This window comes from Leiobunum rupestre, chromosome 5 (assembly GCF_980474605.1).
Source record: "Leiobunum rupestre chromosome 5, qqLeiRupe1.1.hap1, whole genome shotgun sequence".
NCBI classification, from domain to species: domain Eukaryota; kingdom Metazoa; phylum Arthropoda; class Arachnida; order Opiliones; family Sclerosomatidae; genus Leiobunum; species Leiobunum rupestre.
The window spans coordinates 65480977-65604654 of NC_143388.1; the positions used below are offsets into that span (position 1 = coordinate 65480977).

The 123678-nt window shown below is 35.7% G+C and overlaps 4 protein-coding genes across 9 annotated transcripts; 3 read left to right on the forward strand and 1 right to left on the reverse strand.

The window, feature by feature from the left end:
• Positions 1-5829: 5829 nt before the first annotated feature.
• On the forward strand, positions 5830-24230 carry LOC149945620 (centrosomal protein of 41 kDa B-like). 3 transcript variants are annotated; one of them, XM_090174928.1, is made up of 11 exons: positions 5830-5917; positions 8866-8928; positions 10904-10967; positions 11112-11218; positions 15776-15879; positions 16226-16386; positions 16444-16511; positions 16774-16888; positions 16947-17066; positions 19039-19098; positions 23386-24230. In XM_090174928.1, exons 2-11 carry the CDS (start codon positions 8878-8880, stop codon positions 23502-23504), a joined length of 969 nt encoding a protein of 322 aa, XP_090031054.1. In that variant the 5' UTR covers positions 5830-5917; positions 8866-8877; the 3' UTR covers positions 23505-24230. The 3 variants fall into 3 exon arrangements, with proteins under 3 accessions (XP_090031054.1, XP_090031056.1, XP_090031055.1); XM_090174930.1 differs by lacking the exon at positions 23386-24230 and adding an exon at positions 19184-19796; XM_090174929.1 differs by lacking the exon at positions 5830-5917 and adding an exon at positions 6001-6091.
• A 5130-nt stretch (positions 24231-29360) lies between these two features.
• On the reverse strand, positions 29361-42055 carry dbo (Kelch-like protein diablo). 2 transcript variants are annotated; one of them, XM_090174790.1, is made up of 8 exons: positions 41917-42055; positions 40774-41069; positions 34898-35170; positions 34125-34494; positions 32938-33265; positions 31423-31556; positions 30655-30863; positions 29361-29898 (listed from the first exon to the last, which is right to left on the reverse strand). In XM_090174790.1, the coding sequence occupies exons 2-8, from the start codon at positions 41020-41022 to the stop codon at positions 29707-29709; spliced, it is 1755 nt and encodes a 584-aa protein (XP_090030916.1). In that variant the 5' UTR covers positions 41023-41069; positions 41917-42055; the 3' UTR covers positions 29361-29706. The 2 variants fall into 2 exon arrangements, with proteins under 2 accessions (XP_090030916.1, XP_090030917.1); XM_090174791.1 differs by having other exon boundaries at positions 40774-41066; positions 41917-42015.
• A 2274-nt stretch (positions 42056-44329) lies between these two features.
• LOC149945622 (kinetochore protein NDC80 homolog) lies at positions 44330-76606 on the forward strand. Of its 3 annotated transcripts, XM_090174618.1 has the most exons (17): positions 44330-44549; positions 44645-44776; positions 48615-48750; positions 56667-56750; positions 58661-58846; positions 58931-59053; positions 67623-67719; positions 67998-68095; positions 68325-68469; positions 69207-69412; positions 70580-70799; positions 71940-71992; positions 72060-72152; positions 73426-73553; positions 75079-75181; positions 75782-75851; positions 76514-76606. In XM_090174618.1, exons 2-17 carry the CDS (start codon positions 44649-44651, stop codon positions 76516-76518), a joined length of 1875 nt encoding a protein of 624 aa, XP_090030744.1. In that variant the 5' UTR covers positions 44330-44549; positions 44645-44648; the 3' UTR covers positions 76519-76606. The 3 variants fall into 3 exon arrangements, with proteins under 3 accessions (XP_090030744.1, XP_090030741.1, XP_090030743.1); XM_090174615.1 differs by lacking the exon at positions 76514-76606 and having other exon boundaries at positions 75782-76239; XM_090174617.1 differs by lacking the exons at positions 44330-44549; positions 76514-76606 and having other exon boundaries at positions 44556-44776; positions 75782-76239.
• Positions 76607-113235: 36629 nt separating this feature from the next.
• Positions 113236-115615, forward strand: LOC149945623 (uncharacterized). The gene has a single exon (XM_090176636.1). The coding sequence runs from the start codon at positions 113236-113238 to the stop codon at positions 115591-115593; it is 2358 nt and encodes a 785-aa protein (XP_090032762.1). The 3' UTR covers positions 115594-115615.
• Positions 115616-123678: the final 8063 nt, after the last annotated feature.

A 123678-nucleotide genomic window follows, 5' to 3' on the forward strand; every position in this document is an offset into this window, starting at 1 on the left:
CCTGTTGGCAGGTGGGATTCCTTTACAATGGTGCTCTTGATACTTCTAGCACTGGTCACTTGACAGCGGAATTTAAGAAATGTAAAAGTTCTTTCTCACCAATTTCAATAGATATACATCTGCCTCTATTGTTAGCCCCAAGAAAGTTTTTCGAAAAAGGAGCTGTTTCAGTCTTCGTTTCTTCTTCCTTCATATATTTAATAATTAATAGTGTTTTTTTTTTATAAATTTCATAATTATTAGTGTTTTATTTATATATTTAATTATTAATAGTGTTTTATTTTTATATTTAATAATTATTAGGGTTTTAAATATAATGAAACCTTGTACACGGGATATGACGTAAATTACGTCACTTACAAATCGTGACGAAATACGCGACATCAACTTTACTGATGGGAAACGGAAGTTAGTGAGAATTCCTCGCGCGTTTCTGGCTTTGCCTATGTCAAGTTTAGTTCGTGACATCACTCGCGTCTGCGCAAGAGAAGGAAGGAAAGAACGAGAGTTTTCACCAGAGGATCAACTTTTTTTTTCGAATGCGCCCCCGTTGAAAAAAATCGGCGCACGCCGTTCGCGCCGCCGCCGCTGACTAAAATTGACCGGCTCGCCGCCGGCGATCAAAATTTCGCGGCGTCGGGGTCTATCCTAAAGTTGCGTTGGGTAAAGCACGGCCAACTTTGATCACGCGCTGTTCGAGAGATGCGCGTGACATCAAAGTTGGCCGTGGGTAAAGATAAGGTGTGATACAGTGTCGGTTGTTCTTACGTTAATATTTCAGTAATAAGTGTTTGAATTGTTTATGTTATAGTTGGGTATTAATAATTCCAGTTATTCAAAGCAGTTCAGTTAAACAACAACTAGTATTCGTCAGGATGAAATGTATCAATTTTTTACTACAGCGGGATACACGACGAGAAAATAGTAAGCGGGTTTGATGGGATTTTTAAATTGCTGTAGCATCGTTCAATCTCTTTTTTCTTTTTCGTGTATCTCGTTTTATATATTAAGAGAGTACGCAAACGCTTCACTCACTATAACTAGACGCCGAACCGTTTTCGCCATTGAATTGGGAATAGTACCGCTAGAATGACATAGGCGCGTTCGGTAGTCGTGGTTTCCCGAAATATAATATATAATAATTTTAATAAAACATTTAAATTGAAATCTACCATAACAATCCAAACTTAGACGACTTGACAAACTTTGTTTTTTACTTGCCAAATTTCACTTACCTCCACCCCCCCCCCCCCCCCCAACGTACTCTCTTCGGTACGCCTCTGGGGGGGTAAAGAGTCCACGGGACTCCCTGAAATTATATCGTTAGCTGTGTAATAAGAGGGAAAATTTTGAGAATTAAATAAAAAGTAGAATTCTTTTTCTCTTTGAGACATCTGTATAGTGTATACTGATCGCCACTATTTCAGCTCTCCGAATATTAGTCGGACTCCCCACGGAGCTAGAGCTCCCCTATCTACTTATATGTGAGGCCTAAAGAAATTGACAATGACCAATTAAAAATTTGGAAAACTTGGGCCTACCAGGGGAAAACCTCTTTTAACTTAAACAGGTGTGGCCCGTGTGGAGAATAATTTTCATACATCGTTAGTCTTGCTCTGTATTCCATTAGGCGCAGTGCCATTGAAGACCAAAATTTAGTTTGATTAAAATTAATAAAGGTAGAAAAAATTTAAGTCCGATGGGTTTGAAATGAAGACTTTAATAGTTAAATTAATTGTGAAAATATTTACGTGCATTTTAATTTACCCGATCACGAATATATATATGAAAATATGTAAACTTTGATGTTGAGAATATAAAATGAAATAATGCTGCCGTTCGATTTATGTCTGTCTCGTTTATAATTACAATAAAAAATTTATAGGCTTAGCCTGGTTAGGTGACATATATTTTCGAATATAAAATGGAGAAATAAAGAGAGATTAAAGAACATATAAATTTAAACGAGGGGGGCGAAAAAAGGGGAAAGAGTCCTGGACTCGTCGAAAAAATGGATCAGCGGAGGGGTCCGGGTCCAGTGGACTCTCTTAAAAATATACACTATTTACAAGAAGCAGCGTTCGCCTTTTGGAAATCTTTTTGATAAGTAATGGATAGGCCTACTGCATCTTTGCCGAACTCTAATGATTCGGTTACATTACAGTGTGGCCAAGTATAAAATAAAAAAACTCCATATTTGAGAAAAAATCTTCCTATTTCCTCCTAAACTGATAGAGAAATCCTCCTACGCTATTCTTATCGAAAAACTGGACACTAGCTAGAGAGGGAACACCGGATTGGTGGGTATTTGAGTATGCACAGAAACTGATTTTTGCCTATCACTGAGAAACGTACAACTAAATTATGATTCCTCATGTAGCACGTGGTGCTAACCGTGCTATCTAAGTAAACGGACCGTTATATTTCAGGATTTGTACGGTGGTCAAAGCGTCTGACGCCCGGACTGGCCACAGGGCAGATCGGGCAAATGCCCGATGGGCCGGTCTGGTCAAAGGACCGTGCTTTGACTCATGTAGTGTTTTTGTGGAAAGTAGGGGCTGATGTCTCTAAAATGCCCGGGCCGGTTTTAGGTTCCAGTCCGGGCCTATCTGACGTAAAAATTTTGCGACCTCCTATTTATTTTTTACTTCCAGCAATCGAAACCTCCTATGAGAGTCTACCTCCTGTTTTTCCTCTAACGTTCCTAACTTCCTCTTAGAAATAGGAAGAATTTCGAGGAAACATCCTAACTTGGCCACACTGTTACATTATCGGATGATGATTTAAGTAACTTGAGTGGAAATAGTCAACATGTTAACAAAAAGAGGAAACAAAAAATCTTAGCCACTTTACACTAGATTCAAAGGTAATCTATATAAAACTTCCGGTTCACTTTACCCCGTACACCTAATTTTTTTATTTTATTTTGTTATTTACTTGTGATATTATATTCCCCCCCCCCCCAGCACTCTTGACCAATATTTAATAAGCACTCGAGAAGTAGAAACGAATTAACTAGTCAATACCATTTGGTTTTGTGTATATAATATACTAGTTTAGTTATTCATTGATAGTTTTTCTTGAGTATTCCTAAAATACAATATACCAAATGTCTTAGAATTCAAATATCTAGTAAATAAACATAATATCAGTTGTTAAATAATAATTAAAATTAACATTTACTAAAAATGTAAATAACTTTTGAATGGTACATACGATTTAAATATAGTTTATACAGATAATAGAATTCGATCTACCATCGCTATAAAATACAAAATTAAGTTAATTAATTAAACAGGTTTCTTAAAATAAATTAAAAACTAAATACTAACTAAAAGATTAAAATTAAATCGCTCGCATTGTAGTAATAATTAAAGTGTTTTCTCTCTGTCACAAGACCATGGTGCAATACATTCCTCTCCCTTCCCAAGCCCATGGTGCAATACATTCCTCTCCCTTCCCAAGCCCATGGTGCAATACATTCCTCTCCCTGCCCAAGCCCATGGTGCAATATATTCCTCTCCCTTCCCAAGCCCATGGTGCAAAACATTCCTCACCCTGCCCAAGCCCATGGTGCAATACATTCCTCTCCCTTCGCAAGCCCATAGTGCAATACATTCCTCTCCCTTCCCAAGCCCATGGTGCAAAACATTCCTCTCCCTGCCCAAGCCCCTGGTGCAATACATTCATCTCCCTTCGCAAGCCCATAGTGCAATACATTCCTCTCCCTTCCCAAGCCCATGGTGCAATGGGCTAAGACCTTTGGTATATTGGATTTTAGGAATACTAAACTAGTATATTATATACACAAAACGAAATGGTCTTGACTAGTTAATTCGATTCTACTTCTCGAGGGCTTATTAAATATTGGTCAAGAGTGCGGGGGGGGGGGTGAATATAATATCACATGGCTTCTCTCGCACTCCAAGAATCAAAAATCTTGAAAAATTGAGCTATCTACTTGGCTTGTCACCGCAGTCGGAGAATCAGAATTATCCTTCTTTACGTGGCTAGCAAATCAGACTTTTGACGTTTTGGGGCTCTGTCGTCGGGTTTTGTTCCGGGGGATTGTTGGGTGGAGTTGAAGCAAAAACAAATGGTGACCTCATGGTTTCTGGGGGTCATTAGTGAACTTAAGACTCGTGTCTTGGAAAAATAGCTCGAGGTTGCGGGGGGGGGGGGATGCCAGAGGGTCTCGGGGCGCAACCTTGTCTCTGTGGCTGCAGCATTGGAAAATCGCACTTTTATTGGAGTCTGGTTACCTGGGTACGTACGAATATTTTTATTTTTTTACTTTTTTTTCAATGGCGTGCCCCCCCCCCCCCCCGAAACAAAATCGTGGCTATGCCACTGCTGTAAACAGAACGCCGTGTTTTTTGTCAAACCTTAATACGTCAAAAAAGCTACCTGGTTAAAAGGGAACGGTTGTTGATGCCGTCTAGGAGCAACAAACACATCACCCCACACAAGGAGATCGCAATCCGTCAAAAGTCGTGGATTTTCTTGTGTACAGTTTTCATTGGTTAGACGCTTTAGCGCCTGCTGCCGTCGGAAGGGGAAAATTCGGAAATTGTCTCCCCCCTCCCCCCCGCCCGTAAAACGTTCAGCGAAAAGACTCGTTTAATGAAATTTGTACACAACTCTGCATTAGCATGTTTAAAGGCTAGCTGCTTTCTCCTTGTTTTTCTTACTCCTATACCGTAAAGGTAAACAAGTTGGCAAGCCAAAATATACCTCTCCTCGGAAGAGTTTTTAATTTTCAGTCACGCGTAAATGGGTGTATCCGTGGTTCTGCGGTAGAAGGCTCACCTGTCGTTCAAGAGAGCTCGGGTTCGAATCCCGGCCGATTAATAAATTATACTTCACCCAATGACAAAAAGAGGGCGCTTTTGGAAAAACCTTTTCCCTGATTCTAAGAAACTGCGTACGCAGTGATTACCCTTTGCCCCGAAAATGCGTTCGCAGGCCTGACAGACAGACCCACAGACAGACAGACAGACTCGGTGGTTGTATAACCCCTTCTAGGGTACAAAGTCCCCTCGGAGAGGTAAAAATTTCTATTATATTATATAAACAGTGACTTGTAGGTTCTGGCTCTCGGAAATATTAATTCTTGCCGATTTCCTTGGAGGATGATTTTTTTGACGCGTCTGTTAAAAATATTATCGTATGCGTTATTATAAACGTATGCGTTTATTCTGTTTAAATAACCCGCCGTTTTGATGAAACTCACAAGTCATAAACAAACATTTAAATTAAATTGCCCGCCGTTTAAAATTCAAGGCTTAATGTTTATTACCTGAAAAATGACACATTTTAGCGCCCGGAATACGTCACTTTTTACACGACGGAATAAAACATTGTGACGGCAATATTGCAAATTAAAAAATAAATACCAAAAAATTAATAAAAATAATTAAATAATTACGAACCTTGATTGTAGGTGACCTACAATAGCCACTGATTAACAAGTATCGTTTTAAGGTGATGACCGAGAATAACATATGACGAATAATATAGTAGCGACATCTATAGTTCGTATTTGGTAATTGTCTATACAACAACTATTATTGTATTATTAATTTACATTATTAGGAACATATTAAATCACTTAATATCACACTGGCTCTTGGATGATTACATAACTTCTTGGCGATTTCTTTGAAGATGTTTTATTCAAGCGCCAAGAAACTCAGAAACTCTCATCCTCCTCGGCTAAACGATTTCGCTCCGAGAACATTCAAATTTCGCAAACTTTTATATTTACGTTGTGAACCACTAGATGGGGCGGCTTCCGCTCTCAGGGCGTCTGCTTTCACATAAGGTTTCGGAAATTCTGATCCTGGGAACTTGGGAAGGTTGACCAGTGTTTTAATCCATGGGTTGACAGAGTTCTTTGAAAATTATATTAAACGAGGTAAGTTTAGTATTTAATGTATTTTATGGTTACTTTTATATAATTATTTTATGGCAGAAGGAAAAAAAGTATTAGTAACAAAGAAGTCAAATCAATATCAGGCAGTCTTTAAACTAAAGCTAATTTTTTGTTAACTTATATCATTAACTTTGTGAAGGCAACTTGATTTGAACCGTAAGATTACTTACCACCAAACTATTGATAAAATTAAATGATACATAATATTTTATTAAAAGGGTGAATGCCATTTTGCATGTAATTCAAAAATTTGTTTATACAGAAGTCTTACTTAAGCTCTTGCCTTGGAAATGTCATAAAATACCTTTCAAATCAAGTTACTTAGGTTTCAGAGAATTAAAAACCATTCCTTGAATCCACAAAATCATGCATCTTTTCAAAATTAATTTGAATAGTTGTCTTTCGTATAAAAATAAATAACTTGGTGATTGTCAGAGAATATATCACTCAAAGCATTATTCCTGACAGGAGAATCTGACCCCCAAACCCAAAAATGGTGCTACCTGATAAATGTTGACATTAGGGTCATTCCATGTGAAATCGTCAAGCGTTGCTGCTCGATAGTGATGGATTTCACCCAAAACTTTTTCCCTGGTTTATTTACCCTATATATGAAGCCTCCTGGAGTTTAGCGGGCTAATTTAAAAAATTTGAAAAGTTATGGTTTTTTGAAATTTCATGCATTTTGGCTAGAGTTTCATTACTTAATAAACATTTTATTCAGTAACATGATTCGTAAAGCTCCTCAAAATATAGAAATTGGTACTCTTAGGTAAAAAGACCTACAGATTCCGAATGTGGCTTCCAATTTACTCTATGGGCTCTAGTTTTTGATATAAGAGCTGTTTGGGGGGGTAGCGTGAAACATTGTTTTTACTAAGGGGTCCATCTCAGAATTATATAAAATTTCAAATAAGCACCTCCTTGCACATATAAAGGTTTCTCTTAAATTTGGTGTTGGCGACCAAATTATTTTCATCAAAACAAATTTTTTGAAATTGGCTATTTTTTGCGTTTTTCGCAAAACTGCGGTGTACGAGCTGGATAGAGGGGTGGCACTTATCATTTATTTAACGAAATATGCCACATCCAAATTCAACGAAATTTTCAACTAAGCACCTTCTTACGTAGTGAAAGGCCTCTGTCAAATTTGGTGTTGGCGATGAAACTATTTCTACCAAAACGAATTTTTTTTTAAATTGGCCATTTTTAGCATCTTTCGCAAAACTTCAGTGCGTGGGCTTAGGCGGGGTGGCACTTAATATTTAAAGATCCCCTCCAAAATTACCTGACATTTCAGCAACTTTTTATTTTTAGGTTTCAAAGAATTTAATTTTTAATTTTCTATTCTTATTTTTTATGAAAAATTTTTTAGATTAAATATTTAAAATATTAAATAAAAATTAACAGATAGTTTTAAATTGAAATAATAAATTTATTTTTAAATAGTGTCTTGGCCTTTAATAAACACTCAATTAAAAAGTAGTAATGCCTTCCCCTTGGCGATTTTAGTTTATCTTAATCATTTTACTGAAAAAAATGTTTATTAAGTTACGAAACTCTAGCCAAATTGCATGAAATTTCAAAAAATCATAACTTTTAAAATTTTTGAAATTAGCCCGCTAAACTCCAGGAAGCTTCATATTTAGGGTAAATAAATTAGGGAAAAAATTTTGGGCGAAATCCATCACTATCGAGCAACAACGCTTGACGATTTCACGTGGAATGACCCATTAGTCAAATTACTGCTAGTGTTAGCTCTGGCAAAATTAGTTCAAATAAAGATCCTTTCTCGTTTTATTCTAAATACATGAATTATCATAACTAGAAGAAAATCGCATTGTAACTCGGCCACCTGAATTAATAGGTGGGTTTTTTTCGCTTGTCCGGGGACAAAAAGTGTAAACTTTTTACCCTAAGACGTTTTATTTGCCTGTTCTCGGGGTAAGATTTACCTGTCCCGAATTTTGTTTGCTTGTTCCAGAGCTCTAAGGTTACACTTTTTACTCCTCCTCGAGAGGAGCTGGGTTCGATCCCAACTTGTGGCACTGGGTGAAAACTCGGAACTACTCCTTCTGCGTTGAGTTTGCAAGTTCTCTCCCCACTGGTTTAAGGGGTTTTCACCCGAGTTCTTCGGTTTCCCCTTCCATAAAACTTGTAGAGGTTAAGGTTAATAGTTAGTGTAGGGAGCTGTTGGCTCGCGTGGCATGTAGGGCTTGCTACCACCCTCCTACGCATTGTAACCCGGCCACCTGTTTAAAGGCATAATAATTCGCTAGATGACTTGGGCCCAAGGTGGTGCCTTGGGTATTAGCCTAGCTGATTATTTTTATTATTTTATAGTTATTAATCTAGCTTTGTCGTCTGCTTAAATTTCGTTTCACGAAAACGTGATGGGCAAGCTTTTTATAAATAACCTTATACCTTTAACTACTACCTTCTTACTCCAAATCGTTTTTTTGTCAAGACAGAATTGAAGTAAAATGACGTCATAAGGCTACACTTTTTAACCTGCTCAAAAAACCAAGAACAGGCGAAAAAAAAAACTACCTATTGGCTATAAAAGTCACTTGATGACTTAGGCCTAAGGTGGTGCCTTGGGTATTAGCATCAGGGAAATCGTGTTGCCATTAGTTGTATGAACCCTGGCTTGTGATGGTGCCAAGTTGATTAAAATTATTATTATCATCATCATCATCAAATGTGAAAGTAGCAATGCCTCGCTATATTATGCAGTTGGAAGTTTTTATGCACCCTGTTGTTTCGTGAAAATATTGTGATCACTATTTTAAAGTAAACTGTCTGTTTTGTATGAAGCTCAACTCGTATATAACAGATATTTGCATGAATACCCATTGGCATTGGAACATAAATAGATGGACCGCTTTAGATCGCAATAAAGCATTTATGCAACCATTTTTGTTTTTAAGGCTTGAATCAGGATGTCTTATGCTTATGCAAAAAGTAATACAAGAAAGAAGCTTCTTGATGATGTAAGTTAAATAAGTGTAAAAAATGCAAATGCAATATCTTTAGGCTACTTTTTATTTAATGAGAATGAGTGAGCAATGTATGGGTTTTTTATTCAATTGTTAATCATCCCCTTGCCCAAAAATCCTGCCTATGCCTCTGCAACAAAATTGGACCATGACTTTTGGAACATAAATAATTCATCTCCAATATTATAATGATTTAATTTCAAGTATTTTTTCCTACAGTAGGAAATGTTAAGCCCGTTTCACATGCTACAATTTTTGACATTCAATTTATTCCCAACAAAATTGACTCAACTAGCATAGCCGCCTAGATTTAACAAAGCCTGTGCATGGTACCGAGAGAGGGGGTGATATTTTACTTACTCCTAGCCGAGCTTTAGTTCTTGCGTACGCCGTTGGGTGGCGTCTTATGGACTACGAACTCGGGGGACGTTAATAAAGGTTCAAGGATAATAAATTGTATTATTTATTAATTACTTTATCATAATCTGTTAAATGAAAATAAATTGGAGGCACTAATGAACGTCTTTAAATCAAACCTTTATTATAAAATACAGAGTAATTTAAATGTTTACCCAAACTTTTACGTAAATTATTAAAAATACTTGACCTATCAAGGCACTTTAATATAGGAACAAGACGCGAATCATATTGTGTTGAAAATCACAACATTTTTGGAACTAAACCTTTAAAATTATCCTTGACAATGGCTTGGCCTTATATTTTCTAACTTTCTCCTTCTGGTCCGAAACATCTTTAGCGTAATTATTGAGCAATGGTCTTAAATATTTCTCTAAGGGTATTTTAGGAAGATCTAAATTCCCGTAGTCCATATCACATTTTAGCGGCTTTTGGAAATGGGGCAATGTCATTTCAACGTATTTAGCTAAAACATTTTTTCGAGGGAAAAGTGTGATTGACGATTGAACGAAATCTAACACAATTACAAGTAATCGTATTAGTAGCTAGCCGACTTGGTATTTAAGACCGCCATTATCATTTGCTTTAATTAAATTAAGTAGTGGAACTCCGGACTGTGGCTGGATCAGTTTTTCTAAGCAACATATTCGCTTTGAACCTCATACTTCTCGCCAAATTTCTATTTTCTTCTTTCTTGGGAATCCTATGAAAACTTCGGGTATCAATAGCTTTCTTGTGCCAATCGTTATTCTTACATCTTGGAAAGAAACAGTAGACCATTTTTTAATTTTAATAGTTTTGCGTAGAAACAAATTTAACTGAAAAATAATAATAGTTTTAGGAAAACACCTAACAAAAAGCCTAAGCTAAGGCCTATGTATATAACATTAAGTTCAAAATAGAACACCCTAAATAAAGTACACTGCACAGTGTGCACTTTAAACTACTGTAGTTATTTAATGAACGAGACGCTATTCTAAAAAGTATTTTTCATTTAAAATCATCTTCTTACCTGTTAAATAATAATGAAATACTCATTACAACTTTACGAGGCACACAGCCTCAGAGCCTCATAGCAGACGCCTTGTAGCAGATGCCTCTTCCGTACCATAAGAAAATTATTGCATCATCACCCCTAGTCCATAACAGACACCAAGCGGTCAACCCTAGCGTCCTGAAAATGCCAGTTTTAAAAATGATTTTCCGACCATGCATGGGCATTGTTAAATCTAGGCGGCTATTCAACTAGTCCCCCAAAAAGGCACTGAGACTTGTAGCGAAATTGGTCAATCGTGATGTTAGACTATGTAAAAGTTAAGAATGGAGGAAAATTTAGTACAGTCAAAGCTACGCTCAACAGTGTGCCTTGTATGACTCCTTAGCCTGGTTCCCAGCACCATTCCCTGTTAGTGGGAATTATCAAAAGTAAAGTCCAAATTGACTGATGATTGAGATGTAAGCTCCACTGTACATGGCTTGTTGAACCCTTTAAGCTATTATACCAGTGAATTTGTGTGATTTTTAATATTAACATTTGGGTGTTATCATTTAGACCTTAAGAAAAAGAATTCCAGAAAATCCAAAGTTCAGAAACATTAAGCCTGTCGTTAACACAGGTGTGTAGACCTTCAATTTATGTTTTTGTGCATTAGCAATGCAATCCTTAACAATAATTTGATAAAATGTTCATTTCAACAATCCATATTTTTAACTGTTAATTCTGCATTCATATGTGATTAAAAATGTATAAATTCGTTTAGGTGCCACTGCTAAGATGCAAATACCTCAGCGTATTAAAGATGCCCACAAAACACAAAGACACGATGAAATATTTAAAAGGATAAGGCTTTCAACTTTTGTTGCACTGGTATGTACAACTTAACAATTTGGACATTTTAAAGCCACAATATTTACAGTGCACAGTATATGTTGAACACATTAAGTAAACGCCGTTTTTAATTTCAATTATTTATCAGTCTTCATTAAAGGGCAACGCAAGTGGCCATGCAGGGGGTAAATTATCTTATAGATAAAAAGAACGACAGCACTCTCTTTTTAAAAAAGGTGAACCATATTTGCCGAATTTATTTTGTATAAATGCGCCTCTCACTTATGTGATAGCAAAATCCATGCATTCCGAGGAAAGTGAAGTTTTCAAGGTTACCAATAAATCGGATCCTTTATACAAATGTTATAAAACAAAGATAAATATTCTGTCGGGGTATAATGATTGGAAATTGTTAAGGCAGTTTGGATGTAGGGCCAAGTGTGTGAGGCTAGCGGCAGAGATATAAAGCATCCAAGGCCTAATGTTTGATTATTTTATTGGAAACTGCTCCGCTACTTCCAATGAGGATTCTATGGCAGAGTATATTCTAGCCAATGAAATAGATGTAAATGCAATCAGACTTACAAAAAAATCACATGATCTAGCAGCTAGTAAAAGATCCTATATGCTAAACACTTCAACAGATCCCGATATGGGAATATCATGCCATAGGCTTGGTTCTGGTCAAAAGGAAAACAAAACGTCTTGGGGTTCTAATCATGTGGAAGATGGACTAAAGCTATCTTCCTCCCCAACATTCAAGTATCATCTTTTAAATTGACCAAAAACCTAAACTTCCACAGAGGTTATCAATCATTTGATAGATATCAGAGCTGAGAAAGATTTTATAACTATCTAAACAAGAAAAAAATAACAACTGGAAAAAGTCCTTTCTCATCGATTCTGTAATAAATCAAGACTATGAAATATTGGATCATGAAAACTGGCCTCACCCTTATAAAATACGTTGTTATCGGGAACTCAAGAAGCCACAATTAAAAATGGATGAAGTCTGACTAAATAGCCAGATACAACATTCTCATGCCCAATCTCTTTTTAAGAAAACCTATCCGTCCAAAGTAATTGTTCCAGCTAATAATTTATCATCTTGTAACCTAGTTAAAGGCCCTCGTATTGGGCATCTGAATGTTTGCTCTCTTGTTCCCTATCTCACTGAAGTTGAGTTACTGCTGAATAAATATAAACTTGATATTCTATGTATCTCCGAAACTCGCTTCTGTAAATTTGATCCAGACTCCCTCTTCAGTATTCCAGGATTCAGCTCCTTCCGAAAGAATAGACTCTGTTCATAGATGTGGGGGAATCCTTATTTACTATAATCTATCTGCCTATATCAGTATATGAACAGAATGTTGATGAAGACTCTATCTGGGCAGTGATAACATTAAAAGGCACTGAGAAATTCTATATTGGTTGCTTTTCCTGGAGCCCGGACAGTGATTATAAAAAAATGGCTAACATAAAAACAATAATTGATCTAATACTTGAAACACGCTCTGAACTGATTCTTCTGGGAGATTTTAATTGTAATCTCTTAGCTAAAAACATCTCTACAGCTACAAATGTTTTGAAAGATATTACCATTGATTTGAATCAGCTGATTTCAAATGTCACTATCTAGACCTAAATCTGGAACACTTCTTGATCATATTTATACATCCCACCCCATGTATATTTTGCTCACAGAAAATATTAATATTGGCTTTTCTGATCATAATTTGCAGGGTTGGCTGATTTAAATCAACTTGATTTTAATCACGATTTAAATCGCGATTTAAATCAATGATTTTTAAAAAAAATTATTTTAATCAATTTTTATAAAGAATTTATGAAAAAAAAAAACCTCGCCAATTGCTATAATTTATGTTTAAATATAATCTTTCTTGTACTTTCCCCCTAATGTTACCTTGGATTCTACCTGTGGGTGGAGATTCCGCCGAATTTGTTTTGTAAAAGTACCAAAATAGGTTTTAAAAAATAAAAACTTCTATATGATTATTAGCTTAAATTTAATAAATTCATTATACATATTAGTCTTTAAAAATTAAAACATAATTGTTTTAGGTAAAATTATGATACTAAATTATATAAAACTTTGAAATTTTAATTAAAATCAAATAAATCAAAAAATCAATAAAAATCCGATTTAAATAAAAAAAATCGATTTATTTGATTTTTTTAAAAAAACCAAAAAAATGCCAACCCTGATAATTTGTTCTCTGTGTGAAAAAACTCAAGTGCTCTAAACCAAAAACTCACTTTGTAACCACAAGAAATTACCATAATTTGTAGTTACCGGTATTTAAGTTAAATATCTCAGAATATCTCTCAAAGTAATCTTCTGGCCTATAAAGCTATGCCTGATCATTTTAAAAACCCTTGATACTATATGGCTCCTTCCGTTAGAAGGCGGGTACATATGAATACCCCCTCTTGGCTTAAATTGGATATTTTAAATTTAATATTATTCGTAACCTTCATGCAAGAAGGATCTCGAGTCCAAATAGGCATTATCACGAAGAAAATTTAAAGATTTACAGAAATTTGTAGTTGAACAGATCAGGAAAGCCAAAGCTAACTATTTTGCAAATAAATTTGCATCAGCCAAAAATTCCTCCAATACTTGGAAACTGATAAATGAAAATATCAAGGGTAAAACAAATAAACCAAAAACTGTTATACTTTAATCCGAAGGGCAGTTATACGATGAGCCAGATGTTGTTACGAATTTATTCAATGATCACTTTACCAAATCTAGTGAAAATATCAATTAAATGTCTTTAAATGATTTTGAGACCAAATACAAAGATACTGACTGTCGTATAAAAACAAAATTGAATCTTTCCTGCGTGAATGTTGAAATAGTCAAAAAATACATGGATAAAGTTCATCTTACTAAAGCCACTGGAATCGATGGGATCCCTCCCTTTATTTTTAAATTATTAAAAAATGATATTGTGCAACCATTATGTAATGTTATCAACCATTATGTAATGTTATCAACCATTCTTTCAATATGTAAACTTTCCCAGAGTCCCTTAAAGTTGCGAAAGTGGTTCCCCTCTACAAAAAGGGGGATGAAAAAAATCCCAACAACTACCATCAAATATCAGCTCTATCTGTTAATCTCAAAACCACTTGAGCTTTCTGCTTATGATCAACTATTCGAACATTTATAAAGCAATTTCATTATTACCTTATTTCAAGCTGGCATCGGAAAACTCTACTAATTGAATTATATCAATATAATGAATACTGTAACCGAATCTGTTACCTGTATGCTCCTATGCTTAGCACACCGACCTTGAGATACCAGTTACTAAGTTAATTTAATAAAGAAGCCCAAAGAGGATTGCTTTTAACAGTTGTTTAATAAAATTATTAAACATTTCTTTAATTAAATACAAAAAATAACATGTTCAATTTGAAAGAATATCAATAATTTACATTACCAATATAGAAAGAGCCATTGTCTTTGCAGCATTAATGACGGCCTTAATTAGGTTGCCTCGAGATCTAGCCAGTAACTTCTGCTGGGAGACTTCGACAAGGAAGATTCTAGAAAATAATGCTCCCTGGATATCGGGGAAGCCATTTTGATTTAAGGAAGCCTAACTCCGGACTTCTATTCCTTCTCTTCTGTCCCCCGTCTACCCACTAGTAAAAGCATATATTGAAACCTCAGAACTACCAAGGACTAATAAAACAAAATAAAAAAGGACTAGTTTTTACTTAAATGTCTGGCAACCTTCCACAATATTCAACAGGCAACCATGCAGGCGTCTGCTTCAACTATAGTCTCTCTACATTCGTTTACAAGTATTACAAGTCGGTAGATAGAAATGTACCTGGCTCAAGGCGAATCACCTCTACCAGTGGTTTGTAGGCTGTACAATACTGTACAGTTACAAAACCATAATTATTAGTACCAATCACATATTGTAGAAGTCTGTACAGCATCCCAATGCTTCTTCGTGGGACTTGATGAAAACCATGCCAAATACGATACAGAAAATGTTATATCTGGCCTTGTCCGTTGGGATAAATATAACAGTATTCCTTTAAGTTTTCGATGTAGAAATAAATAAATAAATTACCATTATCGTAATGGTACCATGAGAGTTACCGAAACCTGGGTCGAGTTTACTATTAAATTTTTTTTAAATGCTTGTACACAAGACCAATTTGTTGTCTTTAATTTTTATTATACTAAGCAGAATAGTTATTGCATCTTTGAAATTTTTTCTATTTCAAACTTCAATTTCCACAACCTCGTATAAAAGTCTTTGGCATAAGGCTTCGATCATGCCTATAGAATATGTTAATAATTTAAAAGCAAATGAAAATTCCTGTTGAAATATTTTGTTTAAAGCCACTGTTAAAATTCTTTAAATATATTTAACGCTTCTTATAAATATGTTATATAAACTAAATAAATATTTTATTTAAACTAAATAATGTTATCAGAAAACATTCATAGCCGAGTGAGTTTGCTATTCCATTGTTTCTGAAAACCTTGTGTTAGAGACTTAATATCAGTTAGATAACTCGTATATATTAACTTTATTGTTTTAGATGATAGAAGTGTCTAAGGAACAAAATGATAAACCAAATATCACTGAAACATCGGTGTCTAAAACAAAGACTAAAGAAGTCCTAGAGAGCCAGAATTTTAACAGGTAAAATTAAGAAAGTTTGCCATTTAATTGTGCCACTGTTAAACGTCACATAGGTTGAGAGTATGCACGATGTTTACAGAGAAAGTCTTAACAGTGCATGGGGCCTTTGACTCAACCCAATGGGGATAGCCATTTCAAAAGCTTTTTTGTTGTTACAATTAATTCTCATCCAATTTTAACCCGAATGGCGTGATATGAAATTGAATATTTTCTTTACATATTTGAAATATATACTCTTAGAGGTAGCACTTTTTTGTCTTGAAAATTTATCAAAAGTGACATCCCATTTCAGAAAATTTTTGAACTTTTATATTTAATCTTATAGTTTAATTTGGTTTTAATTTAGTGTCTTAAATGGAGTAGGAGAACTTGATTTGAAACAAAAAGTGTGTGATAAGGAAAGGACAGTACCTGTAAGTTATATTAATTCTGGCACGTATATACCACCCTATCTTTTATTAGATGTCAGAGAAAATGATGAATACAATATTTCTCACATTGTCACAGGTTAGTTTTCATTTAGACATTTTTGGTTTTGTATATAAATTTTAATTTTCTCTTTAGCTAAGAACTATCCATCATCTATGCTTTGTAGAACTAGCAATTATGAAAGTAAAGAACTGCTGTTATATGTATCCTTTGACTAATGCTGAGCATAAACTGTTCCTTAAAAATAAAAATGAATTTATATTAATTGAGAATGTGCAGGCTCAACTATAGCCTCTGATTTAGCGATTTACAGATGATATTATCTGCAGACCGGGAGATTAGCCTGTTATTCGAGATTTAACTTGGAAACCCACGAGTTGTGGTTTCTCTTTAGTTATACACAAGCTATTGTCTTGCTAAAAATTAATGACTAAAAATTTTGCTTAACCTAATTAATTCGTGAAGAAAAATGTATCCCTTTCTATTATTGTACTGTATGATATTGATGAGAGTACAGCTATCAGAGTTGCCACAACCCTAACACAACGGGGCTATGACAATATTTTCATTTTAACAGGAGGTTAGTTATTGGATCAATTTTATAAATTCCCATTGTTATAAAATATTTTTCATTTTAGGCTTGAAACTCGCTCTCTCAAAGTTTAAAGACAACCTTGTGAGAAAGTTGAAGAATGATGAAAATGCCAATTTGAACCAAGCTAGGAATGATAGTCAAAATGAAAGGCTGACGGAAGATGATATCCTTTTTTTTGTTTTGCATTTTCATATAGCACAAAAATCAAGTGGACAGATGCAGTTAATGAGCTTTTTTATGTATTTAGAAAAAAATTAATCAATAAGTGAGTTTCAATAACCATGCCACCCTGTATTGCCTTTAAAATGAACTATTAGGATGGTACTTACCACAACAAAGGGAAGCCTGAGCTGACCCCTTACCAAAAAATAAGTGGTCTAAGAACTATTTAAGTTGGTTTTAAGTTTGTATTTGAGACAAATTCCAACTAAAAACCTACTTAAAAACCTACTTAAAAACAACTTAACACCAACTTAAACCAACTAAAAACTTACTTAAAATGTTACTTAATAAAGACCACTTAAAGCCAACTTAAAACTTACTTAAAATTTTACTTAATAAAGACCACTTAAAGCCAACTTAAAACTTACTTAAAACTTACTTAAAACTTACTTAAAACTTACTTAAAACTTACTTAAAACTTACTTAAAACTTACTTAAAACTTACTTAAAACTTACTTAAAACTTACTTAAAACTTACTTAAAACTTACTTAAAACTTACTTAAAATGTTACTTAATAAAGACCACTTAAAGCCAACTTAAAACTTACTTAAAATGTTACTTAATAAAGACCACTTAAAACCAACTTAAAAAATAATATGTCATTTTCTGACCACTAAAAACCAACTAAATACCAACTAAATACCAACTTAACTAGTTTACTGAAATATGCTGACCACTGTCTTAAAACCAACTTCAATGTGAATACCAACTAAAAACCAACTTATTTTTTGGTAAGGGGTTTTATAGCTGAAACTGAACGCGTTAGTTCAAATATACTCCTAAAAATAAGTTTTAAGATGAAACACTGCAAAAATGTTTTTATTTTGCAAGTACTTAAGAAACATTTGCTTTTTTGTTTATTTGGAATGTGAACTAATATATGCACACTCTATTTTGGAGGGAGCCCAAATTATTGATAATTCTTTAATTATAATGTGTTCAAAAATTCCAAATGTGAGTGAAATATACTAAAATTAAATTTTATTGTGAGGGACTGGTGAAAAATAGAAGGTTGGGATTTTCTTTATTTTGATAAATAGATATTAGACTACGATCAAGAGCAATTAGATTTCGTTTTTAGGGTCTGAATAATTATTTATAAAATATTTTATCTAAGCTTGTAAATGGTACAATAGCTAATGCTTTAGACATTACTAAACATGTTCCGTTCATTTCCTTTAAATTTATTTTATTTGGGATAGAGATAAAAGCTGAGGTGTTATAGACATGTGCAAGTTCTTATTCACCTCTGGTCAAACAATTTAATTCATCCTAACACAGTTCAAAGCTCGGGAGCTCTTACCCTATCTAGTGTCAGACATAATTTCTATAACATTCGCAGCGTTTCACCTTAAGCAATATCATGGAGTAAGACAACTGCTGTAATATATTTTAGGAAGTTATTGTCAGAGTAATATAGTATTAGCATATTATCATAAGTAACAAAAACCATAAGTACAACAATTAGATAAAATTGTCACAAAACTGATTTTCAGATCAGGTTTAATTCTCTAGCCCTCTAGAGTCGAAATGTACAACTATCAAGGGCTAAAATATACTAATCAGTTTGGTTGAAAGTCCAATTCCGAGTTGGACGATAGTCGAAAAAGGTGAAATATAGCATAAAAACTATAAGAAGTGTCATATTTATGATAGTATCTTATGTGACAAAATAGGTGTGATACATGTAGCTTTCTACATTTCTGACTACCACTTTTTTTTCAAAAACTACAATTTAATAGAAGGATAATAAGTTAATAGATTTTGGTCAGTATTGAAAATTTGGGTGAAGTTTGGAAGTTTTTAGCAATTTCCTAATGCTTAATTTTATAGAATCTGTATACCAGAAGCTATTTAAAGGAAGTTTTTCAATTGCGCTGAATTTTATTTATCCTTAATGATTGTATTTTAAATGTTTTTATACTTCAGTCACAGCTAGACAGAATTGTTCAAAGTTACAACTCTTCTTGTGGTAAGTAGCAGCAGACACATTTAAAACCAAACATGAATTCATATAGTTAAACAATAAGCTCCAATAAATATTTTACTGACACTAGGGATGCACCAATATGGGTACAGCCGATATATTGGCTATTCATGAACAATAATATTGGCCAATATTAACAAAGTTATAATAAATATTAAACAGCTAGGCTAATACCCTAGGCACCACCTAAGTCATCAAGTGACTTTTTAAGCCATAAATTCAGGTGGCCGGGTTACAATGCGTAGGAGGGTGGTGACAAAGCCTACATACCACGAGAGCCAACAGCTCCCTGCGTTTACCGTTAACCTCAACAAATTTTTATGGAATGAGAAACCGAAAAGCTCGGGGGGAAAACCCCTTAAACCAGTTGGTAGAGAACTTGCAAACTCAACACAGAAGGAGTTGTTCAGTTTTCACCCAGTGACACAAGATGGGATCAAACCCAGCTCCTCTTGCTGCGAGGCGATCAGCTAACTACTCTGCCACATAACAGTGGTGTATATGATAAAATCATTGTAAAAGACGGTTCAGTGCACTGTCATACCATTTTACTAAAATTTTTCATTAAAATAAGTTGGTAAGAGCTTATCCGTGTGTTTCTTTTCATTTTACTTGATACTTATTTTCTATCACAAATAGCACAGTCAAGTTGTATTGGAACCCGGAAAAATATGGGTACAAGCAACTCTCAACGGTTTTGGGTTCTAAATGGTCTCCTTATCATTTCAAAACAATTATACCACTTTAGGCCAAGGGGAACATGTCTAAAAATGGCCGCCATTTTGTCTATTTTTAGTGTTTTGACGTTCTTGCGTGAACGATACTACATAGGCCTATAGTTCCTTTGGCAAAGTTGTTCAGACCATAATAGTCTATCGTGTCATATCTCATTTGTTAACATAGCATGAGCGTCACCTGGTGGGCATAGATTGAACATGTGTAACCACCGAAATCTACCCTTTAGTTTTTTTTTTATATCCTTGCGTGAAAGATACTATATTGGCCAATACCTCCTATAGCAAAGTTGTTCAGAAACACATTTGCTATCATTTGATATATCATTTGTTAAAATAGCGTAAGCGCCTCCTGGTGGGAAAAGATTGAAGCAAGGTCCCTATCAACCCTTCACAGCTTTTCAACCATATTATTTGTACTAACACAACTACAGAAGATTTAATGGAAAGTTTCAAATACGAACTGGCTTCATTCCCTCCCTCAATTTTTGTTGATGGGTTCTTGAGAAAAACGACGAAGTCTAATCTTTTGAAGGAACTAGATAAACTTGAAACTCCAACTAATTCGGTCATACAGAATGTTAATTACATCTTTGTGATTGATGGTGGGCATTTACTATACAAAGTTATTGGCACCGACCTTCAACTTACTCCAGTATTGTAGAACAGTACATTCACTATTTAAAATATCACCACGGATCAAATAATTCGAATATTACAGTAGTATTTGACGGCTATGAGTTATTACACAGAAGTACCAAGTCGAAAAAACACCTTAAGAGAGCAAAAAATATTCCAGATAGTTATTAAACCAGAACTGTTTTGCTCAGTACCTCAAAGTGATTTTCTCTCAAATTTGAACACCAAAAAGGCACTCGTAAAAGAACTCACTACGGAATTGGTAAAGGCTAAAATTAATGTCACTCACGCTCCCTCTGACGCAGATACTGTAGTAATAACAACTTCGTTGGGACTGAAACGAAGAAATAACCACGTATTTATTGTTGCTGACAACACGGACATAATGGTTTTGCTAATATATCATTGTAAAAAAAAATAACTTTTTATGATAGGACCTGGAAAAAATTCCAAACCTGACAAAACTACAAATATCCACAGTTTGAAGACTAAACTAAAAGATAGAGCTGAAATTTTGCCTTTTATCCATGCCTTTTCGGGTTGCGATACGACGTCTTCTTTTTATAAGAAAGGAAAGAATAAAGTCCTTAAACCTTTCGTGGATAATCCAAGTGTAATTCAAAATGGTAAATTCTTCAACATAAGAAACTCAGATCGTCAAGAGCTTATGAAAGCTGGAGAGGAAATTATTTTAAAACTTTACGGCGCAAATGCAAGAACCAATTAAAACTCATCACGAACATAGATTTCTTATGTACAACAACTTCGCTTCGAAGCAACTTTTGAAAAGTTCTTTTGAATGAATTAGCCTCACTTCCTCCCACTTCGCAAGCTGCAAAAAAACATATTGAAAGGGAATACTACCAAACCCAAGAATGGCTAGGGGAAAGTTTGGAACCCGAACTATGGGGTTGGAAAATAAATAATAACATTTTGGAACCTATTCATTCCGAAGTAGCTCCAGTTCCGTAAAGGATTTGACATCTTATATTTTGTGGATGTAAAGTTAGTAACTGCGATAAAGCTTGTTCTTGTCGAAAATATGGCATAAACTGTTCGGCCATGTGCGGTGAATGCAATGGAATCGGCTGTCTCAACTCTTATAAAAAAAATGAGGAACAGAAAAGACGTGTCCGATTGTGAAGAAAATATATTTAATATTTATGTTTTATCTTAAAATAGTTAATAAAAACTTTTACAAAATTTTACAAGTGCGCATATAATAATACTAAAATCCATAAACAATCAGAGTGCCCTATAAATAAACAATCAGAGTGCCCTATATGTGAGCAGTCCAGTGCAATTTATAGTGAAATTCTTCACCAATTATTGCATGGCGGTCGCTATTCGGCAGACGTCTTTTATGCTCGGGCTTCCCTATCCATAAATAAAATGTTATTATGAATAAAAAATAATTATTTCTACTATTAAATCCCAGACGAAAATGGACCTTGCCTCCGTCTTTGCAGGCACTTATGCTATTTTAACAAATGTGTTTCTGGACAACTTTGCTATAGGAGGTATTATATATAGTATCGTTCACGCAAGGATATAAAAAAAACTAAAAAAAGGGTAGATTTCAGTTGTTACACATGTTCAGTCTATGCCCACCAGGTGGCGCTCATGCTATGGTATCAAATGAGATATGACACGATAGACAATTATGGTCTGCACAACTTTGCCAAAGGAACTATAGGCCTATGTACTATCGTTCACGCAAGAACGTCAAAAAACTAAAAATAGACAAAATGGCAGCCATTTTTAGACATGTTCCCCTTTGCCTAAAGTGGTATATATTTTTTTAAATGATAAGGAGACCATTTAGAACCCAAAACCGTTAAGAGATGCTTGTACCCATTTTTTTCCGGGTTCACTGAAAATTTATTTTTGACTGTGCTAAAAACCAAATATCGTTTTTTATTTTACACTCATAATCCCATCCAAAAAAGGTATGATCTAGCTTCTGAAGTCTGGCGTACGTGGCGCAGCCAATCAAATAAAATATCATTAGTTAGTTTATAGAGAAATTAAAATTATTTCCTTAATTTTTTTATTTTATTGACTCAAATGAAGCCGATATTAGAAAAATAGGCCGATATATCGGTGCATTCCTAATTAACACAATAGCTAGCATGCTAAAAATTAAACCTACAATTATAGTGTCACAAAATATAAAAAATTGCATACTTATTCCATCATTTAGTATGACTGTACTGATTACAAATTTAGCATTGCCAAAGGTACTCAGTTTCATATACCTGTGCAGGATTTTAGGGAATGATTAGCCCCTCAATATTTTACAAATTAAGCTTTATATTATTATTAAGAACTTTCCAAGGTTGATTTAACAAGATTAATTCATTTTGATTAAACTAAAACTGAGCAAGTACTAAAGGGAAAAAATTATTAAGTTAGCTTGTTAATACACAGGTGTTTCATCCTTCTCAAGAGACATTGGGATGTTTGAGAGATTGCAGAAAACCTCATTAATGTGGTCAATCATTTACAACCTGACCAAAGTTTATTTCCATGAGTTACTACTTTTGGAATCACATTTATCTTCGCTTAGAAAAAAAAAGCATTCATTGTGTAAGAGAATGCACCAACCAAAGTCAAAAAGCTAATTATGGCAGAGTTAAATGAGTGTGCTTAGATAAATCCATGTTTCTTTGCTCTTTGGGTGAATTAAAGTCTTCAATAAATAAAGCAACATCTTGTAATAAACAATTTACAAGTTACAATATCAAAAGCAAAGCAGTTTTGACATATTTCACTAATATTAAAGACTGCCGGACCCTGATTTTTTTCTGTGGTAGCTCTTCCCCAACCCCTTGTTCATTTTGCTCCTGTACAAACCCTAGTTGCTGAGTTAATTTTGAAGTTGAATGTATGTTTCCAGGAGATCAGTCTGTGGCTTGTCAAAGCAGAGCATCAACTGCTATCACAAAACAAAGCATTAGAAGTAATAGTAGTACAAGACCTATGCCAACTTTGGGAAAACCCAAACCATGGAAATGATACTGCAATTGATTCTGATTATTTTATGCACTAGTTCACTACAACCAATACCTGCTCACTTATACTCCATAATTTTACATTGTTAAAAATGAAAGTTTATAAATGACTAAAATTTAACTTTAATTTATTTCAGACCTATTTTACTCTTTCATTCTTAATACATAACCTTTTGGGGTAATGAAAGGGAAATAGCCCTAAGATTAAACCTTTTCCAGTCCTTGTCATAAAAAGGTAACAAAAAACGTGATAATGCCCAAAAATTTGCAATTTTTTATTTAAATTAAAAAATTAATCATTTGCGGCCAAAATAAAAAATACCCTCGCTATCTACGTGACAAGGTCTATCAGGCGCAAGCAAAATAAAAATATAAATTAATGAGGCCGCTGTAGTGAACTTCACCACGCATTTTTATTGCCCCCAAGCAAAAACCAACTTAATCTGGCCATGTTAATAGTTCATATATTAAGTCAAATTGAATAATTAAAAAAATGAAGTAAATAAGGGCCTATAAAGAACCGAAAAGGTCTAACTTGTTACTGTATATGAAGTACAATGGATAACAGTGTAAAATAAAAACTCCACAAAAGTACTGAATTTGGAAAGTAGAAGGTTCTATGATGGTCTTAAATATTGGAGAAAGTTTGAACCACATTAGAGGTCTAAACTAAAACCTTTATTGTTAACAGGAATAAGACAATGCCATATTTCCCCCCAAAAAATGTGAATATTGTAATAATGGCAAGTTTTACAAAAAGGAAAATAAAATATTGAAGTCAAATACTTTTGTATTAGTTTGTTTATCAACTTAAGTTTCATATAACACTGGCTGTTCAAAGACAAAAACCTATTAAACACCAATTTTGACTTGAAAGTAAACTCAAGTACGTATATGCTAATTTTACACCTACTCGAAAAATTCCAAATATACCAGTAAGTACTATATCACAGGAAATAATTTAGCATCAATCAAAATAGAGAAACTATCTTAAATTATAGAAATGGTGTTTACTGGTTTTGCCATGAAACAGCCATCCCGTAAAAGCTCAACTTTTCCTACCTATAATTGTGTAAAAAATTGTTTTAAATAGATTTCTATAAAAGGAATTAAATTGCACTGTGGGGTTTTTGATAAATTGGGTGGACTGCAATAGGAGATTCTATAAAATACGTTACGTGTTAATGTTTGTTTAATTGTGCTGTTTAAGATAAGTGTGTGCATTTTTTTTCATTTTAGAGACCGCGTGCAAAATGGCACAAGTCATTTTATATGAAAGAATTGACCAGCGTGTGCTAACAAAAATACTGCTTTTATACATGTTTTGACTGTATTATATTATAGAAAGAGCTATTGTTGAAGTGTTAAAAAAAATTTTGTACAAAATAACTAGATTAGACCTCATTTACGTAGTACATTGGTAGACATGTAATGGTCAGAAATAAGTATCCCACTGTATGGTGTTGGGTATTTTAAATAATACATGTAAATAGACCCAGATAAGGGATAGTGTATGAAATATTCTAGATCTTTAGAATAATAATAATAATAGATTTATTCATTGGATCATCATATAAGTTTACAACTTCTTTACATAAGAGTCCAGTTACACATTAATTAAATTAAAATTAAGGAGAAATTTCCAACAAGCGTCACTAAAATCACCATAATGACGAATTAATATAAGTCAACCCTTACCAAAAAATAAGTTGGTTTTTAGTTGGTATTTAGTAGGTTTTCACATTTAAGTTGGTTTTAAGTAGGTTCAAGTTGCCAGCATATTTTAATAAACTATTTAAAGAGGTAATAAGTTGTTTTTAAGTTGGCTGGAAAATACTCATTTTTTGAAGTTGGTTTTAAGTTGGTTTTTAGTGGTCAGATAATTACTTATAATTTTTAAGTTGGTTTTAAGTTGGCTATAAGTGGTCTTTATTAAGAGGTCTTTTTAAGTAAGTTTTAAGTTGTTTTTAAGTGGTCTTTATTAAGAAAGCTTTTAGTTGGTTTTAAGTTGGTGTAAAGTGGTTTTTAAGTAGGTTTTTAGTTGGTATTTAGTTGGCATTTGTTCCAAATACCAACTTAAAACCAACTTAAAAAGTTACAAGACCACTTATTTTTTGGTAAGGGAAATAATGGGTGGTGATTAGGTTTTTGAAGAGATTAATGATCTCAACGTTTTTTAAGAGATTTGGAAGTTTGTTCCAATTTTGGGAGCCTACTATTTTAACACTTTTAGAAGTTTTTGTCCGAAATGTTTTGAGAATTTTTTCTATGTAGAAGTTATCATTAGCTCCTCTCGTATTAATATTATGGTGAGGGGGGAGGAATCTATCTAAGATATAACGTGGGACTTGATTCTTTTTAATTTTATACATAAAAATTAAGAGATTATGCCAATAGGATAAATCAATAGAATTAATACGAGCAATATGTTTAGCTTCAGTTAATGACGAAAATTTTGGGAATCCGGCAATTAATTTCGTAGCGCTGTTTAGGACTTTCTGAAGATTAGCGAGATCAGATTTAGTCGCCGACGCATAGAAAATTATGCCATAGTCGATGATTGGTTTAATAAAAGCATTAAAAATTAGTCTAAGAGAGTCGATCGAGATATGGCTTTGGAGCGGTTTCATAAGCCAAAGTCTACTCTTGACTTTGCTGATGATATACTGTATATGTGGGTGCCAATCTAAAGATTCTTCAAAGTGTAGTCCAAGGTATTTAAAGGTTTTAGTCCTGGCGATGGCACCATTACAGATGGAGGTTATAGCACTAGCAGCAGCAGCCTTTTCTCGATAAGGGGAGAAGAGCATCATTTCTGTTTTTTCTTTGTTAAGGCATAAGCCTTTATTAGTCAAGGCTTGTTCAAGTGCGTATAGATCTCTTTCAGCATTAGAAATCAATGTAGTTAAGTCTGTACTGGCCGATGAGATGGCATTGTCATCTGCGTATTCATTAGCTACAGAGAACATGAGGCTCTTATGTAAATCCATAGAGTATACATTAAACAAGAGCGGACCCAGGACACTGCCCTGGGGCACCCCATGTTTAACTTGACGCATTGTTGGAATATGATTATTGCGGGAGACGACCTGATGACGATCCGTAAGATATGACTGGAGCCATTTATGGGCAGTGCCATCAACTCCAACCATCCTAAGGGATTGTAATAATGGTTCGTGCTATACGGTATCGAACGCTTTTGAGAGGTCGATGAAGATAACTAGTACATATAGTCCGTTTTCTAGCTGCTGAATGATAGTTTCAAGTAAATTAAATATTGAGGTCTGAGTCGAGTGACCAGGTCGAAAGCCAGACTGATTCCAATATAAGGCCCTATTATCTTCAAGGTATGAGCTTATATTTTTACTGGCCAGTTTTTCACAGCATATGGAGGCAGCGTCCAAGACTGAGAGAGGACGATAGCTAGCCGGGTCAGCTTTGTCTCCTTTTTTAAAAGCCGGGATAACCTTTGAGAATGACATATTGATGAGGTTTGCAATAAATTTGGAAATAATAGCAGCGAGGTTTCTTAGGATGACTGGGTGAATGTTGTCTAGGCCAATGGCCTTATTGTGTTTTATGGACTTCAGGACTCTCCTCCGTCACGATGTCAAAGTTAGTTAACTTCTTAGTTATAGTATAAGGTGGTAGATTATTGCTTGCATGCGAGGTTGATATCTGGGTTTTATCGATCAATTTTTCAGCGACATCTACAAAATATGCATTAAGGTAGTCCACTACGCCCTGAGGATCCTCAATAGAATCATCATTTTGTTTAATCTTGGCAATCACTTGTTTTTTATGACTACCTTTAAGAAAGGGAGTTATCGTCTTCCAAAAATGGCATGGTTTTTGATCTTTAGAGAGATTTTCTTTGAAGTAATTAGATTTAGTATTCCGTATTAAGGTGACAACTTTATTCCTTTGCTTCTTATAGGCCTCAGAAAATATTTCACATAGCTTTGGGTTTCTGATTTTTGTCTTCAATTTGTCTCTCAAATGCATCTTATATTTAACTGCCGGTGTCAACCAGGGAGTAAGTTGTGTTGATATATGTTTATATTTATATGGGGCTTGAGAGTTAAGTTCCTTTATTATGATATTTTGAAGTATTAAGGCGCCATCATTAGGGGTATTAAACCTTGCAGCTGCTAAGGCCTCTTGGATGTTGTTAACAAAGAGGACAGGATTTAGGTTTCTATAATTTCGTACCATTTTAGTTTCTTTTATATTTTTAGGGCAGAGTTTTTTCCTTCCTTACGACACTTATGAGTTCGTGATCCGTGAAGCTAACAGGAACAACTGTAGTCAGATGTAATCTGTCCGGAAAATTAGAGTAGATATGGTCTAAAATAGTTTGTCCCACTGGTAATTCTGGTTGGGGTAGTGACCATTTGTTTAAAATCCGTTAGGGCGTCTAGTAAGATTCTTGTTTTGGTAGATTTTGGTTTAGCTGCGATATCACAATTTGTATCGCCCAGAAGGATAAGTTCGGTCTTGTGGTCAGTCAGAAGAAGGTCCATCTGTCTACGTAACTTGTCAGTCAGTAAGTTATTGAAATGACGGGGTGGTATATAAATTATACCAATAACAAGGTCACTTGAGTTTGGATAGGAAATGAGAGTCCAAATGACTTCAATTATTGTTGGGAGCTTGTCAGTTTGATCAAGGGTTTTCTTGACAATTTGAATGCCATTTTTATAGTATAGACATATCCCACCGCCTCCAGTTTCCATTCTATCTTCCCTTATCATAGAGTATCCAGGAATCGCAACAAGAGTATCTGGTATTTCTGGATATAAGAAGGTCTCAGTTATGCCAAGGATGTCGATCTGGTAAAATTGAAGTAAATACTCAATCCCTAAAATTTTATTTTTCAATCTATTCACATTCAAATGTGCAATCTTCAGGCCCTTAGGGCCATTCTTAAGTTTATGTGGTCATACTTCATCCGTTCTCATGTTTGGTTTCCTTAATTCCCGATAGCGTTGGATCCTATACAGGTAGGGCCAGTTTGTGCGATTTAATATTTCCTCATCTTGTTTTATCATTGAATCGATGATATAAGACCGTTTCCAATTGGTAATCTGCTTTGGTTCGGTAAGCGTTACAAAGAATGGTGCTAGAAAGCTATTGTAAATAACTATTGGTGGTTTCAATTTAACTTAATGTAGCTCGTTAAATAAACATAAAACTAGAAATTTTTAGTAATGAATTGGACATATAGCAGTGATATCGCTTGATCTTCTTTTGGGAGTTAAAATAAATACTTAGAAAATAAGAATAGTTTACTTTTTGAGGGTTCAATAAAAACATTAAGCCAAAGCTAGAACGAGTTTTGGAGGGGACATGGCTTCTCTAATAAATCTCAGGAATATGGGGGTGGTCATATTTTTGGTTCCCCCCCCCCTCTCGTTCTGGGAAATATTTCTATTCCCATACTCATGCAGGTGGAAAATTCAACCATGATATCTGCGGATTATCTGAACATTTCAATCCCGCAGAGTATTAATAAATTCTTGTAAACGTTTTTTACTTAACCAGCTCTTGACATTACCAGCAACCACACACAATCAAGTTGTGGATATGTAGGGATAAACACAACCTTACTATGTTTAAAAATTCTGTTGTATGTAATTTTTTAACCACAAAGAATCACCATTCAAGAATTTCTGTCTAGCACAAGCCGTTTGTACTGGGTTTGCATGTCAGTTTAAGTTCTAATGGAACCTTGTATTTTAGGTCCCATACTATGGTCTGAATAGCTTCAGCCTAAAAGTTGTAGAAGTATGCCTTATGTTTGTAACATGTAAAATAAAAGTAGAGATGTTTTTTAATAAAGTTTAATTTAAAACTATAATATAAATAAATCGGTAATAATGCACATTCTTCCCAAGAAAAATATTTCTCTTTAGATTACACAGTAGCACTTTCAGTCATTTAACACAAATGAGTATCATTCAGGGCTGGATTAATATATGGTGGATGTGCAGAGCTTTTCTAATGGCTAATTTTTCATAAAACCTAGTTATAAAAATCGAACGCTCGCCTTACAGTAACAGAAGATCACTTTCTGAATGGAATGGGCCATAGAAGGAATAGTAATTATTGTTCCACTCTATATTGAGCATCCCTCAGATTCCAAAACCACCTGCGAGTTAATCTGGCCCTGATTACAATTCCATACGTGACGATTAGGCTCAATGTCACCAATAATGAGTTTCGTGTTGCGGTAGCCTAACAACACCCACACCGCCGCCTAATCGTCTATAGTTCATACTACCGCAGAGACGCCACTGATTTTGCTCTGGATCAAACACTTCAATTGTCTTTAAATATGTTGTGCCATCAAAGCCTCCAACAGCATACAGCAGTCCATTCACAACTGCTAATCCAACCTAAAAGACAAGTAAAATTCCTAGATTATGTATTTGTATAAACTTTTTCCTAACATGAACCCTTTACCACCAACACACGTCTAAGTGTATATATTATAACTTATTAGGTTTTTTTTAAAAAGAATAATTGAATGTTAAAAACTGAACACCCATCTATCAGCTTTATTAATGTCTATTATGATAGTATTTTTTTAAAATGGACATGAGTACCAATAATACCATCCTTGTTTTTTTTGCCTAACTGTGAATGCTACAGAAACTCTCGTATTATAATAAATGAGCTTTCTCAAGTAATAATGTGCACTTTCGGAGGATTATCTACCAAGCAACATAACTCAGAGAAGCTACAGTATAACAATAACCATTTCCACAATGGCAAGATAAGGTAGTTTCACCATCCACTGCTCTACACTAACGGCTATGCCCTAAATATAATATAGGCAAGTGAGGGGTTAACTATTATAACTGATTTGACTATTAGTTGATTATACCACTAACTAAATAGTGAATCTACTGTAGAACATGGTACAGTGAATTAATTAAAGGTTGAACAAATTCCAAATATTGGAATAGGTTTTGCTTGAAATATCCATTTCCACTAGGTCCAGCATAGCCACGGTGATGAAAAGAAAAAAGTAAAACAAACTCTAACTCAGTGTATAGGTATATGGTTTAAGGTACATCCTTTAGCAACCTTTGTTAATCCATGATTTTACATATTGATATGGATTATACAAATTAGTTAATTACACTTACCCCAGATCTTCTGGATGTCATCGCAACAATTGGTTGCCATTGATTTGTTTGTGGATTATATCTTTCTGCACTGCTTAATTCTGTTGTATCATCCCTTCCACCAACAGCATATATCATATTGTTGTATACAGCACATCCTAGATGTTTTCGTCTTGTTCCCATTGATGCAACTGTAGCCCAGCGGTTGTTTCTAGGGTCAAATCTTTCAACTACAATAGGATTAATAATACAATTATTTCCAAATTTATCAAGTTGGCCTTACTTTAGCTTTTCTACACAGGTTAAAGATAAAATTTATTCAGGCTGTAAAACACTGAAATATGTTTTTTCACTTGTGAAGGAAAACTATAGACGAAAGAACCTTTTTGTAGACAAACAATTCACTGTACAAACGTTTATAGAAAATAACTATCATACCATACCGGTTTGCAAATAAACCATTAAATTACACCCACAAATTTTTTAAACTTTTTTAAAATAAAATGCTCCTAATCGGTGTTAATTGATGAAAAATTAAAAACAAATATATTCTACACTTCATACTAAATGATACTAATTAGTCTTGTTCACTTTTTAAATGCAAATTTTGAAGATATTAAAGTTTCCCTTTAAAACTGTCAAAAATTAGAATGTTGTTTGGCTCTGGAAGATTTAGCCAAATTTTTTAGGAAAGAGAAGAGTTGAGCAAAAAATCTTTGAATCCATTTTTAGTAAAACAAATAATTTCAGACTCCTTGTACGAGGTATAATACATAATATTTTACTAACCAGAATTGAGGGGTGATGTTCCATCAGATCCACCTACAGCATATAAATAGCCACCTAAAACTGCCACTGCAACTCCAAGCCTTTTTGTACTCATAGGAGCGACTTTACTCCAACGATTTGATTGAGGGTCATATCTAACAATATATGTATACAGTTATTTTTCTTGAATATTTTTAAATTAAAGTTACAAACCTAACTTAAACCAAATGGTTTCTTGCTGCTACCATTTAAAATGATGACACCACATAACATTAGTGAGAAATAATGAACTATTAATGTTTAGCACATTTCAGTCTTATGTTATTGAGGTGCCATTTTGTTTGTGGAGATAATAGCAAGAATCCATAGCTCTGCTTGGAATGCTTACCCTTACCAAAAAATAAGTTGGATTTAAATTTGTATTTAGTTGGTATACACATTTTACTTGGTATTAAGTTGATTTTAAGTTGTCAGCATTTTTCAATAAACAAGTTAAAGGGGTAATAAGTTGTTATTAAGTTGGTGGGAAAACACTTTTTTCTTTAAGTTTGTAATTAGTTGGTTTTTAGTAGTCAGAAAATAAAATTTTTTTTAAGTTGGTTTTGTTAAGTAAGTTTGAAGTCTAGTTGGTGTAAAGTTGTTTTTAAGTAGGTTTTTAGTTAATATTTAGTTGGTATTTGTCTCAAAAGTAGTAAGGGATAGCCTACCGTATCGCGTAGGGTAAGATCACTCTGACGGCTATGGCCCAGCCTCTGAGATAAAAAAATCCCCTCTGTGCATGCCCTTACCAAAAAATAAGTTGGATTTCAGTATGTATTTAGTTTGTATACACATTATTAGTTGATATTGAGTTGGTATTAAGTAGGCTCAAGTTGTCAGCATATATCAAGTTACTATTAAAGGGGTAATTGTTATTCAGTTGGTAGGAAAATACTGCTTTTGCTAAGTTTATAATTAGTTGGTTTTTAGCAGTCAGGAAATTACATAATATTTTGAAGTTGCTTTTAAGTAGTTAAATGTAAATGTTGATTCTGGTTTAGTTGGAAATAAGTTGATTAATAAAGAGGATTTAAGTTATTTTTAAGTAGGCATTTGTCCCAAATACAAACTGAAAACCAAGTTGAAAAACAAGTTGTCCTAAGTGGTTTTTAGCCAACTTATTTTTTTGGTAAGGGTCAAGACTAAAATCTGCTGCGATAAGCATTCAAAGTAAAGGTATGGATTCCTGATAATAGTAACAAGAATTGCTTTAATTTTATCTGATAGGTAGATAGAACTAATATTTTATTTTTTTGTCATGAATGCTTTAATTGTTACGTGATTATGAATATTGATATATAATGACTGATTTGTTAATTTAATATTTACAATATAGCTATGGATAATTTGAATTTAAAGTTCAAACAGCTATGATTGTGAAAGCCTCTTGAAATATGTTCAGAAGCATCTTAATTAACTATTACTACTGGATTTTGTGTAGTAAATACGTTACCACAGTCAGTAAAATATCATATACATACATATTTCATACGATACCTTTCAACAAAATTGAGACAGGAAACTCCATCTTGTCCACCAACAGCATAAAGGTAGTTTTCTAGGACTGCAACACCCACACTTGTTCTACATGAACTAGTTGGAGCTATATCACTACTCCACTGATTAGTTTGTGGGTCATATCGTTCAATGCTATTTAAATAAGATTGTCCATCATGACCTCCAACTGCATACATCAGATCATTAAGAACAGCCACCCCGACACCACACCTCCTCTTCGTCATGGGAGCAACCATCCTCCACTCATTAGTTTGAGGATCATATCTTTCCACACTTGCGATGGCATCTCCACTACACCATCCACCAACTGCAAAATAAGTATATTAGTCATGTATATGGTTCTAAAAGTCAATTTTGCTTTAAGGGGATCAAATTAAAAGATAGTTTTTAGATGTGTCAAACACAAAATCAAATATTTAAAACCCTGAATAACTAGTAAACAAATTTAAAAATAAACATTACACTAGCAAAAGTAGTAAAACTAGACCTGTGCCTAACATATCGGTGCTGCTCCAAGGTTTTTTGACTTAAGGTCTGTTTGCCCTGTAGGCATTGGCTCTTTGGAGATTCAACTTTCACTATACCAATCATCAGTCTTAACTACCCTTACCATAAAATAAGTTGGATTTTAGTTGGTATTTAGTTGGTATACACATTTTAGTTGACGTTAAGTGGGTTTTAAGTAGGCTCAAGTGGTCAGAATATTTCAATAAACTAGTTAAAGGGGTAATAAGTTGTTATTAAGTTGATGGGAAAATACTTTTTTCTTTAAGTTGGTAATTAGTTGGTTTCTAGTGGTCAGAAAATTACATATTATTTGTAATTTGGTTTTAAGTACGTATTTAGTTGGTTTTTGGAACAAATACCAACTTAGTATTTCCTAGACCACTTATTTTTTGGTAAGGGTACCATTACTAAAAAACTTTGAACCTTATGTTTCTTTTACTCAATAAATAGCATGTACACAATATACATCAACCTTAAATTTAGTGAGCTAGTTTTCATTAATTGGCTCTTAAGAAGGAAATTCAGGCAGTTATTTGATATTTTGAATACCAAAAAATTCTTTATACACTTATTAAATTTGTCAATTTTGCAAGTAAAAACCAAATACTTGCAAGCTCTATTCAATTTGTTATTTGGTCTAGAATTAAAAATAAACTCACCAGCAAAGAGAACTTCTCCTCTTCTGACAGGTTTTCGAGGACGGGTTCTAGGTCCTTGCATTAAAGGCCTTTCTTGAGGAAGTAGTAAATAGTTTTTGGCTTCATCCACAAGGTCTCTGCAAGCTTCATCACTCTTAATTAGGAGATCCGAGCCAACAGTTCCCACGAGGAATTTTGGTGACAGAAGGGGAAGTCTCACATGCTGCAAAACTTGAGCCAAATGTTGCCTTCTTTCTGAAACATTGTATTTCACCCAAGCCATTACAGCATTGAAGACTTGCTCTTCACTGCGCACGTTAAGTTCGTCACTTGATATTATATCTATTAGTTGATTAACTGGTAATAATAAAAATTCTTCACTTTCCATAACCTGTGATAGAAAAGAAAACCAGACTCTTACAAAAGGTATTTCTACAAATAGGAAAATCGTATTTGAGTGCAGACTATACTAGAAAATGCTTGAAAAATAAGTTCTCAAAATTTATCTATTTAAAAAAGCATGTCTAGCATATAGCTTTCTGATAACTTTGATTTATTTACTTATTGCACAAGTAATTTTTATTTTAGAGGTAGCAATTACATCTAGACAAAAAAAAAAGCAGCAAAAACTCTGCATTATCATAAAAAAAAGCCTTCACCATGAAGACATGCATACATGCTGAAGTACCATGACACTTTCAATAACATATTGTCTTGTTTCACTCTTTCATTGTTTTTTGCCATAAAGTCCTGCTTGGTTCAATAATTATATAATTGAGAAATTTAAACAGTACCTCTTGGAAATTATGCTGAGTGAATTTATCCGCTATCCTCAATAATTCACGACAAGAATGGGTATCCGCAAAGGCCCTAATACCAAGACAATTGGATGGATCTAGTTGACGTTTTAGGAAGTCACAGCAAACTTCTTGAATTTCTGTCATTTGTAACAAACAAGCTGCAGGAAGCAGAACTTGAACATTTGACTCCTCAACAACAATGTGCGAAGTGTAAGCAAACTCAATTAACATATCCATTGCATGCTCATCTATATCTCTAATAGTGACCTGCAAAAAATTATGATGAAATAAGAGTAAGCTTATAGACAAAAGTATAAATTGCAACAGATTCCTAGCCTCAATAGATTTTGCAATGGGGAAGGAAAAAAGGGGAACATTTCGTGACAGCATGGCTGCCAGCCTCAGAGCTTCAAGACTTCACTAGTCACTGAGGTTGTTTCTGCCATTTTTCACGTCTTATGATTAATTCAATTAATAATTTATATTTTAATTTAACAAGTTTGAAGTATGAGATAAATGTATAGTTTATAGTTAAACTGACATTTTTTTAAGCCTTTTGTTTTAAATATAACTGTCAGCGAACTTAGATGGCGCCACATGCTCCATTAGGTATCATGATTTAAGTCTACCACCGTTATTTCTCAGCAAGTCAATAAAAGCTAGCTGAAATATCAACCAATCCAGTGATCCCTTCTTAGCTAGCTAGCTAGCATCCAGTTTTGAAGTAGCAGCAACGGTTAACTATTCCACCCCTATTTATTTTAGTCTATTAAAGAGGGTTAAGATTTGGACATACAAAGATTTTTCAGATGCCGTAACAGGTAAAAAGCACTTTATAGAATCCCTCTATTGGCAAGAAAATGTTAAACTAGTCTGTGAAAATGTTGCAGAGAGTTATCTTAAACCAACACTCCTTGTTCTTATGTTTATTTTTCCCAAAACAGGGATGGCTGCTAAAAATTCAATGGCACTGTGGTATTAAAAAGTGAAATAGCATAGTTCTCCGTTACAAAACATTTGGTTTATCCTTATAATAAGCAAGTCTCTTCAATGGTTTATAGAAGCTTGGGATTTTATAATTTTAAGAGGTGGTGCTTGCTTTGATTTTAAAAACTATATACAGCTTGTAAAAACTGCCTATTTCAAGAAGAAACTTCCGCACCTTTGAGTGTTCAACTTTCTCTTAAAGGAAAAGTCCAGGTTGGGTAAAACTTGGGTCTATTTGAAAGATCATGTTTAAATATACTCAAAAATATCAGTCGTAAAATTTTATCTTTTTTAATGATGAGAAATTAATTTTTAAACGAGCGAAATTTACCTGCCAAGTAAGCTGCCTTGACCCCCGTATAATATTAGCGCGACCTCTAGTGATAAATTATGTCTAAAATATTCCTTCAGCATGTTGGCAGCCTTGTTGTTCCTCCTTAGTATGTTGAGATGATAGGTTAGGCTAGAGGACGTTATGCCGAATTCTAAATGTTGGATGTGTAAATATATTGTTTATACTACTAATTAAATTAACCAGCAAAGGAAGTCTATTGGTAATCGTTTACTTTCTACCATGGTAGCAGAGGATAATTTGGGAAGTAACGTTTTTTCCCCGCTGGTCGGCAAGGCTTCGCAGCCGACGTCCACATTGTCAGAGAAAATTCAAAATGGCGGATGGCCGGCATACTGATTCTTCCGCAAGTACCTTTACGTTTTTGAAATTAAATGATGGGAATTACGGTCAATGGAAGGCGGACATGCGGATGGTCTTATGTGACTTCAGTCTTTGGGGAATTATTGATGGCACTGATCCAGCACCCACAGGTGAAGGGGTTACGCCAGCCCAGACCAAGGCTTATTCCGACTGTAATCAGAGGGCGTTGTCTAAAATTTATCTTGCGGTGGATAATCCTCATAAGGGGATAATTGGTTCTTGTAAGACTGCTAAGGAGGCTTGGGATTTACTGTCTGATACTCATGAAATGAAGTCGAGGGCCCGTATAGTGGCGTTAAGATCGGAATTTCTTAGCCTGCGTTATACCCCACCAGAGTCTATGTCTGCTTACATTGCCAGGGTGCTTCAAGTGGCTGACCAGTTGAATGAAAACATTGGGTGATGATGAGATAGCTTACCAACTAATTCATCGATTGCCACCCCAATATGAGAACACCGTAGTCCGGGCCTACGCATTAGAAAATAGCGAATTTTTACCAAAGAATGTTAAAGCATTATTGCTGTCAGAATATGAGCGGCAAAGGCAGATCGCATTGGAAGACACGCTGGAGCCAGCGGTACAGTCAAGTTTTTCTTCTCACCTACGTTCTAGTCGACGGTATTCTAGACGGGGTGCTTCACAGCAGCGGGGACCCGAGTGCTATAATTGTCATTAAGTGGGGCACATTGCACGAAATTGTTATGCTAATAATGAGGGACCTCTATGTACTATATGCAATAAAAAGGGCCATACTTCGCGAGATTGTCGCATGGACCAATGATATCAAGCTAACAGATTTCATTCCCAACAGAGCCATCGAGGTCAAACTTATAGGAATAGAGGCAGAGTCGCACAGTCATTTTTTGCGTCCGCAACATGTGTGGTGGCGACGACCGACAAGGACGGTTTTGCATATGATTCAGCGGCGACACATCATTTTTGCAACAGAAAAGAATGGTTTTATAATTACAGGGATATGGAGGCCCCGATAGACATTGCACAGGGGAGTGCCAAGGCGATGGGTACAGGTGACATTGCCTTGATGGTACGATGCAATGGGACTAGTAACCTAGTTTATTTGCGAGATGTGATATACGTCCCAAAGTATTCCAGAAATTTACTCTCTGCAAGAAGGGTTGATCAATCTGGTTTTTCAGCCGTAATTGGGTCCCGCTGTATCAAGGTTTACGATAAAACAAAAATTATATATGACGGCATCTTTACAGGCGAACAACCTCTACATTCTAGATGCGGTAACCGATTTGGATGATATCCCACCACTTCAAGAAACACGGATAGACAAGACCAGCCTTATTAGCATTACGGAGGCCACAGAGCTTTGGCATCGTCGGCTTGGTCATCAGAGTATACAGAGATTGCAGGATTTAGAACGAAATCATATGGTTGAAGGTATCCCGAAGATCAGTCAGACCATGCAAATATGTCATCCTTGCATATTCTCAAAAGCGACACGATCTCATCAAATCCAATTCCAGCGATCACAACTACTCTACAATTGGAGCTTGTACATAGCGATGTTTGGGGGCCAGCACCCGTTGATTCCCAAGGGGGAGCAAGATATTTCATAAGCTTCATGGACGACTATTCCCGGAAGGTTACAGTATATATGATGTGCAGAAAGAACGAAGCATTTGATAAATTCAAGATTTATCGGGCATGGGCTGAAAAACAAACCGGACAGGCACTGAAACGGCTTAGAACCGATAACGGGTTGGAGTATTGCGCACATATCTTTGAACGTTACTGTGAGGAAGAAGGAATCTAAGTCGAGAGGACAAATGTATATTCACCGGAGATGAACGGCATTGCCGAACGCCTAAACCGAACTTTAATCGAAGGAGTGCGAACCCTATTAGAAGATGCTCAACTCCCACAACCCTTGTGGGGTGAGGCATTATATTGTCAAGCTTATTTAGTCAATAGACTGCCACATTCAAAGCTCAAAGGCATTGTCCCAGAAGAACGATGGTCGAATAGGAAACCCTCGATTAGTCACTTGAAGTGTTATGGATGTCTAGCATTCACGTTTGTTCCGAAACCATACAGAAATAAATTTGCCAGGAGGGCCAAGCTAGGGATTATGGTTGGTTACGCGATTAAGACCAAGGGCTACCGTATTTGGTATACGAGCGAGAGGCATGCCATTGAGACCAAACATGTAAGGTTTGAAGAAACAAAGCTTGGGATAAAGTCACTAAATGAAACTAAGGATGTGAATTACCAAAATCATTTCAACGGTTTATGGGAAGCTGCTCCGGTAGAGGAAAGCATCCAGGAACAACCGCATGCAGAAGCCATTAAAAGCAAACCCAAGGATGAGGTCCAGGGACACCCTGGGGAAACGAAAAACCCAAATCAGGGACGGCAGATAGCGACCGATGAATCTGAGGAGGATGATGATGATGAACATGCGAGTTATGAGGATGAGGGGGATGAAGAAGTTACGTTTCAAATACCAAGAACACCACACACAGTTGATATGGCAGCCTGGATACGGATGGAGAAGAAACAAAAGACTGGGAACAGAATTGATGTATACTATAAGAAGGATAAAGTGACATTACGTTCTCCCAATGATGTTGTCCGGTATTATGAAGGTAGTAATGAGATCTATGATCCGCAGCTATTCGATTTTAAGGGCAGGACGGGAGTAACATAGAGGCTCATTGTTTGGAAATACCACTGTCATACGATGAAGCGGTACAGAGCAAGGAAGTTGATCAATGGAAGCATGTCATGCAGGTTGAATACGATACGATAAAAGAACGTGAAATTAAGTTAGTACCAAAACCTCAAGATAGAAAAATTGTGGGCAGTAAATGGGTGTACGATATAAAGCGTACAGCTGATGGAGCGGTGGCCAGGTTTAAAGCTCGATTAGTGGCTCAAGGCTTCACCCAGAAATTTGGACTTGATTTTTATCACACCTACGCACCGGTGGTCAACTTCACTTTGGTCAGATTGCCTTCCCTCCGCAGACCGCACGCGGAGCAAACTCGCGCAGGGAACAGAGCGCTGTTATAGAGCGTGATTAAAGTCCTAAAATGTCATCGCGAAACAAAATGGCAGATCGCTTGGCGGGTAAATTTGGCTCGCTTAAAAATTAATTTCTTGTTATTAAAAAAGATACAATTTTACGACTGATATTTTTGAGTTTATTTAAACATGATCTTTCAAATAGACCCAAGTTTTACCCAACCTGGACTTTTCCTTTAAATATTTACAAAATAATAAAAATATACAAATAATCATCTAGCAAAGCCACCAGAGGGAAAGTGTGCAATATTGAGGCTGTATAGCCACGCTGATCTTTGAGGTAAAAATTCTACCAAATGCGTCTCCCCAGTAGCTTCATGGAGCACGGTTGGAAAAAAGCCGGATATTTTTGAAAAAAGCCAAACCTGTTGTTTTTAATTTAGATATAACCATTTTTTTTTGGTTAAAGCTAGCTTAAGTGTAAACATCCTCTTTTACTTTCTAAGTAGGAAATTGTCTGCTGTTATTGTTGTAAATTAGAAACTAAACAAAGTAAGAAAAATAACTACATTAAATAATTAAATTATTTTGATTTCCCCCTAGTTTTTGTTAAGGACGCGCCGACCGAGTCACCGAAGCGAGGCAGCGAACTTTTGAACTTTAAAACTACCCCCTGTCAATTAGGAGAATTTGAACTCACCCCAATTTGTTTAAATATGAAACAACGGCTAAACTAAATAAAATATGGGAATTTTTTTATTTAAAAAAAAATAGAGGCTATAACCAGTTATGACCAGGTGGTTAAAACGGTATGGCTGGTTCCATGCTAACCCTGTCATGGAGTGCATGACCAATCACGTGAGCAACAGCCAAGCCATTATGACCAAGAATCAATCGTTTAATTGGGACATTTAGGGGTCAAAGGTTTTGTTGTGATTGTGGATACACAAAACCAGAATTGTAATGAACTCCCTTTGGAGAGGGTGAGTATGAAAGTTATATAACTGTGGTGGTCACATTTAGATTTTTTGACACATTGTAATATTGCACAATGGTAAATGTGAAGCTTGTATAGGAACTTTCATACATCCCCCATTACATCATTTTCTTAAATACTTCAATTAATTAGATAAGAATATTGCTGAATATTTAATGTTAAGATAATTTTACCTCAGTTTGCCTGCTTTCTACTAATTCTCCAGTGAACATGGCTTGAAAATATGGTGAACATGCAGACAAGATCACTCTATGCGCAAATATTTTTCTAGTTCCAACCAACAGCACAACGTCACAGAGCTCCCTGTGCTTTCTTAGTAAATTAATAGCTTCCAAAGTATGTCTTGGATGCTTTTCTGATGTATATTCAAGACGAGCAGGGGAGGCTGGACGATCAAGGTCCGGATGTAAGATCTCCCCCATCGTGTGGCGAAACGTGGAAATGGTGAATTGAAAATATTAAGAACCTTCTGAAAAAGAAATGCTTGATGAAACTATTATTGGGTAGACTAACTTCTTTTAGCAAAAGTCAGATAACCCAGAGACCCAAATGCAGTTTAAAGCAAGAAGCATTACTCTATTTACAAACTTCAGAAATTGAATATGCTAAAAAACAACAAGTACGTAGAATGCATAGCACATGTGAAAAAAAAATTGTGTCTTAGAACTGCTACGATGGTGTCTAACATTATTTAAAGCTAAGAATTTGTCCAACTTGAGCTTCATATTACAGAATGTAATGCACAATACAAAATTACATGTATTGGGCATTGTTTGTTAAAGGGATCCATCACTCACAACAGGGGGAGGCATAGGGGTAACATAAAATCCAGACTTGCAGTGTGCTTCAAAACCAGTTTTTTGGTGACCCCTATGCCTTCCCCTGTTGCGAGTGAGGGATCCCTTTAAGATAACCGTCTTCACTGACCAAAGAACCAAATTCAAGAGGAGACTCTAACACTTTAGTCCCTCTCTTACAGCCACTGTAATTACAGCAGAAGTAGTTTCTAGATATATTACTGCCATCCCTTGTACTACTGCTCAAACGTTTTGATTGGATGGGCTTGTCAATAGCATTCTGGATAGTGTAATAATGTCTAATAATTACTTGGGGACCTATGCTTTAATATTATTACATTTTCGGAAATTAACACCCTGGATTTGTCGTTTCATTTTTGATCATTTTGTTGAAATGAATTAAAAACTTTGCTCGATCAAGCAGCTCGGATCATTGCGAATGGTATTAGGTATAGGCTAAGGCTTATTTGAAAAACACACTCAATATATAAATAACCTTAAAAATTATAATTAACTCACCCATTAAACAAATCTAAACTTGAAAATAATAAATATAACGATACGCTTAAAATTAACTCATTTGCAAATTGCAGGTGCAAACTAAGAAATCTTTAGAGGGACTCACACGAATATATTGAAAAAAAAAAACATAGTAATTTTTTGAATTAACTTAATTTATGGTGTCAGCCAATGGCCTTAGCCACCAAAGAAACCCAGCAGATGCTTGAGTCAGTACAATTGTCTAATTTTTAGTAAAGTTACTCTAAAATTTACAGTCCGTGAGCTACTGCTGTTGCTCGAATGGTTCAGATCAGGCTTGAAAATAAGGTTTTTTTTAATCTGTTTTATTTGGTGAGTGACTCCCAACTCTTGAATTATTTAGATGGTCACGTAGACCAGTTGGTTAATAAAACGGTAAATTATTATGAATTAATAAACTGGACACTGTACCAGTGAACCCCTAGCTTTTGAATAAAAAAACTGGTCCGAGCAATTAATAAACTGGTCTTTGACCCAAAGACCACCACTTATTTCCAATCCTGGTTCAGATCATTGAGTTGGGAATATTAATCTAGAGATCCAATCAAATCTGCCCCTTCCGAAACAAGTTTTTGAAAATTACGAATGTGTTGTCCCCTCTAAAATGAAGAGAAAACGTTATCATTTGACCCGTGGCGCCATCCATTATTTTGGGAAAAAAAATATTTTTGCCGGAAAACGCGTCTTATATGAACGAACTATTGAGAGATAGACGCGCCACGGGTAGAATGATAAAGTTTTTACTTCATTTGGGAGCAGGCGGCAGTATTCTTATTTTTTTAAATTTGTTTCGCGAAATACTGAAATCCGACGTTTTGATTGGACCTCTAGATTAATATTCCCAACTCAATGGTTCAGATATCCAAAGTTTATTTAAGAAAGAACGTTATGACTTTTTAGTTTGTTTGTAGCAGACACTAGATCGTAGGCGCGACTTTGGAGAAGCTAGGGGTCTAGGGCCATTACGCCACTAGGCGCTTAAATAAATCATTCTCGAAAGGAAATCTCCAAGAAGTAGGTTTTCCAAAATCCAGGACCCGCAAGGCTATTGTTTATTTAGTGCTTGTTGAAATAATGGAAACTTTTCACCTGTAAACTGAACTTCGAGTTTTTGCCAAGCCTTAATATGTCAAAAAAGCTACCCGATTAAAAGGGAAAGCTTGTTGCTGCCGTAAAGGTGAAAAATTTCCATTATTTTAACGAGGAATACATAAACAGTGACTTTCAGGTTCTGGCTCTCGGAAATAATACTTCTTGGTGATCTCTTTGGAAGAAGATTTATTGAAGCGTCTACAGCTTCTTAAAGGGCCCCACCGGTGATTGAAAAATTCACCCAGAAAACCAGGTAGCAGACAACGTGTCGTAGGTTCCCCTATGTCCACGATTTGCGCGGGAAACTGATGAATTTCAAACGCCGGTGGGGCCCTTTAAATAATAATAATCAGCTAGGCTAATACCCAAGGCACCACCTTAGGCCTAAGTCATCAAGCGACTTTTGAAGCCTTTTAATTCAGGTGGCCGGGTTACACTGCGTAGGAGGGTGGTAGCAAGCCCTGCATGCCACGCGATCGAGCCAACAGCTCCCTTCACTAACTATTACCGTTAACCTCAACAAAGTTTTTATGGAAGGGGAAACCGAAGAGCTCGATTGAAACCCCTTAATAATGCAACCTCTTAAAAGTTGAATAACCGTGCTTTTACTATTAAATTTTGCTTGGGTGCGTGCCTCACTAGGCAAGGCACAGGACTTCCCTCAAGCTAAGGCGTTCGAGCTGTTTTCGATTTATTTTGTCTTTACAGTTTTGTCGTTAGACGCTAGCATAATTTAATTGTCTTGTTCAACTGTCGTGCTTGAGCCCATTTACGCTAAAATATGAAGTTGTGTGTGGAACCTATTAACAAGATGAACAAGACATAAATAGGGTTTATGCTAGTGTCTAATAACGGTTTCAGTAATAGACGATTTCAGTTAAATTCGAAATTTTCGAATGTGTACAAACTACAAAGTCAGGGAGATACGTAGACGCTCGGACTTACGAAGTTTTTTTTGTGTAGCTGAAACATTGAGTTGGGAATATTAATCTAGAGGTCCAATCGAAACGTCGGATTTCAGTATTTCGCGAAACAAGTTTTTAAAAATAAGAATACTGTCGTCTGCTCCCATCGGCGTCCCAAATGACGAGAAAACGTTATCATTCTACCCGTGGCGCCGTCTATCTCTCAATGATTCGTGCAAATAAGACGCGTTTTCAAGCAAAAATATTTTTTTTCTTCACGGGTCATATGATAACGTTTGCTCGTCATTTTAGAGCAGAAGGCACATTCGTATTTTTCAAAGACTTGTTTCGCGGGGAGCAGATTTGATTGGATCTCTAGATTAATATTCCCAACTCTATGAGCTGAAATTGTCTATTATCCCGTCTCGAATTTTACTTTTCATTCTAATGTGGTGTCTCAGGTGACTGTTCTGACACCAATTCCATTTTTATTTACTGGTAGTAGTATGTTTGTCACCTTTTGAAGAGTCTGACGTCATTTTCTCAAAATTTCCCGCGGTTTCAAAGTATAATAATCGGTGTTGTAGTCTAGTAGATTTCTGGGAACAGTTGATTGTAGGTTTTTCTGTTTTAAATAGTAACTGTAGTTAAGGAATTAAGATCATCAAATTCATTATTGGTTATTTATTGTGTATTAATTCAATATTCAGTGTGATGGCGTCAAATATACCGAGATTATCAGGTATAAGACCTCCAAGTATTGCTAGCAGTATCCAAAGAAGCAGAAGCAGAAGTAAGGGTAGATCATTAAATCCTCCCAACTCTGCTGGCTCAAGAGCAAGGTAAGTTAAAGCTATCCAATTACTGTATAAAATTTTATAAAGAACTCTTTTCTGTAGTATAGCGACTTTTTTCTTCATGGGAATGTTAGAGGTGGTGACATATCACAGGAATTTTGTTTTGCCAGGAACATGGGCAAAAGCTTTATAATCTAGCTAACTAAAATATAACGTTTTAAAGTTAATGTTTCAGAAGAACTTAATCATTCAGGGATAAATCTGTGGTTTGGTGATAAAGACTATTCAATGACGATTTTAAAAGTGTATATTTCAAATAATTAGTACCATTGGCTTTATAGAGTAATGGCAGTGTGACGTCACGTCACGACACCCATGCTTTTTCCTATAGTTAAAAAATTGCGACCAAAATGTCGACCATGGTCAAAGCTACGGTGATTTTTCTGTCGAAGTTAAATTGACTGTCATATAACCTCTTGGCCAAAAAGACTAAGGCATTTACTAAATTAAAAATTATTATATGAGTTGCGTACATTTGTCTAAGTCCAAAGTCTGTACGTTAAAATGGCAAGAACTATACTTAAAACAGACCACTTATTGCTTTGAGATATAGAACTGAACCCCTTACCACAATTCAACAATTTTTCAATAGGCCCACCACCTCATTAAGTTCTTTGATATGCTAATTGATGCCCAAATTATTTGCCTTAAATTGTTAGGTAAAAAGTTATGGTAAATTTAATATTAACAGAATTATGGTTAATGTTACCTGATAGTAAAAGCTACAGAGTAAAAGTGGTTGCTAATGATGTGGTCAATGAAACTATCCCCTGGAATTTTTAAACTGTATTAACAACTTGACCCTCTCATATGTTAGTGAAAGTTAATGTATGCTGCCCCACAGCCTGTTTCCAGGGAATCTGGGGCTTCGCCACCTAAGATAATGTAATATTGTACAAGTTATACCTAGTATATCATTCTTTAAGGATAAAGGAAAAAATATTTGAGGATTCAATATTGGATCATTCCATGTCAAATTGGCAACTATGGGTTATCTGATTTTAGTGAAATTTTCTCCATGCAAATTATGAACAGATGTATGGTAAAATCCAAAATTTTATTGAAAATGGTTAAGACTTTATCAACAGCCCCATCTCCCCCTCGTTAGGAAGTCAACTGTTGAGGGGTAAGAAAATATACTATTTGCCCCATTAAAAAATAACCTATGACGGAAAGATTTAGCTTCACACCCACTTTGGGACTATTTAAAAGTTACAGGGAGGGGGGAGGGGGGGGTATTTTAATGTTATGCTGGAACTGAAATTATAAGTCAAGGCACGCTAGCAAATTTGATACCTGTTAGAGGTAAAACAATAAATAAGTTCGCGTAATTTTGAAAGAAGTTTAATCATTATAATTTCCATGGTGCTGTGTATTTCTGTGGTAAGTGTTCGTATGGGACCCTGACTTTTGTCCCCAACCCCAACAATAAAAAATTAGTCTGGGTTGGCCCTTTTTTGAGGTTAAGGTTTTGTTAATTTAAAACTGTTGTACCCCACTAAATATAAAAGATAGGTTGCTTAATTCCCTCCCTCTTTTTTTCGTGGGGTGATAATAGAATGAGTCGAATGACCTTTGAAATGCTTTGGTCCCTTTTTTAGTTTTAGAATGGTTGTCTCGGCTGTCGACTGCAACATTTTGAGCAACCTATACAAGGAAAGTCCTTGTTTATGCACTGCAAAAACCTATAGCCATCATTTTAAATTCATAGTTATCTAAAACTGAGGCATTTTTATAGTTTCCCATCCCCAACCTGGACCCTGACTTTATTTTGACCCTGTAGGAACCCAACAGTGAGGTTGAGTATTTATTACGTAATTTGTGGGGTGAGTTTTTTATGGCACTTGGTCCTCAATATTGGTGAAAATCTGTGGACCATGCAAATATCACCTAGAATCACTCATTTGCAATTTGGTTAAAAATGAACCCCATGTGTTCCTCCAAATGGGAACAACATCAAACCTCGTTGCAATATAGTTGCTGATCGTTTCTGGGAACAATTATTTGATATTAGAAGAAAGCGCGAACAAAATCAAGTAAGCAAACACTTAAACAACGTCCACACCATCGCTGGCATTTTTATCCGCATGCTCAAGGTTCTTAATGGTGACTGTCCTTATTGAGTACTCGACTGTAGAAAATACTGATTTTTAAATTCGTAACGGAATTTCCAGCTGGACTAACTATAGGGTTTATTATTTATTTTTATTTTTGTATTTCCCTTTTAGCTTCTGTTTTATTTCTAGCTCTCTTTTTTTTTGGCTCTCGTTCAATGCGCTGTCCGCCGCGCATACTTTGATTTTTAAATTGAAAATGTTATTTTTCATTCAAATCTTGTACCTCCTTGCTGAAGTCAGGGGGTTGAAACGTACGCGAAATGTGTTGTCTCGTGCGATTCCCTAGTGGGAGAGTTGGGGGTGGAAGTTTAGTCTGAAAAATTTCAGCGGGTTCGTCTGCTTCGGTATCTGGACCTTGTTCGAGCCTCGGGCTAAAAAGAGATCACGCTTATTGTCAAAAGAAACAACCCTAATCTAGAAAGCCGAATGGTTAGTATTACAATTTTAATTATCATCGATGTAGTCATAAATTGTATGTTTGAAATATAATTTCAGGCCGGGTAAACTTTAAAAAACGCTTAAAAATTAATATTTTTGCCCAATGAAGAGATTGAATCTTCTGATTTACCTTTTGTAACAATTAGTTTTAAATGCTTAATTTCAAATGTTTTTCTACATTTTTATTCTTTTTAAACAGCTTTGCTTGGAAAAAATTAGGGTGAATCCAATAAAAATGATGACAAATGAAGCATTCCATTACTTGTCCATATTTACAATTGAAGGCGCCAACGTTTTAATAAACTTCGCTACAATTTCAATTTAACCCAACTTATGATTAAAGACTTTTGATAGTTCTTACAACTCTTGAATTGGCAAGATTTTCCCATATTTAGTTTACACCTTGGTAAAATAAAATAAACCTTAGTTTAATATTATATCTGGTTAATGTAACTTAAAACAAATACCTTTGAAATTCAATCAGTAAAATATAGAAAATTTACGAACTTGGTCGAACCCTCGGGGCTCGGGCCTCGTCCTCCAGTCCCGATTTTTTTTTGTTAAGACCACCAGCAGCCAGCACCGACCGCGGATACGAGATTTAAAACTGAACCAAACTGAATTTTTCAGAATTTTTACTCCCACGGTATTACATTGCCCCCCACAACTAGGGAATCTCGTGGTTAGACGGCAGCCCGTAGGAATCTCGCCGCATTTCCAATCTAGGGTACGTAGTCTAGATTATCTTTGCTGAAGTACTGCGATTTATGTTTTATTAAATTTATGGTTAATTCTACCAATTTGTTTTTGAATTCTTATATTTTGACTATACCTTAGAACTAAAGAAAATCGACTTAATATATTTTATTCAATAAAATATTTGGGGGTATGAAAATTTACTTTTGGCCCTTATAAAAAAAAGTTACATAAGGTTGAAAAGGCTTTAGTTTCATAATCGCATAATAATTTTTGCTATAAATACAGATTTAACCATAGTTCATGACCCTATTACCACCAAGGCATAACCATAATAACATAATTACGGAAATTGTTAAAAAGTTTGGAGGAGGGGAGGAGTGAGTATTCATTGGGTAGGGAAAGTTTAAGAGAAGAAATTGATAAACTATTTACTTTTACGAGTGTTAGTAAAAAGCAGCATGTGAGTGAAAAGGTGTCTAATTGAATATTAAATTTAATTTTAAACATAACTGATTCCTGTGTGTAGATATAACTCAATTATCAAATATTTATGTGGTTCATTATAACAGGAGCTCTAGTATTGGCAAGATTTCAGGCCGTGCGAGCCTTGCAAGTCGTTTCAGTGATGGAGGTAGACCGAAGAAAGACACAAGACCTTTGTCCAGCAAAGAGTTTCAACACGAGTGTATGCAGAAATTATCTATGGTAAATAAATTCAAGATCTTATTTTGTATGCTCAGAATACAAGAGTTGACCCTTTATAGATGCCATAGCATACTGAAAATCTTAAGTCTATCTGCGTTGTCTCTTATTTCTCGGTTAGCTTCCTCACATAGCCTTCGCTTAGAGTGTCTCTCTCTAATTTGTATGCGCGCGCTTAGGATGTATTGTGACGTCAACGTTGATAAACAAAGATTCACGAGCGCTGGATTCCGTCTTGGTTTTAGGCGAGTTTGCTCAGTGTGTATCATAGCGATCATTATTGTATTACTATTATTTTAAATTTTAATATGGTTTATTGTTGTTCAGTTTCCTGCATGTCTTCTAGTGCTTCACCCAGTTTTAATTTCTTTAGATTTCCCTAGTAAAACCATAATCTTTTGAGACAATGGTTAGCCAAGATCAAACTTTGAAATTTCACACTGGGAATACATTCGCGCATTTGTAATTTGCTTTTTGAATCTGATAGTCTTAAACTGAGTGTAAATAATTAATTTAATTGTAATCCAAAACCAAACGTGGTTCCAACAACTTTTAATTTTAATTTTGCTGAATCGGAAGATCCAAAACAAGGAGGTGCTGATAAATGGCAAAGATAACAGGTAGATTCTTTGTTTACTAATAATATTAGGAGATAAATCAGGTGCTTTTGATTTGTAATTAATTTTTTTCACAGATTGTAAACGGTCTGATTAATTAGTCCAAATCTTGGGAAGAAGCTAGGGCTGTAGAAGGAATGTTGTCTAGGTACTTTAAAAGCTTCAGAATGGTTTTTTTCCTCAAATTATATATGTATATATTTTTTAAGATTGGCATTATTGGCATTGGCTGACTTGCATAATAATGAGAACTGTAATAGGCCACCAAACTAACTACTGAAGGAATCCCATAATTAGGAACACTCTTTCCTTTATTGAAAAAAGGTGTATATTATTTTCATATAAATTATAGATATAAAATTAATAATTATTTTATTTCATTCAAATTAGAGAATGTTCATGAATGAAATGACATGGTTATTGAGAGAAGAAAGTTGGCACCCACGTATGAAGAAGCTGAATGATTATGAGAAAATGAACTACCGTTCCACATACCGAAATCAAATTTCATTAAAAAAAACATGTTTCGTGATTTCAAGAGTTAATAATTTATTTAGAATGAAAATTTCACAAAAATAAATGTTGATAATTACAATTTTTAATAGGGTTGGCCGATATCGTAATTTAACCGATTCCGATACCGATACCGATTTCATATCGGTTTGGGCCCAACACTAATTTTTAATGATGATATTGCTAAACAAAATACCATTTGTCTTAGGTATACATAAATCGGCAAAATTGCACTACAGCGGCCTCATGTAATTTCGTGTTTTTTTTTGGTGGAGAATGTAGCACTTGACGCGTAGATTACGAAACTAATTTTTTTTGGGGCCGCAAATGATAATTAAATTAATTAACTTAATGTTAAAAATGTACTAATTTTAGGGAATTACCGTGTTTTTGTATTTTTGGGTGGCGGAGAATGTAGCACTTGACGCGTAGATTACGAAACTAATTTTTTTGGGGCCGCAAATGATAATTAAATTAATTAACTTAATGTTAAAAATGTACTAATGTTAGGGAATTACCGTGTTTTTGTATTTTTGGGTGGCGGAGAATGTAGCACTTGACACGTAGATTACGAAACTAATTTTTTTTGGGCCGCAAATGATAATTAAATTAATTAACTTAATGTTAAAAATGTACTAATGTTAGGGAATTACCGTGTTTTTGTATTTTTGGGTGGCGGAGAATGTAGCACTTGACGCGTAGATTACGAAACTAATTTTTTTTGGGCTGCAAATGATAATTAAGTTAATTAACTTTATGTTAAAAATGAACTAATTTAGGGAATTACCGTGGTTTTGTATTTTTGGGTGGCGGAGAATGTAGCACTTGACGCGTTACTAAACTCCCCGTATTGGCGCCTGACGGCGCCGCGCACTCGCTTCGCTCAAGCGCTGGGGGCGCGCAGCGCCTCCCCAACCCCATACTAAAAAAAGCGATGGGCCATCTATAACGCGACCTAGAGGACAGTACCAAGCCTTACGCATCAAGTATGTACTTTTAATCTCAACCATTAACAAAGTGGCCCAATAATAGAAAACACCGAGAAAATTAACAAAAACTGTAAAAGATTTGATAAAGTACGGGAATATCACTTTGTGGCCCAAAAATACTAAACACCGAGAAAATGAACAAAAACTGTAACTGATTTTATACAAAAAGGGAATATCACGTGGAATTCATTAGGACACTGAAACTGTGTTGCCGGCGAACACACGACGGAAATAAGTACAACAAAACACGTGCAAATGCCCAAAAATTAGAAATTTAAAATTACATTAAAAAATTAAATAATCATTTGCGGCCAAAATCTACGTGACAAGGTCTATCAGGCGCAACCAAAATTAATATAAAATTCTATGAAAATGAGAAATTTTTAAAATTAAAAAAATTAAGTTAAACAATTAAATAATCATTTGCGGCCAAAATAAAAAATACCCTCGACATCTACGTGACAAGGTCTATCAGGCGCAACCAAAATTAATATCAAATTCAATGAGGCCGCTGTACTACACTTCACCCCATAAATCCTGTTTGAAGCACAGGGTTGGCAAAAAACCGGCTTTTTAAAAAATTGAAAAATCCAGTATGATTAAACCGGCTGTAACCGGTGGTTTAAACCAGCTAAAACTATTAATAAAAAATTATCAAATTGCTTATATCAAGCCCTCATTGCTCAAATTTCCCGATTTAAAAATTACGTTTTTGCGCGTGACAGTACCTTTACATTGTGAGGTATAGCAGACTTATTTACCCGCTTTTATGCCCTAACATGGCAGCGTATTTTCACGCGCAAAATTAATTTTAAGATACCCTAATTGCTTGTATGTTAGCTCTCATTACTTGCGACAAAAAGTGAAGGTTAAGTTTTGTCAATGTTTCTAATTAATTTCTCAATTTTTTTTATAAAAAAAAAGTGGTGTTAACCATGGATTTTATTTGGTGGTTTAATCAAGTCTGGCTGGCTCTTGCCAACCCTAATGAAGCAGGATATTGCCTTATTTTCATAACCGCACATGATGGGACAACGAAGCGTACTCTCCGTCCAGGCTAATAAATTGTTGGTATGCTGTATACCTGTATCGCCTAATTAATAAGCAAATGTTGAACAAAACTTGAGAAATGGTATGAAATTTTACAATACCTCACTTACTCTGCAATTGGGTGGTTTTTCAAATTGTTACCTAACATTAGCATCTCCCCACTAACATAGGCTGCATATACAGTATTAAGAACTTCTTCCTCTAAACAATTAATTATCAATCCCCATTGTTCAGTGAATTACAGTGATGCAGTTAAAACCCCTTCCATGGCTATAGATTTCACAGACTCCGCATCATGGCAACTATGGCATTCTTACACACAATTTTGGTAATGGCACATTTATAAATAAAATTAAGATTTCTTGTGTCAAAAACCCTAAAACTGAAATACATAACAATTCTAGTAAGTAACCGGTCTTTAATTCCTTCCATACTATCATCAAAATCAGTTTGATTATCATTTCCCCTATTTTCTTCTTCATCTGAAGAGCTTTCTCTGGGTTAAAATTAGTTAGGTAATACCGCATTATTTGCCATAATTTTATCGCTATTAATTTTCCATTCATTTAAAAAAAACGCAGAATTTAAGCTAATAATTATCACGTAAACACTCAGCTATAACTACTGCAGGTGCAATGTTTATCTTTGATGACGTCACACCGCGCATGTGCCTTCCCCATCAATTTTCGCGCGCTTTCTGGCCCTTTACGTCAGCTGCTTGAAAACTCATTTAATTTCTTATAGTCATTACACGTCAAATCAAACAGGTCCATACCACTCAAGTCACCGAATTTGATGAAATTTTCGGAGCAGGTGTACTTATCTGTAAAACTAACTTCTGTGAAGAAGTGCTGAAAAAAGTTTTTTATGGAAGTTATAGGGTAAAATAGTTTTTTGCGCTTTTCCGAAAATTCGTTGCACCCAAACAATAAAATAGCTATAACTTCGGCTCTAAAAGAGATAAAAACGTGAGCAATGACTTATTTTTTTTTAATCCCTGAACACACCATATTATTATTTTTAAATTCAGTCTTTCCACTGGGTGTCAGATCAAGCAACTATCTATCCATTTGTTTGCTATTACAGAGAATACCCTGAAGGACCATTGGCTCATGTGAATTATGTGGTTATCCCTGACAGCATGAAACACGGTTCTACATCTGTCCACTTATTTTAATTGAAACTTATTGAGTTTTTGAAGAAAGTCTTATCAGATTTGGGTAGCGTTGTTTACTTCTCAGATGGTGCTCCTTCCCAATACAAAAATTTCAAAAACATTACAAATTTATACTACCATGACGAGGACACAAATGGAGTACATGCTGAATGGCATTTTTTTGCCATGTCCCACAGCAAAGGACCGTGCGATGGTCTTGGAGGGTGTGTGAAAAGACGCAGGGATGGCAAGTCTAAACAACACCATAATTTTGAATCCGGAGCAACTTTTCATGTGGGCTAAAGCAAAGTGGGAATCAGTTGAAGGTCTTCCAAATCAATTTTGAATTTGTAAGCCAAAAGTAAATAGACGAAATGGAAAGTAGTTTAAAGCTCACTTAGAAAATGCTATACGGGTTAAAGGAATTCGATCTATTCATTCAATTGTGCCTATGATGAAAACTGAAGTGCAAACCAAAGTACTTTCATCCTCAACTAAATGTGTCACAGTCAAAGTTGGGAAAGTATCTGAGGATCAGACGCTACCTTGGTCAGACATTTGTGGTTTCATTATCGTTAAACGAGACGGTAAATGGTGGTTGGCATGTGTACTGACGAAAATCGATGTTCATCAAGAGGTAGAATTATGTTTTCTTCATCCACACGGGCCAGCTGCGTCTTACCGTTACCCGAACAAAGAAGGCACAGGATGGATTTCCCGTAGAGATGTACTCTTAATTGCTAACCCTACTACAACAAAAGGCAGATTATGGAAGCTACCAACTGAAGAAACAGAAAATGCTGAAAAAGCACTCTTAAAATAATTTTTTTTTACCTAAATTGCTGTGGGGTACAGTAACCCTTACCAAAAAATAAGTTGGCTAAAAACCACTTAGGACAACTTGTATTTTAACTTGGTTTTCAGTTTGTATTTGGGACAAATGCCTACTTAAAAATAACTTAAATCCTCTTTATTAATCAACTTATTTCCAACTAAACCAGAATCAACATTTACATTTAACTACTTAAAAGAAACTTAAATCCTACTAGGGAAACATATAAAAACCAACTTAAAAATATGTAATTTCCTGACTACTAAAAACCAACTAATTATAAACTTAGCAAAAGCAGTATTTTCCTACCAACTGAATAACAACTTATTACCCCTTTAATAGTAACTTGAGCCTACTTAATACCAACTCAATATCAACTAATAATGTGTATACAAACTAAATACAACTTATTTTTTGGTAAGGGAACACTTTGCTAGAAATTCCAAATAAAATAAATGCACCTCTGGGGAGTTAATAAAAGTAAAACAATAACCTAGATCATTCGGTTGTCCCGAGGGGCTAACCACTCTTAGAAAGTCTGTACACCGGATTACGCTTAGATTAGCACTGCCAAAGGCAGGGACTTCAAAGATTACGCGTAATCTCATTAGTACAGTCAAAGGTACGGCTCTGTACACCGATTACGCGGAGTGATCAGCCCCTCGGGTTGTCCACAAGGAAAAAGGAATTAAATTACGAAAAATTTTAAAACCAAATATTGTTTGAAGTGGGGGTGCGGTATTTTGGTTGTAACTTCGTTGAAAGTAAATCCCCCAAGAAAATATTTTAACAGAAACAAATACGTCGATCGAGTTTAAAAAATAATTTTTCTAAATATAGCTATTTTGGGGATCCGCGAATAAGTGAATTCCAAGTTTGAATTTTTTTTTAAAGTAATAATATGGTGTGTTCAGGGATTCAAAAAAAATAAAAATAAGTCATTGGTCACGTTTTTATCTCTTTTAGAGCCGAAGTTATAGTTATTTTATTGTTTGGGTGGAACAAATTTTCGGAAAATCGCAAAAAACCATTTTACCCTATAACTTCCTAAAAAAACTTTTTTCAGCACTTTTTCTTTACAGGGGTTAGTTTTACCCATAAGTACACCTGTTCAGAAAATTTCATCAAATTCGGTGACTTGAGTGGTACGGACCCGGTTGATTTGACTCTATATCTATATAGGAGATAATAATTTTTGGGTGCAGATAGACTTCATATATTTTGGTTTCTTTTTTTTAGTCATTCATTCGCTGATGTAATCGTAATTTTACTTTTGTATGTGTATAAATTAGCTGCTGATAGTGATTCCTCACTGTCATATTAACTGTAGTTAACTATATACATGCTATACAATCAGGAAAATTAAAGAATTTCCAATTGAGAGAGGACCTTGGGTAGAAAGGCATGCTAACGAGCCTAAAAGGTACATTCTCAGAAAACCATTTAATTTAAATTTTACAGTTTCCTATCAATTGGTGCTGTTCAAAAAGACAATGAAAAGGGAATTTTGGTTTTCAGCTATTTTTTTAATTCTTTGAATTCAGCTTCTACTTTTTTAGCAAAAGATATTTTTCTAGTGCAGTTTGTAACTGTTTCTGATAATTACACGGAAGTATAAAACTCTCAAAATTATGCTACATTGGTATTTCTATTTAGGCTTCAAGCCCAAAATTTATCAGTTGAACATTGTAGTTTGTTTTAAATATAAGAAATGAACCAAAAAATAAAGAACAATTATTTTAAAAAAAAAATATTTTACAACACACTAGTATACAGGGTGTCTACTAAAATATGGACTAGGGCGAATATCTCCAAAACAGTTTAAGGTATGATTTTGAAATTTTTAGTCCGCATAGAGTGTGTAGGGGGAAACCTACTTTGCAAATTTTGATGACCCTGAAAAAGTCTTCAAGGTCATGCAAAAACTATCTCGAGAACCGTAAGTGTTAGAAAGCTGTTTCCAATTAGAAAAGTGTTCCCCGTCACGTTTTATTCCTTAATAGCATGGACCCGATCGGATTTGACCAATAGGAAGGCGAGAAAAATTTTACCAAAACACAAAGTTCGTAACAGGGAAAATTGCAAGAAAGCGCTAATAACTCCAAAACAAGTTGTGCTACATTATCGAAATTTGCTAGACAAGCTCATCATGGTGAGGGATTTTAATATTTGGAAAATTGTATGACCTTGAACCATCGCTTCAAGGTCATACTAAAATTATATCGTGAACCATTAGGTTTAGAAAAAAAATCCAACTAGAAAGTTGTTCTTCGTCACATTAACATTAACTTTCAAATTGGAAGGGTAAAAAGTTAAATGGAGATAAACTGAGGTGGTGTGGTTCTTCTGGTAATGTTTGAACCGGCCATTTAGAAGACCCTGGGCCTTGACCCAGGGTAGATTTTTGACCCTGGTTTGATCCTTGCTAGTGGTAGCACTAATTTATAAATATTTAAAGGACCCTGTTAAGGGTCGGAGGGAGGTTAGAGTGCGTGTAGTTAAAATCACATTGAAAAGATCTGTTTTAGGCTTAATTGCAGATTTCATAGTATTGTTGGTGAAGACACATTCTCTCTTATGGTAATTCTTTTAAAATTCTGAATAAAATATTGTGCAGTTCCTCCAATGAATGTCCAAATTTGCCTTTATTTGCTTCATTACTTCATTTATTCTCTTGAAATTCTGATGAGTGAAATGTTTCATTTAATTTTATTGTTGAGAAGAAAATAATTTTAATATTTATATTTATTTATTTATTTTAGTTCCTTCAGGATTATAAGTTTGACAGATATTCAACCAGGTTGCTAACATCTCCATCTACACAGGAATTTTTCATGATGTTTGAGGTAATTTTATACTCATCTAGCTGTATAAGTGTAATTCATAACTTTCTTTCAATTTTAAGTGCATTAATCCTAAATTTACCATGGATTTCTAAATATCAAACTTACCTTAAACTGGTCAACAATAAGCAAATAACCTAATAATTAAAAGAAATATTAAAACAACCATAAAAATTCAAAATCTGTGAAACTCATAAATTTGCAAAATTTACTACAAACAAACCAAATAGTTGCTTCAAAAACCATTTTAGTTTGTGCTCTCTCATCTGGGCAGGAATGGTTACTTTTCATGTACCAAAACAGTTGTCATAGTGCGCCACAGGGTTGCCACGGTACCTGGAATTCCTGGAAAAGTCAGGGAATTTTAATATGGGTATAAAAATCAGGGAATTTTAAAAAAGTAATCTAAAAATCAGGGAAATGTTAGGGAATTTCATTTCAGTTGCAAATAGGAAACTTTTACTAAAATGTAGGTTAAATATTACAAAATCTTGCCACATAATAAGTCAGTTAAAATCTCCGGAGATGGAAAAGTCAAGGAATTTGATTGTGAAGAAACTGTGGCAACCCTGTGCCAGTCTGTGGGACCAGACATTTGTGCTGCACACTTGGGAAAATAATATTAATATTCTATAACTGATCCAAAATCTGTTTATCTGGCCTATAAAGCTGCAGTCTGCAAGGTCAGATACAGTTGCGTTATTCTTAGCGATGCGCCTGTGAGCTGGGTGCTTTTTATAGGTTTTCAATTATGAACTGGTTTTGCAAAATTTTATCTTACGGTTGTTTTTCCATTTTTTTTTAAGTTTTTAACTTTTGTTATAGCTTAAATACAGACCTTTCAAAAGATACTGTTTGTTGAGTGAAAAAATCATCCGTTTTTCATCAGAAACAATTCCTTTGAAAATTATAATGTAAATTTTAAGCAAAAATATTACTTTTTTGGTTAAAATATCTATGTTAATTTTAAATATAATATATCTTTTAATTCAAGTTCTGTCCATAAGCTATCATGAAACGCCCCGTATATATTTCTAATTGGTAAACAGCTAGAGCGATATAGGCCACCACCAAAAATTTACTTTTCATTTTAAAAATATATTAACAGAACGTAGAAGATAAATTATTTCAACAATTCCATTAGTGTTCGTATGGGGACCCCGACCCCGATCCCAGCCCCAAAAGCCCCCAACATTTTTTCCCGACCCCGGTACCGAAGATAAAAATAAAATCTGGGATGTTTCGGGGTTAATTTTCGGGAATGTATGTTTGAAGATTGAACTTTGGAATTAATTCTGTAACTTGTAAGTCTGTAATAAATACTATAAATTTTTTTTTGTAATTTTTTATTACTATAAACCATCTTCCACGAAATTATTTGGTTCTTTTAGTTATAAATAAGCCAGTATTATTTTTTTCGACGGTGGCCTTACCTGATCCAAACCTATTTTTTTTCGGGGAAGCTTAACCCCGACCCCGATTTAATTTTAACCCCGTACAAACGGTAAATTCCATCAGTTTAAGCAACCTCTTGTTATTACATTAAATGTGATAAAATCATTTAACAGATAAATTCAGTCATGAAAATTAGTTTTGTTCATTTGTATGAAATTTTAAAGACACATGTCTAAAAGTGTGCTTAAAACCTTCAATTGCTGTTTATCGTATGATGTTAAAATTATTTAAGTCTTAAAAATTAACCTGAAATGGCAACACTGATTGTGACCCTTTTGGGAAACTTTCCCCACTCCCTACTATTACCCAAGTTTATTGCTGCCTGAAAAAGTCACGTTCAGGGTTTTCGTTTCTCCATTGTCTTTGCTTTCTGATATTGAATAGGCAGAGTTTATCTCAGTTTGCACTCATAATTGTGAATTTTTACTCTTTTAAAAACTTTTCTATTCTTTACACAGTTCATGTACACTTTCCTTGCCAGAAATTACAAACCCAAACCTAATAAAATTGATGAGGTTTTAGCCATCATGAAATATTTAAGGTATCCCTATAACATCAGTCGATCACATTTATTAAACCCAGGAAGTCGCCAGTCATGGGCTCACCTTTTACCTTTTCTCTCATGGATTGTTGACCTTATTAAAGTAAGTAAATTTGAAGTCATCATTTTCGCTCAACTTCAATTTCCAGTTGACCTTCACCAATAATTTCCCCTCTTTTTTTTTAAGTATTGTCGTCATTACCAAGTTCCCATCAGGAAAGACAATTTTGAAGAGTATCGTTGCTTATCAGATGAAAGTGACAGAGAAATAGATTCTGGAAAAGGATTTTTGAAAGATTCATTGTTGGAGGTGAGAACCAATTTCACAAACTTGCGAAACTCTGTAATTAACTTTTTCCTCAGGCTGAAAGGTAGGCTCAAAATAGGTTAAAGAGCAAGTTGCAAATAGATGTTCAGAATAGAAACTTAACTATATTTTTCTCGTTCATTTGATGAGTTACCATGCGCTCTAAAGAATAAGCTTGAGCGCGTGTTTTTAAAACCATGTAAGCACCCGCGTACAAAATTCAGTAGTAGAATCCCATAATTCTGTATGAGATTTTTCGGATTTGACCACGGAATCAGTAGCATCTACATTTTGTATCAAAGCCCAAACTCTTATGTTGGGGATATTGGCTAATGAGAATTAACGTGTAGTCAATCACCACGCTTAAATTCAGTAGCGCCGCTAGCGGTAGGCACAAGTAGGCACATACCCCTTACCAAAAAATAAGTCTAAGAACTATTTAAGTTGGTTTTAAGTTTGTATTTGAGACAAATACTAACTAAATACCAACTAAAAACCTACTTAAAAACAACTTAACACCAACTTAAAACCAACTAAAAACTTACTTAAAATGTTACTTAATAAAGACCACTTACAGCCAACTTAAAACTTACTTAAAATGTTACTTAATAAAGACCACTTAAAGCCAACTTAAAAAATAATATGCAATTTTCTGACCACTAAAAACCAACTAAATACCAACTTAAAGAAAAAGGCATTTTCCCACCAACTTAAAACCAACTTATTACCAACTTAACTAGTTTACTGAAATATGCTGACCACTTAAAACCAACTTAATATCAACTTAAATGTGAATACCAACTAAATACCAACTAAAAACCATCTTATTTTTTGGTAAGGGGTGCCTACGTTGTAAAATTTTGGGCCTACTTAAGGGGCCTCCATTTTAAGAACTATAGGCCTACTTGGGGCCTCCAATTTAAGAAAAGGTTCCTTCTTTAGGCCTCCAATTCATTGCAAAGATGACTAGTTGACTACCAGTTTTCTTATTCCTCCACCATGGGGGTAAAACTGGAAAGCTCCAGCTGATTTGCGGGTTTGTGATTTGCTCACTGGGTCACGTGTTCCAAAGGCCGGTGGTGCACTCTTATCTTAACGAAGTTAAGACATTATTTTTACCAGAATTTCATTTCATTTTGTGCGCTTCTTCAAAGCAGTTCTCTACATTTCGAGTCTTTTTCAGTCAGTTAATTTAGTGTCCTTTTTGTTTAAAAATTTTTGGCAAGTGCCGACTTCTACCTCCTAGAGGTTTAAAGAAGCGGTACTGCGCTTGTTTTAAATAAAAACATTTCGGGGCTAGTTTATATAGTTAGTGGGCTTCTTTCAAGCTTTTTATTTAGTAGCTAGTTATTTTTTAACAAAACTATATTAGTGGTGTCTGTTTTGTTTTAATATTTTTGGCAAAAGCCGACATCTACCTCCGACATCTACCTCCTAGAGGTTTAAAGAAGCCGTACTGCGCTTTTTTAAATAAAAACATTTCGGGCTAGTTTATATAGTTAGTTGGCTTTTTTCAAGCTTTTAGTAGCTAGATATTTTGAACCAAACTATTGGTGGTGCCGAGGGTGGTACCATTCTTAAAACTAGTTTTTTTTAAGACTATAAGCGTAGTATCTGGAGTTTTTACTTTAAAAACTAAAACCAGAATGAGTTCCCAAAAGTATGTCAGGGGCCCAAAAACGCCCAAAATGTAAGAGAGAAGCGAGCATAGTTAGCAGTCGGAAAGACTCAATGGAACGATTTCTTCAACCGTCAGCTAAAATAAATAAACTGAATTCAGGGGAGACTAGGTTTTATAGAGACTGAAAACAGTAAAAAACATGTTATGATGTATTGTACTATAATAATTAGTCTTTGGCATAAACCGAGTGTGTTATACCTCATTGTATAAAATGGGAACTGACTGGCAACATTGAACTGAACTAAGATCGGCGGCTGTAACGCGAGTGGCGGGCCACTTCCCTAATTGCACCAGTGATGATAACTTGTAAATAGATAACTCTTAATAAATTAACTTAGTTTAATATCAGTTTAGTAGTTGTTCTTCAATAAACCCTAACATGATTTTTTACCCAATGTCGATGTCAGTCCGGCTAAGGAGGTAGTACTAAATTCGGAGTTATTGGAAATTTTGGTTGAATCCTCTAATAGACCCTCGAGTGCAAAGATAGACAATTCAAACGTAAGATGATTAATTGCTTTAGATATTAGTTTAGATAAGGATTGTCTGCCCGTTCAACCTAACCTCGCGTCTTTTCTCAAAACCCTAATGGGTGGTAAAAACCGAGGCTTCAATTCTTCTTGGTATACCAAATGCTCGAATATTCTTTAGCAAACGATAAAGTTTATTGTTTTTGTTGTCGGCATTTTTTAGGTGGCAGAAATGCGGGATTTATTGAGGGGTTTTCAGACTAGAAAAATATAATAATAATAATAAAAGCTTTATTTCAGGATATTCCTATCAGTTATTATTATTATTATTATTATTATTATTATTAATGAAGGGGTGAAGGGCTAAGGACTTAAAAAGCCCAATATCCGACACAAAACGGAGAATCATTTTGTCCGGCATATTATAGAATCTTTGGGCCGCGTAGTAATCGCACCTACAAAGTACATGAGAGGCGGTTTCCTCCTCAGCCTGACACGCCCTACAGATTGGATCATCACTGATTCCAATCAGGTAAAGATGTCTGTTAAGGAGACAATGACCTGTTAGTAGGCCAACGGCCAACCTGATATAAGTTTTGGAAAGCGAGAGCAGCTCCTTAGCTCTCTGCCTAGAGGGGCCCGAGATAAACTCTTTAGCCTGCCTTTCAGGGTTGGCATAGAACCAGCCATACTGGTTATAGCCACCTGGTTAAATCCGGTTATAGCCACTTGAAAAAAATCAAGATTTTTTTGCCTTTTTAAAAAAAATTACAATATGAATATTTTAGTAAATTAATAGTTTATATTTAGAAATTTATTTTATCTTTTGATTCGAATTTGAAACCGGTTTACTTTTACCAGTTTTTCGGTAGGTTTAAAGTTCCAAAGTTCGCTGCCTCGCTTCTGTCGGTGCGTCATACACAAAAACTAGGGGGAATTTCCCGAGTAAATCAAAAGAATTCAGTTATTTTATATAGTTATTTCGCTTTATTTGGTTAGTTTCTTATTTACGACAATAACTGCAGACAATTTCTACTTACATAAGTAAAAGGTACTGTTTATATTTTAGCCGGATATAACTAAAAAAAACCCAGATATAGCCAATTAAAACCACTCGTCTGGATTTTTTAAAATAAAGCCGGCTTTTTTCCAACCCTGCTGCCTTTGGCTATCCATCTCAAGCCAGTCATGGAGTTAGAGATAAGGCCGCGAACTATGCTAGAGGGGATAGGAACCCAGCCTCTGCCCCCTTCTTGGCTAAGACATCGGCCCTCTCATTACTATAGTACCTCCGATGGCCAGGATCCCAATAGAGCTGAACTTTATTGTTGGTGCCTAGCTCCGAGAGGAGGTTCAAACAGCTGTAAACCAGTTTAGAAGAGACCTGAAACTGGTTGAGAGCCTTTAGGGCTGCTTGATTATCCGAATAAATTTGGATAACCTTGCCATGAAGCTTCTTTTTAAGACAAAAGTCAACACAGAAGCAGAAAGCGGCAATTTCGGCCTGAAAAACACTAGCATAGACACCAAGGCTTTCAGAGAAGCCGAGATTGCTAGTAAGACAATACAACCCCGAACCAGAGCCAGAGCGGGTCTTAGACCGATCGGTAAACCAGACGATTTCTCCTCTGGCCCCGATGGTACTATGATTGGCCCACTCTGTATGGCTTGGAAAATAAGTATTGAAAGACTTACTAAAATGTAGCTTCGTAGTCATCATATCAGAACCCATTAGGTAGACAGGTAACTGACTTGAAATTTCCCGAAAGATCTTGGTGTGGCTATTATCCCAAGTATTCGCCTTCCACCAACCATTCTGGTTGAACCTATAGGCTCTCATAGCAGCAGCTTCCTCTATGAAAAGATGAAGAGGAAGAATGTTCAGGATAATTTCTAGAGAAGCACTTGGGGCTGTTCTCATAGCTCCTGTGATGCTGACATAAGCCAGCCTTTGTAGGGTGCGCAGATCGCTCGGCACAGTCTTAATTCGGACTCTTGGCCACCAGACCACTGCAGCATAAGAGATAATGGTGTACAGCCTGAAGACCACTTTAGGGCTAAGCCTCCATGACCTGCTAACTGCACTTCTGGTCCTCCAAAGTAACATCTTAGGCTTCCACGTTAGTTTGTTGTCAAGAGTAACACCAATTTACTTTCGCTCAAAATAGTCCCAAATAATGAGATATCATTAAAAGAGTATTGCAACCTTTTACGAGTAAAAGGAACAAGTACCGTTTTATTAGGATTAACCGTAAGACCAACTTCCCTGCACCAGTTTTCCACTGATGCAAGAGCCCTTCTCACTAAAACGCTTAGTGTTGGGGAACTTTCCCGTAAAGATGATGGCGATATCGTCGGCGTAGCCGAAGCAGCGGCACCCATCCCGGTCTAGCCTCACCAAAAGCTCATCTATAACCAGCCACCACAGCAGAGGTGATAAAACTCAACCTTGCGGGCAACCACGGCTTGTGGTGACCATAAGGGATTCACCGAGCAGGGAGGATACCACCACACGATTCGTCAGCATAGCTTTGATCCAGAGACACAGAGTGTCATTAATGCCAAAGCGCTTTGCAGCCTTCATGTTGACTGTGCTGGACACCTTATCAAAAGCGCCCTCAATATCGAGGAACACTGCTAACGCTATTTCCTTAAAGTTAATAGCCCTTTCAATGCAATTAGTTATGCCATGAAGGGCAGTCTCAGTAGATTTGCCTTTCTCCAAAATCTTTAGAAAAAATGAAGTCAAACTGATTGGCCAAAAGGCCTTAGCCTCGAGATAGTTATATTTCCCTGGCTTCGGAATAAAGATCACCCTAGAAAGTTTCCAGGTGCTAGGAATATATCCAAGGGCAATACAAGCCCTATAGATTCTACTTAACATTGGGCAGATAATATCAATGCCCTCCTGCAACAGAGTGGGAATTATCCCATCCGGCCCTGGAGACTTATAGGGCTTAAAAGACTTTAGTGCCCAAATAAGCCTGGAGTGCGTGACAATTTTATTCGCCACCACCCAATCCTACCTTTTGGTACGTGCAATCCTAATAGGAAAGGGGTCAGAATCAGTACTGTTCGTAATTCTGGAGTCAGGAAAGTGTACATCTAACGTATGAGTTAGTCTCCTTACCCGACGAAGAATGACTGCCATCTTCCAACTTAGTGTCAAGATGTTTAGTCTTATCGTTGGCCATAATTTTCATTAGCTTTGCCGTACTTGGAATATCAGAGATATTCTCACAGAAATTCCTCGACAAGTCCCTCTTGGCCTCGCGGAACTAGCCTTGGCGGGTTAGTAGACTTCACCGGACAGTTACGGTGGTAGGAGTCGATAATGGCATGTTTCATGCGATCAACAGCCAAATCAAAATCCAGCACCGATGACAGCCTAGGCTTATCATCCTTCAGATGAAAATTTAAATCATCCCTAAAACCAGGCCAATTAGTTCGCCTGGGATTACAAAGTACGGTATAAACCTGAACCAGTTTCATCCTGACCTTATAGCAAATGTGTCTGTGATCCGACAGTGATTGTTCACTGGACACATGCCAGTCATTAATTAGAGCTGCGACATTTTCTTCTGTCACGAGGGGTGAAGTGCACTACAGCGGCCTCATCGAATTTAATATTAATTTTGGTTGCGCCTGATAGACCTTGTCACGTAGATGACGAATGTATTTTTTATTTTGGCCGCAAATGATTATTTATTGTTTAACTTAATTTTTTTAATTTTAAAAATTTTTCATTTTCATTGAATTTTATATTAATTTTGGTTGCGCCTGATAGACCTTGTCACGTAGATGCCGAGTGTATTTTTTATGTTGGCCGCAAATGAGTATATAATTGTTTAATTTAATTTTTTTAATTTTAATTTTTTTTCATTTTCATTGAATTTTATATTAATTTTGGTTGCGCCTGATAGACCTTGTCACGTAGATGCCGAGGATAGTTTTTATTTTGGCCGCAAATGATAATTTAATTTTCTTATGTAATTTTAAATTTCTAATTTTTGGGTATTTTCACGTGTTTCGTTGTACTTATTTCCGTCGTGTGTTCGCCGACACCACAGTTTCGGTGTCCTAATGAATTCCTCGTGATATTCCCTTTTTTTATAAAATCAATTACAGTTTTTGTTCATTTTCTCGGTGTTTTGTATTTTTGGGCCACAAAGTGATATTCCCGTACTTTATCAAATCTATTATAGTTTTTGTTCATTTTCTAGGTGTTTTCTATTTTTGGGCCACTTTTTTTCTGGTTGAGATTAAAAGTATATACTTGATGCGTAAGGCTTGGTACTGTCCTCTAGGTCGCGCTATAGATGGCCCATCGCTTTTTTTAGTATGGGGTTGGGGAGGCGCCAATACGGGTAGTTTAGTATTAGAAAAACGTTACTAAACTCCTAAAATGACGCCTCTTTTAAAAGTTAAATTGATTAAAAAATTCTCATTTGCAGCCCCAAAAAAATTGGTTTAGTGTAATCTAAGCGTCAAGTGCTACATTCTCGGCCACAAAAAAATTAAAAAAACCAGTAATTCCCTAAAATTACAATTTTTAAAATTAAGTTAATTAATTTAATTATCACTTGCGGCCCAAAAAAAATAGTTTCGTAATCTACGCGTCAAGTGCTACACCAAAAAAAACGAAATTACATGAGGCCGCTGTAGTGCAATTTGGCCGTTACGAGTAACAAAAGTTGGTTCATTGTTCTTATTAAGAATATGAAGTTTCGTACTGACCACGTATTCCATTAGCTTATTACCACAATCGTTGCAGTTGCTGATGCCCCAGATAACATGGTGAGCGTTCGCATCACAACCTATAATGAGCTTCTTTCCCGACCGCTCACAGTGGTTGACCAAATTGGTCACCTCCTGTGATGGTGGGGGCAGAGCATCATCGTAAGGAAAGTAAGCAGATGCCAGCGTGAGTTCATCGTTCCCATCAGTGGTAGGGGAAATGATTTTAACCACGGCAGTATCCCTAGATTGATAGATTGAGAGCGGAAGGGCATGAATTTCGACGTTAGTGACATCATGGACGGCATGTTTTGAGTCGGAGGGAAACAAAAGAGTGCTCCGAAAACGTTTCTTATTTCATTGGGAGCTACCAGGGCGAATCCTCCGATCGCCTCCTACAGAGAGCAGTGACGTCATTCAACAAATCCGGATCACACTCGGAGGTTCCCAACGGAAAACGCTATAAGAACACGACTCTCATGACGTCGTTAAATTATCTTTTTTACTCCTTTTGGCTGTATGCCCATAGTGGCTGTATTTAAAGGAAGGTTAGCTAAGATTGAGGGAGATTGATAGTGATGATGCTGTTGGAGTAGGTTGATTAGGTAGTTCTTAAAGTATATTATTATTTAGTTGTAAATATAAGTGTATTTTGTTAAATTATTATATGTTAGAAAGAGTTGTGTTTTTTTACCTTGTCATAACCTTGCCATTTTTCACTCTTACGGAGGAAGTTAGTAATTATTACTTTATATTAGTGCTTTGCTATGTCTGCTGCACAATGGTAACTACGGGTATGATGTTTTGTGTTTTTTTACTCTTTCATCTTAAATTATTATTGTACTTAATTGAAGAACTGTTACTTTCTAATGTTTTGATTATTGATATTGCTACAATTACCTAAATCGCCTCAAATAAATAATGATTGGAACTTCATTGGTGCTTTTTTAAATTGTAATGCTCTCTCACTCTAACGCTCTAACGTGGCTAGGGAACAATCAAACTAGGTTGTAACTGGGGAAGATACATCGGTTACAAGACTTTCCAACCTGGCCACATTATCCATTAATCGAGATTTATCGAATCATTTATAAGAAATCCGATGTTAGTGGTTGATGAATTTGGGAAGAGCTCTAATCGCAGACTGTCATTCATTGAGTAAAACGAATTTAACATTTAAAATAAGGGATTATTGGAATTGGGGATATTGGATATCTAAATGTTGGTTAAACTGGGGGACAAGGGAAAAAATTAATTTAATTTTAGCTTCACATAATTTTGCAATAAAAAAACGGTGAACTCTTTCAAAACGGAGAGTTTAGTTAAAAGAAAAAACCTGAATTTATCGATTGAAATTATTGCGTAGAGGGGGGCCTCTAAATTCATCGGTGCCTACTTGGGAAAAAATCCTGCTTAAATTCAAATGGTTTGAATTTCATAGTATATTGCAAAAATCCCCACCCGCCTTCATCTTTTAGAAACAACTACTCTAAATGTTATGATCAATTTAATGGCAAAAGTTGATCGGTCTATTACCAAAAATAAATTTGGTGAACTTTTCACACATTTAAGTTATGTTTGTGACCTGGTTGAAGCAATATTTGATTAACCATTTAATAACCTTTTTTTACGATAATGAATCTATTAACTTTATTATTCATTATTGGTGTTTACTTTTTTGTAGATCTTTCATCAGCAAACTTCTGAACAATTCATGAGCTATGTACAGTCTGCAGTGGATTTAACTGAAGATGATAAAGTTAAAGAAATTAAATTTTTGGGTATAATTTATTCATTTTTGTTATTAACTTTCTAACTGGCCAGTTTAAAAAAAAATAACTAACATGGAGTGTAGAGCTCAAGTTGTCAACCACTTTTAGTACTGCAAAATTGGTATTACATATTTAAAAGATTGAATTAGAAATTTCAACTATAACATAATATCATGATAAATTATATGTTTTATGGTTAAAAATGTTCATTTGTAAATTTTAGGGATAGAATATTTGATTTTACTATTTTAATGTATTAACTGCAATTTATTTCTTAAACATTTTAGTTCAAGAGTACATGGGCATTTCTGGAGAAGAATTAGAAGATTTAAAAGCTACTCGTTCCAAATTGGATGCCGATTATAAGAGAACGGAAGAAGAGCTTGTAAGTTCTTAAAAAATTTGGCTGAGTGAATAAAAATAACACAATTAGCATATGAATTAAAGTTACAGAAAATTTTAAATTGGATTTAAACTGTGATAAAGAATGTTATATATTTTTAAATTAATTAAACATGTCACTTATAGCCCAATTTAATTAAAATTAACCTCCAATAATTTGATGCAATGAATACAGTGATACTTTTAACATTTAGTTTTTAACCTTTTTTTAGGCTATTATAAAAGATCAGGAACAGCAAATCGTCAATACAAGAGTTGATATTGGGAGATTTGCGTCTTACAATGAGGAAATGGCGCAAAGACTAGAATTAAAGAAAGAAGAGTTGTCAGTTTTGAATGTGCAGTCTGATGCTCTACGTAAGTTTTTTTTTTCAATTTCACAATTTTTGAACTAAAGCGCATTACGCAAGTGCTGAGGTAGACATCTTTGGAACTACATATTGATATTATATGTCACCTAGTAGCAAGAACAAAATCCTAAGCATTGGTGTTTGTGCTTCACTAAACTCAGTTTAATTTTGATATTCAGTCTAGACCATAACTTGACCAGCAATATGACACTCCATTGGTTGTATCAACCTTCTAAGCAACATCATAGCAATATGTCATGTCCAGTAGTAGTGCGTAATAAGCCATTCTGGTCATCCTTCTGTTATATATTATAAATCATTTGAGAGACAAGCTGATAACATCTTAACAAGTTGAGAACATTTTTTAAAGATAACGTACATTAAAAATTATAAAGCCAAAAATGTAATAAATAACATCTATGAGTGGAAAATAATGAGCATACATGTTTTTTCACACCTCTAAAAAGATTTGGTTCACCAATGAAAATTTTTTTTTATAATATTAATAATAATTATTATTATTTCACAAAGAAAACTAAAAGACTAATATGGATGGAACTGTAGTATTTGGTCTTTAAATGAGATACTATTTTAAATTTACAATGTGGTCAAAGATTGATTCCTCTTGGTGCTGTAGTTAAATGATGGTTCATATATTGGGTTGAATATTAAAATACCATCATATACCACTTACAATAGGATTATTTATTTCAATTATGACTAGTGATTTATTTATATTATCAGGAGAAAGACTTCAGGCTGCCAAAGATAGGAACTCCAAACTAAAAGAGGCATTGAAGGTCCAAAAGGCTCGTGGCATCAATGCCCAAGTCATAGCTGCTACAAAAAAGCAGTTTTATGATGACCTTGCCTATTGGGAAGCACAGCTTGAAATGGTAATCAACAAGAAGATACACTGGGAGTTAAATCAACTTGAAATACACAATGAGGTATGTGAATCCCACTTAGTTTCTGTATTTAGAACAACTGGTGATTACAAAGAAAATCTTAGTTTCTTTCCTATATTACTCCTAAAATTTCACAAAGTATCAGTCCTGATCATAGCCATAGATCGAAATATTTTAATTTCATAGCCTTGCAAGAAGCACTGGCGATTTCTTAGTTTATAAAAATGCATTTTCTTGTGTACAGTTTTCATTGGTTAGACGCTTTAGCGCCTGCTACCGACGGAAAGGGAAAATTCCGAAATTGCCATTCCCTTTCAGTAAAACGCTCAGTGTCAAGGATCGTCCAATGAAATTTGTACACAAAGCTGCCTTAGCGTGTTTAAACCCTTACCAAAAAATAAGTTGGCTAAATACCACTTAGGACAACTTGTATTTCAACTTGGTTTTCAGTTTGTATTTGGGACAAATGCCTACTTAAAAATAACTTAAATCCTCTTTATTAATCAACTTATTTCCAACTAAACCAGAATCAACATTTACATTTAACTACTTAAAAGCAACTTAAAAATATTATGTAATTTCCTGACTACTAAAAACCAACTAATTATAAACTTCCTACCAACTGAATAACAACTTATTACCCCTTTAATAGTAACTTGAAATATGCTGACAACTTGAGCCTACTTAATACCAACTCAATATCAACTAATAATGTGTATACAAACTAAATACAAACTGAAATCCAACTCATTTTTTGGTAAGGGAAGGCTAGCTGCATTCTCCTTGTGTTTGTTGCTCGTAGCTTTTTAGCAGAAGTAATTTATAAGGATCTTAAACCACTAATTGAAATTAAATCCAATACTATTTATTAATGAAACTTTTTATTGGACATGCAGCTAGCAGTTATTTAGTCCCTTTATAAAGACCAATCTTATCTAATGCATCACAGCCGACAATGACATTGCCGTTCTACACTCCTTGCTTTTGGGCTTTCCCAGCTATTTAAAGTTGAAGTGTGTTTAAGCTCTATCCAGTTAAGGGATCAATTAAGCAGCAATTTAACAGAGCCTTTTAATAAAAATTTCTCAAACCTTACAAGTGGCCCTTTTATTCATTTGTGTAACAGTTGTCTATGGTAAAATATTTATAGCACAAAATTGTGATAATTGACTACATTATTTATAATGTAATGGGTTTTGATTTTTGTAGTTTCATCAGTATTGCAAAGCTTTGGAGAATTTTCGACTTAAACTGACAGATCTTGTCAATGAAAATTTAGATCTTTATAAAACGTTTCATGACAAACCGTCTTTGGATAAATTTTTGAATTTCACTAACTTACTAGAGAAAGTCTCAACTAAAGACTTAGAACAAATCCAAAAACAGCTACCAGATCTTTTGTCAAGTTTGAAAAAGCACTTTGAGCAAGGTTAGTGGATATATTTTATCGTTTCCAATTCTAACATTTTCGTTAAATAGGGAGAATGGAAGAACTTTTATAATAATTAAGGCTTAAATTTTCACTCTTTCCCTTACCAAAAAATAAGTTGGCTAAAAACCACTTAAAACAACTATTATTTCAACTTAGTTTTAAGTTTGTATTTGGGACAAATGTATGCTTAAAAATAACTTAAATCATCTTCACCAGAATCAACCCCTTACTTTTAACTACTTAAAACCAACTTAAAAATAATATGTTATTTTCTGACTACTAAAAACCAACTAATTTCAAACTCAAAAAAGAAGTATTTTCCTATCAACTGAATAACAACTTATTACCCATTTAACTAGTAACTTGAAATATGCTGACAACTTGCTGAGCCCACTTAACACCAAGTAAATATTAACTAATAATGTGTATACAAACTAAAGTACCGACAAAAGTGTTAAAATACGTGGTATGCGTCTATGGAATTCTCTGCCAAACACTGTTAAACAAATTCATTCCCTGCCAATGTTTAAAATGGAAATTAAGCGTTATTTGGAATCTTTGAACATTTAGTTTTTAGTTTTATTTTTTGTAATTTAATTTAATTTAATTGTGACGGAACCCATTGTAAACCAGGGCTTTATTGATCTGATTTGGAATATCCATAAAAAGCTTTTTATTATTATTATTATTATTATTATTAAAATCCAACTTATTTTTTGGTATGGGTTGTTTGAATTAAATCTATCTGTGAAATATTGAGCTAAACCCCTAATCCATAGATGTATACATATAATATGTAATGTGCAGTTCTTGAAATGGACTTATTCACAAACTCGAACCTGTTTCCTTTCAATGTTTCCAATTATTCCGAAAAACGGGAGCTGTGCAATAAAAATAATATTTACGAACCAGAATGATTGATGTGGGTTTGATATTGATTTGGACATTTTCTACAGTGTATGCCTTTCTCAGGTGTGTTGTTCCAAGATGAATTTGTGCTAGAAAATTTGGATAACAACACTACTAATATAATAGCGATAAAGAAAATAGATAGAAATCTCTTACACCAACCTTTTATCTGACCCTAAAACTTTGCTTTCCTGCTATGATCAATTTAATATACTATTCATTTTGTAGAAGGAACTTTCTTAATGAAGACAATTTTTAATGAAAAGAAAATTATTAGTGAGGTAGGTAATATTATAGTTATCCATGATGTTACGCTACTCTTAACAAGTTACTACTGGTCCATTTCAGCTTGAAATACAGTCAAATATATTGAGTATGAACATCAGAGATATCAATTGCTCCATTGCACATGCTAAGCAGCTCCATGAAAATGAGAAGAAAGTACGTATGTTTAATTTCCCTTACCAAAAAATAAGTTGGCTAAAATGCACTTACGACAACTTGTATTTCAACTTGGTTTTCAGTATGTATTTGGGACAAATGCCTACTTAAAAATAACTTAAATCCTCTTTATTAATCAACTTATTTCCAACTAAACCAGAATCAACATTTACATTTAACTACTTAAAAGCAACTTCAAAATATTATGTAATTTCCTGACTGCTAAAAACCAACTAATTATAAACTTAGCAAAAGCAGTATTTTCCTACCAACTGAATAACAACTTATTACCCCTTCAACCAGTAACTTGAAATATGCTGACAACTTGAGCCTACTTAATACCAAGTTAATATCAACTAATAATGTGTATACAAACTAAATACAAACTGAAATCCAACTTATTTTTTGGTAAGGGTTATTTCACTAAAATGCACTTTTAATAATTGTTATTATATGTTATAATCAAACTACAATGTAAAAAACCCTAGGATTTTTTCACCAGTTGTGCATAAGTGTAAGTAAATTCTTTGAATGGGAAATGTTATAGAACCTATTTTTGTCTTTTTAATTCTGCAAGTAATTAATATGATTTAATTTAAAAAATAAATACTTAAGTTAAAATGGTCCACCCTGATTTCAGCATGATATACAGTGTTCATATGGAGTCAAAATAAAGTTAAGTCTATTTGTATGTATTATGAAAATGCCACAGTTTTAGATGCCTAGGTGAATTTTAAATTAAAGCTATAAGTTTGTATTAAAGATTCTAAGTAGTTTGTAGTTATTTATAAAATGCCATTGCATTCTGCAGCCAAGACAACAGTTGTAAAACTAAAAAAGTTAGAACCATGTCAGCGACCATGAACAACGTATTTACACGTAAAAAGGGATAGATTAAGGAACTTATCTTATTTTTAGTGGAGTGTAACCGTTTAAAATTACAAAAACCATAATCCCAAAAAATGACTAAATTTTTGCACGTCGGGTCGGGGACAAAAGTCAGGGATCCCTGACTCTCGTGTCGGGGTCTCCGTACAAACACTAGATATACAAGGTCTGAGTTCACAATTGAAACCTATCTAACATAGTTGTCTGATTGGGTGTATAAATGCTCATTATGTATGAAATACAAAGTAAGTGTCTCTAACTAGTTTCTTACAAGTCTTGTCATGTGTTTATTTTAATAGTTATTTACTTATTTTAAATTTTTTAACTAGTAGTCTCTTCTTTGGACTTTTCACAAATAATGAAGTTCATGAAACTTAACTTTTAGGAGTTGGACAAAATGTTTGAAAAACTACTGAATGAAATTAGTGTGATGCGTAACAAAATATTGAAAGCTGATGAGCCTAATGAAGAGTTGATTCAGTTGGAGGAAAATGTGAAATTATTACAAGAACAGTATGTTATTCCTTTTCTCTCTGACAGATCTAGCTTTATCTTTTTTTTATACCAATTGACTTATTACCTTAATTTAAAAACGTAGTAACTGGGACTAGTACATTATAGCTACAGTTATGGATTTTTTAAACTAAAGTAACGTTATTCTTGTACCCAATTTCAGCCAATTTAAATTTTCGCCAGTATCTCAATTTATTTTCCGCAAATTTTTAAACTGGCTGTATTGAGTTTATTGAAGAAGTTTGAATATTTTATAGGTAGGACCACAAGTATGCAAAAAAAGCATTTTCTTTAATGAAACCTTGTTCATACCCTTACCAAAAATTAAGTGGTCTAGGAACTTGGTTTTAAGTTTGTATTTGGGACAAATACCAACTAAAACCATACATAAAAACAACTTATTACCAACTAAAACCATACTGCCAACTTAATATCCACTTATTACCCCTTTAACTAGTTTATTGAAAAATGCTGACAACTTAAAACCAACTTAATACCAACTAAAATGTGTATACCAACTATATACAAACTAAAAGCCAACTTATTTTTTGGTATGGGATGGGATATGACTTATTACTTTATTGAAGGGTTATGGAAGTTAGTGAAGCAGATTTTTTAAACACGCTGAATTCCTTGCTCATTTCTAACCTAAATGGTAGTCGTTTGCTCATGAAGAAGAGTGGTATGGTCTTTTTAACATAATTAGAAAAACCCCTTTCGGTTTAAGTAGACAGACAGGAACCCTCCAGGCTATAATTAAGTGATAATAAACAGTTTAACAGTTATATTAATTTCAAAACCATTTATAGTTTAGCTCGTGCTTAGCATTTTTTCTAATGTTAGGATATATAAGAGTTAAAATTTAAGACTGTAGCAGATTTATGTTTTAAAATATTAAATTTCCTGACTGAAAGTATCTTGGCCAAATTAATCCCTGGATGTATTACCAGAAATGAGTATGTGCAATAAGATTCCCTACTACACCAACACCACCACAAACATAGGGAAATAAACTGGGCTGGGAAACCTCTTCCCCTCTCACTTTCCTCACTGCATGGCACAACAGACCAAAACAGTGGTATAGGATATAAGCAGCTCACCTCCTTAGGGAAGGGGAATCTGGGAAACTTTGCTTAACTTGGTTGTGGTCATAAGTGGACACTCTGAAAACAATGGTATAGTGTTACATACTTTGTCCAGGGTTCGAATGATGCCAATCCATTCATTTTCTTTACACATCTCGCTATGTTCATGATTTTTTTCTAAAACGCACAGCTCCCAAGCAACTATTACTATATCTCTTAAAATAATTTCCCAATATTAAATTAATTTTGTTCTGCGCCCAACTTAAAAACATTTCACAAATATTGAATTCATTGCATAAAACTCTAAAAAAATTTGGGTAAAAAAAGTGTTAACAAACTAAAAGATTTAATTATTAACTTGATTTTATTTTGATTTTTGGTAGTAATTTGGTAAACTAAAATTTAAAGTAAAATCCTTGTCATAGTATTATTTATTTTAGGTTATCTGCTAAAGAGGCAGAATATGAAAAGTTTGAGATGGAACGAGTGGAATTAAGAAAGAAAAGTATTAGAGATCTCAAAAACTTGGTTAATGGGTTTCGGGTAAGTGTGTTAGTTACAATCTATTAATTTATAAGGCATAAACGTTACTCAAATTGTAATGTTCAGTAGCAGTTTCTGACACTAGTTAAGAACTTCCTCATTCCCTCCCCTGTATTGTTTAGTTACAATAACCTATCTCTATGGAATCCAATTAAGTTATTAAATTAGAATTAAATTGGTCTTGAAGTAGTGTACAGCCTATTTGTAACTGTTGAAAACTTTTTCCCACTTTTACTGTATGGTGGTTCATTATAAACCAATGGTACTAGCACTGTCAAAGTTTTCAGGACTTACGTCATTCCTACTCTAGACATGGGGAAAACAAATTACAAGATGAGGAAGCTTTGGTGCTGCAGTACCGGACTCATTAGGGTTACCAAGTATTAAAGGTACACATTTCATACAGTTAGTAATTGGGGCCATAAGATTGCTTTAGGTTTATTCGTATTCGGCCGAATGTCAAAATCACCCCTAGCTTAAGATAGAAATGGTAGTAATTGTTATATTTTATCTTTTTTTTTTAAATTACAAGATATGGAACGTTTATGATGAGTCTCGTATATAGTTCCTTTGCGTAAATTAAACTTTGTTTCTTAATAGGAAGAGAAAAAGAATCTAGTTGATGGATTGGTTCTTCTCCACCAAAATATAAAGCAGTTCATTGAAAAATGTAAGCCATTTATTTCCAATAGCCCTAACATATGTCGTTAGAAATTATATTAAATTTTGTCATATTTAAGTATACTTAATTAGTAATTACGTAATACCAGTGGCGTAGCTAGGGGGGGCGGGGGCGGTCCGCCCAGGTGCCACCCGTTTGGGCGTTATTTGGGGGTGACACCCAACCGTGAAAAAAATAAAAACTTACATAAACTAGAGTCTAGTAAGTAGCACACAATGATATCCGCCCCGGGTGTCACCCATTGTAGCTACGCCACTGCGTAATACTATTAATTTTAAGTATAAAATACAATTTTAACTTATTCTCTTGAATTAGAATTAATAAAGAACAATTATATTTGCACATTTAATTAAAAGATATTTACAATGCTGGTTAGTTTTGTGTAATTCAGCCTTTAATCATCCTATGATGATTCGAGCGGCTTGGCCTTTTTTATCTTCAATTGCGAAAGTAACAGTCTAATAATGTGAAACGTAAAATTACTTATTTTCTTATTTAAAAACTATTTTCTTAATAAAATAGTTTTTGAATATAACTATGAATTTCTGCCGCACTATTTTTCAAGCATTTATGAAAAGTCAGTAGCAGCCTGCAACGGTACTTGTTTCAAACAAACTTTAACAGTATTTGCCTAAATTTTTTATTTTCAGATTAACTTTTATTTCCCATGTGGCAATTTTCAGTGGGACTTAGTGTAAAGTTTTAAATTCGTTTGTAATTTTAATAAACTTTTCTTTTTTTAAATATTTACTAATTTAAATTTTGGTCTTTATTGCTAATTAAATTTAAAAAAGGTTCATATTTGTTTCCCTTTGGGATTCCCAGATTAAGGTATTTTCCTCCGATTTGGCTGATGCTATGCTCTACCTAAACTTATTTAAGTTGCAAATAAAACTTAAGACACTACCAGTTTATAATTTCCTTCTTGAAGGGATATTATTATATTGAATGGGGAGAGGGGCAAGTAGTTTTTCCCACTCTACTTTTGTTGCCTGGTACCTCTAATTTTGTTTAAATATTTTATGATCTAGTGGGGGAAAGTGTGTTTTCAATTGTGTTGGAAAATGTAGATTTTATTAAATCAATGAGATGTATTGATTTAAACCGGAAGGCAAAGTCTAGATGTTGCCATCTACATTTGCGTAACCGAACATTCGGTACCAATACCAAAAAATTAGTTGGCTTTTAGTCGGTATTTAGTTGGTATACACATTTTACTTGGTATTAAGTTGATTTTAAGTTGTCAGCATTTTTCAATAAACTAGTTAAAGGGGTAATAAGTTGGTTTTAAGTTGGTGGGAAAATGCCTTTTTCTTTAAGTTGGTATTTAGTTGGTTTTTAGTGGTCAGAAAATTACATATTATTTGTAAGTTGGTTTTAAGTAGGTTTCAAGTTGGGGCAAAATTGCACTACAGCGGCCTCATGTAATTTCGTGTTTTTTTTTGGTGGAGAATGTAGCACTTGACGCGTAGATTACGAAACTAATTTTTTTGGGGCCGCAAATGATAATTAAATTAATTAACTTAATGTTAAAAATGTACTAATGTTAGGGAATTACCGTGTTTTTGTATTTTTGGGTGGCGGAGAATGTAGCACTTGACGCGTAGATTACGAAACTAATTTTTTTTGGGCCGCAAATGATAATTAAATTAATTAACTTAATGTTAAAAATGTACTAATGTTAGGGAATTACCGTGTTTTTGTATTTTTGGGTGGCGGAGAATGTAGCACTTGACGAGTAGATTACGAAACTAATTTTTTTTGGGCTGCAAATGATAATTAAATTAATTAACTTTATGTTAAAAATGAACTAATTTAGGGAATTACCGTGGTTTTGTATTTTTGGGTGGCGGAGAATGTAGCACTTGACGCGTTACTAAACTCCCCGTATTGGCGCCTGACGGCGCCGCGCACTCGCTTCGCTCAAGCGCTGGGGGCGCGCAGCGCCTCCCCAACCCCATACTAAAAAAAGCGATGGGCCATCTATAACGCGACCTAGAGGACAGTACCAAGCCTTACGCATCAAGTATGTACTTTTAATCTCAACCATTAACAAAGTGGCCCAATAATAGAAAACACCGAGAAAATTAACAAAAACTGTAAAAGATTTGATAAAGTACGGGAATATCACTTTGTGGCCCAAAAATTCTAAACACCGAGAAAATGAACAAAAACTGTAACTGATTTTATACAAAAAGGGAATATCACGTGGAATTCATTAGGACACCGAAACTGTGTTGCCGGCGAACACACGACGGAAATAAGTACAACAAAACACGTGCAAATGCCCAAAAATTAGAAATTTAAAATTACATTAAAAAATTAAATAATCATTTGCGGCCAAAATCTACGTGACAAGGTCTATCGGCGCAACCAAAATTAATATAAAATTCAATGAAAATGAAAATTTTTTAAATTAAAAAAATTAAATTAAACAATTAAATACTCATTTGCGGTCAAAATAAAAAATACCCTCGGCATCTACGTGATAAGGTCTATCAGGCGCATCCAAAATTAATATTAAATTCAATGAAAATGAGAAATTTTTAAAATTAAAAAAATTAAGTTAAACAATTAAATAATCATTTGCGGTCAAAATAAAAAATACCCTCGGCATCTACGTGATAAGGTCTATCAGGCGCAACTAAAATTAATATTAAATTCAATGAAAATGAGAAATTTTTAAAATTAAAAAAATTAAGTTAAACAATTAAATAATCATTTGCGGCCAAAATAAAAAATACCCTCGACATCTACGTGACAAGGTCTATCAGGCGCAACCAAAATTAATATCAAATTCGATGAGGCCGCTGTACTACACTTCACCCAGAACCTTAAATGGACTAGCCATATCGATTACCTAATAAACAAGACAAAAAGAAGACTTTGGCTCCTTCGCCCTCTTCAAACTCTCTCCCCCTTGTACCTTAAGATTGTTATTCAATTCTTTAATTAATCCCATTTTTGACTACGACATTATCTTCTACGGTAACTCTTCAAAAGCTGATCTCGAAAAAGTTCAAAAAATATTGAATATCGCTACTAAATTTATAGCAAAAATGCCAAAATATTTCTCTTTGACGGAAGCTAAGAAGATCGCTGCCTTCAACACTTAATTATTCCTATTGGTTGATTTACTTATCTTTATGTATAAAATCAAGCACAGTGATAATCATCCCCAATATATTTAAGACTGGTGTCCCTCCCCGACCCACAAGCTGTGCTCTAGGGGTGCAAAAGACAATTTTTATATTGACAAACTTTTTAAGAACTCTAAATCTAGTGTCTGCATCAAAGGCGCCTCCCTATGGAACAATTTGTCTATTACTTATAAATCTATCCCAAACCTCCACAGTTTTAAAAAATAAATTTTATATTATTATGAATGTAAATTTGTAGTCTTTTCTCCCAATGCTGCTTTCTTGTTTTCCTTGGTATTTAATTTGTATGTGTCGGACTCTTTTGTAAACAAGTATTTATACTTAAAAGATGCTCCAGTTAAAGCTTTATTTATTTATTTATAAGAAGAAGCTTCATGGTAAGGTTATCCAAATTTATTTGGATAGTCAAGCAGCCCTCAAGGCTCTCAATCACTTTAAGGTCTTTAGCTGTTTGAATCTACTCTCGGAGGCAGGCACCAACAATGAAGATCAGCTCTATTGGGTTCCTGGTCATCAATGGTTCTATGGTAATGAGTAGGCCGATGTCTTGGCCAAGAAGGGGGCAAAGGCTGAGTTATTTTTCTTGCATAGTGCGCGGCCTTATCCCAAACTTTATGACTGACCATCAACTCAAGATTTGGTTTGAGATGGATGGCCAAAGTCAGGCTTAAGAGTTTATCTCGGGCCCCTCTAGGGAGAGAACAAAAGAGCTGCTCTCGTTCTCTAAGTCCAATATTAGGTTGGTCATTCGCCTACTAACAGGCCATTGCCTATTTAACAGACATCTTTACTTGATTGGAATCAATGTTGATCCAATCTGTTGGGGTTGTCAGGTTGAGGAGGAAACTTCCTGTCATGTACTTTGCAGGTGCGATTATTACTTGGCCCAAAGGTTCGAGCATCTTGGTATGCATCAGTTGGAAACCTCGAATTTCTATAACATGCCGACCAAGCGGATTCTCGGTTTTGTGTTGGATATTGGGCTTTTTAAGTCATAAGGTCTGGGGACACAATGGACCCACTGGTCGAATTGCGCGAATGGGCTTATTTCTCGTTCTTCTCCCCACTCATTAATAATAATAATAATAATACCCTGGGAGTCTAGTAGTTTACAGAAATCGAAGGCTCCTTGGCATGTGGTCAGAAATTTATATACCGGTGCTTCAAGCGTATAAAAAAGCCTACTACACCGGTAGTCTCATCAGAATGCCCTACGACAGCTTCCACAAGGCCGAACAGGTGACAAATCCAGCATGGGTAGTAGTACCCTACTACTGATGGTAGTGAGATAGAGAGTGGATGATATATCAACTCCAGCCGACACCCTACCTACGTAGGTAGAGAGCCACACCCTTCAGAAAGAGCTCCTAAAGGGGAACGATGGGCACACAGCGGTCCAAAAGGCTGGGAAATAGGACCACTGCGCCTCATACGGAGACCCGCCGCCCCACAGTAGGCTACCCAATCTTTAGAGGCAGCCAATTTGCATGGACCCTCTCCGTTTGCCTAAGCCGAAACCCAGTTTCCAGCTCATTCCTGACCAAAGTCGGAGGGGGAGATAGGACCATTTGATCAGAGCTAACATCTTCCAGTGCACCACCGCCCTTATGGGTTACAAGAGCCGGACCCCCCCCCCGGTAAAGCCACCAGTTATTGCACACTGACCTGTTCAGGGCCAAAATTTTATCACAATTGCGGGGATGTGAGGGGTTTTGTCCTAATGACTGTGTCACGCGCGGATGTTCAAAAATCGTTTCGATGGTCAACATTTTGAAACCAGACTATTTTTATTGCCAATGCTTAGAGCAAAACTTATTTCACTAAATTTTCATGCGCATCTTTTCGATTGAACGGAAATAAATAAAGGTATTTTCTATTAATATTTTATATGTAATTTTCTTCGCCAATTACTACGCATAATCCCGGAAATGTTTTGTGGTCAACAGCAAGTGACTGTCTCCTGGTTGACTTCAGTGTTTACGTAAAAGGAAGAAAGGTGTTGAAACTTATATTGGAATGTATTAACCCTTTAAAAATATGAAGTATTATGTGTATAAATTATTAGAATTTAAGTGCGATTGTACGTGAATATTATATAAAACGTGATCTGCATGAAAAATATCGCGTGTTAACCGTTTTTATGTTTGGAAAAATTTAAAACAAAAAGTCAGTTAGATTTTGTATTGTGAAGGAGAACAGGACGTATAGCGATTTTGTGCCTGTCTCCGCCCGTTATAACCAAAGTTTTTAACCAGAAATAAATCTTAACAGTTTAATTTTAATCGCCATTGTCCACTCGTCGATTCTTTCCGCGATTTTATCCAGTCATTTATAGTCTCGCCCACGCCGAAATCGAACCATTTAATTCTAAGTGTTTCAGTCCGCTTGGAATCTTCGAAAATAGCTCTCCCAATCTTCAAGGGCTATTCCCAGCTCTACAAAAGGTACTGCCGATTCTAGCCGCAGAAGGTAGAATCATAGTTCTTTATGATTCTGTAGCCCCATCCTTAAATTTCATATGATTTTGTGGCCCTTTAAATTATTTTTTACTCATGAGGATGCTGCTGTCGGTTTTTTAATTCAGGTTTGACACCACCTAACTGTGTGATAGCACAAAATAAATTTCGATAACGGTGAAATCGTTACGCGAGTTTCGAATCATTTTGAGAATCACCATTATTATTATTAGAAGGGGTTGGGTCAAGCACAACCTAGCACTTCGACCTTAGGTAGGTCAATTTTGCAGCCTTTTAGACATGGAAAAGCCCAGTCTCCGAAACGAAGTGCAATATTTGCTTCGCCGAGATATTGGAAAAGATCTCTCGTTTCCAACATGTGCATACCAAGATGCTCAAACCTTTGAGCCGCATGAAAGTCCCTGACACAAAGGACACGAGAAGAAATTTCCTCTTTTGCAAGACACACCCTGCACATGGGACTCTAACTGATACCAATCAGATGCAGATGTCTATTTACCTGGCAGTGACCTAAGAGTAGGCAACTCAGTTGCTCTTTTCTTAGAAGGCCTGCCTCTGACTATCCGTCTTAAGCCAAAGCTTGACCTGTCTTTCAGCCATAGTTCCATGCACATGGCTGCGAACCAGGTCATTTGGTATGGGAATAGTAGATTCAGCACCCAAGAACCCTTTCTTTGCCATGATGCCCCCTATGACCAGACATCCATTAGATATGAACCTAATTATGGGTGCCCAGTTCTGAAAGGAGATCCGAACAGTTAATAACGACCTTAGAAGTGATACTATACTGATTAAGAGCCTTAAGGGCAGCCTGGCTGTCTGAGAAATTATGAACAGTCTTGTCCCGATACTTCTTAAGACCGAAGTCTACACAGAAGCAAATGGCAGAAATCTCTGCGTGAAAGACCGTAGAAAAACCCCAGCTCCCACCCCTGAGTGAGTCTTGGAGCCATCCGTGAACCAAACAATTTCATCCTTGGTTCTAAAAACTGTGTTGCCAGTCCAGTCTAAGCGACTTGGAAAGTAAACACTAAATACATTTTCAAAGTGTAACTTTGCAGAACCCAAAAATAAAATCGGTAAATGACCAGAATATTACAGAAACATCCTCAATTAGCAGACCTCCACCAGCCATTACGTAGTAACCGATAGGCCCCCATATTTGCAACCTCCTCTGTACAGGGTGTTTTTTGTTGCTCGAAAAAGTGATTTTTTTCAAAAACCGTGTTTTCTAGAAAGTTAAAATTGGTACTGTACATTATAAGTGCCGGGGGACACTGTCTACCAAAATTGCATCTAAATCGAAAAATATTTTCACGTTTTTTGAAAATTTAAATTATAACCGCTAGGTGCTATGAGAGAATTGTAGAGCGTCACCGAAAACGTACAAATAGCGTTGGCGCGAAAAAAATAGACGTCTTTTTCAGTGAAAAAATACGACTTGAAAAAGTGACAAGTTGGGCAACCTAAAATTCGTTGGTTAGGTAATCTCTCACGGCTCTGTGGTAATGAGGCGGGGCACCGTCTTGCTGAAACCAGTCTTGCTCGTTGCGCCAACGGCAGTTCGTCAAGTTGTTGTTCTAGCTCATTTCTCAAGAAATCTAAATATCTCTGGCCATTTAGATTTTGCGGTAAGAATACTGGTCCAATTAACCGGTTTCCAACAAGACCAATCCAAACATTCAAGCGCCCAAATTGAAATTGCATTAAACACCAGATTAACAAATTTCTGACTTTCATAAAGTTACACTACTCTCCCAATGGAATTCAAAAAAAGTTATTTTAGCTTGCCCAACTTGTAACTTTTTCAAGTCGTATTTTGTCAGTGAAATAGACGTCTATTTTTTTCGCGTCAACGCTATTTGTACGTTTTCGGTGACGCTCTACAATTTTCTCATTGACAATTTTCTTAAAAATTTAAATGATCAAAAAACGTGAAAATATTTTTCGATTTAGATGCAATTTTGGTAGAAAGTGTCCCCCGGCACGTATAATGTACACTCGGTTTAAAAAGTCTTTGACAGGTGAAATTTTTGCCATCTTTTTAATTCTGCTAGAACACTATAATAGATAGCTCGATGAAACCAATTGCAACTATTATTTATTTTCCAATATCTTTCGTTATTTATCGGTTTCGTCTGCCAAAAATTAATAGTTTAGGCGGGTATCGTCAAAACTCATTTTTGACAACTTTTTAAATATTGGTTCTACGGCACTGACTCTCGCGTTTTTGAATTCAGAATGGTTGATTCATATTTAGAAAGTGGAAAAATTATCCCTCTACAACCAACTGTTGAGAAGTTATCGCGTTTACAAACTTTCGTCGAAACTAGGAAACACCTAAAATGCATCAAGCGATTATTAATAACGCAACTTCAACAGCGATCCAACAACATATATTTAAATAAAGGCTGGTTTAAAATTGTGTTAACAATTATTATAAACAATTTATAACGCATATAGCTTTTTAAAAGCTTTAGCGTATAAAAAAGTATATTCTTAAAGCCACTTGCCAAGTTGCCCTAGAAATTTCGATTTTTTAAACCGGCCTTTAAATAATTATATTTTCAATGTTGTTGAATCGCTGTCGAAGCTGCGTTATCAATAATCGCTGGATGCATTTTAGGTGTTTCCTAGTTTCAACGAAAGTTTATAAACGCGATAACTTCTCAACCGTTGGTTGTAGAGGGATAATTGTTCCACCTTCTCAATATGAATCAACCATCCTGAATTCAAAAACGCGTGAGTCAGTGCCGTAGAACCAATATTTAAAAAGTTGTCAAAAATGAGTTTTGACGGTACTATTAATTTTTGGCAGACGAAACCGATAAATAACGAAAGATATTGGAAAATAAATAATAGTTGCAATTGGTTTCATCGATCTATCTATTATAGTTTTCTCGCAGAATTAAAAAGAGGGCAAAAATTTCACCTGTCGAAGACTTTTTAAACAGAGTGTACAGTAGAGAGCTGCAACGGAGCGGAAATTATTCCGTTTCCGCAGACTCCGTTCCGTTCCGCGGCGCTGGAACGGAATTGGAGCTAATTTATAAGAAAGTAGAGGAACGGAATGGAATCGGAGCAAATTTCCCAAAATTTGTTGTTACGGAACGGAATCGAAACAAAATTCCGAAAAATCGTTGTAACGGAACGGGATCGGAGCAAAATTCCGAAAAATCGTTGTAACGGAACGGGATCGGAGCAAAATTCCGAAAAATCGTTGTAACGGAACGGGATCGGAGCAAATTTCCGAAAAATCGTTGTAACGGAACGGGATCGGAGCAAATTTCCGAAAAGTCTTTGTAACGGAACGGGATCGGAGCAAGTTTCCGAAAAATCTTTATAACGGAACGGGATCGGAGTAAAATTTTCCAAAATCTTTGTAATGGAACGGGATTGGAGCAAACTTCCCAAAAAAACGTCGTATATTGAAGCATGGACACTGTTTTCATTTCTCTCTTGGCTGCTACTTGGGTCTCTCACTTTTCCAAACAGTGAGATCATAATCCCCCTTCTTCACCGGCTCGTGGGAAACATAACTGCAACTGAAGCCTTTTTGTCTACGACTACGTTGCGTACATCAATGCGAAGAATCGCCAAAGGTACAAAGGCCGTTTAGCGAAAAGGGGGAATAAATTGGCGGGGTGACCCGGCTTGCGGTAAAGTTTTAGTTTTACATTCAATTCAATAGAAATAATAATTGTTTCTGTAAATTTCTGTATTCAGGAAAATAAAATAATTTTTCCTCATTTTTCAAGACTATAGACTTAAACGCGCCTTCCCAATCGACCGCCATTACCTTACAGTCTACGGGGAGGGTGATGAGAAAACCGGTTTTGGGGGGATGAAATAACTGCGGTAGAGGGCTGGCTCGTTGGCTGTCTGTACGATAATGGCGGCGCCCAGTAAACGTTTCTAAAAAGAGTGTATACTGAGGGAACGTAAAATATGAAACGGGAGCGGAAACTGAGCATAAATATTAAGTAATATAGACGATTAATGAAACTGAGCGGAACACGAACGGAAATAATATCGGAGAAACAAACGGAGCGGAAACGGACGGAAAATATTGTCGATAAATGAAACGGAGCGGAAACGGACCGAAATGATAGGCGACAAACAAAACGGACGGAAATAATGGGCTAGAAATAAACCGGAGCGGAAACGGACGGAAATATTGGGCTAGAAATAAACCGGACCGGAAACGGATGGAAATAAAAGGCGAGAAACTAAACGGACCGGAAACAAAGCGGACCGGAAACGGATATATGTACCATACCAGTAAACAAAACGGAGCGGAAACGGTATGGTATTTTCGCTGCTCTGCAGCTCTCTAATGTACACTACAAATTTCAACTTTCTAGAAAACAAATTTTTTGTAAAAAATCACTTTTTCGAGCAAAAAAAACACCCTGTATAGAGATGGAGCGGTAGAATGTTCAGGAGCACCTCTCATAGCTCCTGTAATGCAGACACAGGCCAGCCTTCCTGATACTAAGATTAAGATGAGGCTTACATGCTAGCTTACTGTCGAGAATGACACCGACGTATTTTACATCAGTTTGCTGGACCAAGATGATCCCAACGAATGAAATATCGTTAAACAAGTCCTTTACCTTCCTCCGTGTGAAGGAATCCAGGTTCGTTTTATCAGAAATGACGGTGAGTCCAGTAATAATCATTGCGACATCGTCGGCGTAACCAAAGCCGCGACAGCCATCCCTGTTTAGCCTCGCCAAGAGTTCGTCCACAACCAGGCACCACAGCAGGGGTGAGAGAACACCCCTTGAGGGGAACCCCGTTCTGGTGGTGACCCTCAGTGATTCGCCAATCAAGGAGTCCTTCGCGACTCGATCAGTCAACATAGAATTGATTCATAGGCACAACGTATCATAGATACCGAAACGCTAGTTTTTCTAGACTTTTTAAGAGAAATGAAGTTACTGATTGGTCTAAGTGCCTTAGCCTCGAGAAAACTAGTTTTCCGGGATAAAGATAACCTTTGAATGCTTCCAAGAGCCCGGTATATGCCCGAGAGCAATACAGGCCCTTTAGATTCTACACAACATCGGACAGAGTATCAATTCCCTCCTGCAGTAAAATGGGTAAAATTCCATCCGGCCCAGAAGCTTTGTAGGGCTTAAATGACTTTGTAGCCCACATAAGCTTGGAGTGAGTGACAACTTGTTTAGTTCTTTTGAACCGAAGAGGAAAATCAAGTACGAGGCAAGTAGGACACAATTGCGAGTTGACCATGTATTTGTCTGGCGTATCCTTAGCGGACACCAGTACCACCCATTCCATTTACAAAAGGTTCAATCTTTGAATGAGGCCGATTATTCAAGACGATGCGAATTTTGTCAGTGGTTTCAGGAGCAGACTAACGACGTCAATTGGTTAAGTACGCTCCAAGTTTCTGACGAGGTTAAGTTTTCCCGTGAGTGGCAGCAAGAAAATCCGCACGCGACTACCGTTAGGTCACAATTAGTGCAGTTTAGTCTCAACGTCTTGTGCGGAATTGTTGGTGGCCATTTAATTGGACCTTTTTTTCCACCACCAAGACTAACTAGTGAGTCGTACTTAACCTTTCTACAAGACAATTTACCAGAGCTACTTGAAGACGTATCGCTAGCAGTAAGACAACGAATGTGCATGGTTTATGCACGACGGAGCCCCCCCCCCCCCTCATTTTAGCCTTCGGGTTAGAGCTCATCTTGATGCCGAGTTTCCTCAGAGGTGGATAGGTCCAGGTGGAACTGTTGCATGGCCAGCCAGATCTACTGATTTGAACAATACTGAAGTTCGAGAAGTTGAAGACCTACGTTAACGCATAATTGACGCCTGCGACACAATCCGAAACACGCCAGAAATCTTTCGTCGTGTTCGGGAATCTTTCCTAAGACGCATCCAAGCTTGCCTACATGGCAATGGGGGCCATTTCGAACAACTTTTGTAAATACAATGATCAATTTATTGTTGTTGGGTAACAGTACATGTAACCTCTGGGAAACCATAAAACAAAGAAATTAATTTTTTACTGTGTCTCTGGGTGTTTAAATCACCTTGTCATTATTTTAAATCCTAACGATAGCGACCCTTGCGAAAATGGTGTATCAAAATTTGAACCAAATTTCATCAAAAATTGGACAGATCAAACGGGGATCCAATTACAGACTTCTCTGGATTAATTTTTGGATCCAACTGTTATCTATTTGCGATCCAAGGGTCTTGATCCAATGAGAATTGGATCCGTTCTGGATCCAATGAGATTCGGATCCATTCGGGATCTAAAGAGATTTGGATCCGTTCGGGATCCAATGACAATTGGATCCAGTCGGGATCCAGATCAGCTCTTGATCCAATGATATTTGGATCCGGTCGGGATCCAGACATGGATTAACAAATACTCACAGGGATAGTTCTCTTCGAAAATAAGTTTGATTCAAACGCCATCGGTCCTAGCGGGTGAAATCAGAACTAGGCCTAAGCGGAAACGATTCAATTCGTTGAGCAGACGGGCAGTTTTTTTTGGCGCCGCGAAATCTAATGCATTTTTTGCATCGCGTTTCTGTTTTTAGTACTTAAAATGTTTTCATCAGGTAATTTTTTTTTATAATAATAATAATAAAATGTTTTCATCAGATAAATTTTTCTTTTTTAGTAAAAGAACCCTTTCATCTCACCGTGACAGATAAAGGCACCAGAGGGCATGAAATGGTCGAGCAGGGCTTTTAGCCAATTATATTATATGGGTGGGTGGAGCTAAGTTGTTCCACTCATTCCCTTGACATAAGAATAGACTTTTTGGTGCAATATTTGACAAGAGTCCTGGAACGGATAGACACAAAAGTTTGGCTCTCGCGCATAATTTTATTAAACTTAATATTTTCTTTAGCTTTAGTCTATTTCGTTATTCTTTATTTTATTTCTTTATTAGTATTTTAACAATTATGAACTGCAGCAAAATTCCAGTTGAAATATTAAAAATTACAACCGGTTATGTACCGCCCCCATGTTTGTGCCGTAATGCCTGTCTACTGGCAGTTACCCGAACCAGCGCGAGAGGGGTAGACCCAAGAGGCGGTTGCACTTGTCGGGCGTGGGAGGTCAAATGTCGCCCGGAATGCAAATGTGCTCCGGGAAAGTGCATTGCAGTAACTTTGCTTCTGCTCAGGCGCATGTAAGTAATCTTTGGATTATATAATACGCGAATAAGTAGATTAGTCCATTATGAAAAGGGATAATAAAGCTAAACCCTAAACAAATTTGAAGAAATTTAAAAACTTACTAATAGCTCGTACCGATAGGTCTTCAAGCGAACAAAAAGACGCGAAACTCGGACCAAATAGATCTTCGAGTGAAAATCTAAATTAAATAGCCAGAAATTCCAACGGTAGACCGGTTTCGTCCTATTTGGGACTCGTCAGTACCGTGCGGGAAATCTGGCTCGCGACTATAACACCGAATAGAGAAACGGGAAGCCGAATAGGGGGAGAGTGGTGGAAATTAGTATATATATATATTAATCTAACTAATTAGATAAGTTAATTATATTATATAGACCACCAAACAAGATTCAACGGCTAAATTGAGTCGGCCAAATAAACGAAAACTGAATGAGCCGCTCGCGGTACCTGGTCCTTCGAGGGTACCTCGAGTTAAGAAGATAGTGACGACGAGGGCAAAAGTTATCCAAGAGAGAAATAGAACACAAAATGAAGTCGAGATGGAAGAAGCGCTAACAAGAAGAATAACCGAATACACGGTTTGTCAATCATGAGTATATGATTCTTATAACGAGGTTTTCGTTACGTGTGTAATTTGATTGTTTGCGCAACTTTACAGAAAGCAGCAAAAAGCGCTTCACGGAGAAAGTTGGAAATCTTTTTTTGTTCGGTGGTGGTAAAAATCCCAGAAGCGGTGGCCTTGTTAATGACATTTGGTAATTAAAGTTCTATGGGCTTTGCCTAGTCTGTTAGAAACTAAGGGATCGTCACTTCCCGTAATCGGTGTACAATCCTCTCGAAAAAGCAATAGACACTAAAGATTTCGAGATCTTTCATTACACGTGTGAAATATTTGTTTTTGCTGATGAGGATGATCCCGTTCCGCAACATAACCCAGGTGCGCCAAAATTTTGCATTTGCCGGCATTGTAGGATAATGCCCACAGTTATAGAGAACAAATGTTGTAGGCAAGTGCCCTGCATTAGCAGTGGCGCAATATTCGAAATAGTGTGCCTCTTGGAGGAAATCATTCTCATGACGATGAAATTTAGAAAAGACGCGACTATAATGAACCGGACTGAACTGGTTAGCGTAAATTTCAGGTACGTATTCAGGGTCGTGCAGATATTTTCTGGGGTCCGGCCAAAAATTATACTCGCGGGCCCTTCAATTGCCTCCTCGAGACATTGAAACGTTTTGAAAATTTCTTTGATTTGCACCTCTCATGACCTCGCTAAACATTTTCAAAGTTATCTTGATTAAAATTAGACAGAAGTTCCCTTCGCCTTTTGAAGAAGGGGAATTGCCAGCTGGATACTAGTTTTTCACATGTCATTTCAATTTTATTTTACTTTTGTATATCATTGAATTATTTCTATTCGTTTTTTTTCTGTAATTTTGTTTCATGGCTTAGAGTTTTGTCTATCGTGTATTTAAATTTATCTACACTTTTGATTTTGCGTGTAATTGAAATTAATTCTGTTCCTTTTAGTTTTTTTAATAGAATTTAATTATTTTTCTCTTTAATTTTTGTGTTTCATTGAATCCATAGATGGGCACTTTCAGCTCAATCACGGTCCATGACCAGTATTATTTCAGAAAATATAGGATAGCGAGATACAATTTCATAGGTCGAGGAAACTTCGCCCCTAAATATATTGCAATGAGTGAGTGAGATTTGAAAAATTACTAATATTATTGCGTTACCACTTCGTACCGTGATATTACAACGGAGCTCGACGAATGAACGAAAATTTACAAAACCGTGTTATCAAATCCAAACAATAATAAATAAACATATTATCTTGTTAAAAATTACTGATATTAATTTATTTGAAAGGAGTTATGAACGGCGTTCACGTCGTGAATATTTCAATTAATATTGAAGCCCTCAGATACCGTAGTTATCTACGATAATAGTATTTTTTGCAACGATTCAAACGTTGAAAATATTTTTTTTTAACGACGACTTTATTCTTTGAAAAATTCATACGAACCGAGTTTTGAGTTAGTTTTAAAAAATACCCACATTATTTGCTCAGAAATATCGTTTACAAATATTATCTGGACTTTATCATTTATCAGTTTATAAACGTTTTTTTCCTCCACCAAAAAAATAAGACGGAAGAGAATGAACATTACACGTATGAACTTACAAATAGCGGTCACATTAGAGTAGATCTTAACAACGTCAGACGAAGATGACCGCACTGACGCCGATAGTTTAGGTTCAGGGAACAATTTAAAATCAGCAGACGTGCAAAATATCGATTTAGTTATGTGCCCTTCTTTTACGGAAAAATTTAACTCCGGGAATTTCGGCAAGCGTAAGCTAAATATGTTTTACGTCTACGATGGTTTAGTGCCAATTACTGGTACCAATGTCCCTGGTCCAAATAAAGTTCTTACTTGTAAGTGGGGTGGCGGAGTGGTTAGCACTTTCGCCTCGCAGCAAGAGGAGCCGGGTTCGATCCCAGCTTGTGGCACTGGCTGAAAACTCGGAACAACTCCTTCTGCGTTGAGTTTGCAAGTTCTCTCCCCACTGGTTTAAGGGGTTTTCCCCCGAGTTCTTCGGTTTCCCCTTACATAAAAAACTTGTCTAGGTTAACGGTAATAGTTAGTGTAGGGAGCTGTTGGCTCGATCTCGTGGCATGCAGGGCTTGCCACCACCCTCCTACGCATTGTAACCCGGCCACCTAAATTAAGGGCTTCAAAAGTCACATGATGACTTAGGCCTAAGGTGGTGCCTTGGGTATTAGCCTAGCTGATTATTAAATTATAAAATTATGCAACGAAAGGAAAAGGAGACGGAGCGCCAAACCATTTTAACAAAGCAAGATATTGTAGAAAACGACTTATCAGCTTATTATTGATTAAAATGTAGCTTGGGTTTGATTATACTGTAGTCATTATTAAATGTAATAAATTGTTTTTCGAAATCAAGCTTTAATTTCAGTACAATCCCAAAATAAGTAACATAATATCTATAAGTATGACACCTAATGAACAAGTTCAGTCGCTGTGTTTCGAAATGAAATACCAGGTGCTGCGTGGTCCCTTGGAACAGTTCTCGTTTTTCACGCAATGCTCTTCTAGTAGTTCCTCCTAGTTTTTTGCTCGCCCTATTGTCAAAGGTCGATTCACACTATGAGGATTTCGCTTTTTCGAACGCTTTTCTCGCTTAGGCGCGTCTCGTTCATACTTGAAACATTTGCGCACTTCTCGTATATGAACGCAACGCGCGATAGACGGGAAAAGCGCAAGAAGGATAGAAGACGCAAAAGCCTCATAGTGTGGATCGACTTTTACACTACACGCGCGTTGCGGGAAAATATAGACTGGCTGGTCAAAGGGGTAGTGCAGCACACGGAATCCATCAACAAGCACTTTAAAAATACTGGTCGAATCTCGTTACGTTACGTGGCCAGAAACCGACAGCGGCGAAATAAAATATGTTGTGATTCCACATTTCCCCTTATTGGCGACGGAAATCACAGTGGCGCTCTTAGCGGTGGTGGAAGAAACTACTAGAGTTAGCAGACGCTTCACCCTTATAGGGGTAGGCGTCGCGAATAGACGCGTGCTCTTGATTATCTCAAAGATATCCCCAACAGGGCCCAATTCCGAAAGGCCCTTGCTGCGTACCTGAACCTGTACGACTAGCTCCTCCTTGTCTCGACGTGATGGGTTTATAACAATTTGTTGGGTGATTAGCTTATTTACCTTATTTTGGAACAACCAGTAGCTAAATTAAAAATTAAAGGCAATTAAAAGTGACTGACTGTCTGACCGCGACAGAAAAACCTAAATTGAAACTTTTTTTTTTGAGATACACAAACATCGGTGTCGACCCGAGGCCTTAGACACCAGCACACACACAATAACTGATTAATCAGGGTGAGATATGTGTAACGGCCACGGGGGGATATGTGGGGACAGGGGTGGGGACACCCGTGGCGGAAGTATCCCGACCACCCGTTGGGGGATTGGTAGTCGTCCTCACACGGCCTTCCACAAACTCTGCCTCCCGGACGCCTGGGATTACAGGAGTGAGCCACTACTCCCGGCCTTAAATTGAAACTAAACAACTTAACAGAGATATACTATTAGTTCTTCTGTTCATAGTTTACGCTACCGTGATTCACGCCAGATATCGATGGATGGAAAAAAGCGAAAAAGAGCTCGCCCTTTAGACTTGAACTTCGTTGTTCTTGACTATGGGTAGTTTATTTTGTTAAAACGTGACCACAATAAGCTCGATAGTTTTTGAACATTTGTAAATGACCCGTTCGTCATTCCATGAAAACATATTTCTGGATTTAGTTTTTATCAAGCAGGATCACATTCAGAAAAAAATATCTCTTGAAACTCAGATATCCTCGTTATCGAATAAACATTAAGCTTACACATTCCCTCTCGGTAAAATATTGAATTATTAAAAAAGAAACTACAAATTCACAATCGCCCCAAAAAGACCGAATATTATCTCGGAGCTCAGATCGTTATACTAATCAAAATGTTTAGCTCAACGTGACCTATTCACTCTAATAAAAAAATATTAAAATTTTATCGAGAAAAAACCTCAGTGAGCAATATGTACCTAGGTTTTTTAAGTGAACTAGAACACGAATGACGATTCACTCATTGTTTTTTGTGTCGAAACCAAAAAAGAACGACTCTTTCCGCGAGATTACCATGTTGGTCGATCATACTTTTGTTCACGCTGGTAGTGCTAAAACGACCCCACTCATAAATGAAATTGCAGGGATTACTGGATCGGGTTACGCCATGATATGAATGCGTGATCGCAGGCACTATTTGGTCAAGCTCTGTAGCGAAACTGGTATTAACAACTCTCGAAATGCCCATCTATGATTGAATCTAATTTTGTTTTTCGTATGTTTCGTGTTTCTTTGATTTTAATTTTATTTTTTCGGTGTAATTTTGTACATAATTGAATTTAATGGTTTTTCTTGTAATATCGTTTTCCGTGAATTTCGTATTTATTTGATTTTAATTTTGCTTTGTATAATTTATTTTAATCGATATTATTTTTTCGTGTAATTTTGTATAATTGAATATGATTATTTCTTTTACCGAAATCTTTATAAATAACTATGTTTATAAAATATATATACATTTCAATAAAACGGAAATACAAATCTAAAGAATATTATATTTGACTTGTTTTTGTTCTTTAAAGAAAACATTTTCCGGGGGCTGGGTGCTCTGTCCTCCCTGAAAAACCATAAAAGACCGTTCGTGACCTTCATGGTGGCCATGCATGGTTGCGGAATGCTATTACCCCATAAAACGTTTTTCACGTAAATTAACTGTTTTATTTTCGAAAAAACCACAGCATTATTATGCATTTTTTACTCCGTAAAATATTTTCCAAAGAGGCATACTTATTGATGAAGTTTATAGACTTATGGTAGTACTTGTAGTATGAAATAAATATTAATGAAATTTCAAAATCAGGATAATTTTTATAATTATAATATATATTTAATATTTTTCAAAAAAATGTATAAACATCGATTGAAATAATATATTTTAAACGATTAATTAACATAAATATTTATTCTCGCTTCATGGCGCCATTGTCGTATTTTCTATCCACGAATGGATAAAGTGCCTTATGGTGTTGAATATTAATTTAAAAAATATTTAACCCTATTATATTTGTACACTATTTTTAAACGTAATATTTGAAACAAATATATAGCTTCAAAATATTAAAATAATAGCTGAAAAACTAATTTTTTCAAATTATTTGTAAAATTCGCCGTTTTCTTATGGGTGGCGCTTAAGTATAGCTCATCGGATTCCGAGACCGAGAAGTGGAATTCAGGCCAAAATGAGTGACAATATTCCTTGAAATAAAGAAAGTGTTAAAAAAACGACACGTGCTCCAAGTGCTCAAAACTCGGAAAACGAAAATAATTTTGGTAAATATAACATAAAAATTAACAAAAACCATGAATTTTATCCCCACCCAAATCCCCTGTTTTTACCCCTGGTTCGGCTTACATAGTAGATTAAATATAACAAACAAATGTAATTAGCCAGAACCGAGGGACGTCACTGCAACTTTGGGAAGGCTAATTATTAGAGAACCGACTAGAGTGTAAATGGCGGTGAACAGACTTAAAATAAGATAAGGTGTAAACCAAAACCACCCAAACGAGGCTACCTTTTATAGCATTTTTTACTAACCTTGGGCGTTACTGACTAATCCTCCAGTTTCAAATCGGCGCGTGGTCCATTGAAAAAATCGTTCTAGTTACATTCAAATTTCTATGCTGTAGAGTTTTATCAAAATGTTCCTAGTTGTTCGATAAATTTAACCATTGAAATAAAAATATATTTACTGAGATCGATATTGTTCTGGCGGTCTCGCCAGACATAAAAAGTAGTCATCTAATCTCCTATCGCCTTCTATAATTATTTTTATACCATTGAGTTAGGAATATATACTCTAGATTCCTTAACACTCAATTGATATCCGCTATGGTGTCTCGGTTGGGAGCACTTTCTAGAAACACTTACGGCTAGGAGGATGAAAGTGAACCTGGAGCGGTATTTACGGGGCCGTTGTTCGTATGTGTGGAACCGAAATCCGCTGGAGGCGCTCCGTGTCCGCCTTGGTTCATACGATTGTAACGACTTCTAGCCGCAGCTCTAATTAGTAAAAATTAAAAAATAGCTTTTTTTATATCGCGAAATAGGCTTAGCTTGATGAGGTGGGCTTAACCAATCTTTCAACATTTAACGTATATCGTTAATAATGGATAAGTAATGGTAATTAATTGACTATCAGCTTTCCTATTTCCAACTTTCCCTTTTTTAGTATTTGGATTTTTCTTATTTCCAAAATGTTTTGTAATGCAAGTTGAAGTTATAGGTTACTAGGCCTTGGTGACATGGCCAAAATATTAAACATACAAAATAAATCAAATTATTCTTACCAGCGTCTTTTTTATTAGATGCACAACTATAACTGTGCTCATTCAAAATTGCTGATATTATATTCATTTTATCTTTCAAAATATTTCAAATTATCTATAACTATAGAAATACACGACTTTCATCTTCAAAACCCTGCCTAGGACCTGCTTAGCTTATTTTAAGGTCACAGTTCAGATTTTGCCGTTCAGAGATGGCAGCACATTACGATGAACCGGGCCAAAGCCGAGAGGCATGTGCAGTACATAGTGCGCGCAAATTACCACTCCAGGTTCACTTTCATCCTCCTAGCTTACGGCGGCTGTCATTTATCATTATACGGTGCCGTCATCTATTTTAGAAATTATATATTTAAGCCACCGACTTAAGTTATTCTCAGTGTTTCTAGCCCCTGGTGGTAGATGACGACACCGTACAAGTTTCCATACACGATTCCAAGAAAGTGTCCCGGCGAAATATCAATTGGATCTAAATTTGATACAATTTTATTTAATCAAATTAATTTGGATCCAAATTGTATCCAATGCAATTTGATCAAAACAATTTAGATCAAACTTGGATCCAATTCTTAAGTAAAAGATTTTTTGGATCTAAAATTGATACAATTTTATTTGATTAATTTGGATCCAAATTTTATCCAATGCTATTTGATCAAAACAATTTAGATCAAACTGGGATTTAATTCTTAGTTAAAAGATTGTTTTGGATCCAAATTTGATACAATACTATTTGATCAAACCAAATTTGGATAAAACTTGGATCTAATTCTTAGTTAAAAGATTTTTTTGGATCCAAATTTGATACAATTTTATTTGATAAAATAAATTTGGATAAAACTTGGATTCAATTCTTATTTAAAAGATTTTTTTGGATCTAAATTTGATACAATTTTATTTGATCAAATTAATTTGGATCCAATGCTATTGGATCAAACCAATTAGGATCAAACATTGATCCAATGCTATTGGATCAAACCAATTAGGATCAAACATTGATCCAATTCTTAGTTAAAAGATTGTTTTGGATCCAAATTTGATAAAGATTATTTGATCAAGAAATAGTTGATTCTTATTTGATCCCTTCAGGATATAGCTTGATACAAATTTGATCCAATGTCCAAAATTGGGACAAGTCATTTTCGTAAGGGGAACTTCTAGATGCGAACGCTAAATAAGCTTTTGCTGGTAGAAAGTTTTATTCACTTATCTCAAAAGACTTTTTACTCCTTGTACACGAATTTCTACCCATACCCAACTTTTATTTCTGGGGAAATCTTGAAAAATTGGTACACAAGACTGAAGTCCGCAACACTGACGACCTACGACAACGCATTATTGATCGCTGTTAAACTTTTCACGACCGAAACGGGTCTAGATGGCGCAACGGTGCCGAACCGTAAAAGGGGCTAATTACGTCAAGCGTCTGCTTTAAAAATTTCAAACTTGCTAACTACCACAGTGCATTAAATTTTTGGTCGCGAATTCGTAACACGCTTCGAATCTTCGAACGGGTTCCAGAATGATTTGCGTGTGGCCCAGGTTTAAAATTTTTAAATTTTTTGTAATTCAGTTAAATTTATACTTGTGGCATTTGAAGAAAAAAAAATAAGTAACTTTCTTTCAATTGACGTGGTCACTATGAAACACCTTGTTATTGTTGGTGTTGGTCCATTTGATCGAAAAATATGTTTTCGACAGTCGATCATTATACGTTGCAATTGATCGAAATTCCATTTGATCGCATCCCATTTGTCATTTGTTTCATAAGATCGAACCTTCAAATGATCGAATACTATTTGATTGAATTCAAAAGTATTTATAGTACCAGTTGGTATGTTTTTTTTTTACCGAATGTCAATATGAAGTGCAGAAGGAATAATGATGGAATAATTCATTGCTTAAGTGCAGAAGGAATAATGATGGAATAATTCATTGCTTAAGTGCAGAAGGAATAATGATGGAATAATTTATTGCTTTAACTGTATTAAGCCACAAAGATGAAGAGATTTTTACTTTATACACTATATGATGGAATTTTTTATGACATCGACGATAAAGGCCCGTTTTTTTAATATACAGGGTCTTTTTTTTTGCTCGGAAAAGTGTTTTTTTTCAAAAACTATTTATAGTACCGATTTCAAATTTGGAAGGTCAATTCTCTATACCGGGGGACATCAGTTTGAGAAATTTGAGCGTTTTCGGTAATGTTTTTCACCAATTTTGAAAAATTATTTTTCGACCACTAGGTGCGAGATAAAAAATTTCTATTATAAAGTTGTAGGCCGTCATCGAAAACCCTTAAAAATTGTTCACTCGACGAAAAACAACTTATTTATCAGTGAAAATTCGAGCTTGAAAAATTTACAAGTTGGTGAAGCCAAATTACGATTGTTTGAAACGATAATTGAAAAGGGAACAAGTCTAATACAAACGTAGTAGAGTTTTCACACTTAAAAAATGTACACGTTTGGTTTTTAAATGCAGATATTTTATTCACATAAATTTTTACAAAACATTTTCAATAATATCACCATTGGCTGCAACACAGGTTTGTGCGCGGACAATTAAGTTCTCAAACGCTTTCTCTACCATTTCTGGTGTGACGTCTCGGCAAGCACTGATTATTCGTCTAATGAGTTCCTCCCTAGTTTCAATGGGCGTGACGTATACCTTTGCTTTAACGAATCCCCAGAGAAAATAATCCAGCGGTGTTAGGTCAGGTGACCTTGCTGGCCAATGCACTGGACCATTTCTCCCTATCCACCTTTCAGGAAACTCGTTGTTGAGGTGCTCAGTTACTTGCCGGGAAAAATGCGGAGGGGCGCCATCTTGCTGAAACCACAACTGACGTCTTTCAGCCAATGGAAGGTCGTCGATTGCGTCACTCAGTTCGTTCTGTAGAAAATTTAAATACCTTTGGCCGTTGAGGTTCGTCGGCAGGAAAAAGGGACCAATCAAACGGTTTCCAACAAGTCCAACCCAAACATTGACCCGTTCAAATTGAACCTGGTGATGATATTCAAAACCCCAATGTGGGTTGATGTCAGACCAAAGATGGCTGTTTTGATGATTAAAGGGCCCATCTCTAGAAAATGACGCTTCGTCGGAGAACAAAACATGGCGCAAAAATTGTCTATCTTCTTGGACAGCATTTAGTAACCAGTTGCTAAATTCATAACGTATTTGATGGTCTCCGTCAATTAGTCCTTGGTGGAGCGTAGCTCTGTATGGGTGATAGCGATTCTTACGAAGAATTTTCCACACACGATTTGCAGAACAACCCAAATCAGCAGCGGCGTTAGCGCAACTGTGACGAGGATATGTCACAAAGTACGCGAGTACATTGTTCTCGAAGTCTAAATCCGGTTGACCCAATCCGCGAAACCTAGGTTGCAAGTTACCAAATTGATTGAAATCGTGAATTGCTCGTCTTACTGTATTTACAGATGGTGCTCCATTTGGATGTCTTTCTGCGAAGATTTCAGACCTATAGCCTCGTGTTTTTTAAATCCGGTCGTTTTTTTAACCAAAGTTTCAACTGGATTAGGTAATTCGGTTTCAATTATCGTTTCAAACAATCGTAATTTGGCTTCACCAACTTGTAAATTTTTCAAGCTCGAATTTTCACTGATAAATAAATTGTTTTTCGTCGAGTGAACAATTTTTAAGGGTTTTCGATGACGGCCTACAACTTTATAATAGAAATTTTTTATCTCGCACCTAGTGGTCGAAAAATAATTTTTCAAAATTGGTGAAAAACATTACCGAAAACGCTCAAATTTCTCAAACTGATGTCCCCCGGTATAGAGAATTGACCTTCCAAATTTGAAATCGGTACTATAAATAGTTTTTGAAAAAAAAACACTTTTCCGAGCAAAAAAAAAGACCCTGTATATAAATATTGTCAGGTTAGGTTAGGTTAGGTTGATGTATACGAGGGGTCTGACCACGTTCACGGCCGTTCTATGCTAAAATTAGGTACAGAGTTCGTTTTTTTAATAGGTCTTTCTATTAATTATGTCCGAGAGAATATTTTGTTTTCTACGTCACTGCGCTCAGGTTTTTTTCTGTATATTATTTTTCTTTAGTACAGTTTAAAGAAATAATTATTATTCATAGAGTCTACTGTATCTCATTCTGACTAGATGTTGCCTTTTCGATTTACTCCCAAAAACTAGTAGTTTTACCCTACAGTAGCTTTCGATCAAATGCCATTCGATCAAATGGGACCCGTTCGATCATTTGGGAATCGATCAAATGGACTCAAACCTTATTGTTAATGTCTACACGTAGAATCCTTTTTTTCAATTAATATCGAACTTTTGATACAAGTGATCGTTTTCTTATTTATTTCGATAAAAAGCCAAATGCTTAGTAAAAGGAAACAATTGGGTCCAATAAAGAATAGAAACTGTACATATGCGCGTTTTCGACGTTTTGGAAGCTGATTTTTGACGGCCAAATACTCGGATACGGTTCAATTTAGGAAAACGTTTCTTATGACCTTTTTCACTCCTTGTTACCCAAAGAACACGCCTGTAAATTAGTGCCAGACTTCTCTGGGACACCCTGTATAAACAGTAGCATGTGGGCCCTGACTCTCTGAACCAAAGTTCTGGCGACGATACAGTCGCAGTGTTTTTAATTTCGATTTAATAAATTGTTGTAAATTTTCATTTAATTTTTTGTATTTTCATCGATGGTCATGAATTTTAACGTCTACGATAAATCGTTAAAGGATAAAAAGTTGTCCTTTTAGTTTAGAGGGCGGAAAGGTAGATTTGACACACTTAAGTCACTTTTTTCTAAACGTTAATTTCCTCATTTTATAACTTAACAAAATAACTACCAACTCGTCTATTAATAACGAAATGAGAAACTGCTTTCATTAGTCAGTGATTACTGTGATTTGCGATTTTCAGGGTGACCACACTTCCTATATTTTACAATTTTTCCCTATATTTTACAATTTTTCCCTATATTTTACAATTTTTCCCTATATTTCACAATTTTTCCCTATATTACAATTTTTCCCTATATTTCACAATTTTTCCCAATATTTTAAAATTTTTCCCTATATTTCTTAATTTTTCCCTATATTTCACAATTTTTCCCTATATTTGACAATTTTTCCCTATATTTCACAATTTTCCCTATATTTTACAATTTTTCCCTATATTTTACAATTTGTCCCTATATTTTAAAATTTTCCCTATATTTTACAATTTTTCCCTATATTGCACAATTTTTCACAATTTTTCCCTATATTTTACAATTTTTCCTATATTTAGATTGCCTTCCTATAACTTACTATAATTTAACAATTTTCCTATTTTTCGTACTTTGCGCTTTGCTTTTAATATAGTTTTAAAGTTCGATAGAATGCGCTTAAAAACTGCCAGCTTGTTACTAAAGTGCTAATTTCACTGGCTTTTAAATTAAAATTTAAAATTCCTTTATCTAGTCACAAAGTGTGATGTTTTTTATTAAATGTAATGCTTACCTCTGATGATGATAGGCCAAGCCTATTGAAACTGGTCAGGTCACTATAAATAATTCATCTTATAATAAAAATAAATATGCAAGTATAACGCAGTTTTATTTATCATCAAATAAATTAAATGTAATATTACTATTAAACCAAAGTTTCTTTAAAAGCGTTTTCTCTTTATTAAAATTACTCCTATAATTTCCCATAAAATGACTACAAATTTCCTATTTTTCCTATAAAAATTGGAAGGTTTCCTGTAGTCACCATGGATTTTAATTAACAGTTCTTTGGATTATCTCCGTGACAACTATGATCTCAATTAAAATGAAACGGAAGCTCGAATCGTAGTCACATTGGCGTCCGCCATTTAAGCGATGCATAGAAAATTTATTTTGCATAATAAAAGTTTTATTTGCTCGGAAAACCTGAAAAGAAAAGCAAGGCTCCCACCCCGAACCAGGAAAAGATATTTATTGTTTTCTTTAATTAAGATAGACGCCACTGTGAAATAAAAGAGGGCGCTGCCTGCCCACTTAATCTTCCGCCGCTGCGGTGAACCAGCGATGTGTGCCCAAGATATTTAAGCCTGGAGCAAACAACTGCTACTAGAGCTCGCAAACTAAGTATATTTATCTATATATGCTAAACACATTACTTCCATGAGACTAACCCTCCTTACTATCAGAAGTAAATAATATTACCTTAGATAAAAGTAACCAATTCCCAATTCGTGCGTAGTTTAAATTTTGATCAGAAGTATCGCTGCATACTGAGTTTTTAAATGAATGTGTGAAAGCTGTCTACTCATTCAAAAAGTGTATCTTCATCAAAGTTTCTGCATGGAAACATTTCAATCAAAAGGTCGTCTGCTAGTTACTCACACGATTAGTTGACAGCTTTTAAAACAGATTGCACTATTTTAATAAGATTTAAGCCAATCTGGCTAATGTTAATCACTTGTAATTTTCATAACAGGGTTCTGAAGTGGTGTTTAACAGGTGGTAAATAACGTCATGGTATAAAATGGAATTTATTTCCAGGAATTATTTAGTCTTTAAAACTTAAATCTACATGTAAAGAGATAAACCTTTAGTATTTTGAAAATACTTTTCTAGATTTCACATATTATCATACACAGGAATCCATAGCTCTACTTGGAATGCTTATCGAGGCAGATTTTCGTATCGTTGTGGCTGACGGTTTTTTTGACGCGCAAAGGGGATTTTTTTTATCTTAGGCGGGGCCAAAGCCGACAGAGTGGTCTTAAAATACTCGATACGGCAGGATAAGCATTCCAAGTTGAGGCCATACAATATAAAACACGTTGTAAATATCGTTTCGGGAGTAAAAATAGTGCGAAGTAAGTAAATATCCACACGCGGTTTAATTTCTACATTTAAGGAAATAGAGTAGTATCGCTCGGTAGCTTTCAGCTATGGCCGCCATTTTGAGGGCAGTTTTTTATCTATAGGAAAAAGCATGGGTGACGTCGACATACGTCACGCCGATATTACTCTATAGTAATTTCAGTAAGAATGTCCAGTTTTCTCCAATCAAGAAAGAGTGGAAGGAAAAACGCCCCTGCCGTCGAAAGACGTAAGTTTTAGGGAACCAATGAGATGTCGGGTCGATTTGATTTGTTTTAAGCGGGAAGTAGCTTATTGTAAGAGCATGAGGTGGACTGGGGAAAATGGGAAAATAGTTACAACATAATTATTGTCAAAAGTAAACAGAAATACATTCTCTACCGTAGTAAATATCCAGCCGTGATGCGGTGTACAAATCCGCGTTTGTCGGGATAATTTACGTTTTTAAAAACCGTTTATAAAATTGTAATAATGATATTACTATAAGCCTATCATAAGGTCCCCATAAGCAAAGGTCTACCATAGAGGTCCATGTTAACGGCGTTGTCCTGGAGATAAGAAAATTAACTTACGACGATAGGACAGTAGCGCCATCTTCGTTTTCAAAAATTTCTACATCTAAAATATTATTTTACTTGTATAGACAGGGCCGTGCTTAGAGGCCCCGGGCGAAATGCATGGGCGAAACTGATTCTAGCGGCCCTCCGGTATATACATCCCTGTGGGAAAATTTTAGCGGCCCTGGACGACCGGCCGGCTCGCCCCCCCCCCCCTAAGCACGGCCCTGTGTATAGATAAATAAATTCCACACAAAACCCTTCTATATCTCAAATTTCAAAAATAAATACCTGCAGAAATAAGTTCTCTTATTTCTAATTTCTGCAACGGTAAGTGTTAATTTTAAGTTTTAAAGTGATAAAATGTTGAATAAGCCTTGGCTACGCTGCTAAGGGCTGGCGTTGGAGATTTCTCCCGCGGGTTCTAAGTTTAAAAACGTTCGCGCACGCCTTCTGCGCATTGATCATGCAACACGCGAAATTCATTCGGGGAAATGCCTAGTTGAGAACATAGCCACTAGGAGGTGCAGATTTTGAATACCTACCTCTTAATAACGGATATGTGATCGTCAAAAATGTGGCGTAGACCTTTGCTTATGGGGACCTTATGATAGGCTTATGATATTACTATATCGCGTTAATATTTCCTTCGTAAAATTGTATTTTAAAAAATACTCCATTCACGTAGGCCACCTTAGCTATATACAAAAATTAAGTGGTTTTCTTTTTGATGTAATGAGCAAAATATACCACTTACTTAACAAAAGTTGCGTTGACAAAACTAAATAGCAGAATCTGCTCATATGTCTAGTGTTGAACGCCAGCGCCACAGTTGGACTTCCTTAGAACTAGTCACTGTTTCCGCTTTCGACAGTGTAACGGTGCTGTTTTAATATTTTCTGCAATGTAGTTTCCACCACGCCATTTTCGTTGTCATTAAAGAGAGCATGAACTAAATTGAAAAATCGTCTGCTAATACTTGTTTTTAACGTAACTAGCGCCAATTTCCCCAAGCTAATTCTGTTAAACCTGGTGTGAAAATGTTAAACTCATACTTCATTTAAAACAACTATGATATAAGTGTTTCTACAAAATGGCGTCGCCCACGTTTTGGCGCGAAATATTGCCTAGATGGATACTTCTGTCGTAAGAGGAACTTTCTTCTGTAACTAAACATCTTTGCCTTTTTATCTGTTGAAATGTAGGCGTGACTATCAAAAAGGAATGTGATATGGCAATTACCAGCGCCGTCTTAGCCTTGATCGTCGCCATGGCAACGGGAATACCTCAGGCCTCGAGCACTGACTGGCCTGGCTCGAGAGACCTCGCGGATATCAAGCGTGTTCCCGAGATATGAGAATTACTTTTGGTAACATGTTCGCGTTGGATAGACTTCGTCCACTCGACTCTGTCCAGCGTTAATTTTCTGTTCCTCCGATGGGACCTTCCTCGCGCTAATAATAAGTTTCTCTTCTAGGAAGTGACATTCTCACTACATATTAACTACATTATTTCCGATTACTACTCGCTCTTGCCTCTACTTTGAAAAGTAAGTAGTGTAAATCTTAAATGTCTAGTTGAAAACACTTAATAACGTTTTCTAAAAGGAATGTTATTTAAGACTTAAGCCCCATTTTCATGCTCGCTAGTACCGGATAACAATCGTCAAAATTCACTTCTGCCACTCGCAAGCCTGAAAATATAGCTAAAATATCTGTTTGAAACAGATCGACGCGGAAAGTGAAAAAATGTGTAACTGAAGCAGATTTGGACGATTTTTAGCCGCTTCCAGCGAGCATGAAAATGGGGCTTTAGACGCACGCATAACCCAACACTTTGAAATTAATTGAAAGTTTTGAAATTGAGTTTTTTGTTACGATGAATGTTAACCTATGAAATAAGTATTCACCATTAGTAGATTCTTTGGTTTGTTTGTGTTTTGTTCTGACGCGATAGCTAACGGTATATTTATCCGAAAAGGTTTGGCAAATTAAATTTCAACACTACATTAAATGATTTAGCTTTCTTCACCGTGTAGTTTCATCAGCTTTATAGATTGGGAAAATCGCAAAACTCGCTGAATTCATCGCGCGTTTCAAACTGTAGTTTATGTTTTGGTTTCCATGATATCCTTATTAAAAGTACGAGGAATATAAAGATTTCAACTAATTGCGTGTTCCGTGTTAAACAAGGTCTTATTTGAATGGATTCTATGGAATGGTTATATACAGACGCATACTTAAGAGTTAATAATGTTATATAGGGTGTTTCAAAAGGTTATGCAATCATTTTAAGGAGTTGTAGGGGGTGAGTTGAGAAGTATGCCTGTTTTTTTTTCCCCATTTTCCTACGATGAGTTAAAAGAGCGCCAGAGATATTTAAAGTGTGTCCTACTAGCCCCTGCAAGTAGGCTGCAACAAGCGAAAAACCAAGCAGCAGAGACTTTAAATACTGTTTAAGTTTACTTATTTTACGCTGGTTACCTCGATTTGTTTACAAAATAATTTTTTACCTATCACACTAACCCAAACCTTAATGTTCGCATTTCAATGCTGCTTGGTTTTGTTCTTGTTGCAGCCTACTTCCAGTTGCTACTAGGCCACACTTTGAAACTCTCTGGCGCTCTTTGAACTCATCGTAGGAAAATGGGGGGAAAAACAGGCATACTTCTCAACTCACCCCTACAACTCCTTCAAATTTTTTCAAAGCTTTTGAAACACCCTGTATATAATAGTAGAATTGGGATTAATTTCATATACCGAAGTCAAAAACGGCGTCTTCTCGATTGACGTATCGTATAGATTTCTGGCTCAATTTCGGGGTTAGTATTTCTGATACATTGATGTATTATTTATTTTTCTGTCACCAACGGTCTCCGAGATATCAAATGCCCAATTTTTAACGCTCCGTTGACGCCGAGCAGAGAATCTTAAAGGGAGTATGAACTTCCATATTAGTGGTGCATCGACAAATTTCACATTTACGCCACCAGGTTTAAGAGGAAGATAGGGGTGATTGGCGCTAGTTACGTTAAAAATAAGTTGTAGCGCGCGTTAGAAAAAGATTTTTACAGATATGGGTCAACCCAATGTCTGAAATTAATATGTAACATAATCACTCATAATTATGCCACAAAAACATTTTCTTTAATGAAACCTTGTTTACGGGATATGACGTAAAAAGCGTCATCAACTTCATAAAACAGAAACGGAAGTTAGTGAAGCGGAATTAGAAAACTAACAGAATTTCCGTGTGAAACAATGTCTAATTGAAAGTTTTTTTACGTTTCGACTCAATAATTAGCCTTTTCAGTTTACATAGAGCTGAATTTTCGTCTGCTAAACAGGCGATAAATTACAAAGCGTCTGATTAGCAGACGAAAATCTAGCATGAGTTTGACCTCCACGTGGTTCTATGTAAACTGAAAAGGCTAATTTATCATTATTTCGCCGAAGTAAGCGCTTATTACTTTTGGTTTGTAGTCAGGTTACTCTTAACAATTGTTGGAATAATAATCGTATAGCAAAAATATGGTGTTAAAATTTTTACTTTTTATTGCACACGGTATAAAGAAAGTAACATGATCACAGAATGATTTCGGAAATTATTCCTTTTCTACTTAATTTTTGATTTTGTATGAATGCAGGGTGCCTCGAAAATTTTATAGAAAAAATAGGAAATTTTCAAGCGAATTAAGGGAAAATATAGGGAAAACATAAGCAAAAATAAGGATTCTTATCGAAAACAGTAGCTAAAATAAAGTTAAATATTGTTGCGAAAGCGTATTACAAATAAAGCGCTTTCCGTTAAAATCTATTTAATATTAAACATAAATTTAAACTTCTTGTAATTTTCATTTTGTACCTTAAATAATGTATAGCTTAACTCTAAAAAATATAACTACCTGTTTTCGCGGCAAAAATAACCAGTGTACTTTCTATTTCATTGTATTGTATTATTGTATTCCAAGCTTTTAAAGGTATTTTCTCCCAACCTTCCTCCTGAAATAAACTGTCAACCTTTGGGAGCCGTTACCGATGATACATTGCCAATAAAGTGTAGGGCAGGGGGAATGGTCGAATTTCCAAGAAACTCGCCAATTTGCGAAAAGGGGTAGTTTCTCTGATTGTCCGCCGTCCCATCGCCGCCATCCCCGAGAGTCATAAAAATCACTTCTCAAGCCAAGGGATGGCTGTAAGGGGGATCTACCTGGGGGCGTAAGAAGGGGGAGATCAAAGCTTTCGACGGTTCCCAGGGTCCTACACTGGGCAGATCTCTTGAGCCCGCTAACCATTCATTGTTCGTTTATTCTGATCTAGTTGAGAGAAGTAATGTAGGAGATTTATTAGTACCTTTAATGATAATCATTTAAAACGAATCAAGCGGAAAAACAGTTACGAAAATATTTTCACAACCTCATTACCTTTCAGTCGTGTCTAATAATATCAAGATGATATAAATTAATATTATGGACGACTTAGGAGGGCCAATACAGTTCCAGCGAGGAAAAGCTCGTGTCGTCTGACATTTTAGGCCTCGAAAAATGTGGAACTCGTTACAAACCACTCCATATCTTTTATTTCTAGCTAAGGAGAGCAGAGGGTTAACACCATGAAGCCCGCGTAATCCCCTTCGAGAACCGATTACGAAAGTTACTATTTAAACCAAGTTGGTTTCGGCGGCATACCTGCTTATAGAGGGTTAGCCACTCAAAAAGGCTACGGATTGGGCAACATATAAGCTTCCCCATTTAGATTCGCGGAACCATGACTAAAAAAGGTGCTTCGTATCTAGAGAAGAAACTTTTAAGTACCGGAGCTAAGGTAGCTACAGATGTTGTTAGCGGAATTCCAAATAAAACGGCACTTAAATCTCATTCTTTAAGTGCTGGAAAAGAAACCATAGCTTCCGCTGCCAATGAAGTTAAGAGAATGACAGATTCTGGTTATAAAAAGAAGGGTGCTCGACCTAAAAGCGTCAGTTAAGCAGCCGTTAAGACGAAGAAAAGACTGTTTCCCAAGCGTTCCGATGAATTTTTATAATTATGTATCTTCTACATTTACATGCTACCGAATGTATGAATTCGGAGTTAGATTTATTTCAAGTACCGATGACCCAGTCGTCGATCATCGGTGGCGAATGGGTACAGTATAGTCCAATATCAAATATCATGTATAACGCCTCAGTACATTCTGTATTAGCGGTAATTCTGAAACCTACATTGACCTCTCTCAAACTCTACTACACGTTCAAGTTAACACCGCGCCTGAGAACTTGTTCTTACACTCGCTTTTAGTGACGGAGATTCTGCTAAACAAAGTTATTTAACGAGTTGGCTGCTCTATCGAGACACGCCTGTAAAATTAGACTTTCAATTTAATAACGATGCGTGCGAGTTTTGCACAAAAGGGGTCATTGATATGATAGGTATTGAAAATCCATATATTCAAGCTTATTGCAATCTATTTCTTCAAAGTAATCAATGGAATGTTGATGAACGGAATCAGATAAGCCGTGAAGACTACGCCGATGGAAATTCTTTATTTGCGTACAATCTTACATCCGATCTTAACAGCATCGCAAACCACTTTCATCTCGAGAAAAACAGTAAGATTAGAATTAAAATTCGCGAAACCATTACCTGAGACGGTGTCGGTTATAATTTACGCTGAATTTCAAAATTTAATTGAAATAGATAATAACCGTTCTGTAATTTTCGACTACAGTAATTGATGGACTCACTTCAAATATCTAAAATTCTAAAGTTTATTCAGAGGTGTGTTTGCTGCAGATAAATTACCAAAATATGTTAATTCCTTCTTTGATGGTCAAGGTCTGCACTGGATTGCGATATACTTTTCAAAAAGTTACAGTACAGAAATCTGGGACTCTTTCCACCAGACTACTTTAAATTTAAATATTTTGTTGAATGAAATAGTAAAATTGTAACTTTTAGTCCAAAGCAATTACAGAGTAGTACTAGTAATACATGTGGCACGTTCTGTGTCTATTTCGCTATAAACAGGTGTAGAAGAATATAAATGTATGAAATTGTTTCAAGGGTTAAGAATGATAAGAATGTAAAATTAATGAAAAAATTATAAAAGATTTTATGTACAGAAAATATTCAATAATGTTAAATATAATTTTATTATGCTGTTTACAAAATTCATTTTAAAACAGTATTTATTAATTTCTAAAATTGCAGATTTCAGGGTACTAATGCTCGTATCACCTATAGAGAGAGATGATTAAATTAAGGTGCACTGGACAGGGCTGTAGCTAAGCGTGGGCGGCCGCCCCGGACACCACTGGCGTGTTAGGTTCTAGCGGCGCCAAAATATCATTTTTCTATAAACGCTTTACATTTTATTAGGGGGCTCAAATTTTGCTAGCTACGACCACTGGATACTTAGTTATTAAAATATCTCACCCATATTTATCCCCGCAAAGAATGAATTTTCCAGCGGATATCTTCTAGGTTTTCTTCGTAATCAAAAATTACTAGAACGGATCTATTCTTGAGTTCCGAATGAACTATAACCATCTTGCAACATTGGAAAACGATACGTGTTCCATATTAAACTTTGAACATCTTAAATTACATCTAATCAAATCTAAGTAGTGATATGAAATTATCTCATCTTAAGTAGCGATATGAAATTATCTCATCTTAAGTAGCGATATAAAATTTTCTCATCTTAAGTAGCGATATGAAATTATCTCATCTTAAGTAGCGATATGAAATTATCTCATCTTAAGTAGCGATATAAAATTTTCTCATCTTAAGTAGCGATATGAAATTATCTCATCTTAAGTAGCGAAATGAAATTATCTCATCTTAAGTAGCGATATGAAATTATCTCATCTTAAGTAGCGAAATGAAATTATCTCATCTTAAGTAGCGATATGAAATTATCTCATCTTAAGTAGCGATATGAAATTATCTCATCTTAAGTAGCGATATAAAATTTTCTCATCTTAAGTAGCGATATGAAATTATCTCATCTTAAGTAGCGATATGAAATTATCTCATCTTAAGTAGCGATATGAAATTATCTCATCTTAAGTAGCGATATGAAATTATCTCATCTTAAGTAGCGATATGAAATTATCTCATCTTAAGTAGCGATATGAAATTATCTCATCTTAAGTAGCGATATGAAATTATCTCATCTTAAGTAGCGATATAAAATTATCTCATCTTAAGTAGCGATATGAAATTATCTCATCTTAAGTAGCGATATGAAATTATCTCATCTTAAGTAGCGATATGAAATTATCTCATCTTAAGTAGCGATATGAAATTATCTCATCTTAAGTAGCGATATGAAATTATCTCATCTTAAGTAGCGATATGAAATTATCTCATCTTAAGTAGCGATATGGAATTATCTCATCTTAAGTAGCGATATAAAATTATCTCATCTTAAGTAGCGATATGAAATTATCTCATCTTAAGTAGCGATATGAAATTATCTCATCTTAAGTAGCGATATGAAATTATCTCATCTTAAGTAGCGATATGAAATTATCTCATCTTAAGTAGCGATATGAAATTATCTCATCTTAAGTAGCGATATGAAATTATCTCATCTTAAGTAGCGATATGAAATTATCTCATCTTAAGTAGCGATATGAAATTATCTCATCTTAAGTAGCGATATGAAATTATCTCATCTTAAGTAGCGATATGAAATTATCTCATCTTAAGTAGTGATATGAAATTATCTCATCTTAAGTAGCGATATGAAATTATCTCATCTTAAGTAGTTATATGAAATCATCTCAAGTCTTAAAACTAGATGGGCAGGTGCTATCAGACGTTTCACTTCAACACTCGGAAAAAAAGGGCGGAGAACAGTTCTTTTTTCTAATACCCCCACATTTATACTACTGAAAATACTTTGAATTGGAAGTTACTTATTTAAAAAATTTATGACCATGTGTAACAGTGTCGATTAAACTCGATTCTTTGAAATAATGGTACATTAATAAAGTTATTGTATTATTTAGCACACTTCTGCTAATTCAATAATGCACTTTTGGATTTTGCAATTGTGTTTATAACTTCACCGTTAAAACAAATAATAAATGATAACAGGAATTTATACCTCTATTGGGAATGCTTATCCTGCCGTATCGCGTATAGTAAGATCACTCTGACGGCTTTGACCCCGCCTACGAGAGAAAAAATCCCCTTTGCGCGCGCTCCCCTATCACGTAATTGTTTGTTAAGTTAACATAGTCAAAAAAACCGTCAGCCACATCGAGACGAAAATCTGCCGAGATGAGCATTCCAAGTAGAGGTATGGATTCCTGATGATAACAATTGGGTTCAACGCAGAATAGCTAACTTAACAATACTGGCTATTTCGTTGTTTTGGGGTCCGGTTTTTCTGGGTCTAAAACTATGAAACAAAGCATTTTAGAACCCATGTCAATGGGATATTTTTGACTCATTATGACCCAAAGAACACGACCTCAAATTTATGACATACTTAACCGCAACGCCCTGATATTTCGGCTGCGCAAACGTCCGACATTTTCGGTGTGGAGAACCAGTGCTGCCAGGCAAAACTAAAAACCTAGCCGGCCAAAAAATACTATTTTGTTTGAAATAAAATCGAAATTGGCCAACTTTCATTTTTTTGGCGCTTTGATTGTTTTTCTGAAAGGGAATGTACATTTTCATACGAAATAAAAATTCCTTCAATACTTATAAAATCCTTCTTGAGCTACAACCTCCAAGCATGTCCAATTTTTCACAAACTTTTATGAAAGAGAAACTATATTAATCATACTGTAATTAACATTATAAGCCTTAGTATGACCCTATGGTAAATTGTTTTCTACAACAGTGACTGCATAAAAACTTTTGAGCTATCCGATAGCGATTTCAAGTACTATCTTTACGGGAATGTACTCGCCTTCTTTTGACGCCAAGGCTTATCAAACTTTGAAACACTTTTAAAGTGACATGATTAATATTACTGACCTCGTCCATACTCCATAGTTCGTATATTTCGAATTTGAGATTTGAAAACATTTTATGTGCAGTTTATTTACAAAAATTCACATTCTCCGAGTAATTTAGGATAAGCTGAATTTTATTGAAATAGCTCTACCTTTAGTACCAACTTCGTAAACTATATTAGTAATTTCATACGTTCACTGGTTTATCTTTTAAGTCCAAGGTTTAGCGAAATTTAAAACACTTTCATAGTGAAAACTAAAGCCTACGTTTGCAAAATAATGATTCTGATATGAGCATAAGTAACAAAATAGCAAAAAGTATCACAGTTCCTATTGTCTAGTGCGTTTTTCTTTCGGAACCTGTTTTCGACACTGACACTTTCATCCAGCTCCGAATTGGACTCGCAATCGAACTTATATTTAGACACTAGGAGGCTCAACAGTTTGGCGATAATTTTTGGTGATTGTCATTTTTATTATGTTAATTGTGGTAGTAATAAATGCATGGACTAATAGGTGCAATTGTCATACTTATAGTTCTCATGTTACTTTTAGTCGTATACTAAATTCATGCTGATAGCCTTAATATTTTGTTATGAAGTATAAATATGGGAATATTTCACGTTAAATCTCTTTTGACGTGTATATGACATTGCGTAAGCTTTTTGAAACACTGCGTTTTATAAGAACGCGTTTAAGAAAATATTTCTCGTTCCTAGGTTGTCAAATTGATATCCGAAAAATAGCGAGATTTAGTAAAACCGAAACGGGAACTTTAGAAGACTTAAGTAACATTGCCAAGTTAACTTGACGAAACGTTTGCAAAGCGTACGCGTTTCCTTTTGAAAGGTCGAACGTGAGACCTCCCTAATACCTGCAAGCGTAAAAATATTCAAGGTTAGCACGATATATGAAAGTGTATGTTTTGTATTTAGGTCTGGCTCCAATGGACAGGAAATTAAAGTCGTCGCCACCTTTAAATCAACAGACTTCGTCACTCTTCGCGGCAAGACCATCGCTGGTCGTCCTGTTGCTGCGCCGATGACAGTCAGTTCTCGTTAAGGTTTTCTACGAACTGGGGCGGTCCAAGAATCGGCATCTCTAGAAGTATCTCTTCGCCGAAATACAGCCGAAGAAGCGCGGATCACGATGGAAAAGAAGAAAGTAAAATACATTCTTTTCGTGCTAATTATCATCGGAAGAGATTTGCCTTTCTGTTCGTTTAACGAGGCTCAGTACAATGGAACGCGAGATAATGAAACGGATGATTCAAAACCGTTTCGTTTGGTAAAGATTGGACAACTCAACGATGAAGCAGTCAGGAATGGAGAAATTTTGGCGCCACGATTCCATTTTAGACCCACACCGAAAGCCTATCAACGAACGTACGATAAGTCCGTGACCAAGGCACGACCATATCCAAAAGTGTCTTTCCCGCCGTTTCACTCCATCACTTCGATTTCTCCGTACGATGTCCGAGTTAACGTCAAAGATCCTTCACTTTTGGAATGCGCCGGAACGCATAAGTACTGCGTCAACAGAAATCAGACTAACGTGAAGGGATACATATTTTGTTCTTGCGAATCCGACTGCTTTCTGTACGGAGATTGTTGCTGGGACGCCCCTAAGCCTCGAGACAACTTATCGAACGTGTTATTACCCGAATGGCGTCGTCAGTGCGTCGAAATACCAACGGCTGCTTTCAAACGAGAATCCTTCATCATGACGGCGGACTGTCCCGAAGATTACGAGGACAACGATTACAGGAAATTCTGCCGACAGCAACATACGGAGAAGGACAAGACATTCAAGAACCGGCAACTGTTAATATGGGTCTCGAGAAATCTACCGGTTACGTCGGTATCGAGTAACGTGACCTACGCCAATGTATTCTGCGCAATTTGTAATCGCGAATTGAAAGTAACTCCGTGGAGATTGGCACGAGTGAATTGCACCTACCCAAACGATACTTATTTTTATTCGGACACGTGGAACGAAATTCAACAATCAACCAATCACCCGACCTTGATGAGCATGATAAGGTACTGTTCCATCGTTTACCAAAAACCGGAATCTTTGAGGGCCAAACAAATTATTCGCGACTGCGACAACGAACTGGAAAAAACGTGCAACGGCGGCTCCGAAAATAAGAGACAACAGCATCGAGCGACGCGATGCAAGTATTATTACGCTCCGGTGAAAACCGGATCCGCGAGTACCAAAATTAAATTTAAAAATAAATTTTGCGCTTTCTGCGCCGGTGTCTCCGAGAGGGAACTGAACTGCGACGCCGGGGGCATTTCGAGCCAGAACAAATACGCCACACAGGGCAAGGATGGGCTGACGCCTGCCATGTCCTTGTTCTTCGACTTTTCCTTGTCTTTCAGTGACGATAATCACGAACTGGGAACCGGTATTAGTTGTCTGAGAAAAGATAGAGCCAATCGCGTTCCGGAGTTGTCCGTTCTGTTGGGGAAACACAAGATAACCACCAACTGGAGAAATCGCTGTTTATTGGGATCAAGTCTGTACGAGAAAGAATGCTACTCGGGAACGATTGAACCAGCGCCTCAAATGTCCAGAGACCGTTGCCTCAGAATCGATCGTATTCTCACTATCATTTGTCTCGGCGCCTCGCTGATAGCGCTACTCGGGAAGTTCATTTGCTACATGGCCATGAAACGCTCAGTCAGTTTAGCCAGTAGATGCGTTTTACTGCTAGCCCTGTCGGTCTTCGCCTATCAAGTTCTGTTTCTATTCGGCGCTAATAGCACCGAAAATCCCCGAATATGCGTGGCGGTTGGTATCTCGATACACTATTTCTTCTTAGCGTCTTTTTTCTGGATGAATGTTCTGGCTTACGACATCCATCGTACGTTCTCGTCTCCCTACGAAGTACAGAAGCCCAACGCCAAAAGAAGACTAATAGGTTACAATTTCTACGCCTGGATGACACCGGCTATCGTGGTACTCACGGCCGTCAGTATGGATTACGCTTCCGATTGGGACTGGCTGAAGCCGAATTACGGACAAGGACTGTACGGAGTGTGCTGGATTTCCAACAACAGAGCGCTGATCTTTTTCTTCGCCGCCCCGCTGACGTTTCTGTTGCTGATAAACTGGGCTTTCTTCATCATGGCTTCCTTCAAGATAGCGTCTACGGCCAAAAGTACTTCGAAAGTCCGAGAAAACAACAAAGGAAAGAAGAAAGATCGACTACGCTTAATTCTTTTCATCAAACTGGCTCTTCTGATGGGACTAACTTGGATTCTGGGCATTATATCGTCTTACGGAAGCAGCGACTATTTGAGGTACTTGTACATAACTGTGAACGGCCTTCAGGGTGTCTTCATCTTCTTCGCCTTCGCTCGTGTCCCCTGGAAGAATGGATTCGATCGAATTCATCGCTTCGTTGGAAGCATCAGCCTTGAGAGGTCTTCCTTCAGCCGAAGTCACCGTTCTTCGGATGATTCCAGGACAACATTCACGCACTCCGCCAAAGTGTAGATATATCCGATTCCGTTCCGATTCGACGTGAAAGGTACGATTCGGGTCTTTTCTTAAAGGGAGTATGAACTAAATCGAAAAATCTGCTGCTATCACACGCTTCGACTTGTTTTCAACGTATCTAGCGTCGATCATAGTTGCACACTGAGGCCGAGGGGCAGGTCACTTCCATTTTGGGTGCGTCTTAAACATAGTAAAATGATTAATTCCGGGTAATCAAGATTAGAAAATCTAATCACGATTTAATCAATCTAATCACGTTCTAATCTTTTTAATCAGGATTTAATTATTTAAGCATATTTAATAATTTTAATCATATTTAATCATTTTAATCACTATTTAATCATTTTAATCACGATTTAATCATTTTAATCGGTCGAATCGAGATTTTAAAATTAAAATCAAAACTAAAGTACGATAATTTCATATTAATTATTAATATTGATGGTTCTATCGCAATTGTGTTTGATTGAAATGATTGAAAAAATAACTTATCACATTTCATTTAAAACATCCGAAAACATCACAGCTTTGTAACACGAGTTATCCTAGCTTAGTAATTAAGGTAACCATGGGCCAAATAATGATAAATTTATCATTATTTGGCCCATGAGTTAACATTGTAATAGGAACTACTTTTTTCATATAAAATTATTCTAATCCGCTTGTTCTATCACGCACAATTATAATCATTCCCATCACCAATATAATCATTCTGATTCTCGTTCAAATTTCTAATCGCGATTTAATCCTACTAATCATGATTTAATCGTTTCAATCAGGATTTGATCATTTTAATCTGATTTAATCATTTAAACATGATTAAATCAGATTTAAACATTCTAATAATGATTAAACGTGATTTAATCAACAAAATCGTGATTAAATTTAATTTAATCAAAATAATCACGATTAAATCGGATTTAATCTTTCAAGGAAGTGACCTGCCCCTCAACTGGGGCTCGGCCTCTGGCTCACCTTAAGCATTTTCCATATGCTTGCTCTCAAATCGAGCTTGGGCTCACAGACGTTCAAGTATGGCGTTAATCACCCATAGTTTAAGCCGGGCGGCAGAAATTCGTTGATCCACTGTGAAAATTAAAGTTCATACTCCCTTTAAAGGGAAACAAAAATGGCGTTGGGAAAACTAAATTTCAGAATCTGGTCAGACTGAACGGAGCTCTAAAGCATGCCAGCTTAGAACCCACTTCCATAGTGACACTGTGCGGTCTGAGCAGTTTCTTCCACGGAGTTTTACCCACGATACTTTCGTTGCCCTTTCAAATTCTTTAAACAAAACCGTTTATTTTTATTTCCTTTTCTTTTAAGCGAAACATATAAACTTTTGGTAAATTGGAACAATAACCCCGCCACTCCCTTTGTTCCCCTTTTCCGACCCCCCAATCAAGTACTTTTTAGGGAGATTCCAAGGGTGCAAAAATTATTCCCCGCAAAGCATTATTTAAAAAGTCAATTAAAAATTGCCCAAAGACTATACATTGGCTACTGACGGCGCCGCGCACTCACTTCGCTCCAGTCACGGATCGAAGAGGGGAGGAAGGGGTGCCTGCGGACGGAGACTATTAAGTAAAACCTCCTACACAGCTACTTTTCGGCAATAATGATTAAACTGAGACACAGATTTTTCTGAAACACCGTGTGTTGCGGCAATTTCAAGCTGCAGACCGAAGTTGCGTACGTAAAAGTACACCATTAAAAGAATTTCCCGCAAATCGAGGTGGTGGTTTGAAAAAATGAATTTTTCCGAAATGAAACTTCGGTTTGACAGCTGACGGCACTTTTCGTCTTTTATCGCAACGCCAAACGTACTTGTCGGTGGCAGTAGCGTAGCCAGGATTTGTTTTCGGGGAGGGCACACAATGAAAAAAAGTAAAACAAAAAATAAAAAAATTGTACATACCAACCATACGTTTCGGGGGGGCACGTGCCCCCTGTGCCCCTCCTGGCTACGCCACTGGTCGGTGGTTCTCGTCCGTTTGCTAAGAACCATTATGTCGTCGCAATTGGGACACGTTACATCTTTCGCAATGAGGTTGAGGCTTTGCAGTCACTCGATTAATTTTAACGGGCCCTTGGTAAGATCGTGGTTTTCATACTGATTAAAGACTTTATTTTTATACGTATATTGCGTGAAATAACGCTTATAATGACACTCCTCGTCGCTAGAATTAACAGAATGGGAATATTCCGAACTAGCGGAACTACGCGAAGACCCGGTATCGGAAATGGTTAGCGGAAAATGAATACGGTTGGAGAAATGTTTCTTTCTTATCTAAACTTTTTCGAAATAGAATCATTTAAACTTTTTCTTAATAGAAACATTTAAACTTTTTTTTTAATAGAAACATTTAAACTTTTTCTTAATAGAAACATTTAAACTTTTTCTTAATAGAAACATTTAAACTTTTTCTTAATAGAAACATTTAAACTTTCTTAATAGAAACATTTAAGATTTTTTTAATAGAAACATTTAAACTTTTTCGTAATAGAAACATTTAAACTTTTTCGAAATAGAAACATTTAAACTCTTTCTGAATAGAAACATGTACACTTTTTCTTAATAGAAACTTTTTAGAAATAGAAACATTTAAACTTTTTCTTAATAGAAACATTTAAACTTTTTCTTAATAGAAACTTTTTTAAACTTTTTAGAAATAGAAACATTTAAACTTTTTCTTAATAGAAACATTTAAACTTTTTCTTAATAGAAACATTTAAACTTTTTCTTAATAGAAACTTTTTTAAACTTTTTAGAAATAGAAACATTTAAACTTTTTTGTAATAGAAACATTTAAACTTTTTCGTAATAGAAACATTTAAACTTTTTCGTAATAGAAACATTTAAACTTTTTCGTAATAGAAACATTTAAACTTTTTCGTAATAGAAACATTTAAACTTTTTCGTAATAGAAACATTTAAACTTTTTCGTAATAGAAACATTTAAACTTTTTCGTAATAGAAACATTTAAACTTTTTTGTAATAGAAACATTAAACTTTTTCTTAATAGAAACATTAAACCTTTTTCTTGATAGAAATATTTAAATATTTTCTGAGTAGAAACATTTAAACTTTTTCTTAATAGAAACATTTAAACTTTTACTTAATAGAAACATTTAAACATTTTCTTAAAAGAAACATTTAAACATTTTCTTAATAGAAACATTTAAACTTTTCTTAATAGAAACATTTACACTTTTTCTTAATAGGAACATTTAAACTTTTTCGTAATAGAAACATTTAAACTTTTTCTTAATAGAAACATTTACACTTTTTGTTTATAGAAACATTTACACTTTTTCTTAATAGAAACATTTAAACTTTTTCTTAATAGAAACATTTACACTTTTTCTTAATAGGAACATTTAAACTTTTTCGTAATAGAAACATTTAAACTTTTTCTTAATAGAAACATTTACACTTTTTGTTTATAGAAACATTTACACTTTTTCTTAATAGAAACATTTAAACTTTTTCTTAATAGAAACATTTACACTTTTTCTTTATAGAAATATTTGCACTTTTTCTTAATAGAAACATTTACACTTTTTCTTTATAGAAACATTTACACTTTTTCTTTATAGAAACATTTAAACTTTTTCGTAATAGAAACATTTAAACTTTTTCTTAATAGAAACATTTACACTTTTTCTTTATAGAAACATTTATACTTTTTCTTTATAGAAACATTTACACTTTTTCTTTATAGAAACATTTACACTTTTTCTTTATAGAAACATTTAGTTTTTTTCCTTATTCTAACGAAGTGGTTCCCAAATTTTCCCATTTTAAAGTTTGCATTGAAGGTCAAGATTTCTTTAAATAATTTCAGACATATGACCTTCGTGCGTCGTTTAAATTTTAGTCAAAAGGTAGCCACCTACTGACCGAAGTTTAAACCGAATGTGTGAAAGCTGTGTGAATAAGTGGCAATAGACCTCGCAATAGACGCTTCAATAAATCATCATCATCGAAAATTATAGTTTTAGACCATTCTTTTTGGTCGACTCCGACTACGGAGTGACGTAGACAAGAGCGATTTTCGAATCGCACATCATAATTATTTTTCCACTCTTTAATTTTGTATATAATCTCTTAACGTTCATAGAGTTTATTCTGGATAAACTTTGCGTACATTTTTTTTGTTATGATGTTTCGTAAAAACATGAATTCGAAATTTATTTCAATGTCTGTCCCTTCTTAGCCGTAACACTTACAAGAATAAACACTGTTTTTTCAGTTCGTAGAACTGGTTTATGTATAATCTTTTTTTAGTTCCACATGATATATATACCGGATGTTCTGAATTGCTCTGACTGGGCATTTTTTTCACAAACTGCAAGAGATAGAGTTGTGAAATTTTTAGGGTATTATTTCTAGTGTGGGATCGCTGTAAATCCTAAATTTCAGAAAAATCAGAAATAATTTAGGGTTTGTCGGTAGGTGCTAGAAAAAATGTTTCAAAGAGAAAATTGTAGAGTGCTGTCGAAAATGTTCAAAGAAATCGGTTTCATTGGAAAAGAACACTTTTTCACGAAGATATGAGCTGATGAATAAAACAAGCTGTCAATAGGGGCCAATAGCCGTCGCATTTTTGTACGTAAATCATGAATGTATTCATTTCAACCATGTATATCGAACTATATCTATACCCTTTCTACCATCTGGGGCTAAAATGGGCGGTGCCTTTCTGCGCCTTACGTAATCACTTGAGCCAATCAAGAGACAGGCGTTTGCGTTGACTCGATCCACAAAAAGTTTCCGGGATGGCGCCGCTTGCGCGATTTAACCAGTGAAGAAAATGACTCGTGATGTTTCAATCAAAATGATGTGTATTCAAATTTTACCAAATAAATTTCGCGCTAAGCCTTGGCACTGAAAGCTAGTCAAGTTTCAAAACGTTGCGCTTCAATACAATTTTTGAGCGGCGGCGCGTGACCAACGTCATAACAACTAAGCCCCTCCCATCCTAGCGACTGAGGCTAGACAACCTAATGCAGTTCGATATTCATGGTTAAAATGAATAGCGTCTGATCATATCAGGAGTGACAAGTTCGAAGGCTGCAATGATTCGGTGACGAAAATCTTCGATGTTCTCAACGGTCGTCACGTAAACTTGTGCTTTGATGAACGCCCACAAGAAAACGTCCTCGCAGGTCATCGAACGAGACCGTTCCTGCCAACCCAACGCTGAGGGAACTACACATCTAGGTACTTGGGGTGGTGCGAAGTCATGTTGGTACCACATCTGTCTGTAAGCTTCAAGCTGAATATCTTCTAAAGCGTCTGCTATTCCATTCTGCAAAAGCGCCAAGTAGCGTTGTCCATTAAGACGAGCTGAGAGGCAAAATGGGCCAATAACTCGATCCCCGAGCAAACCCACCCAAACATTCAATCGGAGTTGTTGTAAATTACATGTACTTTTTTTTAAGGAATTTAATCTTTTAACCTGATTTCTTTCATTTACGTAGCAAAATGCGAAGGCTAGTGGCCCCTATGGACAGCTTGTTTTTTTATCAGCTCATATCTTCGTGAAAAAGTGTTCTTTTCCAACGAAACCAATTTTTACCAGGGGTTTTACAATCACCGTGTCTGTGGGTGGTGTGAGTGTCTGTGGGTCTGTCTGGGCTGCGAACGCGTACGCATTTTCGGGGCAATATGTAGCGGCTGCGTACGCAGTTTCTTAGAAGTAGGGAAAAGGTTTTTACAAAAGCGCCCTCTTTTTGTTGTCATTGGGTGTAGTATAATTTTCTTTCGTGATTGTACGTGACGCACTTTTGACAATTGTGTTTAAGTCTTAATGCGAATTTGCGATTGCATAGCGCAGGCTTCGAACTCGAGCCCTCCAGAGTGACAAGCGGGCGTTCTACCACAGAACCACGGATACATGTTATGCTTCACTGAAAATTATAAACTCTTCCGTGGAGAGGTATATTTTGGCTTGCCAACTTGTTTTGAACATTTTCGACAGCATTCTACAATTTTCTCATTGAACGTTTTTTCTATCACCTACCGGTGAAAAAATATTTTTTACCAAAACCCGAAATTGTTTCCTATTTTTCTCTAATTTAGGATTTAAAGCGATCCCACCGCATCCCACACTAGAAATAATACCCTGAAAATTTCGCAACTCTATCTCTTGCAGTTTCATAAAAAAATTCCCAGTCAGAGCAATTCAAAGCACCCTGTATATATCGAGAGGAACTATTGTTCTCGATGGAAAGTTGTGTGGTGTGGTTGTTGTTTTGGTTGTTGTAGTCGGCGCCCACATTTGCAACACCTTCCATATCTTTTTAATGGAGTGATATAACCACGACGTTTTCTCCAAGCATAATGAATAGGTTTTAAATTTCGATTTTTTTTTAATTTTTAAAACTGCTATACCTCTGCACTGTGTGCACGTTTCAGCTCTGTCAGGTAAACAGGGGACGCTACAGCCCCCATTTTCCGATTTTGAGCGTTGATTGTTACGCAGAGTACGAAAGTTCCCAAAAATCTCCCGGAGAATGCGTTATTAATACATTAGTTTCTTTTGGATTTGAGATACGGGACGCAATCTTAGAATACATATAAAGAAGCTGAAGTCTAACGCTATGCTTAACCTTTTAACACGTGCCGAGGCTTATTGAGCGTACGCGAATTTTCTTCGTAGTTCCTATTGGATTTGAGATACGGGGCTTAAACTTTGAATATAGGTGAAGGTGGTTACGTTTGGAACTATGCTTAACCATATTAACATGCGCCAAGGCTTATAGATCCTACACGATTTTTCTTCGTAGTTTGGATTGGATTTGAGGTACGGGGCTCAAACTTTTAATATAGTTAGGAAGCTGAAGTCTGACGCTATACTGAACCCTTTTGACACGCGCCAAGGCTTAGGGGAAAATTAATTTCACCTCATCAATGTGAAACTAATATTACGGCCTTGGCTGTCTTGTTCATACCCCATTCATGCAAAGAGTCGCCTCAGTGTTCGCTGACAAATAAATTGACTGTTTCGCGGGGACGTTTGCGTAAAATTTTTATTCGGGGGCGAAAAATCCGTCTTTGTTCAACATCAAAGGGTCGGTACGGGTATAGTTAGATTGAGGAAACTAAAACCGATCGAACTCCGTATTAAATCGTTCGCACGTGCCACCGAAGAGAATTGACCGTTTCGCGGGGACTTTTAATTCGAATAGTTATTTAATGTGTACAAAAGATCTCATTTTATTGATATTTAAAAGTTGGAAATGACGATTTTCAATGACGCTGAGTCTTGATTACGAGATGTGGTAATATCATAGATGAGATACGGATATAATGGAGATGAAGTAAAGCATTGCGCCAGAGTTGGGCAAAATTTGGAGTTAATTTTTGCGAGTGATTTTCCTCCCACACTTTACCTGGAATCACGGACTGTAAATTTTAGAGGACGAGTAAAGCGTAGCCTTCCCCTGTAGAATTTTGGTTTCCCCGCGCATCAATCACTTCGAAATAGAGAGTCCGTCAAGGTCATTTGTACCACGCATAGAGATAGAAAAGAAATAGAGGGATGATTATCGCGTTAAGGCACCCCTGTTTTTGACCGGGAAAATTAATCCCCCCCCCCCACCCATGTTATCTGGAAATCTTTAGGTTTTTTTAATGACCTTGAGCGACTTCCGTCAGCCTGATCGGTGAACGCCCCGGGGCGTAAAATACCTCGAGAATACCGGTTCTCTAAAATTTACAGTCCGTGCTGGAATATCACTTTGACATTTTTCTGAGCACAAATGTCTTTTAAGACCCATGCAAAACATAGTAGAGGTGAATCGTTAGGAACCAATAGGAAATTAAAAAATATTTTTCATAATTTTAGAGCATAAATCCGGGTACGTGTGTATCAATAATTTTTCGGGGATGTATGACAATTCCAAACATTTCATTTATTTTGCGCTCCCACTATATGTTTATCAACAGAGATTATAGTAGATTGAGTATCATTCAAAAAGTAATTAGTAATTTTCTTCCCCCAGAGTTCTTCATCAGGACATAAAATTATAATATTTCCCATGCCAGTTACAAAAGGGGTTATAAACTCTTT

Excerpts from the sequence above, each read along its gene's own strand:
- dbo (XM_090174790.1), bottom strand. The coding sequence starts at position 41,022 with ATGGGGGAGATCTTACATCCGGACCTTGATCGTCCAGCCTCCCCTGCT. Across the intron at positions 35,171-40,773 it reads TAGAAAGCAGGCAAACTGAG|GTCACTATTAGAGATATAGA; the intron begins GTAAAATTATCT and ends AATTTTTTGCAG. Across the intron at positions 31,557-32,937 it reads TGTCTCAATTTTGTTGAAAG|ATATGACCCTCAATCAAATC; the intron begins GTATCGTATGAA and ends ATATATTGTTAG.
- LOC149945620 (XM_090174928.1), top strand. The coding sequence starts at position 8,878 with ATGTCTTATGCTTATGCAAAAAGTAATACAAGAAAGAAGCTTCTTGAT. Across the intron at positions 10,968-11,111 it reads TAAGCCTGTCGTTAACACAG|GTGCCACTGCTAAGATGCAA; the intron begins GTGTGTAGACCT and ends AAATTCGTTTAG. Across the intron at positions 16,387-16,443 it reads TATTTCTCACATTGTCACAG|CTAAGAACTATCCATCATCT; the intron begins GTTAGTTTTCAT and ends TTTTCTCTTTAG.
- LOC149945623 (XM_090176636.1), top strand. The coding sequence starts at position 113,236 with ATGGAAAAGAAGAAAGTAAAATACATTCTTTTCGTGCTAATTATCATC.
- LOC149945622 (XM_090174615.1), top strand. The coding sequence starts at position 44,649 with ATGGCGTCAAATATACCGAGATTATCAGGTATAAGACCTCCAAGTATT. Across the intron at positions 72,153-73,425 it reads TCCATGAAAATGAGAAGAAA|GAGTTGGACAAAATGTTTGA; the intron begins GTACGTATGTTT and ends CTTAACTTTTAG. Across the intron at positions 73,554-75,078 it reads GTGAAATTATTACAAGAACA|GTTATCTGCTAAAGAGGCAG; the intron begins GTATGTTATTCC and ends TATTTATTTTAG.